The sequence below is a fragment of the Zonotrichia leucophrys genome, chromosome 2 (genome assembly GCF_028769735.1).
Source record: "Zonotrichia leucophrys gambelii isolate GWCS_2022_RI chromosome 2, RI_Zleu_2.0, whole genome shotgun sequence".
NCBI lineage: Eukaryota > Metazoa > Chordata > Aves > Passeriformes > Passerellidae > Zonotrichia > Zonotrichia leucophrys.
The window spans coordinates 107906136-108050314 of record NC_088171.1 but is presented as its reverse complement, the minus strand read 5'-3'; the positions used below and the strand labels follow the sequence as shown (position 1 = coordinate 108050314).

Genomic DNA, 144179 nt, shown 5'->3' with positions numbered 1-144179 from the left:
CTGCATGTATGAGCTATTCATAGGGAAGTTTGCTGATGTTCCCAATGATACCCTGAGGAGTTTTTTATTCCATACAAAAATTTTCATTATTAAATAATTGAAAAGATTGAAACAATAAAAACTCATAATGGTGTATCCTTTCATCCTCAGATGAAACTTTAAAAGAAAAAAAGAAAGAGAGATCTGAAAGAGTATTTTTGGATACTTTTTAACTCTCCATATTTTAACAGGACTGCTTAGGCTATGTGAAAGTCAGTGCTAACAAAAACTGTACCATTGCCAGTACACCAAGCTAGGCCATCTTCAGCTAACTCCACCAGCTGCTGGTGCCATGTAAACATATTGTCAGCTGTTTTCTCAATTTCCCCAAAGTCCCTTTTGCCTTGAAACCTTCCTCTTCTCAGGATCGTCTATGTTTAAACAAAAATATGTTTTCTGACTCCTAACAATGGCATCTCAAATAAAATAACTTCCTGTTATTCTGATAGCAGCTACCACCCTTATTTCCATAGCTTTCATCATTCACCTTTAATCCTCTTTCTTTCTTGCTCGTCATTATTTGTCTTTGCCTTTATTCTTTCTGATCACTATTGTTATCCAATTTCCTTTCTTCTTTCATCTTTCCCTAGCTCCCACTGCATTTATGTCCTGTCATTCTATGATTTTGTTTTTACTCCCCACGTAGCTTTCTATTAAATATAGGACTTTGTAACTGACTTTACCTTCATCTTCCTACCTTTTCCCCCTTTTTTAAGTCATGCTCTGAGGATTAGACAAAGACCAGCAGTGCAGGCTGTTGCAGACTTTTCTCACACAAAATCCACAGGGCACAACTGCTCTGTCTCTTTTCCTGATGAATGGAAGAACAGCCTTTGGCTTCGTTTGTTATTCATATTAGGCTGCTATCCCTGGGGGATAACAAATCTCTCTTACACTGGAACAGGCTCCCCAGGGAAGTGGCCACAGCACCAAGCCTGCCAGGGTTCAAGATTTTGGGTAACGCTCTCAGGCACTCTCAGTGTGATTCTTGAGGTGTCCTGTGCAGGGCCAGGAGCTGGACTTTGGTGATCCTTGTGGATCCCTTCCAACTGAGATTACTCTATGATTCTATGATTATCTGCAGTGTGCAGTGCCTGGGATGTGGGAGCTCTGATTGTAAATGGAGTAGATGCCATTGTAGTGATAATATCCAGAATTGGGTTCTGGCCTCACTTCAGGGTTTGGCTCACTTGAGTGATGTGAGAAGAGCTTGGAGGAGGCATCTGTCCTACATGGGCTTATCAAGCATTTATTTATTCTTTAGTTAGACTATTAAAAATAAGGGGGGATGAGGTAAGAAAATATCCATAACTCCTAAAAATCTTTGCTGTGCATTTGAATAGCAGCAAAGTAATGATCAGAAGTGAAAACTTCCACCACCAGTCTAATAAAAACAGAACCAAGGAAACCCAAAATCTCTTAAGAGATTACTCCATTCCAAGAATCATTTAGATCTCTAATATGAGGTCCATCACATGACCTCATGATATGTAAGAAAGAAGAGGTCAGAGGTGAATAAGGTTTTTTTTCAGTTTCTTCCACAAAATTTCCGTATCTGGGAAGTATTTGTCTTACTTCGTTGAATTTGGTATTTTAGACCACTTGGCAGGATATGACACACAGCTATTTCTGAGGGGAAGGATTGCTCCCATGCCAGCAATTACACAAAACAGAATAAATCTTCTTCTGAATAAATTAGGGAATTCCCCTTTCTCCTTTTTCTTTCCCTAAGGGAAATGGCCTTCCAAATTCAGAGGTACACTCTGAAACAGATCCGAAATGAATATTTAATACACTTTATTTGGGATTCAAGAATGGAAAATGGGTCATCAGCTTTTACTGCAATTCTAAAAATTTCCGTGATACCAAGTTACTTAGCTGAAGTTCTGGGATACAGCTGCATTTCTCTTAGTTGTCAAACATGGCCATACTGAATGATGTCGTATGCAGTTCCAAGAAAAAGAGATCGTGTCCTTCTCTTGAGAGAAACTTGTCCTGACAGAGGTGTCAGGGACAATCTAGTTCACTCAATTCGGGATTCAGCTCTTTGTCCCTGAAGCCATTTGCTCAGTGGAGACAGACAACTCCAAGATGTTTCTCCAGAAAATTGAGCTCACAGACTGAGATTGGCAACAGACCTGTCCTAAAATACTCACATTTGGCATGAAATCCCACTCGCCTGTACATTAATCATTCCTTGGGCTTAAATAGCTAATGTCAGCAAGGCTCAGACCTAGAAGGTATTGCCCAAACAAAGGGGCTGTGCACCCACTGACTAAGTTCAGGGCATTGCACCCACTAAGTTTGCTATCCAAACACACAGGACCACAGGCTGCCCAGAACTTGCAATCCTCAGTCTCTCTTCTCTGCCATTTTTGTTCTTGTTCTTGCTGCATCTCTCTCTCCTCTGTGCCACTGTCTCAAAAAAGGAGTGTTTGATTACAGACAGGTTGGGTTTCAGGGGCTCAGGCTGCAGAATTGTTCACAGAAGAAATTCCCTCTTTGTGCTAGTAAGCACCGACTCTGTAACCCTCACTGATGTATTTTCAGGAGCTGTAGAAGAACAGAATGACTATGGATCCGCACATATGGTTGTTTGGGTGTAGAAATCCACCACTCAAATACAGGAACTTATGTACCTCCTGGCTGAGCAGGCAAGCCCTGGAAACTTATGGTTTGATTCTGACCCAATAGCTGTCCTAAAACATTTGTAAGAGTTTTAGGGTGCCAACTTCAAGCACATGAATTAATCAACTGAGTTAGCCAGGTGGTCTCCCTCTGCAGCTAATGAAAATGAGAAGGTACCCCCTTGAGAAACCATCCCAGACCTAAAAGCACTGTCTGCAATAGCCCTGTTGGGGAGAGCTGAGTTTAGATTGCGCTCATGGAGATCAGCTCTGTGGGCTGGTGTTGAAGTAGCACAGTGATTAACCAATCCCTGCAGGGGGGAGAGGCAGCCAGCGCAACACACCCAAGGGCTAAGAACAAGCACACCATGGCCCCCAGAGTCTGTGGGTCAGAGCTGTGAGTTCTTGTTCAGGAAGAGGGCAGGCTGCAGGTATGGTGAGGATGGGGAGGATGGGAAATTAAAGAGATGCTCACCTGTTTTTGACCTGGAGAGCACAGTTCACTTTACAGTGCTCATTAGGAGGAACAACAATTTCCTCCTTCAGCTTGGTAAATCTGCTTTCACTCAGACTGCACACTCGATAAAGTTATTTGTCCTGTAATGAGTACCAATTTAAACTTCTTGTGCAAAATTTTGTACTGTAAAGTCGTCCTACTGCATGGGGTGTAAGCATGGAAAGCATCTCTTTGCATTTGTGTTTGTGCAACACCAAGTGCCAGTGTTTTCAGGCTGGAACTAGGGTTCTTGGCCCTGCAATAATGAAAACAAAATTGACATTATTTGTTTTGTGGTACTGCCTCTAGGCCTCAATCAAAAATGACACAAGACAACAGATGGAGGCAAGTACACGGGGGAAACACAAGACAAAACATTTATTCATTTAGTAAGCATCGGCCACAGTGCACCAGCTGCTTAAGTATTAAATATTTTGTAGGCATCATTGTAAAGATATAAAAATCATAATAATTGCTGTTATAACCCAGCCTATATGAGAGACAGAAAGGGCTTTTCTAGACTATTGTATCATGGGAATGGAAAATGTGGCCATTAAAAGCAAACATTTCTGTGAGTGTAAGCATTCAGTCATTCTTCAGCGGTAAACATTACATTATCCTAGATTGTGTTGAAGCTGATAGTCGTGTTCTCATTTAAAAGCTGATAAATGTCATATTAGAATTTTCTGACAAGTTTCTCTGCAGTACACAACTGGTTATACTGTCAATGTTGACTAATTTTACATCTGTTCAGATATTTAAACTATTTTGAAAAGAAAACTTACCCCTTCCAAAAACACCCCAAAGTGTATTAAAGCGTCACTGGTATATGAAACACATAAGAAGGAAAAGTGGATAACAAATTTCATTGCAGACATTAGAACAATATTTTAGGGATGAACTTATGAAAATGTAGAGCATGTGATTTTAGATTTTATTATTTCAATCAATATTTTATCGACTGTTTTTGAAGCCTGGCTCAAACAGAAAAATATTAGGTCCCAGACTTATTGCTCATCAACCCCTTGAATGGCCTGGCTGTTTTGCTGAGTCCATGGAACCACAGGTACATTTCCAATGAATTTTCTTTTTTCACTTGGAAAAACCAAAAGTGCCATTTTTCAGGGCAGTGTTCCAAGATTGATTAAATTCTGTACAGGGTTATTTTCTCAGACATTTAATTTTATTTCTGCTGCAATCACAGGAGAAGAGTTAGAGGTGTCTGATTTCCACATTTATTTTCATCTCATGCTGTGGGTGGCCCATCAGGTATGACTATCGTGTACTATTCCCATTTCCAAAAGTTAAGCTGAAAGATGCTTCCCTAATGTGGAAAGACAAGGATATTTAGTTAAGGCCCAATTCATTTATGTCTAAAGCAAATATATTTTCCCAGGTGATTTTGCTGCCCACTTACATTGTTTGAAGCTTAAAAGCTCCATTTACTTGCTCTCAGATTTTATAACTAACAGTTTCCATCTAAGGTGGTTTTTGTAGTCTTCTTTTTCTTTTTTTAAGGGACAGAAAACATTAATGGAAATTATTCCCCCTAACTTTTCATGGACAACCTAAGGCAATTTTACAGGAAGAACATGTAGCAAGTGAAAACATATGGAGTGAGGAGTTTATGTATATAGTACATGGTATGCTTCACCAACATACATAACATTTATTCATTGTTCCATCTATTTCTTAATTTTTTTCTTTTTTTTTCTTTTTTCCTTAAGAAGGGGAAGAATGACAGCAATACTGAATTCATTGAATTGGTTCCATGTGTGTCAAATAGTCTGGAACATATTTCCAACTAATATAACAAACCACCAACTCCAGAGAAGGCACATCACATAAGGTAGCAGACTTTTAATCTTTGCAAACACTAGGGAAACATGACATGAAATTTAGAACTGCTTATAGTTACTTTCTCTCATCAGTAAACAGTAACAATCTTTCAAATACTAATTGTGTGTTTTGACAGCTGACAAAATCTGTAAAGTACAATTCACAGGTATATGGATCATGTGAGATTCATATGTACTTTTTCTATATAAAAATCAAACTGTAAAATTTGCTACTCCCTCCTTAATATTTTCCTTAGTTATGTTTTTCCTCTGAAAGTGATTCTCTTTTTAGGACAAATGGAAGTAGCAAGAAACTTGGCTTGTTCCCAAGTGACAGAATGTTTGCATATTGAGTATGCAAGTATAAGGCATTTACATCTACTTGAAAGTGAACATACATTACAGTAATTTTAATATTTTTTTCCAAATAGATATTTTTTAAACTTCTTATCTTTCATTGAATTTAATATGTACTTTGGAAAGGCTGAATGTTGGAATATCTCTAACCACCCCTCTTACAGCTTGTCCCATCTCTTATTCTGGCTGACATCTAGACTAAATTACCCAACAGAGGGGCAATTTCCATCTTTGAATAAGTTCTCATCTAAGTGCTGAATTTAGGCTTTGGAAAGACATTTATGTAGACAATGGCATTCCCCAGTAGTGCAAAATAAAAGTTGCATACATTTGCCTCTAATTAAATGCTGGGATTTTGGGGGATGGAGTTAATTACCTAAATTTCAGTCTCATGTTTACATTGTCAGTACCTGTCATTTGGAATTGCAGCCTTGTTACACACACCAAGCAGTCCAAAAACTTACCCCCATGGACTAAGAAAAATTTTTTAATTTTGGCCATCTTCTGGGTTCTTAACAATCTAAGAGTTTGTCGCTCTTAAGAGGCCTCTTGACATGGTCAGAGTCAGCTCCTAAGACTCTTCCTGCCCATGGTAAACGCTTCTACCATGAGGAAGCCAAAGTCTCCTTCAGCAGGATATGATATGCAGTTTAGGTTGCCACAAGGGGTCAGTAGAAATCAGTGAGAAATATTCCCTCCTTCTCCACCCCAGAAACTATGAAACGCTCACAGGCACTATGTCATTCCCTGTTAATTTCAGGAATCCAGTGAGGGAAAACCAGACATGATTGTTTTTTCCTTTATAACCAGACAGCCTTTCCCACTAAAATATATCAGTGGTTTTCTAACATTATATAGAAGTTTGCTTTTGATCAAAGCTAGCTGGGGTTCAAAAGCTGGGCTTCAATAATTTTTCCAGGACAATTTTTCTCTGTATTTGTTCATTACATTTGTTAAAATGAGTGCTTCAAACATAACACAGATTCGTGATCAGGGAGCAAACTTTGTGTTTCTTCCAAACTAGGTTTTGAAGAATTATTCTTTCTTTCTAAGTTAATAAGATTGAATTTAAAATAAATTTTAAATTTAATTAAATCATATGTTCTAAGCAAGCAGTTGAGACCAGTTGCATACATTTTCTCTCCAGATGTTTATGTAACTCTTTTCTGTTTTATTCATGACTACCCCATGAAAAGTATTCATCAGACTTGCACTCTTCTCTCTGTATCACATTCCTTTCATTCCAAGGGATGCTGGGGAAAAGTGGGGGGAAAAAAGCTCACCAATTTGAAGTTTGATTCTCTGTCACTTCTGTGACAAAGCTGTACGCCTAGGGAGCATTACAGTCATAAATGACAGCAAATTAAAGACCTGCCTACACCACAGTGGGAACCTGCATCTCATAAACTTTACCAAATACCATCAGACTGTTTTCCTTCAGGGAAGTAGCAGGTCAAGCTGATGTCAGTTAATCTTATACTGCAGTGGTACACTAGGCAGTGTTCATGGAGCCCTTGAAATTCCTCTCACCTTTTCTTGCTGTAGCCATTCATCCTGAACAATCCAGACATAATGCAGGAAAATAGATTTGGAAATATTCTGATTTTAATTTATTGCAGACATGTACAAAAAGGCTCAAAATACTGTTAAAAAATAAGTCCAGTGGTTGAAGCTGTCAGGGAATTATGGGATTGTAGAGTCATTTGCTGGAAGTATTATTGTACTTCAGTTCATTTATATGATACAGACAGAAAAAGTAATAGAAAATTAAACTAGATGGGGAATTTTGCCTCCAACAAATCAGAGTTTGGCCAGTCCTGTTGATGCTTCAGGAAAAAAATTTCCATTGGTATCACTGTGCTTTGTGCAGAGCTGGTGGATAATGAATGTTCAGTGTGTTGTGTAGAAAGTGTACACAGAGTGAAAAAGGCTGATTTTTTATGCATATTGCAAAACCAAAGCAACATTACTCTTTTAACCCAGGCAGTGGCATTCCCTAAGCCTCTTGTGGCTAATACGTGCAGCAAGCAGAGGCTCTGAAACACCATTTTTCTTTTGCACCACTTGCAATTCATTATGACTGTAAAATGCATGCTCATCAAAAACAATTTAAAAAACCTAATTGGAAGACATAAAAAGCAGTAGATTTAGAGTTGCATTCTGTTTCGTGCATTGAGTGTTGTGGGAAATCCTGCTGAAAATGTAGCAAAAACTGGTCCCAATCTATGTTGGAGGGCAAAAAGTGCAAGTTCTGCCACTTGCACTGTGAGAGGCTCATCAGTCCATGGCAGATGGAAGTGGGATTCTGCCATTGGGATGCTGGTTGCACACACTGTGTTCAACAGAAACCTGTAAGAAATTGCTTCCTTCCCTGCTCCCAAGAGAACCTGGTGAGTCACCTCTATGGATGGTAGTGAAGAAAAGTGAAAATAAAATCAGGAGGTCCAGAGCTATTGGTGGGGAAGAAGTGCTGTGTCTGCTCCTTGTCGTCAAGAGGGGTGTACAGACAAAGGAAGTTATGTCTTGGATTCAGAAATAATAAAAAGTTTTATATATATATATATTTTTATATATATATATTTTTTTTTTTAGCATGATAAACTCATTTCCTCCACTGTGCAGAATGTCATTCTTACTTGTGAAGATCTGTTCAAAGTCATAGGGTTCAAAAAACTTTTTGAGGAACAGTTGTGTCTCGAGGCCCAGAATGAGACTGGACCCTTGATGTGCTGCCTGATGTAAGTAAATATTGCAAGTGATAGCTCATCCACTGCAGACTAAGTAACCATGGTGGAGGTAAATTACAACCATCACCATGCAGACTTGGAAAGCCAAGATACAGGTAATGCCTACATGACTTGCCTCAAGTCACATCAGAGCTTGAAACTGAACTTCAGCATCCTGAATCTCCTTTCTGCCTCTTAAACATCCTGCCTTTATCTACTGACTCCTGCAGTCATGATCCCGAGTGACACATGTGGCCTGACAGATGCACCTGACTGAGGACAGACTTTGTGCCGGTGTCCTCGGGAGGGAATGTGCAAGGGACCTGTGGATTGGAGCTCCAGTGTGCCAGGTGCTCAGAAAAGAGCTCCGGTTGAAAGCTTCAGAGGAGCTGTGAGGTGAGGGAAAAAAGGGAAAAGTTTATACTCAGTAGGGGGGAAAAAGGAAACTCGCTTGATAAATACAAACTCAAGACATATTTAGAAGCTGGGTATGCAAACTGAACTTTCCCTGGGGCTAATTGCTGTAATGGCATGTTAAATAAATCCTTTCTAAACTTGGCTCTACCACATGAACTGTTGAAGCTGTTTAAATAATGAAGTGATTATGGACAAATTATCAAAAGTATTAAGCAGAAAAAAGATTTAATTTAACTGGAATTGAAATACATGGTGGCTTTTGTCCATCTAGTTATTGTGACCATCACAAATCAGTTTGGTTTTTTGTTTGTTTTTTTTTTCTATTAAACTTGGGGCTTCCTCTCCTTTTACTGTCCTGGTTAACCACAAATACAACACATGCTTTTCTTCTTTGCTGTTTTGTACTGTTCCATGGCAGACACAGGAATGTTCTTTCTCCTTTATTGAGCAGTTGGTAACTCATGGGCCTTTACTTTTCCATTGTGCGCACTCAAGACAAGGCAAAGCTGCTGGGAAATGGAAGATATTTATTAAATGGTACCATGGCCAAGCTTCTTGAAGAAGGGTACTTCAGCTGATGAGTTAGAGAAGCCTGTGCCCCAATTAAATCTGAATAATGGTGGTCCATTGTGAGGAAAATAGAAAAAAAACAGAGGAGTAAAGGATATTCCTGCAATCTAAAATTCTTAAATCTGGAAAGTTTCTCTCTTTCTGGGTATATGGAAATAACTAGATTTCTAGATACAAATTTATATGTATAAATTTATAAATAAGCATTAACTCATAATTTTAGATATCATATATATGCAATACATAAATTTATATTATTTTATCTATCACATATGCATGCATATTTATGTATTTTATAGAAATATAGAAATAACTAGATTATCAGTCACAGATTTCCTGTCATGTTTATTGTAGTGGACAAATGACTCTAAAAACCAGTGCAGAGGCTCAAATGGCTGATTGCTCCTGAGGACTAACAGACTGCTAATGGAATTCTAAATTCTTTTTAAAGGTTTCCCTAGTCAAAGAAATTATAGGAATGACCACCCTAGCTAGAGAGCCCTAAGTGTCACTTGTTAAATCACCTAGTAAAAGGAGGTGCTTTGTACTGGTCCACCCCTATTTCTTACCTGTTTTGTCACTTATGTTGCTATAGAACAGTGGAATCACCATTTAAAACATGCACAGGAGGGGTCCTTGCAAGTGATAAGAAGGAGAATCGGTTCCGCTATTCACCCTTATGATCAGACATGGTGTAATCACAGAATATCTCAAGTTGGAAGGGACCCATAAGGATCAAATCCCTACTCCTCACAGGACTACCTCACACTAAACCATGAGACTGTGTCCTGCAGACAGCCTTGGTGCTACTTCACACAGAAGAAATCTTGCAGATTCATGTCTTTTAGTGTTCAGAGATGCCTTTTATTTAAGTAAATATAAGGTAAAATTAGGAATGTATACATACACAATGTGAAAATGTAAGTTATATGTTTGGTGGCTTTTTTATCTGGGAACATACACAAAATTTAATTTCATTTTTTTGATAAAATATTTTTTCAAGAGTTTTCAGAAGACAGGCGAAATAAAAGTATATGATTCCTCTAAGCCTTAGAATAATGTGTTTACATATCAAGGAACCTCTTTCACAGAAATCAATATCTTTTCATTTCATCTGGGGAAAAATAATATTAGACACTTGTTGGTTCTTGGCATTCCTAACACTCATTTGCAAAGGGAAACAAAAAATTTTACAGCAGCTTCCAAGAAAGCATATTATTAGATCTTAATACTTAACAGCATTTCCTCACAAACATTGATTTACTGTTGTTATTGTTGTGACTGCATCCAGGTGGTTATATAGTTTGAAAGAAATATGCAATTAAATTGATATCACTAAATTGTACTTGGTACATTTGCGCCTGGCTAGGTCTCAGAGTGTAAAGCAAATCATTTGATTTTTCTTCAGAAATGGGAAACTCAATTCCCTCTTATGAACTTCTTGGCAGTTAACAACCATCAGGAATGATAGAGAGGGAGACTGCTTCTAACTAATTGGCTTCTGGGAGCTACCGTGGGGCCAGCAGAGTGGTAGACATCCTCATTTAGATTCCCAGGCACATTCCAGAAAACTATCATTATCCCAGGCATGGTTTGGGCTGGGTTGGGGGCAAGAAGGCAGTTTGAGGCAGAGGAGCTGGGGCAAGGCATTGTACAACTCTGAATGTGCCCCTCAAAGTGCTTCCCACTTCCCACTTCCACCAGGAGCCTGGGAACTCTGAACCAGAGGGCCAGGGCCCTTGACAAAATGAGCTATAGAAACAACTTTCTGTTCCTTCTCCCCAGAGGCAGCTGCAGTCAGTGGATAATTGGTTGAACATGTACTTTCACCAGGAATTCTTTCCACGCAGAAACTGTATATAAAGTATTGATGAAAGCTTTCCTTCACAAACCAGTTTTTTCTGTCTGAAAAATGACTTCCTCTAAACATGCCCAGCCAACTCCATTGTGTATGTGATAAGATGTGAATGCATATGCATTTTTGTTTTATTATTATTAGACTTTTCTCTCTGTTGACCTTTATTCTGTGTCTGTTCTAATATCAGACTTGCAAAGACCATGTGATGTGAATATTTAAGTACCCTACCTAGAATGCATTAAAAGAGCCCGAATTTCAGAAATCTGGGGCTATGGTTTCCCAACATGAGCCTCATTTAGAAGTTTTGCAGTCCATTTGAGCTTTCAGGCAACGAGTCACTCCATCCATTTTTACACAGGTTGCAGCAAGGACATGAATTTTAATTTTCTCTAAACATCCCCGTGGATTTTAATTGCAGAGTAATAGGATGTGATACTCTTTCTTCTGAAAGATTTGTTCTTGCACATCAACTCTGATCACAGTCATCAGAAGTCCTGTCCAAGAAACAATCATTTAAGCCAGGCCTTAGCTCAGTGGTATCTGGATGAAAACCTGCTCAGGTGCACGGTTATGGCACCTTGTCTTTCATCCACTGCTGCAGGGTATCTCTGCCCACCAAAGGGCAGTGGGAGAGGATCAGCTTTGGCAGAAGAAAGCTCATTGAAAATTCATGTATTTGTTCTTCCTGGGACCGTGACGCTGCCGATAGAACACACTCTGCAGTGCCGAGGGCAGGGAGGGGTTACATGGCACAGCTGCCCTGGTGCTACCCTGAGCCATCCACCCTGGCTGCAGCTGCACTTTTCCACCTGGGCCATGCACAAAAATGACCTCCTAGGGCAGGGGCAGGTGGCACGGGGTGAGGTGTCACTGGGCAGAAGGGTCAGTCCCTCCTGCCCATGGGTCTGGGCACACAGGGCCCACGTGTGCAGCGAGCCGGAGAGCATCACGCTTCCCGGCTGGGCTGCAGCTCACAGAGTTAACTTTACTCAAGAGAAAACTATACCAGATTCTGGCCTTTGAAGATTTCGGTAAGCTCCTTTTCCAGGGAAAAAGGGTTGCCAAGTGGGGTTTTTCATGAGTTGACTGCTTTTCAAAGATCTTTGTGAAGGGGCTTGGTTAAGGGCATTGCTGGGGGAAACCAATTATAATTTTTAAATATGTTAGACTTAAACAAACATTTAATTAAAATAAGACCAGCTTTTTCAGCCATTGCCTGTCTTCTCCTGTTTGTAGAGTTGGGGATTTCTGGGGAATTCCTGATACTACACATTTTTTGAGAGTGTCAGCAAACTTCTCAAACTAACCTTCAATACTTCCCTCCTTTTCTCTTCCCTCCCTCCCAACCCTTTTCCTTAGAAACTTCAACCTACTTTTTAGTCTCTCATTTTTCTGTTTTCTCCTATTTCTTGCAATATCAAATTTTCTTCTAACCTTTTCCTCCTTGACCATTTCTCCCTGGTCCCTTTTCTGTGCATTTTCTCCTCCAGTCCAACCGAACCTCACCACAACCCAAATTATCTCCATAATAGCCCCTTCCTAATGATGGAGGGAAATACCCTGGAACATCAGCTTTCAGCTGCTGGGAGCCATGAGGGGATATGTGACATGATTTTTCATTTCCACCTCAACCCATATAATACTTCTTCAAAAGTCTGCCTACATGTGGTGGCACCAAGAGCTGTAGCTGGGCTAGCAAGGGGAAGAATGAAAAAAGAAGATGATTTCATCGCTTGAGCAGCTCTAAACCACTGTATTTATTTATGGCATTATCAGCATTGTTACCACAACAGAGAATGCTGCATTAGATGCTGAATGTGAGTCTTTGCACTTATTAAAACCTATAAATATTTTTCATAAAAGCAAAGAGAAAATATTTGCCACACGAGGATTTTCTTTCCAAATCATTCAACTGATATTAGTTTGACCCAGGTTGAAAGTTCCCTCGCCTGCCACAATGATTTAATTCCAAATTGTCCTGCTCTTTTTTTTTGCCTTTTTTTTCCCCCACTCTTCTTCAGTGACTTCCAGTGCTTGTATTCCTGCTTGGTAGGACACGATTAAGGAGCACCATACTGCATTGAAATAGACTCTAAACAATATTTTCATCCCTGTTTTGCTGAGAGACAAACATGGTTTTGTGCAGCAGCTTTACACTGGCTGTTACTGGACTGTCCTGGTTTTGTCTAAAATAGAGTTAACTTTCTTCCTAGTGATGTGTTTTGGATTCGGTATAGAATAACATTGACCAAACACTGATGGTTTAGTTGTTGCTGAGCAGTGATTGCCCTAAGTCAAGGACTTTTCAGTTCTCCAAACTCTGCCAGTGAGCAGGTGTGCAAGAAGATGGGAGGAGCATGGGCAGAACAGGTGACCTGAACTGGCCAAGGGGATATTTCACACTACAGGATATTTTTCTCAGTACCTAAATGGGAATAGGAGTGGCAGAGGGGCTGATTGCTGCTGGGGAAAGGCTGGGCATTGGTCAGTGTGTGGGGAGCAACTGTAATGTGTGTCACTTGTTTCTCTCTCCTCACCACAATTGCTGGTTTTGTTCTATTTTACTTTATTTCAATTATTAAACTGTTCTTATCTAAGCCTGTGGGTTTTACCTTTTTCTGAATCTCCTCACCTCACCAGGGTAGGAGTGAATGAGTGGCTGCATGATGTTTCGCAGTCAAGGGAATTAAACCACAACAAAGACAGACATGAACACAATGAACCATTCTAATTTTTTACATGGCTTCAAAAACACACAAAAATACAGTTTAGCAAACATGAGAAGCAAATACATATGATTACCAACTGCAAACAAATAATCAAAGCATAGCTTTAGCCTTTCCCACAATTTAGAGTTATGGCGCTATTTGCAAAATAAAAATTAATATCTTAAACAGCCCAATGAAAAGCTCCAATTCTATTGAAAAGAATGAGACTGAATTCTCATACACAACTGCCATGCACATTTCTACTCAAATTTGCCTTTCTTTGCTCCACGCTAAGCATAAAACATGATTTTTCCCCCTATTCTGAAGTATGCAAAGCATACCAAAAAATTCTGTGTACTTTTCCTGTTGACCTTAACTTTTAGACTTTCCTAACTTTTAAATGTTTGCTCTAATAAATGTAGATTATCATCAATCTCAGCATTCTTATCCTTGTACTGTAATTAAGGTTTTGGAGACATTTTGTATTACATCTGTGAGTATTCTGCGAACTATCACTTTTTAACTTGTCAATTCATTCTTAAAAGCAGAAGTTCTTTTTAAATTTTCATAATGTACAAAAGTTACTCCAGGGAGATTCACAGACTGAGGATTCAGTGGCAGTCTAAATTAATCTGGATCAGGTGAGAAAGTGTCACACCATGAATGCCAGCCTGCTTACAAATTCTGTTTCAGCTGTGAGCAGACTGCTCAGACTAGAGGCATTTCAAAAGCGAAGAAAACATTTAGGTCCTACTAAAGATAAACAATTTCTAGGCATCAAGAAAAAATGTAAAATCACATTCAAAGTGACAGGTTCCTCTGCCAGTTAAAATTCTTGAATAGAGCTGGCAAGATAAGCCTGGGTGGAGATCACATACAATGTTGTTTGTGAAATGGATTTGATAATGGTGCTCTGAATTTTGGAAAGCTTATAGATCCTAGATCGGAGATTTGGCTTCAGGCATTGTTTTCTTCATTTTCACACAAACAGAAAAAATCTGTAAAAAACCCAACTGGATGATAATTTTTTAGGAGACCTATATTTAGCTTTAATAAAAAGCAAAATATTATACTTACCATTAATCTTGTCCACACCACAAGAAAACATTAACAGTTTCTACATAACTCCTGTCCCTCCGATAAGTATTAAATTGTACAATCTGTTAAAATGCAAAATGTAGCATGATTTAAAAACTCATATAGAAAAAGGCATGAAGCATAAGTCCTGTTTTCCAGTTTCAAAGGTAAATTGATCTGTAATCAATGTGGGAATTTTTAGTCCCATTCAGTCTTTCAATCACTTCAATTTTCTCTGCTTTTCAGACACCATTAAAATACAGATTCATTGTTCTATAAATGGAATGAAATTATTCATTATACTTAATTATATACATATGCATTACCTTGAATTGCACACATTGGTTATTACATAGTTCAGACAAATCACTAAATACTTAGTATATTGTATTACTTTTTTTCACCTATCGAAAATAATCTAATGCATGACATTTACCAAACTACAGAAATTTGATACACTAAGCATGTCTGAAAGAGTCTGCCCTGTCTGATCAAATCATCAAACTAATGATGCAGCCATGTAAAATGTCTCCTTCTAGTTAAAATTTTCATCATATCTTAATAGGCATTTTATATGTCATGTCCATCATTTAGAGGAGATAATTTCCATACAGGTTATGAAAAAAAAAAAAAACCCTAACCATTTCTCTTGTACTTAGTTATACAGGTCTTCATCTCCTATCTACTTCTTGCTACTAAGAATTCATGCATGTGAATAAAGAATAGCATCCTTACACTATTTTTAAGACTCTAAACATTTTCCCCAATGTAAGGAATTAATAGCCATGGGATTTGATATATCTTGAAATATTAATAAAGACACAGAGCTTTATCTGAGAAATTAGACCTTGCCATATGTATGCCATATGTTTTTCAGATTTTTATATCTTTTCATTTTGTTATAAAAGTTTAGAGAATATTATACCCATCTCTGAGGACGTGTTTTATTTAGCTCTTAAGTGTCTGCATTCATATTTTACTTACAACACTTTCCAAAAATACTGCCTTCAGCAACCTGAGAGCCAAAGCAGAGGGGTGGCTTCAAAAATGGGAACTATGGGAGTTTTCTACCAAAAAACTGCATTTCAGCTCTCATCAGTCAGGGGATACCCCTCTACCCCACCCCACCCCCAATACTTTTGATGTGTCTTGCAAAGTTGTAAGTGACTGTTTGTGAAACCAGGCTTTTAGATGGTGAACTCGCTGTTGTGAACCACAGAACTGCCCTTATCTATTAAAAGGTCAAGCGGATTGTCAAACCACTAAATTTCTGCTAAATTCTGACTGCTGGCAGAAAGGCACCTCAGTCAACGCTCACGTGACTCTAAGATTTTGTCCTTAAAGAAAAGGTGATGTTGGCTAAGTTTTGTCTTAGGCATATGCAGTAGTGGCAGATGTTCTTGGCAATTTTTAAATGAGCACCAGATGGTAGCTTAGAAGCTTGACCTTAAACATTTTCTCTCCTTCAACCATAATTTTTAAATGAAGAGATGTGTAGAGCTTGTTAAGTTTTCTCCAGGATTCAGACTGAAGATAAAATGATGAGGCTCATCAAGAAGATGGATGATGATATTATCTTGTCTTGAATTCATCGCAAGTGAAGTTTGACAGAATCATCTGTTCACCATTATCTATAAAAAGATTTTAAGGGAAAAGAAATAGCCTGGTAATTTTGTTCTTTTTACACCTCTTAGAAACAAAATAAAGTATATTTTCTGTTTGAATCTTTTATTCATTGTTTGATAAATTTTTATCTATTTATGCAGATTATTTTCTGCTAGGCTGCTCAGGGTAAACCTTAACATGATGTGTTTATCCTAACAGAGAACAAACAGCTCTGCTCTGAGATTTAAAGAACTCATGTAAAACTTCCTTTCTACTTCAAAAGACGATGTACATATTTTTAGATCATTTACTACTCTTATCACAGTAATCACCAGATAGTTTGTCAGAGATTGTAAGAAAATTCATCTCCACAGGAAGCTTTATCATTTAGAAAATAACATCTTAAATCATCAAACTCTCCTGCCTGCTGGACTTATTTTCTACATGCAAGGTTAAAGGAGGATAACTCATTGTTCATTTCCTCATTAGAAAAGAAAACAGCATGTCATTGCACTAAAACTTCTGTATGCTACTTCTAGAATGGGTACATGTAGTGAAGTGGGTGATTCCTGAATGCACAATGCATGTGTGCTGTAAAATCATAATCTGATTTAATTTTCTCCATTAATTTCTTTTTGCTCTAATGCATCCACAATTCTACCATTTACACTGAAAATTGTACTCCAGAGTCACATTTCTTTCAGCAGAGAGCAGGCTCAACTCCATCTCAGGAGGGCAGCAGGCGCAGGGCAGGAATTGAATCCTTTTGGGGCACAGGCACAAGATCAGAGCTGTGGGGACACAACTTGGCTGGGCTCTGCATATCCCACTTCCCTCCCATGGTTATGATAGTGGTGCAAGCAGACAGGGCCATATCCATGTCTAATCCCAAAGTGAGCTTGAAAACACAGTGGAAATGCATTAATAGTGCATCTAGTAGTTTATATATAAATATAAAAACATCAGATATGGTCTGAACTTGCAGACTATGGCTAACTTTGTCCCCTTGTAGGACAGTGTGACCCACTTAGTGGATGAGAGGAACACTGCAGATGTTGGCTAGCTACAACTTTTGTGAAGCCTTGACACTATCCTCCACAGTATTGTTCTGGAAAAACTTGTTGTTCATGGCTTGGATGAGGAATGCTTCAGTGAGTAAAAAAGGCCCCTGGACGGCCAGGCCAGAGTGATGAACAGTTAAATCCATTTGGTGACCAGTCACAAGAAGTGATCCCCAGGGCTCAGTATTGGAGCAGGTGCTGTTTCACAACCATCAGTGAGTTCACAGAAAGCACCAGCTTGGGTGGGAGTGCTGGTGCGCTGGAGGGCAGGAAGGCTCTACAGAGGGATCTGAACAGCGTGGATTGATGGGCTGATGCCAATTGTATGAGGCTGAAAGGGCAAAATGTTGGGTCCTGCACTTGGGTCACAACTACCCCATGCAGAGCTGCAAGCTGGGGGAAGAACGGCTGGAAAATTGTCTGAAGTAAAAATCCTGGGGGGTGCTGATCGACACCTATCTGAACATGAGCCAGTGTTGTTTTGGCCAAGAAATGCACTGGCTTGTATCAGAAATAATGTGTCCAGGACCAGGGCAGTGATTTTTTTCCCCTGTAATCAGCACTGGTGAGACCACATGTTGAATTTTGTTCAATCCTCCTTACAAGACGTTGAGAGGCTGGAGGATATCCAGAGGAGGGTAAGGGAACTGGTGAAGGCTCTGGAGCCCCAGCCTTACAAGGCATGGCTGAGGGAGCTGGGTTGTATAGCCTGGAGAAAAAGAGGATGGGAAAGATCTTACTGCTCTCTACACTACCAGAAAGAAGGTTGTAGTTATGTCGGGGTAGGCTCTTCTCCCAGGTAACAAGAAGTAGGACAAGAGGAAATGGCCTCCAGTCACATCAGGAAAGTTTTAGATTGAATATTAGGAAAATTTTTTCAATGGAAGATATACCAAGGACTGAAACAGATTGTTAAGGAACTCTGAAGGTATTTAGAAGTCTTATAAATAAGGTGCTTAGTATAGGGTTTAATGGTGGACTTGGCAGTGGTGAGTTAACTGTTTGACTTGATGATTTTAAAGGTTTTTTTCCAACTGAAATTATTCCATTATCCTATATCCTACTGTTTCAACCATTTTTGGCACCACAATTTCAGGATCCAAATTAACGAACTTTAGAAGAAAGAAAGTGAAGGCTAAATAAAGCTGGCAAGTAGAATCTGAACCTTCAATTGTAAAACACTTCTAGGCCTTTCTGAATGAACAAATCTCTAGAAATATTGACTTGGAAATATTTAAAGGCTGCCATTGATCATATATTTGATCTATAGATAATTCAAGATCTAATAACACATCCTATTAAAGCTGATTAATGTAATCAGTAGCTTTCAACCTGACTGAATATTGAATATTCCTTTATATAGCAATAACTCAAAAGAGTAGGGAGTCATTGCCCAAGGTAAGTGCAAATAAAACCATGAAGCCAAAAAGAATTAAACCTAGTTACAAAACAGTCAGGCTGTAATATCGATTTATGCAAATGCCCATTCCTGTATGTGCATTAGCCAGGCAGGGGTACATTTCACTGAGAGAGGGACCCTGGGAGCAGGGAGAGAAGTCTGGGACAATCCCAGGGGGCTGAAATAGGCACCTTGGTGCCCATCATCGATGCCTCATGACTCCAGGGAGTAAAGGTGGCCCCATAACATCCAAGCAGCACCTGGATGTACCCTGCAGGTAGAAGATTTTCTGGTCTTTGATGAAATATATGAAAAGTACAGTTAATTTAATCACCATCCACTATAGATATACTCATCATTGGGTTCACACAAACAAAATTAACTCTTCTTTTCTGCCTTTTCTCCCCAGAGTTGTCATGAAGTACAGGCTAAGGCCAGCTGACTGCTACAGTACAAGTGAGTATGACACAAGTTTGGCCTGTGCAGAAGGGAGAGAAAGCACTTTGTTTCTTTTTCAAGTTGCTGGAGAAAGGAAGTTTTTATATCAATAGTCATGACGAATTCATCTTGTGTAATTTGAAACCAACCTGGCCCAAAATTGTCCAGAAGACTGTTAAAATCAATGTAACTATGGAGTGAATAATTAGAATTCAATCAACAGGGAAAGGTGATGATTCTTAAGATAGAGAAATCAATATATAGTACGGCAGAAATCATAAATTGTAATGGCTACACTCAGAAGGCAACCTGATCTGTACTTTAAAGATTACAAAATAAATACAACTTTTGCTCCCTCTGTGGGTATCTACCCAGTACACACAAAGCTCTCTCTAGCTGTACTTAATCTTTTTTTCTTTAATACAGAAATTTGGCCCATGATAAGCAATTTTAATGTTCTGGTCAGCTTTGGGGAAATGTTAATTTAAAACAAAAAAGCAAATAGACACAAAGACAGCTTTCTTCATGCAAATGAAAAATTCACTCATGCAGATAACTGTAAGAATTATATTAGCGATTAAGATAAATATCAAGATTTAGTCTGAAGGTGTCATATCAGAAAAGTTGTTCTGTTGGTATTTCAGGGATTTAGGGCCCTGCCTAGAGATTCTAACAGATCTATATCTAATGGGCCTGGAGGTGTGGAGATGGTTAACTAAATGGTTACTAAATGGTAACTAAAATGGTCACCATCTCATGGTAGCAACTTGGGTGTTCTAAGTTATTAGAATTTAAGTACAAAGTGTGCAATATCTGAAACTGTTAAAATACCCTTAGATATTTCAGGAAGAAAGTATTGAGAAGCAGTTGTTGGCATCAAAGCTTCACAGTAAAGCTTTGACACAAGCTTCTATGGTATATTTTTGGGGTTTACATCTGTACAACCCAAATCCCACTTACAATAAAAGCACAGGAAACGCATGTGAAATTATAAGCTAATATATTGTACTATCTCTCTTAAACTGTCTCATTAAAGATGAGCAATAGTAAATTTGGGAGACTTTCTGAGCAAGGCCCACCAACTCCAGTTGCTAAAATTAAGTTCTGGAGTGCAGCAGAAAAGCAAGCAAATAAGTTACTGGAATAAAATAGGCACAAAAGAGATGACAGAACAGAGTGACATGTAGTATGTTGACCTAAAAAATTGTTAAGTAATAGATTTTATTTCTGTGATCTGTAGGAGATCCTCAGTTCATCTGCACATGGTTTTGCTCATTAAAGAAAAAATCCATTTCTCAATCCTGCAAGCTAAGCTTAGCAGCTCCTCCATCTGCTGAGCTACTGTAGCACGCTCAGTTGCTGGGTGTTATTTGTATCCAGGGTACAGTGTAAGGTTGCAATTGCAAGCAGTGACCTCCTTCTTAGCTCTCTGTATGGGAATTTGTACCAGGAATCTCGAGAGGCAACATTTTGTAGGTGGGCCCTGCCATAATTCCTTTTTTTCCCTTGGGACAGGGAAAAAAAAGATCAGTGGATTGCAAGTGGGTGCTCAATTTCTGTCCTGGGCTGGTCAAGCGATGCTTTGCTTTAGTCCAGGGTGCAAAATCTTGCTTCTCTGCAACTCATCAGACTCCAAATCAGGCCAGCTGCATGACTATAGGCTGCTCTGAGCAATCATGGGAAGTTATTGCAAATCCCAGGATACCCTGGTGTGGCATTAAGAGTAACCATTTTAGTAATCTAATATAAATCTCAGTTTTGTGCATGTCTCCAGCTCTGTCCTGCAGAGAAGCATTTAAACTCTTTATGAGTCTCTGCAATTTAATATTATACTATATAGGATCCGCTTGCAAAAAAGAAAGTACATTGGCAACAAGTTTCTTTTTTATCACTGCTAAATATCGCACTGACAAGACAGATAATCTTCCCTGATTACTTCCTTCATGTTTTATTGGAACGTGCTCCCGCATTCATTCAGATATTTAATTTCACTATTGATGGCTGCTTCCTAAAACATAAACAATTCTATCTTCGTTTGAAAAAAGGTTTATATGATATCCAATAATTGCCTAAAGTGGCAGCAACCACTAGCTCAATGCATTCTCCAAGGTTACTGGACTCAAGAGCATTTTCAACTACTAATTGTTTTTCTTCATGCTTCTTCGTTTTTCCTTTAGTCTGATAATTAATTTCATCATTCCTTCCTCAGGTTTTCATGTTCACACACTAATTTTCTTCCTCAAGCTCCTGAAATCTTTTTGTATACCTTAACCTTTAGATAGAGACACTGTCCTCCTGAGCATGCACCCCATTTCTTATGTGGGGCTCTGCTAAATGAGGTAATTCTAGGGCTATCCTGTCAGACTCAGAAGGGATCCTGCAGATTTACACAGGGATGATTAAACGTGGAGTTAATTATTCATGGTTAAAACACTTTTTCCCTTGCAATTCCATTAAGCACTTAGCATTTGATAGTCAGGTGTAATGGTAAACTCTAAACTTTTTACACTGGCTTCCTGGCTGGCTGCTATCTCATGGGAGAGAGCCTGAGGATCTCTTCCTTCACTGCTTGAGAAAGGGTTTGACAACAGCTAAAGGGAAAGTCTGAATAGTCACAGCATCAGCTGGGCTTACACTCCCTCTGAGAAACAGATAAAGATCTAGGTACTCCCAAAGAGAATGCAGCAAGGAATTGCAGTGGCTGCCTGTCTCTGTGGAAATAGAGACTTGGTCTCTATGAATGAGGAGGAGGGTGCTGGGCTGGGTGATGGCAGTGAGACACAGCCACCTCTGGCCTCAGGACTCTTCTCCCAAAGGTTTTGGCAGCATTAACCTGACAGCTACTCATGCTCATGCAGGAGAGCACAGACATGTCAGAACAAAATGCCTTACCTATAACCATTAGAAGCTCTTAGTTGGCAACAGGTTCTCATTCTCCCAGCATAATAAACTGCTACTTTTGCCATGACATGTGTTCCCCATAGCTTTTGCAATAGCTGTGTGTAAACATTTAAAAATACTTGTGCTGATTTACAAGATCACTGTACGCAGTAAAAAATCAGAAATGTGAAATTCGTTGATATGTTCTGATCACGGCTTGATAAAACCTCAAATGCAAAAGTGTGTATTTTTGGAATACAAGATATTTCATTATCACATTTAGAGGGAAAACGTTTGTTATAAAGCATCAGTCTTTGTGTTGCTGGTGACTAGAGGAAAGCCATTTGGTCTGAATGTTGAACCTACCCATACACTGTATTCTACCATACATGAGACAGATGGAGAATACACTTTATCTGTTCACTTCAGGATACTAAATTGTGTGTATTTGATACAGAAGCTTTTGCTGTCAAATTATCCCATCTTGTGGTGGTGGTGGTGGTGGTGACAAAGGTAATGGTGGCAGTTCTGGCTTTCTAACACTAAGTTAGGGGAAGAAAAGACAGTGAAGCAGAAAGTGTGAACATAACAATGCAGAAATGAAAAAGGATGTTCAGGGGCAAGTGTAATACCTGAAAGGTGTTGTAATTCAGCTATTGAAAATGACCAGGTTTCGTGCTCTCATCATCTTCTTAAAGGATTGAATTCAGTCTTCTTTGATGGCTTAGAAGCCTCTTTTTCTATACAATGTAATCTTTACAGGCAGCTGCTACAGAATGCACCATAATGAAGGCAGATGCTGAATACAAGAAACACTTATGCTACAAGGTGAATTTCCTACATTTTATTTGAAGTTGATCTATCAACTGCAAACCATGATCTGATGTAGATAAATGAGACGCCCTGTTTTGCCAGTAGGATGGCAGAATGGAAATTGTAACTTCAGACTGCAGATCCAGAATAGTATTACAGCACTATGCATACACTTACTGGGGATGAGGAGACCTGAGCAAACTCTGTTAACTCATTTATTCTGACTGTCTATAGAGGATAAATTACCCCTGTATTAAAAACATACTCTAAAAGCATGTATGCAGATACTTGGAAAGAAAATATTAGCTGAAGAAAAAAACTATCTCGTTTGCCAAATATAATTTATTTCCTCTACTAAAACCTCTCTTCTCCACTCCATCCCAATGTAGCAGTTGGTGATAGTAAGGTTGGTAATTCAGTGGGAGCCTGAATTTTTCCATCTTCTTAGTTCCTTTTTATGGTTTGGGGGCTGTCCACTGTATAAAACTGGTTATTTCACAGCTGGCTACCAGCTGCTGGCAAGTTAGTCCACCTGGAAGAAGGGATGTGGCAGTAATTTTGTTTAGGTTCTGGACCAGGAGAAGAGGAATCACAGGTGAAAAATATGGCTGCAGACACAACAGAAGTTTCATGTTGTGGAGCTCTGAACTTCTAGGTTAATAAATCCAAACTTTAGTGAGAGAATGTATTTGCTTCTGTGCCATGTATGGACCTCTGACAGCAGGGAGTCTGTGGGATTTGCTAATAATGGCTTCCCTGTAAGCTACCTAACATATGGAGTTTTTTTAACTGCAGATGATCCTGAAAATCCTGACTACTTCAATCTATTTGCTTTTGAAAATATAACTTGGCAGTCAGTGTTGTTACACTGACACAAGCAGCAACTGTGCACCTCACACCAATTTGAGATTAAAGAAAACAAACAAAAATTCCTGCTATTTTAATTCACTTCTGGAAGTTTCAATTGTTTTTATAAGCTAAGCTCTTTGTAGATGACTTGCAAATCTTGACAAAGGAACACACAGATGCAGAAAGACTTGGATATAAATGCATCATGTATGCATATAGACTTAAACATGTGTTGACTTTAATATATACAATCAAAAAATAGTTTGATGACAACCAACTAATGTTTGGTCAAGGATGCTCCCATGTGTGTACAGGGCCCACCTTTCTTGCTCCTGTCAAATATTAAAATAAAAAGACTTCCAGCTCTACTGACCAAAACTTCACAGTTTATAAACAATAAAATAAATACTGGTATCTGTGCTTTAGTTCTACAAGTACTGTCAAATATTTGTCATGATGACTATAAAGTTTTCCTAAGCAACATATTTTGTACTTAAGCATTTAGCTTTAAAGGACTAATTACAAAGCAGAGCATTTATTTGTAAAGCAAACAAGAGAATAACAGGCCGCTTTGTTTATTCTTTAGCTGTTTTCCTATAGTAATTAGATAATCCCAAAAATTACAAAACAGAAACATTAATGCTTTTCCATTTCCAAAATCAGATTAAATTCCCAAGCACACATTTAAAAAAAATACTTATGACAAGTATAAACAACCCCTCCATTTGTGCAGCCCAGATCAGGTGTGTGCTGGGAAAGGCACCTGACAATATGTCCCTCAGGGTCACAAGTCCTGCCAGCAAACCTGCTCCAGTGTGGGCTTCTCTCCATGTCTCCACAGGTGCTGCCAGGAGGCCGCTCCAGCACAGGCTTCCCATGGGGTCACAGTCTCCTCCAGGCATCCACCTGCTCTGGTGTGGGGTTCTGCACAGGCCGCAGGTGGCTTTCTGCTCCACCACGGATCTCCATGGGAGCAGGGACACAGCTGCCTCACCATGATCTGCACCACGGGCTGCAGGGGAATCTCAGCTCTGGTGCCTGGAACAGCTCCCCCCTCTTCTGCACTGATCTGGAAGTCGGAAGAGTTGTTCCCCTCACATATTCTCCCTTCTCTGTTTTCCAGCTACAACCTACTCCTATGAAGTAACTTTTTTCCCCTTCTTAACTCTGTTACCCCAGAAGTGCTGTCACTTCACTGATGGTCTCAGCCTTGGGCAGTGGTGGGTCTGTCCTGGAGTCAGCTGACACCAGCCCTGTCACACATGGGGGAAGTTTCTAGCAGCTTCTCAGAGAAGCCATCCCTGTAGCCTGCCTCCCCCTGCCCCCAGATATTGTCATGCAAGCCCCTCACATTCCCCTCTTCAGATGTGGAGTAGCAGTCTCTAGCAATGAAAGCACTGCATGAATGTATTTGTGGAAGTTGATGATCTGTCCCAAGTTACTTGTTAAGTGTTCTTACATTTCATTCCGAAGATGGAAGGGTAGGAAATTATGATACCATCTGGAAAAGATGACTTTAGTAAAGCTTAAAGAAAGTCCTGGAGAATGGGTTATTTAAAGCATCTTTGAGAAAGTCACCTTTGTTCAACAGGTTACAATGAGACAGAGACCGAAAGAAGGTGGCTTGCACTGGATTAATGAGTGAGATAAATTCCTTGCAGAATTCAAACATAGGATGAAGGATGATTGCTTCCTATTAAAGGAACAATATGCTGTGAGCTGTGGTTTCCTTAGTAGGAATTTACCATGTAACACTCTCACAAAAAAGGCAGTGAACTATGCTGTGTCCTTTGAGAAAAGAGCAAGAAGAAAAGCACATGAAATAAACTATATTGGTTATGAGCAAAAGTTTCCCAAAAATAAAGAAAAACCTTCCTGTGAAACCTAATTACTGAGAGAAAGTAAGCCAAATCCTGGAGAGCATGGTTTATATACAGTTGAGCTGAGCCGAGCCAAGGGAAATTAGCAGGAATCCTGTGAGATGTGTTAGGATTTTATGATCCTGAGGCTCCATCATGGCATTCACTTGCTTTTTTTTTTTTACAGCATTTTGCAGCAGTGGGGCCTGAGGGCAGGAGAAATGGCTGTGGGTATGCGACAGAAGGGAAATGCCGCTGGCTAGAGAATTTTCTGCCATTACCCACGTTTCCAGAATTGCTCCAAGCCTAGTTCCCAGGCTGAGCTGACACAGCTTTTCCAGATCTCTTTCTCTTTGAACAGTCCAACATTAGAGGCATGTTAGCTTTCCCAGGCTACTCTTCCATTTAGTGTGTGAAGTTGTACACTTTAGTGTTTGGAAAGCTTGATCATGCTGTAATGAAGATGCAGAGTTTTATTGCCCATGCATACTGCTGACTCCCAAATCCATCTCATATCCCAATCTTAATGAAGAGTTTCAAATTCATGAGGATATTCCCAGAATGAAGAGCACAATTCTAAACAATGACATGGCTAGGAGAAGGGTTAAGAGAACGAGATGTGCAGCTTTATCTACCCTGCTTGATCTTATGTTTAACAGCACCACTTGATGGTCAACTCCATCAAATACTGCCAGCAGATTTACCTACATTAGCACAGTTAGACTAAAATTTTGTATCTAAAAGAAGATGACCCACCAGAGCAATCACTGTTGTCTCAGTGAAATATCTTCATCTAAAAACCCAGCTGTGAGAATATTTTTTTATATAAAATAGGCAATAATAGGTTAAGCACCCTGGTTGTGCCCTCTGAAAAATTGTCTTTTGTTTTCTATGTACCTCAGCTTCTAGCTAAAGGGAGGTGTGTGATAAGCAGTGAAATTTCTTGCAAATCTTAGGCTGGTCAGCATGTGTCCTATATCCAGTATAGAATACTTGACCTCATTTTCCTTAGACTGACGCTGTAATAATACCTTGTGGAGGTGTAAAAGCATGGGACACTACTTGGCCATATGTGAACAATTACACAACAACCAAACACTTGGAACAAATGTTCACATGAGATTTTGGACAATGTTTTAATCTCTAGTTCTTTCACTGTCTCTTAAATACTATGTTTGTCAGTCTGCCTAGTATTTATTCTACTTTTCACCTTCATTTGTCCCAGAATTTCTCAGGAATTTTTTTTTTTCCTGGCACATATGAATACCATAATGTCATAATTTGCTCAGTGTTTGATCCAAGCTATCAGAATGGGTTCAGGATATGTCCATTGGTCTTAATAAGCAATGCAAACATTCAACACAATGCTGATACTGATGAAGAAAAAAAACATTCTGTTTTATTTCATTCAGTTCTCCTTTATCTTCAGGACAGCTGCCATCTCACTGTATTTCTGCTTTTTATTCCAGGTATTTTAGGGTGCAAGAGGAACCAGAGCATTGGAATTACATATTTACTGGTATGGGGTCTTATTTCAACAGACTGTGAATTACTTTGGAGGTACCCCCAGTTTCATTAATCAGCTTGTTTCTCTGTCGATTTATATAGACAACTTGTCAACAGATGTTGAATTAGTGCAGAACTCTGTACTGTCAAGCATGGTGTTGGGAATAAGGGAATTTTGTTTGTCTCACATTCAGGGGATGTCTAGAGACCAAAGGGCAACATATAGAATTTACTTCTCTGACATTTTTTAGTCATGTGAAAGATAGTAAATTGGTCTAAAAGAGGTTTTTGTAAGGTTTTTTTTCAGTCTTCGTAATATCTAAGAGCAGTCAGTTGTAGCTGAGAAATCCAGACGCCACAGTGAGGATGGAGATGATCAGCAGTATCCCTTAGTGAAAATTGGAAGACAAGAACATCACCTTCAAGATTTTTATGGATGCTTTTAAAGCATTTAAATGACACAGTTAAGGGTTTTTCTCAACTCATTTTGTGTGGCCACTTTGATACCAAAAACTGAAAGACCAAAGAAACTGTCTCCCAGCTTAGCACTCTGGTACAATAGGCTATTCTCTTCCAGGAGGCACCATAATCAAGTATTATTTGGTGGAACAAAGATGAATGTTTCCTCTTCTCTAGAATAAGACAAACTAGAAATTACAATATTACACAGCTTTGACAAACATATTGCGGAAGGTCTGAAAGAACAGGCTTCTTTTTTTTTTTTTTCAGAGGAACTTCCTCTACAAACCACATTTCAACAGAAACCCTTCTGACCCTAATTAAGGACCTCATTAATCCATTTGTGCCCTGTGATTCTGTGGAGGACATTCAAACCTCATTTTTTAGTGAGATGAGACCATTTTGGGGAAGTGTGACCTCCTGATTTTTAGATGGGCTATCCAGGAAGACAGCACAGGACAACTCACACAGGATGGGATCACGGGAAACCCGCAGTCCCACCTGCAGCACATGAGTGGGTCTGCCATGGGGTCAAGCCAGGATGCTCAGGGGTCTGTTCAGTCTTGTCTTGAAAAGGCTCTATGCATGGAGCCTGTAAAACTGGATATACCTCCTCTAAGACATAAACGCATCATATAACAGCGTGAATACTTACATAAACCTGTTCACCCAGAGCTAGGGCAGAGGGAGTAAGAGAAGGGGAGCTAGTCTCCACCTTTCCATTCACACCTGTTAATGGAATTCCTCACCAGTCACTCAAACACAGAATTAATTCACTTTTTTTTTTTTAGAAATAAATTTTTCAGGATATCCTAAGGCATTTTGTAGCCCTGCAGCACTTGACAGACTAGTATCTGCTATTTGAAGAACATTTTGGAATTGGAGTAAGATAATGTACCGACCTTTAGAAAAAAAAAAAAAAATTGCTGCTACTGTTTACTTTTGGCTGTCTTCTGAGAACAGGAGCCCATTAGGATAAAAAAGCTTCACAGTCAACTCATTGAAGTGTTTAAGTCAAGTTTTTGGAGACTGCTTAAAAACAAAACTTTGTAACAGCTGAAGAACCACAGATATTTTGAATTGCCTAATATTTTTGAATGAGCACACAGCTTGGTTAGAAAGGCTTTGATAATTACCCCAGCATACCAGTTACTGAGCAAGTGAATTTTATACCAAGTTGCTAGTAGTTTTTTTAAAGAACAAAGCAAATGCCCTATAGCAATGCTTGGTAGAGGCAAATTTTAGCCTCCTAACTGAGGAAAGGGGAATATTTTAGGTGGTGTATTTCTAGCTAATTAGCTGAAAATGAAAAAAGCTCAAGGAAATAAAATGAAACTACTTGCTGAATAGTTTGTACCCTGGAGCAAAAGACACCTTCATAATGATAAAACGTTTTTAATCACCAAAGGCTTGTTTAATGGGCTCTATATTTATATATAACACGCTGAAACTATGCCAGTGTGGCCTGTCCTAGAAGTCAGTGCAGCAAATGATAACAGCACTTGGAATGAATTTGGCTAATCTAAAAATGTCTCTGAAGGTCTATCCCTTCCCCTTTGGAAAAAGATCAAGCCAAACAGGCCCTACTACATGAGCCAGGGCCTTTATATTAAATTTTTCTTCAAACATAAGAATCTCAAATTCTGACTCCTTGAAATGTGTGTATCTGTGTAGATGGCTGTGCTAGCTTTGCACATTTTTTTTTGAAAAAAAATTTTTCAATTTTTGAAAAATGAAAAGTGGAAACCTAGGCTGGGTGGAAATTTCAGCAAGTGAGGGAGGTTTCTTAACACATTACAGCAATGATATATATGGTTTCTGCCCCATGGTTTGAGCACCCACAAATTTAGGGGCCATACACAGTGCACAGTCCATGGAGAAGCAGCTCTGAGTGTGGGTTATTGCGACCTACCTACCTACCCTCCACACCATACTCTCCTCAATGGCTGTTCCGGAAAATCTACACAGGAAGTGAGTAAAGAGCATAAGTTGGTCTTATTGCAGAGTAAAGGAGGTTTTATTTCAGCAAATTGACATCTAATTTTTGGCAGGTTGCAGTCTTGATTCACAACCTGTTACCTTTCTTCTCTAAGTGCACTGACCGCTCCTGTTCCTGTGAGAAGGCATCACCACCTGGCTGCTGCCTCACTGCTTTCAGAGGATGCTGCTGCTTCTTTAACTCTTGAGCTACTTGTCTACCAGAATTCATGGGAAACATGCAGAAACCTGCCAAGAACAGAGTTTCTGATGTAGGCGCTGGCTCCACACCAGCCCTGCTGCCACAGACAGACTGCCGCCACCCTTTTGTAATTTGCTTCTTTTTTGCTACATGTCAGCCTTCAGAAGGTGCTGATTACAATTATGTAGTTGATGAGCTTCCTAATCCAGTGTCTAATTTCACCTGCATGTTGAATTTTTAATCTTTAATCCGGTAAAGATTTTTATATCAATAGCTGGACTATACCCTCTGCACCAGGACAATCTGTGTGGAACACGTATTATCAAAACTAAGTGCACTAGTCTGGAGTTCTTTGTGGTTTGGGGGTTTTCTTGTTTTGTTGGTTTTTTTTGACTAAGTTGTAAAACAAGACTTGGCTTTATCCCAAAGCAATTAATTTATTCCATTAACTGAAGAAAAATAAAAATAAAGACATCAGATCTATTCAGTGTTATATATAAGTTTATTTAGTTGATGGATACAGCCTGAGTAGATCAATCTGAAGAAATATGTTTGCTGCATGTACATACTGAGTGAAATTAAGTCTACAACACCCAGAAGGTTAATCTGTATGTCCTTACTAGAAGCTCCAGTGACCTTCATTACAACCTTCTGAGTGTATTACATCAGGAAACTAAAATTCAGTTGGCATGCTGTTTTTCTCTAAAATCTCACTGGCCATCAGGGACTAATATATCCATAATATAAATATGAGGTTGCATTTTTTGTTGTTAAGGCATGTGGTTAACATGGGATCACATCCCTGCCAGGTTATCTAAAAGGGGAAATATGCTCAACTCTCCTGAAATAGCAAAAAAATGCCATATTTTACTTCACACTCTCCTTCTTCCCCTTTTACTTCTACTAGGCAGCCAGACAAGCTATGGGTGTGAGGGATGGTCACTACTCACTAGAACTTTAAAATGGATCATTGACTGGGTTTAAGGTAAAAATCTTCTCTCCCTAGGCTTTCTCTGAGCTGCTAGCTCCTATACTGAACTGTGACTAGGGAGACCCTTAAGTGAGATAAACCAGAGAAAATGTATAGCACCACGGTGAGGTAATATGTATTCACACAGCCCAAAATAAGCAGAGGCAGGACAGTTTAGCACCTGGATTGAAAATCCAAGGGAACGCTCCTGCACACAGGTCTTGGCTGCCTACGGCTGTTACAGATCCTGGAGCACTTTTCAACGAACATCTAAGCTTTGGACAGGGTAATTACGCTCTCTGCCGAGTTAAGCCCCCTTGGAAATCTGTGCAGCGCCCAGCTCTCCACCCTCTGCTCTGAAACACTGGATTTCGGCTGGTGGGGCTGCTCAGCTTCCTGCCGAAGGCTGGTTGGGAAGAGATCCCTGCGTGTGTCTCAACAGTGCATGAGATGATTTGAAATCTGTTGGCGTAAAAGATGTTGCAAAAACATGAATAGTTACATTACTGTTACTCCAGGAGAGGCCTGGATGCCGTAAGTGAGCAATGGGGCCGTGAATCAGGAAGCATTTTAGAAGTATCTGTCCGCTGGGGCAGTTCTAGGAACACAGTCCTGCAGCGAAATGCCCAAAGGAGACAGATACAGAAGTTGTTTGAACGCGGCTTTGGAAAGTCAGAACTCCTCCGTGCTTGCCTCACCTTAGCAAGGGCTAAGAGCTATTTCTTCAAGGACTACCCTGAAGAAAAGTAAGCAAAGCGATATTCCCGTTAAAGAGAGATAATGCCATTTATCTACATGGTTGGTCTATTGTCACAATAAGCAGATAAGGTTTGCAAGGCACACGTGAAGCTCCAATAAGCACTAATTAAACATTTTTCTCTGTCATCCTATTTCCCATAGACGGTAATAAAGTTTCTACACTACCTGTTTTAGTAGCTAATTAAAGCTATGAGTTGCCTCTACCTGGCAGCTTGGACATATTTATTCGCTAGCACGGGGAGAGCTACCGCTGGATCTGCAGCAGCAAACAAAACCTTTGAGCAAAGCGCTTCCTCTGCGGGCGGCGGGGCGGGAGCGCGATGCCGCGGGCGGACACGGGGGTGGCCGGGGGGACTCACCTGCCCCGCGGGGACCCGCCTGCTGCGCCCGGGGGTGTCCCTGCCCGGCGGGGCCCCTCCCCAGCCCGCCCGGCCCCAAAGTTTGGCCGGCAAAGTTTGTGTGTGTGGGCGCCGCGGCGGCGGCAGCGCCTCCCGGGAGCGGCGGGAGCGGCGGGCAGGTGAGGAGAGGAGAGGTGAGGTGAGGGGCGGCCGCCAGGCACCCACCCGGGACGGGCGGGAGGGAAGGGGGGCGAGTCTGCGGCCGGGTCTCTCCCGCGGCCCCGGCAGCGCCCAGCCCCAGCACCACCCAGCCCCGGGCTCCGGGACGCGGAGCGGCGGGGCCGGAGGCGGCGGCGGGGCCGAACCGGTGCCTTCAGCGCGGAGCGGCCCTGCGGAATGAGGGGCAGCCCCGGCGTGTCCCTGGCGAGAGGTTCAGCACCGGGAGCGGCCCCCAGGCGCTGCGGGGTCCCCAGAAGTTGAGGGGATGGCAGAGCCCCCGCCGCGGCTCCGCGCACCGAGCAACTTTTCTGCTGACTCCCGACAGCCACACACACCCCCCTCCTTCGTCACACAGCGGGAATCGGGAATTCGTGGCACGTCTCCAAAATAAAAAAATGGACTGGTGTTTTGCCTGTGCGTTTTCTAGCAGTAGAGTGAATGACTGGGGGTAGGCTGCGAGTCTTGTTGGCATGCTGATAGACCCTCGGTTCACTGCAGTCCGTGTAAACAAGACCATGTCATTTCAACAGTTCAAAAAAGGGAAGATCTGGCTTTGACACAGTGCTTTTGCTGATGTTCCTTGCCCTGACAGTGGGAAGAAATCCCACCAATAATCCTGTTAGAAGACTGAGAGCCATCAAGTTGCTGTCTTGAGCAGTGTTTTTGTTTAACTTCCCAAAATCCAGGTGACTTCCATGGGACTGCTCGCTGACTTCCAGGAGTGCTACAGACAGGTAAGAGCTAAGCATGCCGAACTTGCCTTTTTCTGCTGAGGTCCTCAGTCCTGACTGGCAAATGTTACTGAGAATAATAATGATTTTTCCTTTTTGAAGCAAGATGTCCAGCAGCTGTAGGATGAAACCCTTGAAACGGAATATCCTGGTGAACTGGTGAAGTTCCAGACCTGATGCTTTCCATGTCTTCTCTGCTGTCTGTAAGTAACCAAAACTTTCCATGATGCTGATGTGTCAACCTGCATACACATGGCTAGGTCAGCTTGGCATTTATCTGTTCTTAACACAAGCATAACTTTTCTTTGTCTGAAGCTGCAGCTTTAAATTAATCTGCAGGTGTCTGAGGCAAGTTGCTATGTGCACTAAACTTATATGGTCTGAAGTTTAGCAGGATTTATGGTGGAGCAGCAGGACCAGGTAAATGGTGTGCGTGCTCTCAGAAGCAGACTCTAACTTATGCCCCTTGTTTCATTAAAATGGATTTTTTTTCCTTTGGAAATATATCAAAAGGATAATGAGGAACTAGTGATGTTAATAGATTAAAATGGCAAAATCAAATGCAAACCATATTTTCTTTGCCATGTTATTAATTTTGTATAGTATGTTGTGTGCTATGAAGTACATTTAAAACAAAATGTAATTGCTATAACAACATTGTGGTCCGCTATATAACAAGGGAGAGTGAGGTTGAAAAATGTTAAATATGTACAAGTTGACTGGGTGGGAAGTTACTTTGGTGATGTTGATGTTTGGAATTTCCTGACTGCTATTAAAAAATACAGCTTAAAATTTTGAAATTTTAAAGGGGCTTTATTGTTTCATAATTGGCAGCGGGTGATTAAGAATGCTCACTTTGATGAAAACAGGTCTCTCCTTTGAAGAGAAATCCCTATATGTTTCATAAAAAAATATTTCATTATTTGTGTCTTATGGAGCTCTTACAGAATTCTCTTAACTTGATTTGCAGTGTTGGTAGGTAGTAATCTTCTGTTATTGCCAGTAATAAAAGTTGTGCAGGCCAGATGGTGTCTTCAATTATACTTTTACACGGACTTCTTATAAGTAGCTCTTCAGATGAAGAAGTTGCTGAGATGTCAGCAGGACTGATGTAACAGTGGGCCCATATGCTGTCTCTATACCCCTATTAAATTCCTATGGACAGGAAAATCTCCCTTATGGGAATTTTGGTTTGGTTTGGGCTTTGTTGTCTGCTTTTGTTTTGTTTATCTGGGGGGTGTTTGGTGAGAGGTTGGTTGGCTCAGTGTTCAGTTAAGTTCCGAGCTTAACTTGCTTGGAGATAGGAAATGGCAAGTACTGTATGTTTATTTCTAGCAACCTGTGTAATAAACCAGAACAAAAAGTAGTACTGCCCGATATGAGGAACTGTGCAAGCATTGTTCGGAGCTGGAACTCTGCCGTGTGCCAGTCGTTGTGAAGCCAGAAAGTTGAGATGTGGGCAGTGGAAAGGTGATCCTGGAGGATCATCTGCGTGTGAAGTAGGACATGAGCTAACAGATGAGAAGTGAGGGAGGAGGGGGAGCGTTGAAGTGAGAAGATATCCTTGCTTCCTTCTACTGAGTGAGCTGATAGTCTGGGCCAGTGTCCAGCAGAACATTCCTCACTGCAAGATTTTCTTGCCATGATAATTCCAGTGGAGGTATCTGAAAATGTAGTGCTTCTTGAGGTAAGGATGGAGGCAAGAAAATGAAAAACACCGAAAAAAACCCAAAACTGTGCAGTTGCAGTAGCTTTCTGTGTTCTTTTTCTCATTTTGTTTTCATTAATTCAGTTGTGTCTAAGGAGATACTGAGTGGGTGGGAATTTGTAGTATCCCACAGTAATATGAATGTTTTGACCATTATAAAGATTGTCTGGGTTTTTTCATCTGAATTTTGCTGGTTAGCCCTGCATTTTGATATTCTTTATTTCCAAGTGAAGGAAAAAAAGCTGAAATTAAAAGGAAAGGTTTCTAAATAGGCAGCAACCTAATGTTTTGCATTGATTTTGGAACTAGATGATGGTGAGGGTTACGGTGGCAAGGAAATCTAAAGTCAGCCAAACCTACTGACCAGATGCCATTGGTTTTTTGGTCTAGAATAGGAAGGAGCCAGGAATGGTACCTGAATGCTGAGGTGCCTCTCCTCAGCTGCAGGTATATTTGATTGAAAGGAAGAAAAATTGGATGATGTGCTGAAAGGAGGAATCATGCCAAAAGCAGGAGGTACACTCTTCCCCATTTTTGGGTGACTGTGTTATTTCAATTGTCCTTGTTGGCTCTGTACAGGAATGTACCTATTTGATCCCAAAACACAATGGGGAAAATGCAAGGCTTTTATACCAGTAGAATGAGGATTCTTGAAATTCTTAATATTTGACAAATGTTAAACAATTTGGAGTCAGAAGTGAATGATTATAGACCTGTAAAATTTCTACATTTTTGCTGTGTTTGTCATTTAAGGCACATAGTGTTATTGTCTTCCAGATTTACTGCTTCTTCATGATGGATAAGGATGTGTAGTAGTGTCTCTCCAGTATTCAAAAGAACTTGAAATTTTGGGGTGCATAGGTTGAGCTCAAACAGTGGGGACATTGGGGTCCATAAATCCCAAAGAAATGGGGGTAAATGTTGGGCAAAAGCAAAAATCTAGTTCAGCATAGGTGGAAGGCACAGAGCAATTTCTCAGGCCACATTAGTTCCCTCATAGCAAAAACCATCCAGCGAGGATGGTCAAGGTAAAACCCAGGGAAGCCATGTCGCACAGAACTAGAAGCAAAAAAAGGGGATTCACAGCTTAAGCAGGGATGCTGAACCTGTGTCTGGATATGGTTGATCTCTTTTGAAAATACTAGGGTGGAAAGTAACAGCTTCTTGGCTTTTCACAGCCACGAGGAAGCATTTATCTTGATTAAGGAATATTTGCAGGTATTTCCTCTAGCCCAGGTTGCCTGAGAGTGTAATCCATGACCATTGCTTTTTAATACAAAAGGAGCAAATTTGTCAGTGTTGTGCAGCCATTTTTCAAGTTCTTCTAGAAGACCCACAGATGCAGACTTTTTTAAATGTCACTGTAATTTTTTCATATGGGGGTTACAAATCACTGTGTTAAATAAATTAAACTACTCATTCAAGCTGAAAAGCCTTTAAAATCTTATAAGGTAGCAGAATAGTTGGGTTTGATGTATTTAGAGTCTAACCTGAGTTAAATCAGTAGTCTTAATTTAATGTTACTCTTGTTTAATACTTAGTCAACATGTAAATGAAGAACAGAGTTTCATATAAATTAAATTTAAATAAATTAAACTAATTGCAAGCAGTGAGTAAACTCTTGATACAAAGATAATTACAGTGACTGTGATGGTGGAGTGAATCTGCCTTAGGGTGTGTTTGGTAGTTCAAAACGAAAAAAAAGAAAAACACCTTGAACTGCTGTTCCCTTTTACAGACTTCTTTCCACTCAAAACCAAAACTAACCTAGTAGAAAACATCTGTTTTCTTATTAACAGATTAAATAGCTTAAAAAAATGAGCTTAAAAGTGCTCCTTATTTCACTGTGCATTTTCATCATCACGTTTTAGGGCTTGTAGGTGGTGCTGCATACAACCACAATGGTGTTTGGGCAAGGTCAGCTCTATACCCTATGCTGTCATGGGTCATGGATGTGTGTGATATCAGCTACTGCTAAAGGAAAAACCACTGGCACCATTCCTTGGGTAAATTCTTTGTGGGGTGTAATTTGGTTAAACTTGGTCAGAAAGTGCTCATGGTGATGGCAAGAGCTGGGCAAACAGCGAGAATGAGAGCAAGGGGCCGGAGAGAGCAGCAGTGCCAGCCTACAAGTGTCAGAAATGTTCATGGAGATGTGGTATGAGATACTTTCCTTTCAGCATCGTCCATGTGGCCTGAGAAAGCTTTGCTTGCCCACTCAAGAATGCTGTTTTTCAGAAAGAAGGGCTGAATATATGGGAGCTTTGTGTAGTCTGAGATAGAAGAAAGCAGCATTACAGAAGTGGGCTTATTTGGAAGCATGCACTTGTCATTGTGTGTGTCTGGATTGCTCACCTTTTTATTATGAGAGAAACTTGCAAATCCCAAACAGCAAGAAACGGATTCCTGCTTTCTAGTACCTATAATTTAAGTAATTTATTTCAAAGATATATTCAGACCCTCATATCTTTTTATTTGCTGCTTTTTTTCCTCCTAATCCAGATGCTGTCAATGTCTTGTTACATGAACAACACAGCTTTTGTTTGTGGGAAACAGAAGAGGTTTGTATTCGTCAGTTCTATGACTAGTGGTTCTTGAAGCATTGCTTGTGCTGGGAAGCTTCTGTCTCATCAGCAGAGTGACTTCTAAAGACATGCAAACAGTGCATTTGCTGCAGCACTGAAGTTAGGTGCAAAGCCCTAAGTAGTTTTGTAGCATAGATAAAGAGCACTGCAAGTCTGAGAGTGCTAAGAGCACTGTAAGGAAAAAAAGGTGCAAGTGATAACAGCTAATGAGGACCTGGGTGAAAGGAGGCTCCACTACCCACACCTATATAAAAAGCATTTCACAGCATTCCCCAAGCATTTTCTTGGTTTTTGCCCTATTTTCACTGCTTGCTTCCAATCCTATGCATCATCACAATAGCTGCAAACAAGTACTGTAAACAGCATATAAGAAATTCCCTCTCTGTAGAATCAAAGTAGAAAGAGCAAGGTTAAGAATAAAGCCTCTGTCACCTTTCTTTCATGTGCATGGTTTGAACCAGTTGCTTCATGACCCTTAGAAAAAAACTTCAGACAGAACACTTACATTCTATTAATGTCTAGCTATCTGTCTTCTACAGAACAATTACACATAAAATGATTAAAATTTAAACTGTGGCTTACATTTTCTGCAGGCAAGTTTGTGCTTAAGAGATGTGTATAGTTTAATAGCATGGAATTGGAAAAAGCATATGAAAAGTCCTGAACGGTTTTGTTGTTCTTGAAATCTTTTTCATCTTTCTAACATAGTTCCTTTGTTCATTCAACAGCTGTTTCTAATGGGAGTTCCTGCTAAGCTTTATGTGTACTGTATTTTTAGAAACTCAGCAATTATAGATGTAACAGTGCTGAGTTATTAAAAAATACAAACTTGTGGAACATGGAGTACTTGTATGATTTAGAATAACTAAGTGGCTGCATTTTCTTTTCTGTGTATTTAACAGATTTATGTTTCAAATATCTTTCAGTTGGCTGTATTCCTTTAAAAGCTCAAGTTTTTCCTAGAATTCTGTGTGTTAGTTCATCAGACACTTCTGTCGTATGTAATGCCAACAGTGTCCATTATGTTGAATTTTAAGGCATTTTCTTTTGCTGTGCAGACCAGTTTCAACAACAGCTCTTCAGCTTCTAATAATGCACTTTCAATTGAGCACATTCTTATTCAGGTTAAGGAGGTGTCCTCTAGTGATCCATGTTCTGATTTTATAAAATGAATTTTATGACCCCTTTGTGGCACATGCAGGGTATCAGGTAAATCACTTTCTCTGGGCCCACTGCTGTTCAATAAAGAAATCTTTCTGATAAGTTTTTACAGTTGAGCTCATTTCCATTAAACTTTGCGGCAAGAATTGAGTTCCTGACAAGTCCCTCTCCATATTGCAAAACAGAGCTGAATAAAAAGATGAACCATTAATTAATTTTTTGCTCTTTTACTGATACCATCTTATGCTGACATTTCCTAATCCTGCAAAACTCAAAACTTGGGTTCATATTTGAGGGTGGATATCGTTGTATGACTCCTCGTTGCACAGGCTGAACCGATGCTGGGGCTTTGTGAGCTGAGTGGTTGTGTTTGGGGTCACCAATCCTTAAGGACACATGATGGATTGCGCAGTCCAGAAGCAGAGATGCTGGGTTGCCCATCACAGGGGGCTGGCAGCCTCCTGGAGTGTGACCCAGCCACCTGGAAGGCTCCAGCTGCTTGCTGCAGCTCCCCAGCTGTGGTGGTTGGTGGGCAGAGTGGGGCATTGGTGTGACACTCAGTGACCTCGTTTGGGTCATCACCTCCCTCTGTTGTGACAGCAGGTGATGTTTGCTCTGCTGGAGGTGAAAGGGTCTTTTCAGCCACTTTGAGAAATGCATCTGCTTGGAACTCATCTGGGGGTAGAAAGAACATTGAGACTGTGAGCAGAAATATCAGCATTGAAAGCAATAGCTTGTAAGGGTTCCAGCTTGTTTATAGTACGCTGTTAACACAGTCTCTGGTGAAGAATAAAAGTGTAACACGAGAACAACCTACCTCTCTTGTTATTCCAGGTTGGTGTCTCTGGGGAAAATGTCTCTGCAAGAAGATGCAGGCGTGCTGAAGACTTCAGAAAAGTGAGCAATGAGTCCTTCTGAACGCTGAAGAGAAGCCCCCTTGTAGGGTCATGAACCTAAGACAAGTCTTCGTGTCTGTACTGCTGTTTGGAGTAGCTGGTCTACTCCTCTTCATGTACCTGCAAGCTTGGATTGAAGAACACCATACAGGTACACTAGGCTTTCTCTCTTGTTGTTTTGGTTTTTTTTTAGCATAGTTGCATCTGTTATTTTAAGATGACCATAAAACCTGTTGAGGACAATTGGGGGTGTAGTCCCCATTCCGCCCCCCCTCCTTTGGAAGTAAAATGGCATTGAAAATAGACTTGTTTCAATTGCTACACTTCATTAAGGAATTTCTTCAGTCACATGAAAAGATATCCCCAGCTACCTAATTGTATTGTATCAGCTTCATTTGCAAAAGCAAGTGTTTCAAAAGCATTTTGCATGTCCAATTTAGAAACTATTCTCCATGATTATTTGTTGTGGGTTTTGTACATTACAATTTTTGTAGTAAAGTAATTTTTGGAGAAAAACTGCTGTGTTTTGTAGACAAAAGTGGTCTACTGAGCAGCAGTGCTCACGGAATCATCCTTTCCCTTTCTTTTTTGTTATTATTGTATGAGACTGGGCTTAGAAGTATTTTTATATATAGCATCAGAGTCATCTAGCAACTTCAGGTAAATCTGTGTTAGCACTGGCTCAGGATTACACTTCTGAATTATAATTCTGTTGTTTCCAGTTTGTGATGTTTTGGGTTGAACCCCAGCTTAATCTAGATTCTCTTATGGACTAAACTAAACGAGGTCATTTACCTCGACCCCTGCTGGAAGCTCAGTAACCTTCCACAAAATGTCAGTAAGGTCCTCCACGGTTTTGCTCTGTAGGTCCACTTCTTATTGAGGGCATATCTTTGATTTTACTTGTATACTTGTATTGGAGGGCGTTAGGGTTTTGTTTTCAAGGTTTGGGTTTGATGGGGTTTTTTTTGGATTGGTATATATGCTTGGGGGGGGGGGTTTGTCAGGGGTTTTTTGTTTGTTTCTAACTTGTTGACTCTTGACTTTCAGATTCTCTAGTCTCTCTCACTCAGCTTCCATTTCCTCTGTAAAACTCCTATTTTATAGTATGTTGATACCATTGTGAAGAAATATATCTGTAAAAGCACATTAGTCTCTGGCTTTATTGATTTGTACTGTTCCATGAGCTGCTAGGCTCCAGTATGTTTTAGAGAGCAGTGTTGAGGGGGAAATATAGTACATCATTTCTGCAGTTGTTTGACAATGACCTTGAGGTTTTTTTCAACTAAGTGCAATGATCACAGCATTAATTCTGGCTTGTTAATTTTTTTGGGCTGTCTCAAAGTATTCACAAACTTGTATTAATAAAACTGTTGTGAGAGGTAATACAGGCTCCCTTTGGAAAGGTTCCATTGTAATCAGTTGTTGACAGAAAGGTGTTGGCAGAAACTGAGCATGAAGCAGAGGGGGGTCTTCCTTGAAAATCTCTACTTTTGTCAGGAATGTTAAGGGTAGATATCCTTGCTTTCAGCATAGTTCATGAATGTAGATGATGACTGTAGATTACTGATTTATTTACTTGCTGACATTCTTCACATTCCTTGCATCTTTTCTTGTGCTGTAATTAACCTTTCTTTCCTTGCAGTGCTCCATGTTGCGGTTTCTCAGTGCAGTTTTTTTTACTCCTTTCTTTTGTATGTATCTCTCTACTATTAAAAAGAAACAGGAAAATAAAATAAAGGTAGAACTAGGACAGACTCTGTTCTTTTGGCCAACCAGTTGCTTTCTTTGGGGTTTTCTTTGATATATTGCTATAATCTTCTTCAGGAGAGAGGTTTCTCCTTGCACACATAAGTCATTTCCATGTGGAAACATTTCTCTAATAAAATGGAAGCTATCAGAGGATAACAGAATGGTTAGTGAGCTTAAAGTGTGACTGCAGTTTTGAGTGCCCTTCTATCTCACTGGACTGCTGTTGTGACAGCACTTCATCAAGATCCAAAAAAAAAGAATTTTGGCATTCTCTACAGTAGCAGTAGAGAATGTATATGGTCATGCACATTGGCAAAAGCATGGAAAAAACTCATTCTTTGGTGTCTGCTCTTGCTTCTTCTTCCAATTTAACATTTAGAGAGCCATTCTTTTTTATTTCAAACACCTGTATCTCTCCTAAACCTTCTGCGGCACAATTCTCTAATGCTCCTCTCCTGTATGCTGCTTTAGAGTTGATATGAAATAGAACATATTTGCATATTCACAATATACATTAGTTTAGTTATGGGCATTTTGCAATTTTTTTTCCCTCTTCCACTCTGTTTTCATATTGCCACATGTTGTTCACTGTGGCTTTTTTGGGGATGAGCTGTATCTGGAGAATCCTAAACTGACAAGTATCTTTGCAAGGATTTTATGTGTTCCTTTAATCCTCTCACTAGCTGCACAGCTGTAAGACAGCTAGTTTTAATCTGCAAGTGGCTGAGCATGTGAGGTGAAGTTCTGTTAGGAAATGGAAAGTGCGCCTCGTCTCCTCAATTGCCTTGCTCAGAGCCTGTAGAGACAAGTGTTTGTTGTAGGCAGAACTATTTTTATCTTCCACAGTGCCCTGCTCAAGACCTACAGCATTCATGTTTGCATTTGGTTGCTGAAGGGGTGGAAAGTTGGATGTGTTTGAGTTAAGGGAAGTATCTGTTTTGCACCTGTGAAATGCTGCTCCTCACCACCCCATTCTTCTGAATATCCGGAGCCTTTATAAATCACAATCTCTGGAAAAGACAGTGAATTTTACTCTTTTGTGGTTTGTAGTGTTCATGCTTATTTCTCAGGCTCTCCTAACTGTGGTGTGAATTATTCCCAGATGAAGATTTTTTAGGGGGCAACTGGAAAATGATATGGTAGTTTTCAATTCCCTTATTAACCTTTGGCTTGCTGATTTAAAGTTGGACTGTTTTCTTTCACACTTGCCATTGTTATTGCCCCTTTTTCTAGCTATTCATAATTTTTCGCTCTAGATCCAATGCCAGTTTCTATTCATAGCTTGCTTTCTCTCTTTTTGGGTCTCTTATTTGTACTTCCTGTTCACATCACTGAGATTTCAACTGTGATTTCATTCCCATGTTTGTCTTATTTTGCTCTAGACTGATCTTATCCAAGCATGTTTTTCTCTGATCTATTTTTACTAACTTCCCTCATTACTCAAATGTATCCAGCCCAGGAACACCTCTAATTTTTCATCCTGTCCGTCTACTCCATATGCACCTGCAGGCTCAGCAGCTGGATGCACTTCTCAGCACAGCCATGTCTTCTGCTCCCTCCCACTGTGCTTGGACTCTTCAGCTTATTTCTAGTCATGTTTATCATCCCTATACCTTAAAAAAGGGAAAATCTTTCATTGAAAGATGTCTAAGAAACAGCTGCTAGCTAGGTGGTGGTCCTCTCTGATGGCTTCTCAGATACATTAGCAGACTGAGAGAACAGGGGAGTTTCTTGGTTTGGCTCTGGGCGTGGAGTGTATAAGGACAGGATGATACATCTTTACTTCTGTTGGGTGGCTTCTGTTCAGCTCAGTGGAGTAATTGGGAACAGACTTGTCAGTATTCCAGTGTGAGCATAAATATGTACAGACTACATCTGGATGAAAATTTAATTGACAGCATTGATAATGTGGTATATATGGAGCACTTTATGTTCTCCATATATAAATATATTCATTGTATATAAATTCACATACATGAATGAAGCTTAAGGTGAATTCAGCTGGATCCTGCAGCTTTACTTGACAGTTCTCCACACAGTCTTGCATTAAGCAGTGCAAGCATCAAATATTGTGGCATTGATTAAGAAGCAATAACTATTTGTTACATGCTTAGAAATTTCCAGCACTGTTGATCTTATTCAGATGAAGCAAACTGCTGGGGGTCATGGCTGATGTTGAGTTCTGTACCATGAATTTCCTGAATTAGGGGGTTGTGGGGTGTAAAGGACACTTGCAATTTAATCCTGAAATATTAGAGACATGAATTGGAGTTTTAAGATAGGGGTTCTAATTTTTTACTTTAAAACTCTTCCTTTTTATGTGGATTGATGTGATTTAATGTCACTGATTACTTCAAAATAATCTGAGAATATTTTTGAGGTTAGAACTGTATGCTGGGTTAGTTGTTTGGGTTTTTGCCATGTCTTGTTTTTTCCCTTCTCTCAAAGTTTGTGTAATTAATTTTTTTTTTTTTGTGTTGTGTGCCTAGTAAATCCATGATTATGAAGGACTACTTTAGAATAGTGTAGTTTTACCACTAATTAAAAGGCTGCACCACCCTCCCATAGATTTCTGGCTCCCAAGGGTGAAAAAGTCTGCATCTCTTTCACAGCAGTTCTGTATCTCACCTTAAGGATAACAAGATTTTTCCATGTGCTTTCCCTTCCCTTTGCAGAGTATCAGTTCTGTAGCATCAGTGATTGCCCAGGCATCCTTCTGCAGTCAGTGTGCTTTCGTGCAATTTGTGCATCTACCTCCTGAAAAGCTTCACTACACAGACCTTATACCCATTCCTCAGGCCACAGGTGTTCCTTTTGTAAAGAAAAAAAAATCAGATGAAAATCACATTTTAAAAAAAGTTTGAGCCTTCATGCAGTTCTTTGCATGAGCTTTCACAATTTAATCTGCTATTGTTGTAGCCATCTGGGTTGTATCCTTTATACATATTCCCTGGCATACACAGGTGGGCTTTTTTTTCCCCACCTTGCCAGATTTTGTAATCCAAGGGGGTCTTTTGGGTCCTTTGGTAATCTGGTGAGATATTTTGAGTGCCTTTCTTCCTTATCTTGATACTCTAAGTAGCAATTGAATATATGTGTACACATGAAAATATTTACTCTTTGGTTTTTTGTGGGTTGATTTTTATTTAAACTTTGTCTAAGCAAAGAAACATTGATGTGGCTTAAAGAACCATTCATATGTGATGAATTGCAAAGGCACCTGTTTCATGGAGGTCAAAGTTTTTCTAGACAATCATCATAAAATACATTAAAGTAATATATTTGTGGAAAAGAGGTTTGTAGATAAAGGTGAAAAGAACACTGCTCAGCAATGGTTATTAATTATGAATAATTTAATTCTTCTAGTAAGATTGAAATATTTCTGCTGTCAAGGTCTTGAGCAGTTTATGGGAGTCTTCCTAAGTCTGATGGAACATCACTGGTATGGCAAAAAAATCTTCAGGTTTACAATGCCCAGTCACTAATGAGGCTGTTCTAATGAGTCTGGGTGTACTTAGGTTTTACCCTTCTGGCTGTAATATGCTGTGTTTTGTGTGTGAAATATTTCTGTTTGTTTTTTTTTTTTATTTTTTTAATCTGCCGCATTATTGGACTGAAACATTATTGGACTGAAGCACAAAAGAAGGAAGATTCAGTAGGATCATGCTGCTTGGTGAACTATTACACAGGTATTGAAATCCTAGAAATGCTACAAAATTTTATTAGGGAAATTTCTGTATTATAACATAGAATGGTTTTCCTTTCTTCACCCCCGTCTTTCAGTAGAGGGAAGCTGTAGGGAGAGAACAGTTGCCTTTGCAGGAAAAAAGCTACTAAGCAACAGGTCGAAATGGATACTTTCTTAAACCATAATTGTCTGAAAACACAAGTAAAAGTTGAAGATGTTTCCTGAGCTTCTGACTGTAGAGTCACACCCAGTCTTCTGCAGTTAAAAACCCCAGAAGCTTTAAAGAAAAAAAAAGTTAAAATTTCATATTTTTTACCACTTAAGGCTGTATTTATCTATTTCTGAGGATATTCTTCCCAAGTCTGCTGTTCAGCAGCCATTTCACTCATTTTTTCATTCAGCCATTTTCATCTTGCATTTCATTCATTTTACTTATATCATTCCTATAGCTAAATCCCATTTAATTTTATAAATGCTTCTGCTTTAGAAGAAATTCCAGCTTCCACTTTCTGGTGGAAGCAAACTAAATGAGATGAGGTTTTGGAGCTCCTCGTAGCTATATATTCAATTTCATGTTTGAGTGGTAGCTGATGACATTTCATGTATTACTGTGTGTAAGCTTTGAACAGCCCACACAACCTTGTTCATACCTAGACCACAGAGATCTAGTTCTAGAAAGGTGCAGCACATACCTTACTTATACTAAGGACACCTGAATATACTCTTTCTTTCCTGTTTTCAAACAGAACTTTAAGAAGAGGATCCTGTAGCTTTCTTGTATCTATGGGCATGTAACCAAATTCACTTCAAAATCTGAATTGTAGTTACTCCTGGAGGGCTTTTTGGCTTGATTAGTGAAACACTTATAAATTGGGGTATTCTCCTTCCTGGGAAGGCTGAGTAACAGTAATGCTGTTTTCAGAATGCTCTTTTGAATTGGTTAGAAAATATGTAACAGGTGCTCTTCATGCTATTTTCCAGTTAGTCAGACCCTCAGAGCAAAATATCTGGCTGATATTTCGAAATGTGATTTTACAGAGTCCTTAGCAGTCATTCTTTCTTTTTAAGTAGCTATGCTTTTTCTTTTTTTAACATGATATATGAGTTTTTGGTTTGTTTTCCAACTTCTTTTAAATTTTCTGACAGATGTGCTGCTGTTCAGTGAAGTGGTTAGTTTTCAGTTATTGTCCACCATTGTTACTGCATTTAATAACATTTAGTTCATGGCACTTCTTCAGTTCTAAAGTGTCTTTTCCTTAAAAGCTTGTCATTCAGGCAGTACAGCCCTGCAGTCTTGTCTCTTCTGGCCAAGGGCTGTATGATGCAGTACCATTTAAGACACACATACAGTCTTACAGAGCAAGAAGGGTGGAGAGGTATTTTTCACCTTGTAAATCACCATTTAGATGTAACTGTAGAAAAAAATTGAGATCACAGATTCATTAAGTTTGGGAAAGACCTATAAGATCATCAAGTTTGACCTTTGACTAATATCAGCTAAACCACTGCATTTAGTGCCATGTCCAGTCTTTCCTGAACACCTCCAAGATGACTTCACCACCTCCCTGGGCAGTCAGTTCCAATTCTAAAATACCCTTTCCATGAATAAATTCTTCCTGATGTCCAGCCTGAATGCCCCTGGTGCAGCTTGTGGCCGTGTTCTCTGTCACTAGTTGCCTGGGTGAAGAAATGTGCTACACCCTCCTTTCAGGGAGTTGTAGAGAGTGATTAGGTCTCCCCCAAGCCTCCTTTTCTCCAGGATAAACAAACCCAACTCCCTCAGCTGCTCCTCATATGACTATCTAGGAACTATGATGAAAAGATGAATGTTTTTCTTTTCCTGGCTTGTTCCATTTTCCTTACATGCAGTGCACATTTTCAGAGGAGTGAGTGGTTGCTGCTGGAGTATATTTAAGGCTGCTTACCTCTGTGTCTGATGCTGAACTGCTTTGATATGTCACTTGATTGCAAACAGACCTGTTAAAACATGTGATGTGGTCCCTGCAAAATTCCAAGGAAAAGCTTTGGTTTCTTACTGGAATTAAATTAGAAATTCTAATGTTTGTTTTAAGGGTGAGTATATACATATAGGTATGCATGGGTATATATTTATTTAAAGTCTCCCCTTTCTTTTCTTTTTTTTTTTTTTTTTTTTTTTTTTTTTTTTTTGTGGGTATAGAGACTCCTGCTAGGAGAAATGTTTTAGATGGAAACCTATCTCCTAACCACAGTCAGCTGCTGGGGTACATGGAGATGAGTTTATATGGAAGAATTTTTTTAGTATTCACACTCTAGAGCCTTCGTTTCTGTCTCTTTCACTTTACTCATTTGGTCTTACTGTAAACAGGTTATTGCTATTAATTTGGGATATTTCTGGATCATCTTGCAATGTGTGAAACAAGCATTTAAAGATCAGGAAGCTGAGAGGTTTCAAATAAAGGGAGCCATTTTAGTGTACAAGGGGTTAATGTCTGACAGATGATGTGTATGATTTAGCTAGAAAAAAACATGATTTGTGTCAAGGAGGAAAAGGTTCAAGGAAGAAGAGAAGTGCCTTTAACGTCTTCTTATTTTTTTTTTAATGTGGAAGAAACTGGGTTTATTTTTGGTTCTTTTTTATTTTTAAAGGTAATCATTATTTCACATCAGCATGAATATTGGCTGGGCTTTTAAGTTTGGGTCCCTACTTCTTCAGACAAGTGTCTTACTTCTATTTTTTTTTTAATTTATATTAATAGCATATTCAAAGAAAAATAATGTTTCTACATTCTACAATATTCCCGTGCAAGACATTTCCTATCTGTCAGTTTGAAACTGGGAAGATGCATGACACATCAGCATATAGTGTTTTTCTTCTCAGCTCCTTCAACCTTGAGCCTTGTGGCTATATGTGTGGGAGGGAATGTTGCTGTCTGCAGCCACAAAGAAGGGAGGGCTAGCTGGGTGCTATCAAATGTTTAAAAAACAACAAAATCTAAAATAAACAAAGAGGCAAGCCCTTTTCAAAACTACCACATTTGCTCATTTCTGTTGAAAGTCAGGGTCAATAATCAAATCAACTTGAAGATTCTGCTTTTTGTAAAACAGTAAATATTCATTACTCAGGAAAACTGAAAAATATGCTGTATTTTAAGCACTGCCCTGTATATAGATGAAACCGTTCCCAGGCAAGTATGAGCCTCACTTGATGCAAAGTGATAGGGGATGGAATATCACACACATCCATTGGCTTTGGATTTTGTTTGGTTTAATCTTGGTTTAGTGAAGAGGTGCAGCAGCAGCATCCTATACTGGAAAGTCTGGAATGCCATACTTGGCAGCAAGTGCAACCTAGAAAATACTACTGCCCACAGGAGCTCTTTAGGAACTCTCACTCCCCCCCAGTTCCACTCAAATCACCAAAAAACGATTGTTTCCTTATCACTTCAGAGCCTCCCCATGGTAACAACATCCAAGACTATAGTTGACCTCTATTAAACCTGTGTGAAACCTGTGTGCTAGAAGTGGAATTTGTCCCTCAGAGCTTTGTTGTTTCAAATGGTTTTGTTTATATTGACCACTCAGCTTTCTATCACACAATCTTGCCAGGAATTCACAGCACATAGCTCTAACAAAATCATGCTGAGTAGGCACAGATTTTGTCTCATGGCACCATCTATAAGGAAAAATGACATGAGTTATCAAAATATTTGGGGAATGATAGACTTCTTTTTTTCTGGACAATGGTAATAATAATTTTCATGTTTACAGTTCCATAATATTCTAATTAAAAACAAGCAAATAAGACTGGTCAATGCCAGGCTTTTCTAAATGAGCAATGATTCCTTTTTGTTTGGTTGAGTTTTTTGATTGGTTTGTTGGTTGGCTGGGGTATTTTTGTTGTTGTTCAGGGATGCTGAAGCACAGAAAGTCCTGGAATGGCAGGGATGGATCAATGGTTGCAAGGACTTCATTTCCCATGGACAAAATCTCCTATGAGCCAAGCAGACAATGAAGGGGGAAGGAGGGGAGGAGCTCTTAAGAAAGTCATTGGCTTTGGAAAATTGACTTTCTTAAGTAACAGTGATAGTGAGACAAAAAAATAGTGTCTCTTAGTGAAGAGATTCATTGGCTTAGAACATAATTGATGATGGCCTAAAATCCACAAATTTTGACAGTCACATCAGGGGATGTCTTCTGCATGTCACAGACACTGAGTAACATCCAGAAAATAACTGAAGATCAGCAGCCAAAGGTTAAGAATAATCAGAGCCAATGTTAAATTTCACTGTGGGTGTATGCCAGTGTTAGACAAGGTGTTAACTCATTTTATATTTAATGTGATTGGAATGGAGCAGGTCATTTCAGTACTAATTATAGTCCAACAATAGAAGAACTTGCACAGCTTTGTATACATGTGTAAGAGCATAGATGGAGGAAGAAGCTGTTAAAGGTTTGCAATACTTTCTGTGACAGATGTGTTACAATCTAGGCCTAATACAAGCATGCACTTAGGATCAGCTCAAGGGAACTTGTGGTTGTTTAGAATTGTGGTTTTGGGCCCTGGGTGTGGGCATATTGCCTCTCAGTAAATTATATGCCAGAGAAATTGGAGGTGTTTGGTTTTGATTATGGTCAGCTAGGGAGATGTGCTGCGTGAGTTCTGCTAGCTGCAGCTGGAAACATTCTGTTGTGTTAAACAGGAAAATATCAGTGCCTGATTCTTTGCCATTCATCCACAAAATAGCTCTGCTAAGAAAAGAAAATATGTCCAACAGGAAATAATAATTATAGCAAATGTTGTTTGCCGAGACAGTTTTGATTATACTTTATATTCTTCCTTAATTTTTTTAAAAGAGCTGGCTCTTCCTGGGAAGAGTGGAAAACAGTTGTTCCAGAATTGTTACCATATCCCCATAATGTTTCTGTTTTTCAGAAGTGCATGTCATGAGAGCTTACTTTGACTTTGGCCTTACAACAATGGCAGAGGAGAAGGATCTTTAGTTAGCAAAAGCTTAATACAACTGGGTAAATAGAATTTCACTTTCTGGTCCACTCGTCTGTGCAAAATCATTTTTTATTCCTGGAAGAACACTTAGTGGCCAAATAATGCAGTGGAATCTGTTGCAATGGTGTTATTGCATTAAAAAAAAAATGCCTACAGTATATTCACACTATACTTTTTGAATGAATTCTAGCAATACAAATTAGGAAAATACATAGATGCATTAATTTCTTTTTCTTTGTTTCTGTCTCCTTTTTGCTCTCATTAAATAGCCACTAATGCACAGTATGCCTTGTCCACTACTGAGAGCTAACAGGGAGCCATCTGTTAACACAGGCCATGGTATTTGAATTGTGTGCAAAATGCAGCTGTTGCTTTAAACATTATGCATATAATTCATTAAATGTCATTGCTTTAAGATGATTCTGTACTTGCAGTCAAGAATTATGGAGCACTTTCCAGGAAGCACTTTTGTTCTTGATGTTGGGCCAATGAATCAAGACTTTTCATGAACTTCAGCTTGATTTATAAACTATTTGGAAATGCTCAAGCCAAGTAGCTCTATGGGACAGTTGTTAATAGAGGTGACAGATATTTTTTTTCCTTAGAAACTGAAATTTCTGTGGGAATATAAGATTCTCAGGTTCTCTAACCTTTTCTACCTACCAACAGTCCTCAAAGAGGTCATCAAATATGTAAAATTCTGACACTGGTGCAGAACCAAATCTGTCATGTTCTGTGATGGGAAGGAAAGAAGAAGCTAAGGCAGGCTGGCAGAGGGATGGGAATTTATTTGGATGTGTTTTTGTCTTTTTTACTCTCTTGTTGTGGGAGCTGCTGAATTATTAATGCAATAATAGAGTCCATTGGATATGAATAGACTCCTTATCACTAAAGAAGTTACTTGTAGGATCAGAATCATTAGAGTGAGAGTTAGGTGACTGGCTTCTGATTAAATTATATCCAATGAAGCAACAAACTGTAGAAAAAACTCTTTTTTTTCCAGTGAGTATTTGATGAGTTTTCTTCTTCCTCTGTGCAATTTAATGTTTAGGATTTGCTATTGCAGTCTGATGGCAGGCAGAAGACAATGAAAAACATCTCAGAAAAACCCCTGGCTTTGCTCCTGGATTTCAAATTACTTTCATAGTATGGGGGCCAGCACAAAGTATATGTGAAATACAACAAATAATGTGGACTTTGGGGATTTTTTTTAATTTGCTTTATCCTCTTACAGATGGCAAAATTAATTTCACCCCGCTTCTTTTCTGTTTCAATCTTTTCCCTTCAGTGTGCCTATTTTGAAGACGAACAGGCAGGTGAGACTGGGCTTGTGTAGGCTGAGGTAGTTGCAGTGAGGTATAAATACTTCATGATTTATTTAACCTTTAAGCAGAAATTTCTTTCTCGTGGAATTAATCTGCAAATAGCTGAGGTGTGCCACCACTTGAGTTATGATTGATCATGCAATATAACAAAACTCTATTGGCATCAGGTTTAGGACTGATGTACATGTAAATATAATGCAGATAAAGCTGCCAGATGCTGTGACTGACAGGTGGGTTCAAGGTATTCTTGGAAAGAAGACTCAGCCTTGTCTCTCCAGTTAATAAAATGTGCATATTGGGCAGCTTGTATTAATATTCTGTAAATAAAATACAGTTGAATGACAGTTGGGAAGCAGTTTAAACAAAGTCTAGTCTGTGATGACCAATGCACATACAAATTAATAAATGATTTTCTGGAAAGTTAGAAGTTAATCTTGGTATTTTTAATGATCTAATCCATGTGGACCAGTATCCACTTAAGGCAATCATATTAATTATTTGAGGGACGTCAGATGTTTATTTGCAAAACTTTGCTGTCCTTTCAGTTTTCATTTGGGGCTGAGGACCAGGTATTTTGCCTGGGTCAGAAGGGTGCCACAATGTCTAGCTCTTGAACTGGTAGAACAACATCTTTTTGGTTTTGTCTCTCCATAAGGGCCAAAGACCACATAAATGATCAAAACCATTTGTTCATTCTGTTCAATTTGTTTCTTGAAGCTGACACATTCACCAACAAATGTGCTTTGTTACTGTGTATCCCCTGAGGTAAGCCATAGAAAAACAAGAGCAACTGATAAAAAATGGCAGAGTAAAGCAAATGGTTTTTGGAACCTTGATGATAGGAAAGGAGAGCATGCCATAGATGTTTAATTCTAACTTCTGTTATGACTTCTGTTTCAAGAAATGTGCTAAAGTTACTTTTTATTATTACATATTTTTTGTACATGTTTATATTTTTCATTATTATGTTTTACTTTTCTCAGACTGCTGCTTGGCAGTTCCTATTACTAAAATATTTTTATCCTTTAAGTATGTTGTTTCTCACATATCAATCATCAGTTAAACTCTGTATTATAAAATCATTCTCTGGTGACACCATCTAAAGAAGGCTGGCATCACACAGTCAGCCATTCATTATGAGTAACCTGGCCACAAATGTGCTTTTGCCTTGAAAAAACTTCTGACATTTCAGGCTTTTCCAGAACTCTGGTTCTCACCGATATTTCTTTTCTTGCCCTCCAAATATCTGGAAGCAGCTAACATGGGTGAGTCTGTAGAAGTTTTAAGTGGGTGTATTTGTAGGAATAGTATCTCCTTGTATAGTGCAATATAAAACTATCTTCCTCATGTTAAAATAACCCTTAGCCAAAAAGATCTGTGCTTCAGAGATTAAGTAGAATTATTGAAGGTTTTTTTATGTGTGTGAGGAATACTGAAGTTTGACCAATTGAAAGCATCCAAGTCTGTTCCTCCTTTTTTTTTCCTAAATACTCTTTGTCTTTTGATGTTTTCCTATGATGTGATATTGCACTTGCACAACAGTGTTTGTGGCATAGAGGTAATGTTTCAGGTAGTTCCATTGCTACAGACAGTCACATTTTGTTTTTCAATAAATAACCATAAAACTGAGCAAATAATTATGTTTGCATTTGATGCAATGCCAAATACTGTATTATCAGAAATGTTCACTTGAAACTGTACCTATCTAGGAGTATTTTCCAGTTACTAATAAAACAAAATATTTGTTGTGGGGGAGTGAGGTCTGATCTTATGTCTAAACATCCAAAGTGACAGTAAACATTTGTATGTGGAAGCCTCATGATGGTGTGATGCTGTGAGCTGGGGAACAAGGGGTTGTGAAGAGGAGGGAAGGCAGAGCCTGAAGAGGAGCTAAAATAGTTTCGGTGGTGTGACATTCAACAAGTTGAGTCCAACAAAAAAGCCCAAACCACACAGCTCTGTTTTCTTTTCTGAATAGGAAGACAGTGTAATCAAGTGAATCAGAAATACTCTTTTAAAATGAGGAATGTTTATAGGATGTAATGACTTAGCCTTAGACTGCCATGAATACCAATGAGGGGAGGCATTCAGACTGATAGACCTGAAAGTTGTGAGTTTCCAAGAGAAATGCTGCTTGAGCCAAGCAAGTATGGTAGCAAGGTGATCACCTTCTGTCACATAGGACATATCAGGTCACTTCTACCTTCAGCCAGCTCAAGCAGAGGCTTAGGAATCCAATTTTCTGTGGTAGACAAAAAGAAGCAATAAATCAGGTCAGCTCTCTCCAGTGTCTCTGCAAACAGTGTTTGGAGTAGACTATAAACTAGAGAAGTTTATAATAGTAATTCAGAGAATTTTCTTTGCCTTTTGTGTTTTATAATTTAGAGGCCTTCTAGATTGGAGGTGTGTTAGTAGCCCTGAATTATTCTTTCTTCCATCAGTTTGTACAGTGTTTTTTCTAACTGATGCCTTTCCTCTGAGATTCCTCTGATGAGAAATCCAGCTAGAATACTGGATACTACTGGAAGCATTTTTCCCACGATGCTCTTCAATTCTATGGAAATATTTTCCAGACTGTTTTATAATTGAATCACTAAAAAAAAGTTTTCTACTTTCTGTCCCTGTGAGAATGTTATTTACTGATCATAAAATTAAAGTGTGACTAATGGACAAATGGTTCAGCAGAACATCCTGGCTACTTTTTTATGTTTTTGGCACTTTTCTGTGCTTCTCTTTATCAAAAACTAATCAAGAATTGTTGATTGTATCACTTCAGCTTTGTACCTATCAAAGTGTTGATAGTAAATTGAAGAATGTTGTTTTCCAATAATGTTTTTTGTAAGAGGGAAAGAGATATCTATTTAACTGTAATCATGAATGTTCTGGGTTGACACATGTGTAAATAAACTGTCTTTCAAGAAGAGAAATTTTGATTACAGCAGATCACAGATCTGATAGATGTTTGAGGGGAGAGAGGCTTAGATATTAAGGATTTTCTTCATAAGACGAAGTTTAGCATTCTTTAAAATGAGTAACAAGCAAACTCCTGTGCCAGTCAGGTCAGTAACATGACTTAAATTATTACTTTTTTATTAGATGTATATTTTCTCCATACGTTTGGCAAAACATGCATCTCCTAGTGCCTAAGATTGAGAGGAAGTGAAGAATAAGTGAAGATTTCTGCTTTTTTTGTATAAAGCATCAAGTGTTCCAAATGCCACATTTACTTAATGTTACTTTTACAGTGATTAGAAATGGATCTGACAGTCTGAGCTGGGCAAAACGTTTGCTGGGTAAGGATAGCAAATAGAATTGTGTGATAGCTTGGGGTTTTTCTCACTATCTGGAATGAAATTTGAGCGTATCAATCAGCTGCAACACCTTTGGGAGCAGAATAACAATTAGGCAGTGTTTGTGAAGCCATGGCCATTGCCCTGTGGATTGCTTGGAGGATCTAACCTGCTGCCATTCCGCCTCAGAAGAGCTGTCTGTCACCAGCAGGTGTAGGTATGCCAGTGCACTTCTGCAGCTCAGAGAAACTGAGCAGCTGACAGCAGCTGAGGCTGTTCTACCCATGAAACCACTGCCTAAACTTCAGCAGACAAAAATTCAATTTTCTTGTCTTAGTCGACAATTAATGGGGAAAGTGGCTGTGCTGTCAAGTGCTCACTGTTGAATGATTTTTCTCAGCTGAGACAGATGCATGAATGGGAAAAATAACTTTACTAATTTCAAGCAATTTAGCTCTAATGACTTTTTAAAAGCCCCACAAGCTAGGTGGTCCAAAGAAAGGCTCTAGGAGAAATTATGTAAACACTAAATAGATGCAATCACCTACATTTGCTTTCTTTAAAAAAATCACTTATTTTTCCTGGCAAGAGTTTATGGTTGAAAAAAAAAAAAAAAAGAAAAATGAAATAGTGTAGAGATTTTAAATAATTTTGTAAGGATATGTTTGAGGTTTTTACCCCAGAAGTATAAGGATGAAATAGCCTAAAGTTGAGTTAATTTGAAAAACCTCAGAATGATTTTCAGTGGAAAGTATAATTTTATCAAAGTAGAAACTAGAAACTAAATACAAATAAAAAATAAGGCTATTTCTTGTTTAATTCATAGAAAAAAATTAATAAAATAAAAATTATTTTGTTTAATATCTGACTTTGCCTTTGAAGGGACTTTTTGATTCAAAGAACTATATGATATATAGCTTAAGTATAGGGTCCTTTTAAGAATGGATAAAAGACAGAATGTCAGATTTTTCTTTAGAAGTGTAATTGAGGTTTTTACTAGCTGGAACAAAGGCCCCTTTAACTCATGCTGATATATTGGAGATATATATTGCTGATATATTGGAGATGCATTATAGATTACTGAGAAAGCAAATGATAATGTATCACTTAATTTATTTGACAAATGTACTTTCTTTAATAAGCTACAGTACTTCATAGACTATTAGCAAATATTTTGCAGTCTGTCCTTTAAAGAATGATTTTTCATAATCATTCCTTGCAACATCAATTGATTAAGTCTTGATTTGAGATGAAACGTCCTCAGAATTTTGTGAGCAAAGTCTGCCTGTGCAGTTTCTTAAAGCATGAGTTGGAGAGTTTGATGTAGAAATCAAGTTTTTTCCATCCTTTATTAAACCTGTGAGGCTTTAATTTTAATTCTAATAATTTATATTTTCTGATAGAAACTGTGCTGTCTTTTGTTGGAACTGTTAGATAGAGGTCACATTTCACTATAATTCAATTCTTGAAAGTTAGAAAAAGACAGCATTCTGTCAGAGATTAAATAATCTCCAAAGCAGTTCTAATCAAAGATTTTAAAGCTTTCCAAAAGCAATATAAGCCATCTCATTCTGTTATTGCTTTCTTTTATGCATCTGTTGTTTGGAGGAACCTCATGTTTGTAGCAAAATATATCCTCCTTCAAGAGTAAACTTTCTAGGAGGAAGAATTCACCAAGAAATCTATTTTTGGTCACCATCCAGTTGGGAGGTGCAATAATGCATATTTCAAGCTGCTGAATATCTCTGCCAAAAAAGTTCAGATATTTTGTTTGTTTAATAACACAAGTGTAGCTGCTGCCTGAACACATGGCAGCTGTTTTGAGGGAGATTTCTGGCCTGATGGTTTCCATCAAACAGCCTGTCCTAGTGGGCACTGTTCTGAAACAGCAAAGGCTCACTCTTGAACATAAAACATGATTTGAGAAGATACAGAGCATCATGCCTTCTCTATGCGCAATGCAAAGGGATGGGAGGAGAAAGTGACATTATGCACTTGCTTCTCAGGGGGACGGTGACAAGCATAGACAGGACTGCAGGTTTATGCACGCTTCACACTTTTTTGCCTGACAGTAGAAATGCCAGTATAAATTTGACTCCTCTCTTGCTTAACTTGCAAAATGTCAGTCAGTAGCTGCAGTGGTTTATGGAAATGAGGGTAATGTCAACTTCCTTCAGTGTTATGCTTTTCATGCTTTAAGCAAATAAGACCACTTCCATAGCTCACTTTTAGTCTGAAAAGTTTGAGGTATTTTGGATTTCAGCAATAACTCATTGTAACATGTTCCCACATGATACTGGACATGATATGGCTGTTGCCAGCAAGATCTTTTGATGAATGCTTTTAGCCCTGGATTACAGAATTACAAAGTAAGTGACTCTGGATGATCAAATAAATAGTTCTGTAGTTGGTGGTCCTCCTCTTCCTGCTCAGGTATGTGCTGTTAATCTTACAGGTCCTACAGAATTATTTTTTTTCTTTTTAGTGGACCTTTGCTGTATCATTTTAGCCTCAAACATTAGTAGATTATGGTTGTGGAGTCCTTTAACCCTGAATTTAGTTGCAGAAGATCAAGATCTTCCATGCCCTAATAAACCGTGATGGTGATACATGAATAAGGGAGAAGATTTGTGTTGGTCTAAGAGAATTTATGTAAGGCTTTGTACATTATATATGGAGATTAATCAAAGAAGATGTAAAAATATTTCCATTCACAATTTGCATCTTAAGCCTTGGGATGTGAATCATAAAATACAGGAGAAGAAAGAAGACAAGATGTGTAGGAGGGAGTTGAAAGAGAAATGTTGGGGTTCGTAGGCTGATCTTCCTGACCAGAGTGGTTTGTGGAGAGTGGTTATCTTCCTTTTTGTCCTGCAAGATAACATCAGTTGTCAGTATTTACTGTGGTGTAGTGTCAGTGGGGCTGGACTCACACACTGGTTCAGATTAAGGCTGGGGAAGAGAGCTCATAATATTTGTTGTTTGGGGTGTGGGCAGAGTGGGAGGAACAGGAACACTTGTCTGGATGAAGCTAAAAATGAGTGGTGAGCAGGCAGGTGCAGGCGCAGGTGTGTGACTGGTTTCAACAGAGCTTTTGTTCTTTCCTTTTTTTTTATGTTTATAATTACAAATCCACTTTAAATATCCATTTCTGACCATCTTCTATGGAGTCACAGTCTTTCTACAGGCCTAAGAGAAAGTCTAGAAAGAGGCTGGTTTCCACTGCCTAAAATTAGCCTTGAGGACACCCCTTAGAGGTACTACGGTGTGTGTTCTCTCTCTATAAACTTTTTTAAGAGGGTGTGTGAAGGAAATCTAGCCAAGAATAGAAAGAGGTTTCATATTGCTAGGCTATATAAAACTGCAAAGGTTTGCCAGGTTCTTCTGTAGTTCTGGGGCTTAGTTAACCCTCTAAGTATGTTGTGTAGTTCTGTCCTGGTATAACCCCAGGCAGAAACCAAACACCACGCAGCCCACTCCACCCCAGAGCAGGATGAGGGAGAGAATCAGAGAAGCAGAGGTGGGAAAACTTGAAGGTGTAGATAAAGACAGCTTAATGGGCCAGAAAAGGAAGAAAAGAATAATACTGATGAAAGAAACAGAATATGCAGAAGAAGTGATGCACAATGTGATTGCTCACCCCCTGCTGACCAATGCCCAGACAGGTCCCACACAGCGGTCCCCAGCCAGCTTTCCCCTGCTTTCCCCTTGGTTTATGTACTGAGCAGGACACCATGGAATGTCCCTTTGGCCCAGTGTCCTGGCTGGCTCTTCTATGAACTTCTGCCCCTGCAGCCCTCTTGCCGTCACAGCACGAGAAGCTGACAAGTCCTTGCTTTAGTATAAACACTCCTTAGAAACAACTGAAACCACCAGTGTTTTTCCAACATCATTCTCATACTGAATCCAAAACACAGTGCTGTACCAGTGTCCAGGAAGAAAGTTAACTCAATCCCACCAGAAACCAAGGCAAGTTCTAGTTAACATTTTAAGATCCTTTTGAAAGACCAGTTCAGGTGCTGATCAACAAAGTGCAGATACTGTTCTGTGAACATAAAAGAAAAATAATGGAAAAAAGACCTGCTGCATAAAATGCTGCAAGCAGAAGTGTTGTATGGTGTGTTGCACCCTCTTGCAGCCATAAGACATTGAGGAAGTTTCTTTCTGTTTCATGGAGGTGGATGGCTTTTCCGTTACATGTAATACGCTTACCTGGTAAACAGGAAAATCAGAGGTTCATGGCATCAAACCCTTTTGCCTCCCTTTCCTGGCGGAGAAGGAGCAATCTCTTATTCAAGGTCCTAGATATGATGGAAGATAACATGTTCTGTCAGAGTTTGCCAATGATTTCTTAAGAAAATAATAAAGAAAACTTATGCCCTAGTTCCCTGTCTTCAAAGCAGAGGTGGTGCTAGGTCCTACTTTGAAGGCTTCTTCTGGTATTAGAATCCTGTGCTGACAGAGATGCAGCACTTCAGGTTCACTGAAAGCTTGTGCCATGTCTGTTGTGCTTTGAGACCCTTCCTTACAAAGGCAAGAGAACATTCCTTACAGAAGGATGAAGTTCTCTTTATTCCACTCCTTCTTAGTAACTCTAAAGATCCTTGTAATTAAGAATTTAGTCCTTAGATAGAACTTTGCCACTCCTCAAGATTTATGCTCTTGTTTCATTGCTTACGAAATTCTTTTAATCAATTCATTTGTATTAACAAAAGGCATTGTCAAGTCAGATAAAATGGTTTCTTTTAAATGACAGTGGTCACTGCATTCAGGTTCAGAAGCTCTGGTAGCAAAGCAGACAGGTGTTGTATAAAATCAAAACTATAAGATTACTTCCTGATTTATCTTAGTTTAAGATTTATAACTTATCAGTCGGTCAGTATGAGTATTTAGTTTACTGCATTTAGAAGCCATGTCTCAAATTTTCTGGGTCTCTATGTTCTTTTATATTTGGCTTAATAAAAGAAAATTTAAAAAAAAACACCCTCAATAAATATTGATTTAAAATATTAAGTAATATTGAATATGTAATTAAAAGAATAAATTAAACATTTAACTAAAAATCTTACATCTAATAAATTCACAATTTCTAAATTTGCAATAAGTATTATGTCAATATCTGCAAGGCAGTTGTATATAACTTGAGTATTTACATATTTAAGAGCCAAATGAAGTGGGAAAACACAATTTATAGTTCACTAACCATTTAAGCTAGGAATGTATACAAAGGTTGCAGTCTTGTATTTCAGCATCCATTCCCACAAAGATGTGGTTGGAGATGTTTCAGTGTTGTTTATATTAAAGGTACTAATGCTGATCACAGTGGTCTAACCAGAAGCTGTGTTATAACCTTGGTATCTTCTTCTTTACATATCATAGATCTGTATTTTATGTTTATTTCTCAGGTTTAATGTTAATATTTAAACCTTTTGCATCTGGTATATTAAGAGTTCTCATAGAGTCTGAACCTTTCTGCATATAAGTTTTTGCCGTGTTCTATTTCTCTTCTATTTTGCCTTTCATTATCAAAAACAAAGTAGATGCATTTTTGATGGGAGTTTTTTGAGTCTCATATAAAGATTTATGGATTTGTTCATGTTTTCTATGTACTTGAGCTATAAAGTGCTCAATTGTAAGAAAGATTGTTCTAAAGACTGGAGTAAAGACAGTGGAAAAGGCAGTGAGAGAGATGATAATTTATGTTAACACATCAGTTTGACATGACTACAGATACTTCTTATTATCAAGGAAATACCATAAAAAAAAAATTGTTACATTTTCTGTGAAACATCCAACTACCACCCATAATTCTTTGAGTATTCTTTTTATCTGAGCTTGACAGATTCATTGTTTCTTTTTGTTCTCACATTTCTCTTGCAATCCCTCAGGCAGAATGCTCTTTTCTTATAATTTGAATTCCAGAAGCTATATATAATAAGGAGAAGGAAAATATTGAGAACCAATAGGCATGAATAAATAAAGGAGAGCAAGTTAGCTTAAATGCATTAACTTCCTTTGCTTTTCTTATCTGCACCCAAGAGCCTCAAACTATCTCCTTTTTGGAGGTAATGTTGTTTTGATTTATTGCTAAGATACCAAAAAAGACTTAAAAAACAAATGTTTACAATATAAGCTGCAGTAAAAAAGGAGTCCGTTTATACCAATAATCAGAGTGAGGATAAAAGTTATGCTCTTATTAGTGGTCAAAGATACAAAGCATGGCTCTTGTATGTATCCTTGAGTGCTGTCCAAAGTAATGTCACCATAAAGCCCTGGTTTGTTGCACAGGACAATTAATTCTGATAGTAAATCTAAGATAATACACACAAACACACATATACACACTATGCACACTGTTGTCTTTTACACTCTTTCTTGTCCCTTTGACGTGGATATCCGGTAGGATCTCGGGGTGCTGTGAAGAGAGTTTCTTTTTGGTTGTAGGTGAGAGATGGAAAACTTTTTGGGTTTCTTTTCCAGATCATCTTGGGTTTAGCACAAATTGTTCATGGTTTATTTTCTCTACTCTGGTGCATCCATAACTTAAAACTGCTCAGTGATTTATTTTTTACTATTTTTGTGTACAAGTCGTTATAGTTCATTATCTTGTCATGCTTACTGAAGGAAAGTGTTTATTCCTTATAAAGCATTAGATAGCTTCAGCCACATTTTTAACTTTTAATATACAAAAAAAGTAGCATTAGCGATGTATAATAGAATTGCAAGTGATGCAAGAGTTAGAGGCTGGCAGACAGAAGTATGCTTTGTTCCTTTCGGCTAATAATTGTAGGGTTTGTTCTCCCACATCCTTGCTTTATGTATGGAGCCTGCAGAACTGTAAGATATTAAAAGGTTTAACTTCTGGTAGTTTAATGGTTGGTTGGCTGACATAAAAAAAACAGAGTACACTTTGCTCATAGATGCTATAGAAATAATGAAGTGTAAAGTATTTTTGTGACTCCTTATAAAACCAAAGAGCAGAAAACTGAGATGGAGTTATCTGCAGATGCTTTGTTATATTGTACTGCCTTCTTCGTGTGTTACTGAGCTTCTCTGCAGCTTCATTGGAGCATAAATGTGAGGGTATATAGAAACAAATCAATTGCTCTTTATTCTTGCTCTTTTTGTGTCTCCAAACATAAATAATTTCTCCATTCATTACTATGGCATCTTAAAAATACATAATTTGGGTAAAACTTCTTCGTAGTGAGTCAGGCTTTCCAAGAGACTTGAGATCTAAATCATCTAAAAAATCACACCCATGTTTAAAAGAGACCTGAGAAGCAAAAGACAACAAAGTTCATGCTTGTCTATATATGGACATAAAGTTTTTTAGGTTGCTAAATTCCTAACTGGATGTTGAAACCTCAGGCTACAAGTCTTCTCCTTTCTTTCATTCATAAGATGGCAGCACAGCCCTTCCCCTCTTTGGAGAACAGTTAAGTTGTGGTATAAAAAGTGGATTTGTTAATGTTCTGTTTTTCTTATTTTATTGTTATGATTTAGCTGTTTTTCTTATTATTTAGCTGTTTTTCTTATTTTATTGTTCTTTTCCTACATGCTTGTTAGAATGTCTTCAACAGTCTATAGGGGATTAACTGTATTGGAAAGTTTGCTTCTAATACATATATACTGCTTTTAGAGTTGTATTTTTGCAGTACCTTATTTTTCAGAGTTGTTTTTTTCTAAATGTCTGTGGGTTTTGCAGTAGCAGCAGTGGAAACTCAGCTTGGAAAATTCTGTAGAACACCATAGAAGTTTGTTGAGAACACTGATTTACATATTTGATTTTCAGCAGAGTTTCAAACATTACCTGAGGGCAGGTATCAGCAACATAAATGTTGGTTCTTAAAATTTGCTTTAAAAAGTACTTTTATTCAGACTGAGTCCTACTTTTATTTTTTTTCACTTGTTTGGTATGCAGATTGGTGGATGCTATTATGGAAAATTCCTAGCAAAGTTGAAAATCTTTGTTCTTTATTCATTTTCATTGTTATTAATGAATATAGAAATAATACAGAGGAATACTGGGAAAAAATGGAAAAAATGGCTCTGAATCTGAAAATGTGGGGAGAGAAGGAAATATTCAGGAGAAAAATAGCTGCAGCTATGACTAATTAAGTTAGAAATCCATGTTACTTTAATAAACATTTTGAAGATATATATAGTCCATGATAGGACTTTCATATTTTGAAGTTAACAATAATTGAAACTAAAGTGTGTTTCAAAGCATGTCTTAAAACTTGTATATTTCTAGAGTCCTGAGATAAAAATTTTTATCCTAGGGATAAAAATCTTTTTTTCAATTATTTTACCATGTGGAAGAGTTCTTCCTTCTTGTTACAGCCCTCTACCTGTTAATAACAAATGTTTATGGGTTGGAATATAATTATCGGCTCAGACTGCAATTATTCTGCTATGAACAGTTGTACATGGCCATCAGAGCTCAAATGCTGTATCTCAAGGCCAGATCTCTTGAGCCCATGGAACGGAGGTTTTTTGGATGGGAAATACACAGGGATGCTGTCAGGTGGAACCAGAGTGGAATTCAAGTGGAAGGGGTTTTCCAGATGAGAAAACATGTTCCATGAGGGATGAAGATAACAAAGGTTAAGAAGGACAAACTGTGTTTTAGATAACTCATTTTCAATTAGAGGTAGAAGAAAAGAAACACTTCTCAAATTTGGAGCATGCCAAGATTTCTGCATGTTGCTGTAAGATGGGCATGGACTGTAGCTCTGGAAAATACACAGGCAGTATTAGGTAGAATCTTACTTCTGTTACAGGAAACTGGGATTTATTGAGGCGCTGAGTTGCATGCACAGAACTAGCAAGACAGGAGGTGTTGAGGCTCCTGTATATCCAAGGAAAGAGCAAAAGGAATAGATCTGAAATGTACTATAGGAGAAAGGAGAACGTGTTAAAGCCTACCCATAAGGAAAGGGCTTGAGTGTGAAGACTGAATGCATTGTCACAGGAAGCAGAATTATGTTTGATTGGTTAAAGGAGGAATAAAAAGAGCATCAAAGGTGGAAAGATGTCTCTATGATGCCTATGAAACAAAAGCTGTTCTTAGCACTTAGGAAAAAGGAAGATGTAATTTTTCGCTGAACAGCAAAAAGTTGAATGTCAATTGTAAGGTGAGAAGGGTGTCATGAAAATAAGGCATCCTTACTTGTGTGGAGAACCTTAATGCAGTAGGTGTTAGCACAGACCTGAGTCCTTGCAGGTAGGATGTTAAATTGTAGAAGTGATCACTAAAACTGCATGCTCAGCATAGTGTTGTAAGCAGCTGTGTGTGGGAGTTAAAAGGTCCAGTTGTTAAAATATGAGCAGTAGGAAGATTACTCATTAATCCCTTAATAATTCATCTCATTAGGCGAAACAGCAGGTGTGGTGTGTTTAGGTTCTCAAAGAACTACCTGCTCATTAGGAAATTAATTTCAGTTAGCTTTAAATTACTCTCACATACACTTGATTGAGGGATACTTTTTGGAGAAGCCCCTGGCCATAAGTTGAGCAGTTCTGGAGGGATACAGAAGTTGCCGCAATGTTCATGGGCTACAGAAGACTCCATGTGACACTGCTGACACAGCCCTTCACTGGCATGGTCCCCATGGAGGGCATTGAAGGATGACTTGTTTCCTTCTGGTGGGGAGGAAACTCTCCACTGCTTTCTCTCTGTTGTATTTGGGGATGCTGAGCTGCAGCAAAGGTACCCTCGACTGAATCTGCCCTGCATGCTTTAATTAGGGTGCTAAGATCAGGATGCTACCCTGCTAACTGATGGTTCTTGGTTTCACAGCACCTGCTCTTTGAAGTGCTCATGTCATCTCAGTCTCTGCTACCCTAGCATCTTACTGATAAACAGCTCCCACAGCTGTAAGATGGCATGGTAGCAAAAAACCCCTAAATTTAGGGAAAAAGATAAAAAATCTGCATACAAAATCCTAGGGTTTCATTCTCCAAACTAGTAAATCCTTTCCAATAAATGCTATGTTTAGCTTTTCCCACACAGGAAGCAGGGTTGTGATATTTTCTTGGGCCCCCATGGCCGAGAATGAATCTGACTCCATGTTCTTAGAAGGCTAATTTATTATTTTATGATATTATATTAAAGAATACTATACTAAAACTATACTAAAGACTAGAGAAAGGATACTTACAGAAGGCTACAAAGAATAATAATGAATCTCACGACTCTCTCTCCAGAGTCCGACACAGCCTGACTGTGATTGGTCATTAAAATAATTCACATGAAACCAATCAAACAATGAATGAAACAATCATCTGTTGGATAAACAATCTCCAAACCACATTCCAAAGCAGGAAAACACAGGAGAAGCAAATGAGATAATATTGTTTTTCTCTGAGGCCTCTCAGCTTCCCAGGAGAAGAATCCAGGGCAAAGAGGATTTTTCAGAAAATATGATGGTGACATAAGGTGCTACTGAAGTGGGGGTGGAGCAGCCTCTAACTTAACATTGTAAAACTTTGAAAAGTTTTACCCTGGATCCAGGCTGGTTGCCCTCTATATTTGCAAGAATCATTCACTGGCTTTTGAAACACCAGCTGACCTGTCCAGCATATCTGGTGGGAAAAACAGAGGTGTCAATTCAGAAAAAGAAGGCCAAGCCAAAAAATAAGGATAAGATATCAAGTAGTTTTCTAAAAGTGTGAGTAGAAACTCAGGAAAAGAGTATGAAATTAAATGTTAGGTCTGTTATCTATGCTGTAAGGATCTCCCTCTGCAGTACAGAAGCGTAGAATTTGTTCCTATTACAAGAGTTGAGGAATCAGGACATGTGGACAGGTATGTTTCACACCATAAGTGTGGCAGTAGTGGTTATGAGAAGACCAGGCACAGCACAATTTTAAAATTATTTATTTCTTTAATTTTTTTTCCTTCCAGTGAGATGTAATTGCCTTATTACATTTGTTGCCAACTTCAAAACACATTCACAGCTATCCTTTTTAACTCCTACAAGCGGGATATTTTGTTACACTTGTTCTTTATAAAGTGGTAAGCTAAAAATGAGGCTTTTTTGTAATTATAGCTTATTTCAAGAAAGGATGTTTTGGGGGTTTGTTTTGGTTTTTTTAAATTCCTCTACCCTGCTGAAATCTGAAGTAAAAGGGAAAAATAACTTGTGTAGCAATCTGGAGTTAGTACTGCTACAAAGCATTATTAAAGCAGAACTACCAAACCAAAACACCTAGTTTTGTAAAATTAGAGTGGTACCACATTTGTCATGGGTGTTTTTCTCTCCCTGAAGAAGTGCTTGGTCTTCTAAATGAAGCTGAACCTTATCCTCCTGGAATTATTTTTTTTAAATTGCCACAGTGTCAGAACAATTTATTTGTAAGATTTTGAGCAAAATAGATTTTCATTGCAGAAATAGCTGTTTGGTACAACACTTACCATAAAAAACAGTGACAGAGGTACAGGTCCTGGATCTTATTATGATAGCAACAGCACTAGCTTTGTCCTCAGCATTGCCTGTTTGGCTTCATCTCAGCCTTCTAACAGGAAAACATGACTGCATTTAGGAATCTTAGACCAGAACTGGTGTTGGAAATGTACCTGCTGGCCTTTAGGTTTGTTTTGGGCAGCATTTTATTGTCTTTTTCTATAAGGAATAAATTGAATATTGATTGAAACAAATTCTTCTTAAGCTAACCAGTACATACTTCAAACTCCAATGCCACAGATGCCACTTTGAAAAAATCTCTTCCTATGGACTTTAAAATCCCATGCTTAGTACTTCTGAAAATGCTGAATGCAAACTTTTCTATGCCTATAATGCTAGTGCAGAAATGAAAGTTAATTGGAAATAATGTCTCTAATAAAGGAAACTGAAAAATCACTTACTCTTCTACAGAGCAGAAGACATTTTTGTCGTCTTTTTTGCTGACATATCAATGCACTGCAATAATGCCTTCCAGAGGTATTTTGCATCTATTTTTCACATGAAAAATCAGGAAGAGCATTATTTGCAGTTGTTACTTGGAAAGCACCAATGTAGCAGGAGTTAGAAAAGGAATCCAGTGAATTTCACTGCTGGTCTGTGAAAGTAATTTTTTGTTTTCCTAACTCTGTAAAGGGTGAAGACTACTTTCATTATTGCACCCATGTGTGTTTCTGGTGATAACCAGAATCCAAGCCAGGAATCTGTATTGAAAACTCTGTAACACTGCTTACTGTCATTTTGTCAAAGTGCTATGTTGGCTTGCAGGTCCAACTTCAGAAAAAGGCTTACTTTCCCCAGAAACATAGAGGATTTGCCAGTCTATTATGGTATTCAGAATTTTTGCATTTCAACAGAATGGATGGATTAGGAAGTTATGGGGGCCACCATGCTGAGTAGGTGCTGCTGCTGCTTATATGTTTTTAAGGGCTCCAACCCAAATTTCCAAATGAGTGTGTGCACCAGATATTGATACTCTCAAAGTGGATGCTTTCTGTCTTCAGTAATGGAAAGGGATCCTAGAGTGAATTAAAATGAGGATCAGTATTCCAAAATACTTGGAAAGTCATTCAAGTACGTCCAGGTTTTTTTTAGACAAGCTGGAGCAGAGTGAAAGGGAAACAATTTGGACTGTTTTGCTTTAGTTGCCTAACATGATTAAAGCTGTAACATAGGCAAGGGCTTTTGCAGATTTTTAAATGAGACAGCTGGTTGTATAGAGACATTGAGAGAATCAGAGAAGGTCATCCTGCCGTCTTGGAGTAAAATTTTACATGGCCTTGTCTTTGCTAGGATTTTCCTTCATGTTTTCCAATTCCACTGAGCAACTGCTGTTCACTGGGTTAAAAGAACCATTTAAGTCACATCTCACTCTTAGGCTGCTCCGTGTCTCTGGTTACACAGAACTTTGTAACATGTAACTTAAGCCTGTGTCAAGTGCTTGGTAACTCTTCCTAGACGTGCCAGATATGAATGGATATGAAACTTTATGCAGAAGTGTGAGTCTTCACATAAGCTAGAACCAAAAACCTTATAAATAATATGCTAATTTACATGGGCATATATAGAATTTTCCTTTACTTTGTGTGTAATTCATACATTTCTGTTTATTTCATTGAATATTATATAATGCTCTCATTGCAGAATTATTTCTATTTAAGACATTGTATGTCTTCAAAGCTCTTCCAACAGCTATGAGGCCAAACAATAAACCTCAGTTTTAATTCTTATTGTGCATCAGTTATCTAAAACGTTCATGTGCATCAGTTATCTCAAAGTTTCATGTTAAAATGAAGCTCTACTATGCAAACTGTAGACTATACCAGGGTTTTTAAAATTATTTTTCTTATTAATGCGTATTCTGTTATGAGACCCTTGGTTTTATTTTATTTTTTAGGCAGCTTCTGCAAGGTAGTTTTCTTATCTCACATCTGTGTGTTCCTCATGGCACTTTATAACAAAGAGAAACATTAAGCTTAAATGAACATCTCCAGGTAGCCTAGCAACAGGATATGATTAATAATACCTTTCACCTAACTGTATGCAGATAAATGTCTGAAAGTGAAAGCAAATTCAGAATTGGCTGGCCAGAGCCTGGCAGTGCAGTGAGAGAGAAAAGGCAATACGATAATATCTTGTGATCTCTGTTGAAAAAAGGAGAGAAAGTAAAAGATATATTTAGTGGGCTATATCTGCCTTATGTAGTAAAATACAGAGCATAATGGATTTTGTTAATAATAATTGAATGGTGAACAAAGAAAAAGTATAAATGCCCTTGCTTCTCATTATTGGTTATCATCACTAATTCACCAGCCATGCTTTTTCATATGTGAGAGATCAGAAACAATCAAGAGTAATTACTGGGCCATCACAGCTAAAATGAAATGTAGTATAAATGAAATGTAGTATAATTTAATATAGAGTTAATGGCTTTATAGTACCATACCAAGATTTTTGGGCCTGAAATGGACTTTTGTATTGAGTGCTGTACTTAAAAAATATACAAAACACTGGATATGGCATTAAGCTTGTAATTACAGTTTTCTAGCAGAGAAAAGAAGGAGAAGCTGCAATGGATGTTTTGTCTTAAATGGCACTGCATTTATTAGCTTTTCCTTAAAATTTCACGTGTGTAGATATACAAAAATAAGAACTGAATTTTCTCTATGCATATTTGAATGTTATGTATTTATAAAATGTTGGAGACATTTACTTTTCAAGTACTCAAAAGGTGTTAGAGTATGACTTGGCCACACAAGCTTAATTCTTTCACATTTTGTATTCATTCGGTATAAAGAAGAGGCACAGTGGGAGTAGAGCGAATATGAGATTCATTGTATGCTCATTTTATAATAGTGGGAAATTGCTGTTTGTATAGGAATAAAATGGAGTAATGTATTTGTGTGCTGAATGTAGAAGAACTAGTTATCTTGAGACAATCCCATGGACTGGCATAATGTCATAAACATTTTCCTTTGGAGATGAAACAGCCTATTACAATGCAGAAGCACAGACTTCTGTCCTGTGCTTTAAAACCTGCCGAACCTGCCTTTTCTCAGTTTTCAAATTACCTAATTATACTGGTCATGCCCTGTCTCCTGTGTGAAATCCATCGAGATCTTTATTTCCATTCATCAGAAGGTAAGTATTTATATTTGCTGCTCAGTGACAATGTGAACCTTTCAGAGTGGCGCAGAAGTTGTAGGGGAGGGGCTGTGAAAGGTTAGCTGCTGACTGTGCTCCTTGTAGCTGTCCTGATGCATTTTCATGGGCTAACATCCATCAGCAAACATTTTGGTTTTCACTTATTTTTTCCTTTACACAGTCTAATGCTTTAGTGTCTGGTAGTATTCCAGGTTTTGTTGCCAAAACAGAGAGGGCAGATTTTTGCATTTAATAGGCAATTCCCCTGTTTGTTCACAGTTGGTAGCCTACTGTTAAAGTGTGGTGGGTGTTTTGATTTAGCAAGGATGTCTGTTTAAGTCCAGCTCCTTTCAAAAGAAAATTTGCTTTTGTTTTGCTGAACACTGCTTTTTTCTCTAACCACTGCCACCTGAACTTACTACACAAAGATCTTGGTGTAGGTGTGTTATGGCATTTTATGGTGTAGCAGGGGTTCTCTGACTCATCCTTCTGAGGCTCGTCCCTCATTACCTGCTGCAACATATCCCTCCTGCAACATATCAGGCCTCAGTATTTGGCTTTGGCTAGAGCTGAGATTATTCTCCGTTGGAAAACTGCTTCTGTAAGATTCCCCCTGCCTCCTTTCTCCTCAGTCATCACCTGGATTGGTACCACCTGCTACATCTCCTCTTAACCCTTGTGAATATATCACTTAGTGGGATGACACAAGCATGAAAACATGCCTTTAGCTTTCTTTTTTTGTTTAGATAAGCACCAAACCCATCATTTTTGATGGATTCCTCTAACATGTCTCTCTAGTATAAGCAGAAAGAGTTTCTGTTTAGGAAACAAATGCCATCCTTACTTTTGAGATCCAAGATTCCTCATTTTGAAATCACCGTAAGTTGTGCCACTGATTTACCTGAGATTTACCTGTGGGCACTCTTTAATTCTGGTTTTGCTGAATGAAATCTCTGACCTGTCTGCTTGCAACCTATCCTAACTAACTGGTTATGCAAACAGCTTTTGGTGCCTTTACTTCTTTAAAAGTGCATTCAGCAAAGAAGGTTCACAGAACTAGTTTGACTGGTATCTGGGATAATTATTTATTTTCTGAGAATTACAGCTTCTAATCAGTATAAGATATTCATGCAGCTGTTTCTCAGCTTTACTGACCTTCTAGCTTGAGTCAGCTGTGTTTGCTTTAGGTCTTTTGCCCTTAAATATATTTTTTAGGTTTTTGGTTGAAAATGACCCAGCATGAAAAGAGTGAAAATAAAATGCCCCTTTCATCCTGTGCTGCAGTTTTAGCCTATCATTTATTTATGTGATATCACATTTTTAGCTCAAATAAGAGGGACTTTCATAGGAGTTCTGTAAACTTAAATGAGTTCAGAAGTGATTGTTTTCAGGCAAATTTCATTTTCCAACCAGTCAATTTTAAAATGGAGTATAAGTAACAAAACAGCTGTGCGCTGCAATTTTGCAAATGCATAAGATTTTTTTGTATAATGCAGCTCTGAAACATAGTACATCTGAACAAGCAAAAGAGTTCTGCAATTAAAAATTACTGTTGTTTAAAAAAAGATAGCCAGATTTGAAATTTTTTATGCAAGATTCTTCTCCAGAAGCAGTGGTATTTGTAAAGCTGGGTGCAATAACAATAAATGGAAGAAAGTGTAATTAAATTCTGTGCCCCCTGAATAATTAGTAATTAAATAGTGCTCACATGTTCATTACACATTACCTAGTTGAAATCTTCAGAAGTCATGTATGACCTGGAATATCTGTCTCTTTTGTAACTCACCTGAGAAAGTGCTGTAAACCTTACTTTCATTTTGAGGCACAGTGATGTGTGTGAAGCTGCATCCTTTACCTCTTTTTCTATGAATCATTTGTATGAGTCTTTTTCTCTTACAGTACTGAAAAGAGTAAGGAGACCTATTTGGCTGAGAAGTGCTGAGGGAATTATGAGTGGGATTTCTTGCATTATCAGTGCGTGTATGTGTGTTTGGCCCTCTCTGCCCTCTACCTCAGCTGCCAAAACACATTACAGTGTGTATCTCTGACTAAGCACTGAAGTGCTCTGTACTTCCATGAGTGAAAGAGGCATCCCTGTGTTTCAATTAGCAGCTGCTGTATTGCAAAATGCCCTCAAGATCCCCAGGCTGTTGAAGGAATTGCACCAGCACTTCCTAAATTGCTTGTTACCAGTTAGCATGACTCCACAAGCCATGTGTCTTAAATAGCAGGAAACAGAATTAGAGCTGCTTCTCTCTTTAAAATCTGTTCAAGGGTCTCCTGATCTATTTGGTGCTGTAACACTCATGATGCAATCATTAATCTTACTATTTTCATTCTTATGGAGGTCAATGACATTCACAGAAGTCTGAGCAAATCCATTTTGTTCACTGAACCCTATTCTACATATCCACAGTGTTCCTGGATGGCCTCACAGAATCTTCAGTTTCACAGATGTCTGAAAGGTTAAATGTTCTTTTTTTCTTTTCCCTTGGAATAGGCAGAAGTGGCTTATTTAATAAAACAAAAGGGAAGGAAAAAAAGGAGAGTAAACACAGTGATTCAAATTGCTTCTGCATCCAATTCAGGCTGAACATTGCTGTTCCTCTTTTGTCACTGCTGTTTCATCAGCATTTGCTTTAATATTCCTGATTTCAACTGTGCCCACACTGTGTTCCCTTTTATTTGGCTGCATTTTCTTCTGGAGCAGTCTCTATCACGATTATTTTTAACATGAATTTTTTAATGTCTTATTATTAAGAATCACATCTCTTTTGACTTTTCCTGTTCACTTTTCTTTCTCCTTTTACCTCCCCTACTGTGTTCATGCTTTTCTTTTGCTGAACACTTTCAGATATTTGCTGTTGTTTCTGAAAATCCAGATTTAGGTCAGGGACTCTAACTGACCTATGACAGTATCTATCATCTTTCCACTATTGAGAGGAGAAGCTACTTTTTCATGTGAAACTGAATTGGCAGATGTTGTTACCCTTTCAGCTGCTAACTCTTTATTTATTTTATTTATTTTTCCTTGCCCTCTTGTGAAGCAGCATCATGGCATTATAGCGCAGTAATGGTGGGTTGCTTTTGTCTTGGACTATTGGAATGGGTTTGGGAATTTGAGCAAGGTTGATTTTGTGGGCGTTTTTTCTGAGGTGGCTTGTGTTTTGCTGGCTTGAGGAAAATATACCTAAGGAAAAATGTTGCAGGGACACTCGGTAAGTCTCAGTGTGTAATGGGACTTGAAAAATGAACATATAAAAAAATACATATTAAACAAAAGCATATAAAAATGCAGTTCCTAGCTATCACACCCAAAGTTTCTGTGGACAAAATTGACTTGACTATTTAAAACAGAGTTTGCCGTTCCTTTACTTTTGATTTTTTGGTGAGTAAAGAACCTCTACTTGATCTGCAGTGTACTGAGTAACATCTCAAACCATCTTTACAATTTGCTGGAGCAGAGGACAAGTCTGTGCATGTCAACTTAGTAGTTGCAAGAGAAGAGTGTAATCTCTTACAAAAGATCCTCCAGGGAATGGGAAAAAACAAAGCTCAGGAACCAAATAGCAAATAATAAAGAGAATGAAGAATACAAATGAATGCTTATCAAGCAGCATAACAAAAAAAAAGCACAAACCTTGTGCAAAGCCAGGTTTGGAACTCAGAGCCCCTCAGTGGCACCAATATCTTATATTCTTACTTCCTCCATCTGCAGGATGTAGGGCCTCAGAGCTGAAAAATGAGGCTTGTGATTTACTGTGGCTGATTGGTTTTTTCCTTCTGTGAAGCTTGTGCTTAGCTTGTGAACCTTGAGTAGACCCTGAAGTCAAGAGGGACTTTTCATGTGGTTAAAGCTAAGGGAGTGCTGAAGTGCTCTGGCTGGCTGATTTGTAGTGCTGGCTGCAGAACTGAATTTTAGCGCACACACTTTATTGTGGTCAGAAGAGGCAGATTTGGGATCAAAATTTGCTATACCTTGTGTTCTGTTTCTGTTCCTAATTCATTTGTGTTTCTACTTCTTTCCACAAACCTTATCCTTACTGTGCACATGTTTCTTTTTCCATGTCAGGGTCCATTTTTGAGAGTGTTTTGTGACTATAACTGGAAGAGCCAGTGAAATTAGAACCATAAAAAGTGGGCAAATGATAAGTGCATTGCAGGGTTGAGTAAAGAAGATTATTTTCCTCAGCTTTAATAATGGTACCATAAGCAATAAGACAAATAGGCTTAGAGAGGATAAATCTAGCCAGATTGCTTTTTTTGCCTTTCTGATAAGATTACAAAATAAGCAGATGAAAGGCAAGTGGTATAATACATGCATTTTAGTAAACCTTTTGATACCATCTTGCCAAAGCACACACAAATAACTAATACATGTTGGCTTGGATAGAAACATGATCATACAGACTGTAGATGAGTTGCAGGACTATAAATAATGAGCAGTGATGACTGGTGATGAATTGAGGCAGGGTGAATTGTACTAATGAGGCTCTGCAGAGGTCAGGACTTATGCTCAAGGTTTTATTCTTTAATATCTTTATTACAGCATCTTTTCAGCCTGCTGTTGATGAGGCAGATAAGTAAAATATTGATACCTAGTAGGATTGACCTCAGACAGAAGACAAAAAATTAATATTTATTAGAAATGCTTAGACCTTAGAAGTAGTGAAGTTAAAGAACACTTTCTTTCAAAATTATTATTTCAAGAGAAAAGACTTAATTTGCCCTAGTGCTGACAACCACAGAAAGGTGAAGTGAAACTGGGTGACTGAGGAGTAGCAGCAGTGTTCAGCTGGATTTCAGGAATCTTTAACTTAAAGGGATTTTAGTTTTCTGTTGAAGATGAGTTTCAAGCAGTGGAATGATTTCCTAAAGAAAGCTCCTCAAAGCTCTGCTGCTTGAAGTATCACATTGTGTACTGGGGGAAAGAAGCAACATAACATGCCATTTAAAGAAAGATAGTGTGAGAAATTTCTGTCTCTGTAGTCTTTTCTACAGGTCTAAACCCCAGATAGCTGCCCAACAGTGTCTTACATGTAGCAAATGGTACCTCCACCCCCAGCTCCCACCCCAAGTGGTCCTGTCCTTCCAAGGGACTTTGAGGCCACTGGATGTGACACCCAATATCAGAGCCAGGTATTTGGGGGTCATTCCCTGGTGTTTACACCTTGTTTCTTGTAGACATGGGATGAAACAGAAAATGGCAGCATGCAGTCAGTATTTCATACATGCTGCCCGCAGCATGGCAGAAGTGCTCAGATTTGATGACCAGGTAGTAGTGCAGGCTGAGTAACCAGGTTTGGAGTGTTGTTGCTCAAAGATGTTGACAACAAAAATGCAGCAGAATGTCTAAGAAGTGAGCCTGTACTAAAGGCCATCAAAGCAGCCAGAAATGGACTACGCCTGCTACAAATTCTTTTGTCAAGTTATTTTCAGTGAAATATGCTTTTCTTGTAGAAGTCAGAATTGCTGGAAAAACTTTTGGGGTTCTTTTGACAGATTGCCACCAAGTGTTGAAATAATGGTTTCAGCTTTTCTGAACTTGTTTGTATCTCCAAACTATTGTAAAGCATGACTTAAGATGAACACAAGTGGTCTACATAAAAGTCTATGTGAATCATTCAATGGTACAATAATCACTAATAGCACTTTTCACCTAAATCTATGCAATGCAAGGTCATCACTTGTATCTAAATAACTGTATGAAACTGCAGCTGATGTGTCATGAAATAACGGAAATTAAAATTTACAATAAAAATATTAATAAAGTTGTTGTATGGGATGCTGTGGAAATACACTTTTTAAAATTTCTTCTTATTTTCTGTGCCCAGAAACCAATGTGTTTTAAGTTGCCTCTGTGGATGAAAATAGTGCATTTCAACTAGTTCTGAAATTACTGTTTTACTTACATGGGCCTATAGACTATGTTCTCTATGGATTGGGAATTAAATAAGGATATCAAAGGATATAACAATAGCAATATTTTATCCTGAATTTACAAGAAGAAAAAAATGCAAACCAGTTGCTGCAGAAATCAGAACTCATAAAGGCAGCCTTTCCATTCCCTAAGCTTCTTGTGGAAGTGCTATGTTTATTATTACGAAATTCATCAAACTAATTCAGTTATCCATTTCTTGTGGCAGTTGTGATATGTATATCCGCCTGAATAACAAATGCGAATTCTGTGTGCTGGCAGTAAGCAATTAATAGCACTTCTGTACTAAAAGTTTGGGAAACATGGTTGATAACTTTTCTCTAATGATGAAATGTTGCAGGTTCTTTCTGCCACTTCTCGTAATTAAGCCTGTGTGAGATGTAATTAAGCCCCATTATATGTGTCTCGTGCTGCTGCTGCTACTTGTCTTCTTAAATCTAAATCCAAGCTAAAAGAAAAACAAAACTGTTTTCCTCCACATTTTTTAGGTTCAGTTGGAGCAGACTTAGCATAAATGATAATGAAATTAATCAGATGTGAAAATATATCTTTAGTCTTGTGTGTAGCTTGAATTTAGAAAAAGGGAAAAATACCATTATTAAATGATGTGAATTGCATACAGATTGTGCATCACTGTGATGCCACAAAGAAACTAAATTATTAGTTTGCAAGACTGGCAGGCGGTGGCAACTTGGCTGTATTTGAAGTGTATCTGGTAGTACCATGCACTTCTACAATTTTGGCTGCGAAATTATTTGTTTTGTGATAATTTACATTGGCCTCATCAGAAGCAGTTGTTCCTTGACTTTGTAATGCAAACGACTTGATGCCTAATCCAGTAAATTAGCATGAACATTTTACTTTATTTTTGATGGATATTAAACCCATTGTCATCCACTGTCATACCAATGGCAGACAGTAACTGATGCAGTCCTGTTGTACATCTTACCCTTGCATCCTTTGGAGTTAAGGAGAAAATTACTACCATTGCTACCATCACCATTACTACTATCAGCAACAAACAAATTTGTTTCTCATAATGCTGTTCAGCAAAGGTAGTCCTGTATTTATAGTTTCTGAAGAAACTGAAGTATACAATAATGCACAGACTGGTTCTTTACCTCTTTTAGGCTAGAGGGGATTGTGAATGAGGCGCCATTTGAGAGCAGCTGGAGTTGTGGAGTTGTACAATGGCTAGTGGGCAGTGTGCCTGTTTCCTTGAGCAAGCTTTGGAAAAAGTCTTCCCAGTTTGGTGTTACGTAAAAGGAACTGCCTGTGTTCATTTTGGTCTTGGCTCCAACAGCAGGAAATCATATTTCTTAAACTTTTTTATGATATTTCTACGAGAGCAAATCGAATATCTTTATATGTTAGTGGAGAGCCAAATCTAGCTTTAGTCCACAGCCTTAAGGAGTGTTAGATTCCAGATTACACCTTTCATCAGGAAGGTGCCTTATTTCCTGGAAATCTTTGAAGTATCCTTCTTTGCAGAAGACACTGCAGAGCCTGGCCAGATGGGGCATGTCTCATTCAGGACCACAAGCTGTGCTTTCCTAGGTAAATCTGAATGTCTCATGACCTGGATCTTGTGGTGGTCATCAGCCCATTTGCCTGTAGTACATCATCTTCCCTAATATTGAACCAGGTCTGGAAGTGACAAGTTTATGAGGCAAGAAGCAGGCTTTGCTAAAGCAAAGAAGAGTTTATTCAGAAAAGAGGAAACGTTATCTATAAACAAGCTATGTGAATGCTTAGTTAAGAGTAGGTCACCTGTCTTCTGCAGCAGGAGAATTAATAAATGCATAATAAATAATACATGTCCTTGTTGCAGACCACTGTTGGTATGACTTAGAACCTGGCTTTTCAGTATCCCCAGCCCACTCTGATCACTTGTTCCTGTGGTAACTCACTTCCTGATCACTTAGGCTGTAATACAAGGACTAACAAGCCCATGTGGTATGTATAACACTTCTTCTAAAACTAAAATAGTAATATTCAAATGCTCAGTGATTCCATAGCATCTGTCACGTAGTGCCCCTAGCCACACTGTCTGGTAAGTGCTTAAAAATAGTATTGGAAATGTGTTTTATCAGGAAGCCACTAGATATACAGATTTACCATGATTCATTCCAAGCTATGAGATGAGGCTATAGGATAAACAATGCAATAAAATGGGAATAATCAGGTCAGTTTAGACCACTGACAGATAGAAGCATGCAGCTCAAAAATAAACTATTCTACAGAAAGATTATTTGGGGATAATACTAAATACTGCTTTATTCATTCATATATAGTAAAATCTACTTTAGCAATGGGAACGGAGTTAAAATGACACAGACTAATATTTGAGATGATAATTGAACTTCCACTGCAGTCAGTTTAGTTGTCTCTTTGGTGCTTTTTCTTTTTGAATACTTATTTGTCCCAGAAATTAGAGAACAGAAAGAAACAGGCAAGATGCTGTATTTTTCTTCCATTCTCCTAAGTAGTTTTTACTTTCCTCATGTTGGTGTTTTTCTCTTGAATCCTGCAGCAGCAGCCATCCTCAGCTCAATAACTGCATCTCTGCCTACACCTCTCCCATCCTTTTCTTGTGTGGCTCTAGCCCACTTCCTCACATCCCTGCCTCACAAATTTCCAGTTTTCACAGAAATCTGACCCAAGGTAGCACAGCTGTGCTGTATCAGCCCTTGGCTTGGGATCACATGCAGCTGGACCCCAAGGAGGAAGGGTACAGTACTTATGGCAGAAAAACATCTTTTCAGGCCATGATTGTCCTGTTACTAAAATCCAAGTAAGCACAGAGCCCTAGAGCAAGTCAGGGATCTTTGTGACAAAACATTCTCCTTCAGAAGGAAGTGTTGATCCAGTGCAACTGCAGAACAGTGTGTGGGAAAGAAAATTTCAAATGAATTTTCTATTTAAATTCATTTCTTTGGAGAGCTCTGCTGACATTATTGTTTTGACATCTTCTGAATAAAAGAATCCTTTCTTAGTTATTCTGAATTTGTCAGAGTTTGCAGCCTAAGTAAAAGGACAACATGTTTTGAAATTATTTTGAAGATTCAGCTAGTCAAAAGAGTAAAAAGTACTCTTTGGTTGTAAAGTCATCCTAATCTTACACGCTTCTTCCTGATTTCAAGTAGAGAAGTTTTTGAAAAACCCCAAATATTTTCCAAAGGTAGGAGAAGTGTTTCATAGCTCTCAAAGTAACTGATAATTAGCAACATTCTTGATAATAATGCTATTTTTCAAAAATAAACAAAGACATTGAATCTGTATTTTTGTCTAGCAGATGACAAGGGGACTAGAGATAAAAATTTCTGCTACTTTAAAGAGAAAGGAGGAGGATAAGGCGCATATATGCAAACCAGGAGCTCAGAAAAAGAATCTTTCTTAGGATGATCCTGAAAAGACGAAAGGCCAGCCATGGCTGTGTTCATTTTCATATTATAGCTTCATCCCAGAGCATTTCTCTGCAGCATCTTGTTTTCCTTTATGGCCTTGAGTATTTTTTCTCTTTTTGCAAATTAAGTTATCCTTTCAGACTTCATTACATAAAGAAGAAGACAACTAACACAGAGAAAACTGGATTACCTGCACCTGTTTATGATACAGAGACTGAAAACTGGGAAGATAGAAATAGCCAAAAGAAAGATCAGCAGATTTTTGTCCAGTCATGCCTGGTGTTCCCACCCAAAGGGTAATAGGGGTTTGTCTATGCTGGGCTGACCCAGCAATAACTTAACACAATGTCTAAAGTTGCCATCCTTTCAGGGAAAAAGCAAACCTTTTGTGGGCCCATGAACATTATTTGATCTGTGTTAGATTATGAAGAAAGTCTATATAGAATGCATATGAGATCCTAGACAGGGCTGTGGTGTATATCGTGCCTGCCTAGAGAACTTTGTGTTTACACATGTTTGTTTCTTGAAAATATATTCTGTTTCTGGTACCTTTTCCAAATTAAAAAAAAATTACTTATTTTTCCAGATGTCTTCAAAATCAATAAAATATATTTTTAGTCACTAAAAGCTGCAAAGGCGTACACCTTCAGTGGAAAAATATATTCATTTTATTACTTTTAGGAGAGTTACCAATCCAGCTGCATTCTAGGGAAGTTTAGAGGCTGGTTGTTAAAGCCATCCTCCTGTTTTTGCAGTCTATGTACATTGAAAGCTACCTATCAAAGAATCTGCCTCTTAAGATGGAGATGTGTTTATGCTAATGCAATTTACTTGTATTTAAAATAAACCGAAAGGAATTTTTATTGTGATTTGATAAGAGTATTTCCTTGGAAAGGTGTGCCTTAAAGGTCAAGTGCAAGAGCATGTTTTGGAAGAAACTAGAATCATTTGCATTAGCATCAAGATAATTTCTTACCATAGCTTCTGTGCCCTCTGTACCCTTTTTGAACTTGGTTACCTGTAAAGCACTTATTCCTGATATTATCTCATGTTCTTTCTACTTCTGGTCCAAAAATTCTGTCCCAAGGAGTGATATCCTCAGGACTGTGTCAGAGAGCATGGGTCAGGCTGCTCAGACTGATGCAGGGGGCCATGCGTGGTGAAAGGCATTTCATGCTCTGGTTTCCTTCTCCTCTGTGTCACAAAATTCCTGAGGTTGGACTCCTGTTTAATGTTTCTGTGCTGGCTTTCTGCCAGGTAAAGGGATTAGATGTAATTGTTTTGGGTTGGTGCTGATGAAGGGAAAGGTACAAAAGGAGGGCAAAATCAACATTTGAGTGCTGGGGCAGGAGGCTTGTGATTCTCCTTCACGGCTGGTGCCCGGTTAACAAAGTTCAGGGGAGCACAGGCTGACCTGATGGGGTGGGCAGACCTTCAGAATCCACTGTCCACACATCCTTCATCTGTGTCTGCGTTTGAAAGGCTCTGTGTATGTCCCAAAGCCTCACCCACGTCAGTAGCAGTGCATCCAGGACAGATGTCACCCTGCATCCCATATCTTGTCCCTTGGAAGAAAAGAAGAAATTGTCCAAACCAGGTCTGCATTTCTCCCCATCAACATCCACTTGCAAACTCAAAACTAGGAAATCTGCTGAGCCCATTGTCCAGAAATGTCATGAAATTATTAGGAAATTATTGAAACCATCCTGGATTTTTTTATTTAATATGTCCAGTCCTTCTTATAAGAAAGAGGAAAACTTTGATTTTATTTTTATATGTGTACTCTGGGATTGTAATGTACAGGTCTCTATCTGCCTCCAATGGCTGAAGCTGCAGTTAATAAATATGCTTTAAGGTAACAGAGGTGGATTTCTTTTGTTGAAAATCTCTCTCTGGAACACCATTTTTTCTATTACATGTTCCTTTGATGATGACTTGTCCCCATGGCATCACATTGGAGAAGCAACATCCTAAAATTCTTATACTGGGTGAAGGATTTCTCCCTCAGACTAGTAAAAATGACAGCATTTTTTCCCCTTCATCAAATTGACCTCTTTCTCCTGTATCCAAATATAACTCCTCTTGCCTTTTTGAGTTAAATTATGCACAATTACAGCAAAACACTATTCTGAATTTTGTCATGCATAGTAATTTCATGATTAGTACTTAGGTTGCCTTCACACTTGGGCATTTACAAGTTGATTAAATGCCTTGGTTACCTACTTGGGTAGCGGTTGTTAAAAACTTGCAGCTTTTTGAAGGGAGATGGATTATTGTTTCTTTCTAAAAAACTCACAGTGCCGTAGAAAAGGTATGAATGCAGGAACCTTGACTGTAGCAAAGAACCTGGGGCAGGCAGCAGTTTTTCTTCTCACTTTTGCATCTTTTTTTACAGCATTTCCCTGTCTGAGACGTGGTATACTGCTCTGTGGTTGGGCTGTAGTTGTGTTGGGCAGTGCCACTGTTCAGAGGTACCTTTGATGGGACAGGATTGAAAAGGAAGAGTGGGAATGATGAAGGGAAGAGGCACTGTCAGTGCTCCCTCTTTTTCTCACTCTGTGGTGGGAGCTGTGGTGGGATGTCCAGCTCTGCCTTTAGTACCACCATGGGCAAGTCTGTGTCAGTGCTGCAGGCACAAGCATTTAAAAGGTCAGCCTGCCAGCAGTTATAAAATCTACTCCTCTGTGAAAGTGCTGGCTCAGTTATCTGTGCCTAAGAAATCCAGGTGTAAAAGCCTGCTTTGAGGAATTCTGCATTCTACTTTCCTTATCAAGGGCTGCAACTGAGGCTTGAGAATACTTCATCCCTCCTACCTACCACCCCAGCAGGGCCATCTGTTTATTTTCTTAGGATGCTAGAAAGTGTCTCTCCTTCCCACAGAAATAAATATGTAGTCATTACTGTTTAAAAGGAGAAAACACAGAAAACAAATTGTGTATGTATGTGTATATATATAAAAATACATTAAATTAAAATAACAGTCTCAGATTTGAGAGGGCTTTATTTTAGCTTGCTGCCTTGGGTTGTTTGGTGAGCGGCATGTGGGGCTGATCTGAGATCCTTTATGTGTGCTTCCACCTTCTAGCACTGCAACCGTCTGTGTGGGGTTTGGGTTGCTTTTTTAAAATTTCTCAGCCTTTCAGTAGAATTAATATCCCTTCCACTGTCTATACAGCCTGGCATCAATATTCTATACTTTATCGTGTTTATGTGAAGTTGGCTGTCGCTGGAGACAGAAGTTCTCAAAGTGTTACTACTCCCCTTGCTGGTGTGTTGTAGCCATGGCACTCAGACACTTTGCTTTCTAGTGGCAAGCTGCTTCTTCCTATTTGAATTCATGAGGATGATTTTATGAAGAGACAGAGACAAATTTAAGAGTATAGGCTTTTTTCTCCTTTCTTATGCCGTGTGACTAATAAATTAATAGAATGGTTTTCACATGTCTCTGATTTTTGCAGACAGGGACCTCAGATGTGTAGACTCGTCAGCATAGTTTTATTTGTGGTGGAAGCTATTTAAACAGCACCATGATAACTATTTTAGCTGGTTTGTTTTTCAGAACAGTTTATTCTCTTGAATGAAAAATTCTTAAAAAGGCTTACAGACATCTGAGTAAAGATTTACTGATATTGCTGCATTAAGGAGTAATAATAATAATTAATTTTCCAAAAGTTCAAAACAGGATCTGTTCAGCATGGTAAAAGCGTGTTCTTTTCTGGCCCCATGTAACTGATGAGGTCAAGTGTTACCACTTTCAGGTAAAATCAATTTTTTAATATGCAAATACAAAAGTCTGTATGGCCCTTTTGTCTCACTGTACAACTCGTTAAAACATTAATCTGCAGAAAAGAGGTTATAAATAAGGTAGACCAGGCTTTTAGGAAAAATTGGATCTTCAGAAGGAACTTGCTGGGGTTTTGCTTCCTTTTTTTAATACATTGACAAAAAAGTTACAGAAGCAACACAGATTTGTATTTCAGGAATTCACCAGCTGCAACCCACAATGATGATTTCCTCCTGCATCTGGTGTTGCACTGAAACAGCTTTCATATGAAAAGCCATTTTTTATGTTTTCTGTTTTTATATAAGGAGGTTTCTTTTCTGCCCAGTTCTAATGGGCCGTGTGGTGCCAGACCAAAGTTCTGCTGACTACAGTTATCTATCTGGTCTGCAGCAGGTAACCAAAAGCAGATCGCAAGTGAAGAATGCAAGAAAAAAACAGTAATTCATGGTCCCTTCCCCCAGGGCTCCGCCAGTTCCACTTAGGTAATGCTCTAATGATGTTACAGAATAAATTTTCAGGGAAAAAATTATCCTTCTCCCAAAGTGGAGAAAAGCTGGTGATGTTTGTTGGAATGGCCCTAAAATGTAACAAGGCTTTAAGGAAAGGTTCAGGCAGCTGATTTTCTTTTATTTTTAAATTGAGAGGGTGGGTCTTTGTCTGAGGATAGCAGAATGGAGACCTAGTGAACCATTAAAACAGAACTAGAGTAGGAAAATGCACTTTTTGCTCATCTCTGTGAACAAGAAAAAGCCAAATGCTGAGTAACAGTGGATTGGGCTCAGAGCTTCACATCACACCTCTGGTTTATGAACATTGAATCTGAGATGCAGAATCCAATTCTTAGTCATTCATTTTCATTGTAGCAAGCCAATCCATTTCATTTAAGGTGCTTTGCCTCCTTTTGTATAGGCAGTCCAGATGAGGTGTCCTAACCACGTAGGTGCTTGGCAGGGAGCTTTTATGGTTAAAACAGGGAAAAGTAGGCGGATACTGTCACCCTCATCCTATCATCTGTCACCTCAGTACTATATCCTGCAGGATACACTGCTCTTACTCTGCTTTTTGCAGCCCATCTGTTCCTTATGCTTATTTAAGAGCATTCATATTTAAGGAATGACATTTTCATTTTATCATTAAAATATAGGTTGGCACTTTTCATTGTTTTCCTGTCTGGCTTTATATGGCATACTGGAAAAAATATTGAAGAGATCTGTGTCTGCAAAGATTTCTGTTTGATTGGGCTGCATAAGTTCTATATATATATTTTTTTTAAAGCAGCCATAAAACCCCTCAAATATTTTAAAATTAACCACCCTAAGCCTTAATGTGGCTAGTTGAAGACACTGTGGGATTGTAATCCTGAAATACAGAACTAATTTTCTTGTTTTACTTTTAAATTAGAGGATTTTTTTTTGTTAACTAGAATTGAAATGTTTCAATTATGAATAATGCCAGGAAGAACCAGCACACTTGAGTGGGTTTAATGAATTGCATGTGTTTTTGCTGCTCTGTGAATGTGTATGTGGTCGTGGAGTTTCTGAGACCTGTCACTTAATATATACAGAAATGCATGTTTTATTTATGATGTATTAATTTTAACTATCCTAGCTTTTTTGTTTTATGAGCAGGGTTTCTGCAGAGCCCTAAGATCATTTTAATATGTTCAGAAGAAATTTCCACAGACACTGAACTGCAGAGCTTTATGTCTCATGAAAGTGTAAGAGTAACATGTTTCTTGTCTACATTTATTAGCCTTAAGAAGGCACTGGATGTTTCTGTCATGACTGAGAAAATACTTAAGGGTAGTTTATTCCTTCCATTGGGTAGATGGGTCATTTGCATTTACAATCCTTGATATTTTATGTTGATTTCAACCAATATTAGGCAGTGTTGAATAGGGACAAAGAGGCAGAAATGTAACTACTGTGATAAAACTTGAGGACAGGTGCTAACAATAAAATTGTACCCTTTTTTGAGAGTAATTTAAAAGGTCAAATTGCAACTCAGAGCATCTTAGCACTGGTGTTCGTTGTTTTTAAGGAAGCAACATTTCCTTAGGAGATTTGATTTTACTTCAGTGCGTTTTATGCTGTGTACGTTAGAAAAATTTGTCTCTTTTGCCACATCCTTTTTTGGTTTATGAGCTGTTTTTTATCTTCTCTAAGGAACTGCTTACTGAAAGGCTGTATTTTAAGCCTTCAATTTAATGTTCCAGAGGAAAATAGGAGTGCTTCTGACTAAATCCCCAGTTTTACAGTAACTTGAGAGCAAACTGGCAAACTGCTATTCTAGCTAACATCATTGATTATCTTACTGCAAAGACAGTGAGTACAGCAAAGAAAACTAATGTGGTAAGGTTATGACTTCATTAGAAAAACCAGAAAATACAATTCATGCTCATTAAGTGTAAAGACAAAAAAAGCATATTTTCATTGAAGTGTTTTCATTTTTAAAAAAAATGCATAGGAGAGAACAGTATTACTTATTTTATTATTATTGCGTTGCATTATTATTATTGCATTATTTATTAATTATTCATTGTTGATGTTTTAAAAAATGACCGAGAGCTGTTTTACAGACTGAAGTGTAATTGTCAGTGTGAGATTCTCCACATGAGAAAGCAAAGATATTATATTTAAAAATAGGAAAAATGCTTTTTACAGAAGAGCAGTGAATAATTTTCAAGTGGTATCCAAAAATCTGATCATGGATCAGATTGGGATGTAGGTATATATATATATATATATATATCAGATTGTGGATGTGTGTGTGTGTATATATATACATATATATATATATATATGTGCATGGGGGTGCTACATTAGTGATAGTATGTAATGTATTAATTTATATATTATAACATAGTATAGAAAATAGATATTGTGTATTTTATATATATATTATAATAGTAATAATATAGTTTTCTTTGTTAAGAAGAGATTGTAAATCTTCAGCTTTCTCCTAAAGGAGTAGCAGTACAAATAAAGACATTGGTATCTTTTCTATGATTTCTCTAATTTCACAAATTTAAAAAGATTGAGGGATTAAAAAAAAGGATTTTTTCTTTTGGAGGGTTTCTTTGCTTTCTAAGAGCTCATTTATAAGCCAGGCTTCCCTACTTACATGTTTGGAGAAGATAGTGGAGCAGGTGAAGCTCCATGCCTGCCTTTTAGACATGTTTGCTCCAGCATGTGGGTGGGCTGTTCTGCGGCAGGAATGACTGATTTGGGGTGGGTTTCAGGGGGGGGTGAGGGATTTGTAGCAAAGGGCAAGGGTGGTTGGGCTGGCCCAGAGTTAATTCTCCCTTCTACTTTGCAGCATCACTACTCAGTGGCAGGCGGCTCTCAGAAGCAACAGCAGTTCAAGGACTGTTGAGTAATTTAAACAACCTGCCATAAAGCTAACGATGTGTCTCCCTTGAGTTATAGAAATTATAGCATTGACTTTATGCAGGAAAATACTCATCATGTTTCAGTAAATAAAGTGTATTTTAGACTAACACAGTGATTGGTGGTGGATTTTATTATTATTATTGTTGTTGTTTTTGTTGTTACTGTTTTATTATTATTACTATCATTACTGATAGATTTTGCCTGTCACTTTTGCTTTATTTTCTTTAAATAAAACAAAAAAAAACCAAACAAACAAAAAACTCCACGATGTTTCAAATACTGAGACGCAAAACTGTGTAACTCATGAAAGTGACTATGAAAGTTATTTGGAGTAGGGCTTTGTCACTAGAGGGCACTTAGTCACATAAAATTAGCCATCTTTGGGTTGGGTTGGTTTTGGGTTTGGGTTTTTTTTGTAACAGCTTCTTTCTCTAAAATATCTTCTAAAATATTTGTTGATTTTGCTGGATTTTATTATTGATTTAGGAGTATGCAAGTATAGCCATAAATATCTGTAAACCCAAGAGTATCAGGGCAGTGATCTGCAGTGAAACATTTCCTCTGGGACAGGGAATAAACAGAAGCATAATATTTCCTCTGGGACAGGGAAGCTAAAGGGAAGCTTTTTGTACAGGATTTAGCACAAAAAAACAGGCTAAAATTATGCCAAAAGGTCGCTCAATTAGTATTAATTTAATTAATAAAACCTGAAGTGGAACAAATTATCATACTTAGCAGCAGGGGTGTGTAATCACAAACACAGACACAGTTCTCAAGTATCAAAATCTCTGCTGTAAATTGACAAATGAAAAATCTCCTGTTACTGAAAACAAACAAAGCCAGAGCCCTCATTTACACACACCACTCATGAAGTACTTTAGGTAGTAGAGTGCAGTTTTATAAGTGGGTTTAGCATACTTGGCACTTCACTGTAGGCCATCTAGCTTATTATGGTGGTTTACTTTCCTGGACACCGAACCTCAGCCATTTCTGATGGGGTGCTTAAGGCTCACTGGCAGCCTGGCCACTTAGGGACATACTGGCAGCTCATGGCACACCTTTAAAGCTGTCTTTGTACTGGGAAGTTGTGCCCTTTACCTTCTGGCTCCATGGCTGTGGTAGTTTGCCATGGGACCTTTTTTCTCTGATGGATAAGCAATTCCAGTGGGCTGGAGAGCTGATGCCCCAGGGGGTGTCCCAAGAGGGTGGGGTTTGCTTTATTTTTTTGCTGGCTGTTACTGCCAATCACAGAGAGAAAGAAGGTACTCAGGGACTGCATCTACCAGGCCAGCTTAGTGCTGAGGTATGCAGAATGCCCAGTATTAATTTACACATGCTTTCAGCAAGCATGGCATGCAGTCATGGCATGTCTGTCAGCTCTGTCCTCGGCTTCTGACCAAAGCCTCCCATAGAAGGCCTTGGTCCAGTGTTACTTGGGGTTTTTTAGCTGTCTGGGCAGTCTGACAGGTTAATTATCAAAATAATCAGCTGTTGTGAGTGGGTGGAACCAGGGGTGAGTATTCCAGGTGTGAATGAGTCTGTGAATGGGAAGGGATGGTAACTGCCAGACCATTGTTGATAGAGCTTGTGAGAAGCAGAAGCAGTGACAAGGACCAAATACAGGGGAAGCACATGGTTTGTTTTATTTCTAAGCCAAACTTCATCAGATTAAGCCTTTGCTGGAAATTTAAACTTGGAAATTTAAAGAGTTTTGAAAACACATGTTCAAGTAGCTGCATATATAAATTGCCTTTTGTATTTTCCTATATCCCTTGCCCTAGATGGAGGGAATGCTACTGTGGTGCATTTTGGAAGACATGCAAGTGGCATAATAGAATTGTAACAGCTTGCCAGGATTTCCTGTGTCCCTTCTGTTCAGAATTCTAGCTCATTATCAGTGGACATGTGTACCCAGGGCTGCAGCACTGCCTTTGCACTCATGGACTTGACACCAGGTCTGACTCTCTGAATGCCATTTGCATGGCTTCTGTCCCTCCACAAATGGACATGGAAATATTTTCTATTCTCGAGGTCAGAGAAAAAGTTTAAAAGTCCAGAGGTTAGTGTGCCCTCTAGCAAAACCCAAGGGAATAGATTTCCTGTTGATTTTCTATATCTAAGGAATTTCAAGCAATGCTCTTTGGGCAGAACTGAGAATTTAAAGTTCAAGTCAGAGTCAATAACTGTGGATTATCGCTTAAGCTGAATACAAGGTCAAAACCATTGAGACAGACTTTTTCTGGGTCCCCATTCATGGTGCTGGCTGTCTGCTATGGCTTATAGGAACTTTGTCCTTGATGGTGCAGTCTTGTCTGTGTAGGCACCAAGGTCTGCCCCTCTGTAGTGTGTGCCAGGTGCTCAGATGGCCTGTATAAGTGTTTCACTACATGGATCGTATTGCAGGGCAAGGATTTACAACCTGGACTTCTTTTTTCTCTGTCTGTCATGATGAACTTCACTGCAGTACACCTCCCACCACATTTCCTGGAAAGATATGGTGAACCTCTGAATTCATGATCCCACTGAATGCTAAGAGAAATTTAAAATTGCGTTTTATGAAAACAGGATAAAATTATGCATGAAGTATATATCTGCACATTTTGTAATGGCAGTCCCTATCTAGACTGTAAGGCAGAGGAGAATAACACTTCCTACTCTTGTAATCAAAAGAAACCAGTTCCAATCAGAGTGGTAATAGCAAGTATTTAAAAAATTGGAAAGGGAAGTTTTCTCTAGTTTTGCTGCCTAAGCTTTTTACGTGGAGCAGGCAGAGGGCAGTAGGTGCTAACATTCAGGATCTCTTCTCCATAGCCCAACGCTATGGAGGCAGACCACAAGGCTGCTCCTCATCCCAGATTGTAGGTAAGCTGATTTTCCATGGAAATAGACTGGGAGCACTCACACAATCTGTTAATATAACTCAGCAACTGCAGGTGTAGCAGCTTAGAATGCTAAAATTGAGCCTCTTGGTAGGACTTAAAAACCAGCCATGAGAAGAGAGCAGGCATTGACTGGGCTTCTCCATGCAGGTACACTTTGAAGCAGACAGCTGATTTTGTCTAACGCAGCCTAGACAATTCATGTCTTGCACAGATTTTGTTTTCTGTTTTTTAAATAAATGAAGTGATAAGCATTATTTGCCATGAAAATGAATCTCTAGAAAAAGAGATTAATTTCTCCTCTAGACAGAGAAAAAACATAGGAGGATGATGGTATGAACAAAGCTTAATTAAAATATAATTGTCTTTAATCAATGCAGTATAATTAGAAATAGTGCTTAAGAGTTCATTTTAATGGCTGTTGGGCTGTTTGTATTCTTTAAATTAATATCTGGCTTATGAACAAAACTCAGCTCACTTCTCAAAAAGGCTCATTTGTTTTTCTCTAGTGATTTTTGTGTAGTTCCAAGGAAGCAGAACCAGTAAACCAGAAAATTGATAGGTGGTAAAAATGTCCTGTAATGCCTTCTAAACCCTTTGTGCTTCCAGCCTGTGGCACAACAGAATGGTCTGGTGTTAGCATCTACCTTAGGATACTGCAGGTCAGTCTCTTGCTCACAGTAAACTTTCCAGGTGACATTGGAAGTCACTGAAATCATTGTGTTTGTTTCTTTTTCATTACACACAGTCTAGTGCTTTTAATATTCAGTGAGTCTGTTCCTCCTATTTCTTGGAAATTTATTTAAGTGCTGGTCAGTCTCCTGTGGTTGGAGACTCAACAGGAATGGTCAACAGTACGTGCAGGTGGTGCATGTTGTTATTGAAGGTGTCCAGACTCTGAAGTATTTTAAATCAGTGTTTTTCTTTTTTTAACTTTCTTGCATTGTTAGACATGCACACAGCAGCAACACTGCCTGAGACCAGAGCTCTGTCTTGCTCAATATCCTAGCAGCAAAGTGAAACCTTCTCACGTTTCTTTCTCAAACTCCAGCAGTTTGTGTTTCAGAAACTTCCTGTGCCAGAGGTGGTTTTTGTTTGCTTATCAGCCCCAGAAGGATTTCCTGTCTCTGAGCTTGTTCAGTTGTCCCCTGAATCCATGTAAAGTTTTAGCATCTGTAACATCCCCTGGCAAAGAGTTCCTGAGTTTCCTTTCTCAGTTGCATGGAGAGCTGCTTCCTCATGTTTGTTTTCCACCTGCCATCTGCCTGCTTCATCTGATGCCCCCAGCCTTGTGTTACAATGGACAGCAAACAGTCAGTTGTGATTCACCCTTTCCATGTCACTCATGATTTTACAGATCCCTATCATATCTCCTCTGGATCATTGCTTTGCCAGGTTTCGTAGTTGTTGCTCCTTGTAAGCCAGTTATACTTTCAGTCCACCCTCTTTACTTCTTCTTCAGCTCTGTTACAAGAGTGGAAGGATCAGAATTGCAAATAATATTTAAGATGCAAGTGTGTGAATACGCAGAAGCACAATAGTTGCCTTTTAGTTTTTCTCTGGTGTTCAATTTGCTTTCTCTGCTGGTGAGCAGGAAGATGACATTTACAAAGAAGTTTTACCACCCCAAGATCTCATTCCTGGGTAGCAGTGTGCTTGTAACTCACTTCAGAGTCCACTACTTCTGAGTCTAAATTAAGATTTCCCCTAAAAGATTTCTAGCATCATTTTGTATGAATTTCACTTCAAATGTCATTTTATTATGAACCTACTCTCTTAGAAAGTTCTTTAGCCTCCATCATTTCTGCCCCAAATAACTTATTGTCATCCACAAACATTGTGTCTTTCCTGTTTGTTCCCTTTCTCAGGTGACTTCAGAATGGGCTGATCAATATCATCATGAGGATATCCTACATCGATATCCTCAACATGAGGCAGCAGGACTCCACTGGGGATTTTCTTCCACAGTGAAACTGACTGTCCTCTCTCATATTCCTATGCCGTTTCCTTTCTTTTCAACAGTTGCTTTTCCAAAACTGTGCAAAGGTGTTCACTCTAGTTCACTGCCTGCTAAGTTTCCTTAAGAAATCTTGTGAGAGATATTCTCAAATACCTTTTGGGAAGCCAAATAGATGATGTATCTGAATATTTTAAAAATTAAAAAAAAAAAAAAGAAAGAAAGAGTGCCAAACAATGCATGCCCTAAAAGAAAATAGCTGGTTGTCAAGTGAGTTGTTATTATTGTGCATCTGAACTATTCACTCATTTGTTACAAACCTGGGTGTTCTGATGCTCAGGGATCTGAAGCAGCTGGGCAGATAAGGACTCTGAGGATACGGAACTATAGGTTTATGCTGATCTACACATGAGCTTCCCAGATGGGGACTTCTCATTGCCCAGCCAGGTGTCTTGATCTGCACAGCTGATGTGGCTGCTCTGAGCTCATATGGTTGAGGCAATATGAGAATTTTTAGCTGAGTCAGGACTGTGATGTGTCTTGACCCCACAGTGCAGTTGCACTGGTGGCCAGCACATGCAAGGAGGAAAGCACATCCCTTCAGCTGCAGCAAGGGCTGGGCATGGGGAAGCTCAAATCAATCATAAAAGCAAACCTGAAGAAACATTGCTTGTCTGTAGCTTCTATAAAGGGGTATTTTTAGCTAAGATTATTTGGATCTTGAGTGTGTGTAGGTAGCTGCATGATGGCATAAGTTTTCCAGCAAAAAAATAGTGGTCACACTGGATTTGTAGAATTGGTCTAATCTCTTCTCAGAAATTATAATTAAAGATAAAGGGATTTTTTATAATTTTTTTCTGTCTTGCTTTCTCCTGTGATTGATGAGCCTAGCTTCCATTACTACAATAATTTGTTACTATGTTTAACCTAAGCTTGGTTCTATACAGTTGCAACCAGTGGTGTTTCTGTTTTAATGTGATTCTGAGAGCTATTTATCTGTAATCCATGGGACAAAAAGTACTGAAAGTAGGAACATACTGATATGCTTGTATGAAGAGAAGAAATATGAAGCTCTGAGCCATTTGCATCTCTGTTCTTCCAGAGTCTCTGACTGTACATCTAATTAACCAGCAATTTAAAAATATTAAACATTTCTTTCACACCCCCCCCCCCCCCCGCTAGCAACATCAATACGTAAAAGTAATTTTGCTGAAGATTTGCATCTCACATGCTTGCAACATTTGGACCTAGCCTTTATATTATAAACAAACCACAGTGTACAAATTACTTTAATTATAGCAATAGGTCAGTATGTTAGTGATGCCCAAAAGTTATGTGGGGGGTGGATGTTCAATTATCACATTTTCTTTTTAGATCCCTTGGAAGGCAGGAAATTCAGTTCTCTCAAACTGCTTTTTACCCTTCACTAAATATTTAAGCAATCACAATTTGTGTAGCTTTAGTCCAAAATAACTTCTAATTTGAAGATAATTTTTCCACATTTCATTTGTGTTTCTTTTCACATTCTTTAATCAGATTTCATATAAAGTATTATGTCCATTAGAACTAAATATTAATAATAAGCTAAACAGAAATATGCCTTTTTCCCTTAGTCTGTGGACATAAGTGAAGACCTTGTCCCTGCAGTTAGCAAGAAGTCATTGCCAAGTTGGTAGTCACATACAATATTGACTGTGTTCTCCTATCAGAAGAAAAGAGAAATGTTTCATTCTGAGTGTTCACTTCATTAGAAATCAGTAATGTACATGTGAATAAAGTCACCATATTATGGGATTGCATCTCTTAGTACTTGCTGAAGCTTACTTGGTCAGTAATTCTCATGCTGATTCATGTCAGGCTTGCAGAATTAACTGGAAAAGAATGCAGTTCACTAGGGAAGAATAAACAAGGTGGTTCTTTCAGTCATAGAAAACCATGTTGAATCACTTGGTGCAAAGGACTCTCTCAGAAATTTTTCCACCTTTGTAGCTGACACATTAATCTTGCCCTCAGTCTGGGGTATCATCAGAGCTGCCAGTCTTAGTACACACCCATGGTTTGCAACCAGGACTGGGTAGGCTTGTCTCTTAAATCAGTCTGCCAGTCATGAACACAGCTGCAATTTCAGCTGTGAATTCTGCCTCTCCCTGCAGTGCCTGGCATGGCACATCCTATGGAGAGATTGTTGTTTGAAGGCTGCAGTGTAAGTAGCAGTTGTTGGCTGTGTGGTCACGTTCTTCTCATAGGTCTCTGCAGAACTGCACCTGCACGTTTATGGATGCAAATTGTACCTCAGCAGCAGCTTTTGGTATGTACCTGTGGTCCTTTGCAAGCAGCAGCAGTATGTTTTGTGGGCAGAAATTGCTGGCATGTACAAAACCTGCAGGTGTGGTTTTAAAGCCTGTTTTACTCTCTGTGCCAGTAAAGGATGCGCTGTACCTGAGAGCATCTACTTAGACCCTGCCCGAGTGATCAAACTGATGCAGTGCAGCATTCATGCTTTTGGTATTGGGGTACTTTGCATTTTCTGGGTACAGAAAACCTTACCATACACCACCTTACTGCTGTTATTTTTTCAGTCTCTGCTTAATTAAAAAGAATCATTTAACTACGTTTTCACTGACATATGTTGAGTTCAGTTCTCACAAAGATCTCTCCATCTGAACTTGCTTCATCACCCCTGCTGCTTTCCACTTCTGAGCACTGCCAGTATCCTCACTGGTGTAGCAAGGATGGCACACAAAGGGAGGCACAACAGGCGTTCCTAAAGTGAGCAAAAGGCTCCTCCCAAGCAGAGCATGGTGCTGTTTGTAAGGCTTAGAGCATCAGGGTGTTTCACCTGCGAGCAAGGAGGCAGCTGCAATTATCCATAGTGGGTGCAATATATAGCCAGTGCTACACAGCTGCCCAAAGCTAGTGGCAGGGCAGATTGCAAGCCTAAGCTACAGGTTTGGCTTTAAAGACAACAAGCATAAAAGAGTATTTTTTTGGCATACTTTTAAATGTGCTCTCATATAGTCGTGGTGAATCCTTTACAGACTGGCCTTCTGAATTGATTTTAGGTTTCTGGGGAAGTGTTGTCATGGGATCTTGGTTAAATAATTGCTGACAGTTCTCTCTAACAGGAATCTTTTTTACTTCTGTGCATAAAGTATTGTATAATTTTTCTTTTCCCTGTCAACTCCCTGAATGATACTTTGAATTTTCTGATGTTCAGAGAACAACCTTGCATGTTTTTATATATCATTGCACTTTTCTTGTTGAGGATTGCTTGTGCACCATTATCAGCTATTCTTATAAGGAGCTCCTTAAAATATACTTTTTGTGAAAAAAAAAGCAAAAAAGTAAAAAAAAAAACCAAAAAACACAAAAATAAACAAAAAACCCAGAAAAACAGTACTAAGGTTGTATGAATAAAGTCAGATAAATATGTTATTTAGGGCTACAAACTATCTTTGCCTAAGAACGTTATTTCTTTATAACAATAAGAACTGAGGGTCCATAGTCTTTTCTTGTAGTGGAGAATCTGTTGGAAGAAGAGGTTTTACCATGCTCTAGACAACAAAAATTGATTCAAGTTACATTACTAAATAAGTAGCCTTGTTTGATAATATAATCTCCCTTGGTAATATTTAAGTAATGTAGTCATAAATGACAGGCATAAAAACTCTGCATCCTCTCATAATTTGCATTCACATGTTGGAAATTGATTATTTAGATTAATTGCTATTACCAAACTATAAATCCATTTGAGAACTGAATCTGTAGCAGTGGCTGAGCTTTCTGCCCTCTTTCTCCTTCCCCAAGTTCTTTTGAGTAGCACAAACCTGAATCCTTGTGCATCTTGGATTCATATTATGTTCTCAGTCATGGATGACCTTTTACAAATGACTTCCAATAGCTGCAGCTGAAGTCAACCACAAGATTTGGTCGTAAAAGGTCATATTCCAGTTATACAAAATGTAGATAAATTTGCACTCCCTGCAGCAACTGATTGCTGTAGGTTTTTGGTTTGTATCTGACCAATTTTAACTCAAAGCCATGCATTAGAAAAGGTTATGTTCTAGCTTTTGTTTCTTTTTGCCTTTCTCCACCTAATTTTCTTTCACTATTAAATTATTTGGTTCACAGTTATTTTCCAGTTGTTTAAGTTCTGTTTTGTAAGGTTCCTATTTCTCCTTTTCCTTTTTCCTCTCTCTTCTTTACTAGTGGATTAATTACAGATTATTCCCATAAATGTGAGCTGTGTCTTTCTGTTACTCTCAGGTTCTCACTGGGGAATATTCTACTTCTAACTGGAATTATTTCAGAGAAGTTGTTTGAGGCCATTCTACTAAGAGCATGCCTTAGAGTGTCGCATTTAGACCTTAAACAAAGAAACAGGGAAGATTTAAACAACTACAGTTTGTTTATGTAGGCATAATTCAGAATGAGTAGTAAATTAAAAGAATATTTGCTCTCATCACCACTGGTCACTTCCTGGCCTTATGTTGTACAGACAATTCATCTTCTTTTTATTTCTGAAATGCAGAAACTGTAGACTAAGGCTTCCCATGGTGACTTTGCTGTGGGACTCTACTTTGTAATTAGTGCCAAGAAGCTGGATTTTTCCATCCCTGTTTGGGCTTGCTGTGTACTTAACTTGCTTACACTACTGATTCACACTAGAGAAGCTCTGTAGCTCAGCTGTTTGTGGTGCAGTTATCCTGGCAGGTGAGTCAAAATAAGTTTTTCTGGGCTTGTGTGCTGCTTCCCATTGGTACTGATACCTTCATATGCTAATCCCGGGGTGTTCTAATTAAGATTATATCAGAATAGTGTGCTCCAGAGGTGGAGATCAACTTTTCTTGGCTACCAGTGAAAAACCAACAGCTGACCATGATGACAACCAGGATGATGATGACTCCATGAGGCTTTGCCTTGAGGTGGTTAATTGGACTGCAAATTTCAACTGTACTCATATTCCTCATCTGGACAAGGCCAACTATATGTCCTTAATATGAACAGAATGCAAGCAGGATCCAAAACCAAAGCCAGACTACTGCAATATTTCAGTCCACTGTGAGCCCAGTGCAAAGGTTCAGCTGCCTAAGAGCATAGCAGGGTGTATTAGAGAGAGTTGTATGCCCACAGCTTTATTTCTGTGTGGGGTCTGAGCATGTGGATTCAAGCTCCGGTTGCTCTCCATGCTCTTTTCTATCATGACAGCTCTTACTGTGATGTTCTTAGAGTAAAAAACCCAGACAGTTTTCCTTCGCTGGAAAAAAATCAGTCAATTATCCAAGGCCATGTTGGTTGGAGCTCTGAGCAGCCTGGTCAAGTGAAAGGTGTTCCTGCCCATGGCAGCAGGGTTAGCACTAGAAGATCTTTAAGATCTTTAAGGTCGCTTCCAACCCAAACCATTGTATGATTTTATGATCCTTCACAGAATGATGTACTAAGAACCTTGATACAGGAAACTGCAACAGATGGGCAGAAACAACTTCCTTTGTGTCAAAGCCTGAAAACTTTTTTTTTTTTTTTTGGAATACAACTGCATAAGCAATTGAGCTTGACATGGGAGCACAGTCAAAAAGGTATTTTAACAGATTATGTGACCTACCCTCCAGATTATCATAACATAAAGCAGTGTAAAACTTCATACATAACTAGCAACATGAAAGGGAAGACTTGTGGTTTGTATGAGTTCAGATGAAAAAGCAATGGCCCTCGCAGTGTGGGAACTGAGAATTTTTACCATTGGATTTGGATCACGTTGTGATAGGATTTCAAAAAATGCACCTACTAAGACATAATTAACTGGTCTTTGCTTGCCTATTACAGATGAATAGGAATGTGTGATTCGCTCCATTCCGTTCCTTTAAGAGTGCAGGAATGTGAAAAAAAAGTAGTGAAGCAGTTGGATAAAAAGAAAAAAACTTTTCAAAGCAATTGCATAGTGAGCTGTAAAACAAATTTGAAACAAACTACTCTTGTTGTTAGACACAGGATGAATGCCAAATAGGCATTGAAAATATGCACCATGTTCAGCTGGAAACCATCCAAATCGTGATATCAATATTGTGTTGATGTTACAACCAAATACACTGTCTGGCATGTTTCCACTATCTCAAATCTTCCATCCTTAAAGGAAAAATAGGACAAATTTTTGCTTTCCCTTTTCCCAGTTACAGAAAGCACAGCCTTCTAGAAGAAACCTGGCAAACAAGGCTGCTTACTAATTCCATTAGTGGGCATCTTGGCAATTCTGTCTCATTTGAAAATTTTCATCACTGCTGATGAGGCAGAGAGCAGGTAAAACTTCAAATTTTTAATTAATTTATGTTGTAACATCTCGTCACCCTAAGTACAGTTACACAATGTTAGTCAATGCAGGATTTGGTCCAGGAATGGATTTGAGTTTTACCCCCACCTCCTTTTTACACTCAACAGAATTAATGAATGAGAGTCCTTGGTCTTATTAAGACTAATGTTCCTTTGTCAGTCCAATTTTTTTTTTCCTTTGGGGTTCCTTCTTGTTATGACTTCGTTAGGTGGAAACTGAATGGTCTATGTTAATCAGCACAAGACATTTGGCTACTCAAGCTTTGGTAAATGTTTAGTTTCCCAGGGTCCTTTGAACCTCCCAGGGAACAGTTCTGCATCCTTATTAGAGACTGACAATTAAAGGTCTGTTTTCATATCAAAAGTAATCACGAAAAATTAGCCAGGGAGACCTTGGAATGCTGTGAGAGTTTCAGTATTTTGAGATGGCCAACTTTCCTTCATTTGCTTCAATCAGTATCAACTTGGGTTTCTTTTTATGTTTCCTTCTGCCAGGACAACTTATGAGTTGGCATTGTGACAACTGAGAAGGATTATGCAATACCATGAAGATGTGATTAATGTATTTTAGGCTACTGTAATCATATTCAGTTGCATAATTATCGTAGAGGTGCAACAGTAAGCTAAACTAGGTTTTGAAGGCAATGGTATAAATGAGCACTTTTGGTTTATTTAATTCCTTGTTAGAAGGAGGAGGAAATGATGTGCAGGTCTGCAAGAGCTGTGTTGCAGACTCCAGAGATTCTGCTGATAAAACGTAGGAAATGTATGGTTCTGCCCTAAATATTTTAATCTTTGTGTGCCTAGTTACAGGCTTTCACAGAAGATAATCTGTTAGTGTCACACCTTGTCTGTTAAAAGCCTGAAAAACAAATCTGAGTGTTTCTTCCCCAGGCTCTGATGCCATGGGAATTTGCTGCAGAAGTTTATCAAAAATGAGTGCTTTGATTTATTTACACATCTCAGAATCTGTGCTGGTAGATCAGGACTGCAGTAATCAAGGTGGGGCGGGTCACAATTTAATAGGTTGCATATGTGTTTAAGTCTAAAAACACAAAGTAAAAGATGAAATTGGTAGTGTTTATTTCACAAACTGGAAAAATAAAACTAAATTGGTATTAGAGCATCAAATTCCCTCTTCACAAATGATTATTTAGAAGTACCATTCCCACTTGAATGTTAAGTGAATATGGCTGGTCCAGATTATGCATATGGCAGTTTCAGAGCAAGGAGGAGGGTCCCCTCTGCCCCCTGAGATCTCCACACTATTCTCAGTCTTTCTGAAAACCCTCAGATACCTGGGAACAGAGAAACAGACTCAGCATTTCTGTTCATCCCCTTCCTTTCTGCCATGCCACAAATATAAGTAGAATTATCTGAAGACTTAAGGAAGCAAATTTTTATTCCAAAGCTTTTATTTTGACATTGATTATGGTTGCTCCGAGTATATAAAAATTTGGATTTGATTTTTGAAAGGAAAAAAAAAATCTTTTGTTGCTAGATCTTATAGCAGTCATGTCACATAAATTGGCAGATCTGTATACGTAAGGGACTTTTCTCTCTAATTAAATGCAGTAGTAATGTCTTGCCTTTTGAAATGAAACCTTTGTTTTTTTCATCTGCATACTTACAGAACAAACATGCTGTCAAAATCCTTAATGTATCCAACTATTTGAACGTAAAGAACAGCATCAAGCTGGTTTTTGTTCTATTGAAGTGTACTCATATTTCCAATCTGAATCTTTTGTACCTGGTGATCTTAATTATATTTGAGCTGGAAGTAGTTTAACATTAAAGGGAATTACAGCAGATTAATCTGTAAACCTGCACAAATATGCCATTCCTTTGTATGGAGGTAGGCAGGGTATGGAGTGCATAATTACGTGTTGTTCTCTGTGTAGACTGTGTGCATGAGGCTGAGGAGTTGGTGCTGCCATTCCTCGTGACAGCAGCAGATATGGCATGTTCTCATGTCTTGCAGCTGTCAATTACATTAGAAAACATACATTATTCCTCCCAGTAAGGTAATCTTTTAATCATGGACAACCAACCAAAACAACAAAAAAAAATTAAAAACCAACTTGCCCTGGAAACAGAAATTAGTATACTAATTAGTGTATGAACATACAGAGAATTCTTTTAAACAATGTTGTTGTAATTTTTTTTTCTAAAGTGATATAGCTTGAGGTCAACCCAAGAAGGGCATTTATCTCAACCAGTCACCAGCCATTACACTTTTTGCAACCAGAGAGCAAAAAAAATGCATAAAAATTAATTGGGAGAGGTATGTTTCTCCAGTCCTGATGCAAAAAAACATCACTGGGATCCAGTTGCAGCATTTTGGCCTCAGTTAGCATGGTAGGAAAGCACAGTGTCAGCCAACAAGAATCATGGTTCATACTGGTAAATACAACTTTCTAATCACAAAGTATCAGTTGTTTGTCTATGATTAAAACCTTTGGATTTGCTTGTGATTTTTAGCTCGGGTGGCAATGTTAAGGTCATTTGGGAACAGTTTGCAAGATGACAGGTAGAAAATTGAAGTTTCAGAAAAATATAGGAGAAGAGCAAGCTGCTCACAAGCAGTCTGAGTTGCAGAAGGAATGCTCTGGGACTGCGCTGGCTTCCTACTGGGCAGATTCCATGAGTTTTCAGGTGGCAGAAAATTCCCAGTTAGTCTGATGTTGTGGCATAAGCTGCTGCCTCATTGCAGTGGCTTGGGAAAACCTGTCAAAAATTTTAAATTTAGCATGTATATGTCTACCAGAAATGAAACTTCTTGCAAGTGTCAAGTATTACCTGCATTTCATGAGACTGATGCAGTTGCTGCCTGTAGGACTGGTGTTCTGACAGCTCTGGCTTTGTCAGTGTCCCATTGCGTCATGTCCTTTGAGTAAGGAGCACCCTCTCCAGTGGTGTTTTTGGAATCCTACTGGTGAATGTTGATGGGTTGATGCTCACCACAAATGACCTTCCTCAAAAGTGAGAGTGCCAAAAGTAAAACAAAGGTTTGCAACTTGTCATTATAAGATAATTCTGGGAATTTAAGGGAAAAAAAAATAAAAGGCAAACAAGAAACTCCTGAAACAGGACTAAGAAATTTCTGCCCACTTGCAATGGCCTTGTCCTGCCCTACAATCAGCCTCTGGCAGCTGGAAACTGAACCCCCTTTCAACACTGTAGGTGTCAGGTTTTTTTACTGCTTTTTGTGATGTTTCTTCTAAAGCAATAGTAAAATACACACCAGGACTTTGCAGATTTCCCCATGTAATGGTGCCAATATATTTCCACCCTGATTTGTAGTCTGTCTGTTATTACAGACCTTGGTCCCTTCTGAGCACAAGTGCTGACTCTGCCAAATGCACATAGTTGTTCTGTGATGAGGACAAGGATCATCTAGCGAATAAATGGAGAACTCAGTATTCAATTTAGTGGTGACCTTGAATTTGATCTCTCTTCTATCCTTAACAGCCCAACAGTCAATCTCTGTCCTGTTTAACCCATGTCATCATTGCTGTTCTATCATACAGCCACTTCTGCAACTGCCTTTTCCTTGATACTGTACATTTAAATCGCCAAAAGAAAGAAGAGAGAACAAGGAAAGAATTATCATAAATTCTTCTTAACCTTTTTCTTAGTAGTGTCAGGAATGGCTGCACAGGTCTTTCCCAGTCTTTCTGTTCTTTTTTTCTATATTTGTCTGAGGTAGAAACCACAAGTTTGATTGATAATGCAATTTGCATCTTGAGGCATCACTGGAAATACAATGGCATGAAAGGCTACTCTGGCAGAGCACACTTTTCCCTCAGGGCTGACTTTAGAAACTCATTGATGTCACTTCCTTCCTCAGTCAGCAAGTGAATTTTCACTAATTCTCAAGACCAGCTGTCCATGCTGTCAACAGAAAGTTATTAAAATTCCTTTAAAGTGAATCAAAATAGCCTAAAAACAAATGTACTGGGAAACAGGAAAGCATCAGTATTCAAAGTCCACAAACCTTTGAGCAAAATAGTGTTGATCTAACCAGAGATTTCAAACACTCTGCTTTCCTAGCAACTTGTATATCATTAGAGAATGCTAAAAACACACACCCCTTTAATCTTCTATTACCAACAATCTATTTGGCTAAAATATTTGTTACAAGAATAAATCTTATTTCTCCTAAAGATGAACTCAGTGAGCAAGGGAATACATTTTAAGAAGTGTCTCCTAAATGATAGTTCTGTGGAATTTTTTAAAAGCATAGTTTTTATATTTAGCAAATAAAAACACAACCCAAGCATGCAGGAAGTAATTATCATAAGAGACAATCTTATAATATAGCCTAAAGTAATCATCTTCATCGGAATAATCTATAATGCTTTCATTGAAAAGAGGAGTAGTCTCAGGGATGGGAAGGATCATTTTCCTTTAAGTAGAGTCTTTATACTGTATTTTAACACTTTAAATATTTTCACCTAATTTTAAAAATTCTATTTGTGCCACACTTATCAATATGGAAAAGTTTTGTTGAAATGGAGTATCCTTTCCAGGGCTGGAGGTGGCAGCCACCTGAGCTGGGCAGGCTCCCCTGACAGTTAATAGTGATACTGACAGCTTGGAAGTCCTGTCCTATCATTATTATTTTTAAAAACCCTCAGGGAGCACGTAGCCTAGCTGGATAGGCAAGTGTGAAATTCCTGGCTTTCCCCAATATGTGTGGTCAGTCTCCAGTAGCAAACTGATACCAGCTGCCCTTTTGACAACTAGTGCATGGGAGCAGTAAATGGAACAAATTACTGCCCCTTTTGGTCAAAAAGCAAAGAACAGATTTGAGGTGTCCTTGCTGCTAGAGTCCCAGACAGCGTAGAAAAGCAGTATTCTGTCTAGGTTTTGATTTTATCTCCAGGAGCACACTGAAGGACACGGCAGAAGAAGGCCAGAATAAGGAAACAAGACTATAATTCAGCTTGCCACTCTGTGGATAATATCAGGATAGAATTTCTCCCTGGGCCAGTTGGTGCTGAGCCTCAGTCTTGACACAGGCATTCAACTTTATTTTAAGGTAATGGCAGAAGTTGCTTTTCTCCTCCAGTGGTCACATCGCAAGTTGGATGCTACCAGTCTCTTGGTCACGTAGTACATCTTGCAACATTAAGAGGCTTCATACTACATGTTAGAAATTTTTTTCTCCCTTTTGAATATTTAAGTATTTTGTGGGGTTCCAGGTTAGCAAGATTGGCTACCTATCTCAATCTTCTTTCTATCACATCTCTTTTATAAGATTTAACTCCTTTATATTGTTTATTTTAGGTGCATTTCCATTTCAAACTGTCAAGTAATTTCTACATGTTAAATTCTGTTTCTTAATTATAGGTTTTGATTATTTTTTTATTAATTTACTGATTGTTGCTCTGCATGTCCCCTATCATATTGATTAGAATATATGCAAACTATTTTTTTTCTTTCCCTTTCAGAGTCTGGAAAAAAACTGCAACAAGAGACAATTAATCAGGTATTTGGACTTTTTTGTTAACTGAATTTTTCAGACAGTAGAGTTGTGGCAAGTAGAAATGAGAACTTCATGAGATACACTAATATTAGCAATACAGGTGTGCTAAGGAGCACGTGTCAGACAACTTCCTGTCTCTGCAGATGTGTTGAATTCACAAGAGTTGCCATCATTTTCATCTAAGATTTACCATTTAAGCAATTTAGCTCATTTACTTCCTGTGTTGGTGCTGAGGACAAAGCCCAGAGGTAATTTGTTCATTGGTATCAAATTTTGCAGCACAACATTATGCATTTTTTCCTTTCTGTTTGTTAGTATTCCTTTTAAAAGGCAGAAAGCTACTGATATAAATACCTGAACAACACATGTAAGCAGTGTATCTTAGTGTTTCTTAGGTTATTCCTGCCATGAATTTTCATTGAGACTACACTAAACTGTGACATTGCTTGCAGAGGTGTTTTCCATCCTGTCTTTATCACAGTATCAAGAGTAATTACTTATGAAAAAACCTTTATATATTGTAATTTGTCATTTCAACATCAGGAAAAGCATATAGGAACTAAACTGAAAAAAAATTTCTAACCAGAAAGAGAGGAGGAAACCCAGAGTTTGCTTTCCTCAGTGACATGCCCTTGTGGATTGAGAGAACCCAACTCCACAGAAGCAGTGTGCTTGCTTGTCATTCTCTGGCTTCTTGTCCTCTTGCTGAATGCTGGTGTCCAGATGGCATATAAATGGGCATCTGGATTGTTTGTGAGATTTATTTTGAAGTGCCGCTTAAAAGGCAGTCATTAAAATATTTGCAGTGCAGCAATTACCCTCCCTTTAGCCATCTTCCTTCTAAGCTATATATGGAGGCATCGCAGTAATTACATCACAGTTATCTGTGAACTGATCACCAAGGTGAAGGACTAACTTGACGGGGGACTGACCACCTAAAGCAGCCTGGTTTGGGTCTTACAGCAAGTCCCCTGCCATGGCAGAGCATGGCACAGATGCCAATGTGTCACTTCCAGTGGCCTGAGCTGGCACCACTCAGCACCAAGTAAACCCTTGCATGGCTGGACACTTATGGGAAGCCTGGTCCTGTGGCACAATGCAATATTCATAGTTTTTACAACATTCTTATTATTGAGAAACTGATGGATAGGTATCTAGTCCAGAACATGGCATTGCATAACCAAAGGAAATCTTTCACTTTTTAAAATAACTGTAGAAATATTTTGGAATTTAATGGGAGTTATGTGCTTTGACTGAGAGTTTATATCCTAGAACAAGTGTAATTAGTTTTTGTAACAGAAACTGCGTTTTAAAATTAGCCTGAAATCTCTTGCAAAGCCACTTTTGGGAGTCTCTGTTGACCAGAAGGGGGGGCACTTGTATTTTTAAACCACAACTTGAGGCAACGTTGGCAGTGTGTGAACGGTTGATTGGAGACCTAATTCTGCACATTTTCTGTGTTACAAAATCTGATCGGTGCATGCCATTGCCCTTTTCTGAGGAAGAATGTATTGTGATTAAAAAAAAAAAAAACAAAAACTTGCCACGTTTTCAAAGGGTGGATAATGTGCTGTAGTTTGTGTGGCCAGTCTTGGTATTTTCCTGCATGCCACTGTCTTGCCTTCATTGAATGGCTCACCTGCTCTGTCTCTCTGCAGTTAACCTAAGAGTATCTAATTTTGGAAGAATGCTATGTTGTCTTGATACGCTGAATGTACTAAATAAAGCTTTAAAAGTTGATTTGTGGACATGCCCATTTAAATGGCTACTACTTCAGCTGGTGATGTCCCATTCCAGCTGAATATCCTTTGGATTTCCAAGAAGAGTATTTCAGAACAGAAATCAATTTAATTTTCAAGTTTTTCATTTAGGACCCAATTACATAAGCACTTTATATTTGATTTGTACTTGTATTGATTCAACAAAAATATTTAAATTAGTGTTGATCATGATGGAATATTTGTAATTGGAGGATTCTTTTTATTTTCAATACTGAAGTTAAAATTTTATATGCAGGGTAAGATCCTTTAGTCCCCTTTAAGTTCAGTTCAGCAACAGTGAGTTAAACTGGCTGCCAGTAATTTAAGTGAGGGAGAAGCTTTCTGCAGAAGATGGATGATGTTACCACTTGACAGGAGCAGGAGTGCAAAGGGGCAAATAGCAGGAAATATCTTGTTGAGAGGTGAGTGAAACAGAGAGGGGATGGAGAAATGATAAAACTGCTGTCCCAGTGATCTGCTGGGTAAACCCTGACTGTCTGTGTTCATCTGGGACCTCTCTAATCTTGAAGACCACTGTGGTTTCTGTGTGGTTCTTAGCTCTTCTAAAGCCTAAGGAAAGTTTAGTGAAACAGGACATAGACAAAACACTAAGGGAGTATCTGCTTCCAGAAACCTTTCACTACAGTTGTCATCTTCATTAGCTTTTGTTCCCTTTAATCATAAGTCATCTGCTGGTTTTCCTCAAATACCATTTTTGTCATTTATGTATATAAATATGTATATTCATTTGACAGCTATGGTCATCTACCACCACCAGCCAGCCAGATGTAGCACACACACTGCCTTTCAATACCTGTTTTTAACTACCTTTGCAACTCCAAGGGTAAGTCCTGGCACCAATGTACAGCTGTTTACTGTAGCATATTAATGACAGCCGAGGAAAATGAAAGGAAGCAAGAAAAAAATCTTCTGTTTCTATGTAACAGTATTGGCAAAACAACACATTACAGACCACCAATCAAAATGTGTCTGGGGAAATCCTTTATGTTTCATCCTTAATGCTCATATTTGCATGTGTTGTCTTCTTAATATACACTCCTACATACAGTTGTGTCCAGTGCCTCAGTCTCTGAAGGAGTGACAACAATATGTGTTATTGCATTTAGAAGTTGAAGTTGCTTGCAGAGTCAGACTTTTGGCTTAAAATCTCAGCTGTGTTTTTGCTCAGACTTGAGCCTGTCCCTTCTGCAGTGATGCTGCAGGTCAGGTAGGGAGACCCCACAATATCTGTCCCCCTGTTTTGTCACTGAGGAGTTTTTTGTCAAGGCAGACTCTCTTGAAGTGGCACATCCCTCCCTCAGTCAGTGCTCTGTCAGGGAGTATTCTTCTTTCTGTATGTGGGGCTGCAAAGCAGGAACACAGAAAGGATAATGATGAGGCAATGTACTTGCTGGAGCTGGGGTTGGACCATGGATTACCACAGCTCTGACATACTGTCAGTATGTGCACACCTTGTACCAAAGAAAAGAAGTCAAAGATAACTCAAACCTCTGTTAAATGACAATATAAGTTTGTTGCACAGATCATGATGAGGAATATGACTATGACCTGAAGGTTGCTTCAGGCACATGGTGTAATAAATCTATATTAACATGATTGAAAACTTCACAGTTCAGACCAAACTCCTTAGCTGCCCTTGTGCACTGCTGTAGTTTACTCCAGTTTTCTCCTCTATCCCCTTCATCATCTCAAATGACCCAGCTAAAAAAAACTTCAGTCCATTTATGCCAACTTCCAAGTCCTGCCACTTTGAGGTTATCTGATAGGTATGATCCTTCCTTCTGTTTTCCCAGTTTGGGATCATATTCTTCAGTGTTACATACTTCATTCTCCCAAAATTAAGAGTTTGAAAATCTATGAGAGAGCTAATGCATTTAGACCACTAAACAAACTGAACTATTGTTTCACCCTCATAGGCTTTATAGAATCACCTAAAGGTTGAGGTTGGAAGGCATCTCTGGAGATCATCTTGTCTAACTCCCTTACTCATAGAGCAGTTGCCCAGGATCACCTCTGGCTGGATTCTGAGTACCTTCAAGAATAGTAGTTCCTCTGCTCCTGGATATTCCTGGATGCCTGTGCTTGATATTCACACAGTAGAAATGTATTTTGTTGTATTTATATGGAATTCCTTGTATCTCACTCAGTGCTCACTTCCTCCTGTCCTGTCCCTGGATACCTCTGAGAGGAGTCTGGCACCATCATTTTTATTCCCCCTCCTTCTTCCCTCCCAGGTTAGATACATTGATAAGATCTCTCCAAGCCTCCTCTTCTGCAAGCTAAAGAGCACCAGCTCTTTTGGCCACTGCTTGTTTGTCACATGCTCCTAACCTTTAAATACCTTGTTGCCCCTTCACTGAACTCACTCCAGCATGTCTACATCCATGTCCATTTATACACTGGATGCATTCCAATATGGCCACATCTCCTGCACTGGGAAGCCCAGAAGTGGACACAGCACTCCCAGTGTGTCTATGTCTCACCAGGGCTGAGCAAATGTGAAGGATCATCTCTCCTGATCTGCTGGAATTGCTCTGCCTAACACAGCCCAGAAGGCTGTTGGCCTTTTTTGCTTTGAGAGCACATTGCTGGCCCGCAGGCAGCTTGTTCTCCAGTACCCTCACATCCATTCCTGCAAAGCTGCTTTCCCACTCTGCAGCCCCCAGCTTGTGCTGGTTCCTGGGGTTGTTCTTCCCCAGCTGCGGGACTTCGCATTCCATTTTGTCAGATCTCATGAAATTCCTGTTTAGCCATTTCTCAAGTCTGTTGAAGTCCTTGTGATTGGCAGCACAGCCCTCTGGTGTACCAGCCACTCCTCCCAGTTTTGTACTGCCTGCAGACTTGGAGAGGGTATGTTCTGTCTCATCACCCAGGTCAGTAATAAAGATGTGGGACACTTTTGGACCCACCTTGGGGCAGTAGTGAATGGCCTCCAGCTGCATTTTGTGCACAACTGTTTGAGCTTAATTTTTCAGTCCAACTCACTGAGCACTTACCTGTACTTCATGAAGGTGTTATGGGAATGCCAAAAGCCTTAGTAAATTTGAGATGAACAAGATCCAGTACTCCCCTCACCACTGATTCAGTCATCTCCTTGTACAGGACAATTAGATTGGTCAGGCTCAATTTCCCCTTCATAAATCCATACAACATGAGATTTAGCTGGAGGACTGTCACCAGTGGAGCACCCCAGAGGTCACAGCTGAATAAATACCATTTAACTTCTTCATTATGTACTAGGATGATGGGATGAAGTGTACCCTCAGGAAGTTGTCACAGGATGTAAAACTGTGCTGAGGAATTGCTGATACAACAGAGGGTTGTGCTGCTGTTCAGAGGGGCTTCAACAGGGTGGAGAAATGGACCAACAGTAATGTCATGAAGTCCATCAAGGTGAAATGCACCAGGGGAGGAATAGTCCCTTGCTCTGTCATGCTCCTGGGTAATGAGGCAAAGCTGATCAGCCTGTCATTTCCTTGCTATCCAACCTTAAAGATAGGAGTGATGTTTGCTTTCTTCCAGTCCTCAGGAAACCTTTCCCAGTCACCATGATCTTCCAAAGATAATAAAGAATAGGCTCATGGTGACATCCTCCAGCTCCTTCAACAGTCATGAGTGCATTCCACAAGCTCCTTGTTTCTGTTCCTTAAGGACTTGTTTCTGTCTCGTTTGTTTAAATATTCCCTAAGCTGATCCTTCTTCACCAAGGGAAACCTTCCTTGCTGCAGGCCTGAAGTGGGGCCTTACCAGTGCTGAGTACAAAGGGACAAACCCTTTCCTAGTCCTGTTTGGCCATATTTTTGGTACAAACCAAGATTCCTTGATTTTTATCAAAAATACAAATGATTTTGATACAAACCAAGCCCTTGACCACCGGGGCACACACAGTGGCTCGGATCCAGCTGCTGTTAACCAGCGCCCCCAGGTCCTTTTCCACTGGACAATTTTCTAACCACTCCTCTTTTCCCTGATCCACTAGGTGGGTCACCTGGTAATCTCCTATAGGTTCTCATTTGTTCACTTGTTTGAGGTAGACAGCTCTGAGCCCTGTCTGGTTGAATATGAGATCCTTCCTGCTCCCCCTGCACATTTTGTATCAGTAAGCAGATGTGGCATTTTTTTAAATTAATTTTTAATTTTTTATCTGATATATTATCAGATAAAATCAGTCGGAGAAAAATGTTCCATTTTTCCCTACACATAATATTTTCTTTCTTCCAAGCTGATAAACGTTGCTTCTGATATCATTCTCTGCCCCCTTTGAGTTCAGATAATGTAACAGTCCTTCACTGATTAGTTCATAATATATAGTCACTAAGATGGAGACTCTCAGAAAAAAATGCAGGAGGATGTACTTATTATTTAAATAAGTACAGAAGACACTTTTATGTGAGAACCTTCTGAGTCCCTTGTGGAGGAAACTGTTTCTCAGGCTGTACAGACAGGAACATAAGTGCAGTGTCTGAAGATAAAAATATCTTAAATTTTATGAAAAATTATTCTTTTGGGGAAAAAAACAAACAAACAAACATAACAATATGCAACAGATTGAATGCTCAACAGAAATACTGAAAGACATGGTGAGAGGTTGGAGCAATGAAGGGCAGGATGGACTGGGAAGTTGTGTGGCAATCCTAGTTATCAGATTTATGTCTCTTCTTGCTCTGTAAAATGGCAAGGTTTTTCTACCAGTGTTAATCAGAAAGTAGGAATCACAATATTCACATGGGCTAGGCAATTATTATCTTTCTGTGGTTTACAGACATGGAAAAACGAAGTGTGACAGTCAAGGGACTTGCATAAAACCAGACACTGTGGCTCTGGTGGGTGCAGCTACCCTCAAACACAGTGCTGTTCTTATGATTCCTGTGCTTCAGGGAGGGATGGTGCTGGAACTAGTTAGTGTTTGGGTGGCACACTGATCAGCCAAGGCACTGCTTGCACATTAATGCATATTGGGGGGATAGCCACACAAAAATCTGCTACAGAATAAGCCAGTGTATTTTCTTTTACCTGTGATAGACATGACAGCCCCATTCAGTGAAACAGGGTCAGCCAGTGTGAGGATGGAGTGTACAGTGAACAATGCCCTTTGTCAATTCACAGTCTGTTTTTTCCCACTGTAATTTATGAATGCAATCATTTCTCAAGTATTATTTTTTTCTGTCTAGAAATTAACACACAAATTTGTTAAAAGGGTACAAATGTAGGCAAACACATATTTCAGATATTTGCCTACCTAGAGCACATTTACATTTCTATTTCTTTTTTATTTACCAATAAAGTCATCTAATTTGAATTAAATGCTAATTTTGATTGAAGGGAAAATGCTCTGAGACCTCTAGAGATCTTAGCATCTCTTCCAAAGCAATTTGGGAGAAATTGAATTCTTCATGCCTGAATATACATTAATATTTTTCATTGAACTTAGTTTCATTTGAAACTTTTCTTATTATTTCTAAAACAGCAAGATGTCTTGTTTATGCTGGAAGATAAGTGTGTTTACCTGCAAACAAGATAGAGATGGATTCTGTTTACCAGAAACAAAAAAACCCTGTGAATCTTGCCACAGCCACTAATGTGAGGAACTCTGCTTTGTGTGCAGAAGCACAGCATTAGATTTCAGGCCTCTATTCTCAAAGCACTTGCTGGGAAATGGGAGCCAGGGTTTCAGTCCAAACATGCAGGATTAACCTCCAGGATTAATGCCCAGCAGTTTGGTCAGCTTCCTGCAAAATATGTCTACTCATGCAGACAAGGAAATGGGTACAGGGCCTCTCCTGTGCAGGCTGGGTGTTGATCAGCAAGGGCTGAGACATGGATAAAAAAATCCCTTCCTTGGATAAAAAAATGTTGGTGTCCCTTTTCTTAAGAGAGGAAAATAGATGTTGTCTGAAATATGAAATGCACTCAAAAATTCCTGCCTGGCTTGAGTTGTGAACATGCAAAAGATGCTATTTGTTTTCAAAGATGTGTTTCAAATAGACTTGAAAATAGCAAATTTGAGAATTGTATTTGTCAACAGCAGGAATTGTTTAGGTCATTTGATTTGCTTCTGTGCTTTAAGTTATGAAAAAGTAGGCACATTAGCACTACTTAATGAGTTAAATAAGAGATCAATATGTAATATACAGAGATTGCCTGAGAGTGTCATCTTCAGACTTAAGCTCCCTCTGCACATAAGGTAAACCTACTTGTTAAGAAGCACTATGCTTCATAAAATCAATATTGCATGCTTAGTTTAGTGAATTTTGAATTTCAAGTTGTTTAAAGTGTTTTGCTGTTCTGTACAAAAATGTGAATGAGTGTTGGTGAAGATTTCTGGCCTCTGACCACAGTGTTTGACTTAAGTTTTACTGATACAGAGGAGAACTGAGCTCAGAATCAAACAGTTTGAACACACCAGTTTACCTGTACCCAAAACAAGTGTTGCTAGGTAGGGCTAAATATGATCAAGTGTTAAGAGGTCCATGGCCTGAAAATTGCTTTTTATTACCAGGGCATCTTAGCTGAACATCTAGGCTGACATGCAGTCCATGCAAATTGGCTGCAGAGAGAGACAAGAGCTGTCTGGGCTGCAGTGGCTCTGTGCTTATTTTCAAGTCTGTAAGTTATAGTGCAAAGAAACAAAGAACCAGCACCATAAAACTGTTATCAGAAGGCAAGACAAGCAGCATCAGCTTTGCACTAACCTGAAACCAATTTATTATTGCTATCAACTGACCTTCCCTATAATGTATTTATTAGCAATAAGGGAGTGGAGTGCTTTTTTTATTTGCTATACTTGGTTGCAGTTGTATTGCTGAATCTTTAATCTGTCACACAAAACTCAGTTTCTGATAATAATAGCATCTTTATTGCTACTCTTTCTATTATTTATGCCTTGATCTTTCTTATTCCTCCCATTCAAAGCATGCTTTGGAGAATCCAAATGCTTTGACTGTGAAGGTGGAAACAGGTGGGAGTTAACTCCAGATTTGATCAAGAATTGGCAAGTAAATTAGAGCTTAATTTCCTTCATCCAAGTTGCTGACCATGTGAATCAGCTTATGGAAGTGGCTCGTGCAGACTGTCCTGCCTCATTAGCACGACTTTGTGCTTTCTGTAGATCAGAACAGGGCAGGGAGAGGAGGGGAGGCTGCTGCAAGGCCAGGAGTTGGGTATCTATGGGGTCTCAGCCAAAGACAAATGGATTTCTCCTGTCTCCTCATTCAGTACGCTACCATACTTGTGATGATGTTACTGTTTATCTTACCCCATTGAGCTTCTCCACTTTCCCCACTGCCTGTGGGCCTGGGTTGTTCTCCTCCAAAATCATCTCTGGGCTGGGGCTCTCCCTTCAAATTTTTCCACACCAATCACTGACACTTGGCCACACCATATAAAAAGAAAAAAAACCCCTCTCTTTCCCTCTGCCCTTTCCTTCTTTACTATCTTGGTGTGTATCCTTGCCATAACTCCAAGTCACCATGCAATGAGATGCAGGACTTTCTGCTAACAGATTCTAGGGGCAATAGTTAGATTTACAAAGCTGTGTTTTGAAAAGCAGTATTTAAAATTACTGGCATCTGTTAATTAAAATTTACCTGCAGTATTTTTTTCCTTACTATGGTCAGTTATTCTATTTTGTGTCTGGATGAGAATTCACAAGGATCTCCTTTGAACCTAATTGTAATTCAGCTACAAACTATGAGGTTTGCCTCTTAGTCTCTAAAGGAAGTTCTGAGTATCTTGTATTCTCTTTTTTCTTATTTTTTTCCCCTCAACGTGTTTAGTAATCTTAGAGATGCTTGGTACAAGTACATGTGTTTTAGGGATACATATCTCATAGGAAAATGTGGTGTCTGTGTCAGTTAGGTCTTGCCTCTGGCTTTTGAGGAATGTGGCATCAGTGATATGCCCTGAATAAATTAGATAAGCCAAAAATTCATGGCTCCTCTGGGAGGTGAGGGGTTAGTGCTGCCTATTATCTTTGGAGTAGCTGATACAAGCACAAGTGATGAATCAAGAGGTTTATCTCCACTGCACAGAAGGTGAAGCACCTCATCAGCAAATATTTTCTGTCACTTGTGGGCAGCCTGAATAGCCTCTCCATTGGGAGATCCTGTGGATCTCTGTTTAGCTCACCAACATTACACTAAACAATTGCTATGATATGGGAGAGTTCTGAGCATATTTACATGTTACCTCAGGTAGCATAGGAGTAGTAGAGGAGTCTGATCATTCTGTATTACGTTTTCCAAATAGTCTTCTAGCACAAGAGAAGTTAGGATAATCTGTCCTTTTGGCAGCTTAAGAAAATTCACACATGCAAGTACAGCTCTTCATGTTTGTACAGCTGAAGTGAGGTCGTAACAGATCCAGGATTCACTGGCTTGCTGAAAATAGGAATCATGCAAACTTTTCCTCACATTTAAACTGCACACCAAGACTGAGCTATCTGCCACAATCCTGGTCCTCTGATTAAGAGATTCTTCTAAGTGTGCCCAAAAATTATCACAGAATCACAGAATCACAGAACAGTTTGAGTTGGAAGGGACCTTTCCAAGGTCACTTAGTCCAATCCTCCTGCACTAAGCAAGGACATCTTGAACTAAATCAGTTTGCTCAGAGCCCCCTCCAACCATTATGTGAAATACTTGAGGTTTTAGGCTGAAACTACTGGTTCCAAAGTTTTCGAAGACTCACAGATACCTAGCATCCAAGTAGGAGGATGCTTGTTTTATAGTCCTCCAGTATTCAAGCTGCCTTCCACTAAAAACCTAAATTAAGAGACTCACCTCTGTGTGCTCTTTGACCATTTTAGAGTCTGAGTGTGAACTGGAAAATGAACCTTGTCTTAAATTACTCTTTGTTGATTTCTGTAGAGAGATCCTAGGTAAACAGGTAAGTTGGCATCAGAGAAAAGCACAAGAAAACAGAATATTTATTTCCTTTGCTATTCTTCATGCTGTGTTATCTGTTGGGCTTATTTAATTTTATTATTCTTGTTAGTAAAACTGAATATCCAGCACGAAGGCATTTAGGAAACACAGCACTGTTTGCACTGCAGGCCATTAAATCTTTGTAAATCAGCCCTGGAATATCAGCCTTTCCAATGCATCATTATCTTTTTGCATGGTGAGTTGCTCTAATTGCAAACTGCCTAGATGAGATCCCACCCGTGCCTTGTAAAATCACCACAAAGCATAATTGGATGAGTCTTAACCATTCTTGGCAGTAGTCAATCTCTTCTACCTCAGTGGCTTGTGAAGGTATTAAAGGAAAAGACGGCTTCAATGTGTGTAAAAGAAAGTATTGGCTACTTATTTTTACAGTGAGGAGAAATCCTTTTATGAATGGGGAGGAGCAGGGAATCTACAGCAATAAAAATGTGACCAAAAAAAATCCATGAACTCATTAATGACTCTAAAATGCCTTTTGTTTCAACAGCTTTACTGAGTTGCCTGCCAGTAGACACACATCACAGAAATACTCTATTAAATTCCATTTTTTTCCCCCAAATTTAAACTCATTTTTAAATCTGTCTTCCGTTCCAGCCTAGCTAAAGTGAGACAGTGCCTTCTACTCTTCTAAATAGCCACTTCTAGTGGCTCATGGCCACTTAACTTTCTTTCAAATGTGTTTATGCGAACAGAGGACAGTTTGCACAATTACTGTCAAAGGTTCAACACTTCCCTGGTTTTAATTCTCAGACTAAATGTATGCAGCCTGCTGCACAGGTTGTCAGCATGTCTCAAGGACAGCCTTGCATCTTTCCAAGGTAACCACAGAGTTATGTCCCATGCCAGGCAGCTGGTTCCCAACCTTAACAGCTCTTTGGAAAGCCATAAATGGGCATTCCTGTCCTGGACGCTTGGCTCAAAGAGTTGGGTAAGGGCTGTCTGCATGGGAGGATCTGGGTCCAGAGTCAGTGTCTGACACTGCCTGCATGCTGCCTGTTGTTGGTGTATGTTCAGGTGGTTTTCAGAACAACAATGCTCAGCAGCTTGTGGCATGGACTTTTAGGAATGCAGATATATGGACATTGATGTTTTTCAAAAGGGTTTATTGGTTTTGCAAATTTTTGTTTACCTGTTAGTGCTGTGGAAAAGAAAAAGATATAACATAGAGCTGTTCAGATCTTTAAAGTGTCATAAAATGCACAACAAAGCATCACTGACACCAAGAGCAAGGCAAAGAAGGCAGCTCTCTTTGTGTAAGACTGGTGTCATAAAATATTTAAATCCTTTCAGAGTGTGTGGCTTTCAGCTCTTTCATGCAGATAAGTGTCAGACTGTCAGGCAGCTTTGCTTAAGGAACATGGCACTATCTATTAAACAGTTTCTCTTAGTTTCCCAAGAAAACTGTCTAGTTAAATATTTCTCATGAAAAATAAAGCTTGATTCATCTTTTCATTCATCTCACCTTTATTATGTACTTATCTAGTTACTCAGGCAAGTGTATAGAAAGATTTTATCCCTTTCTTTCTTCCTTTTTTTAATTTTTTTTTTTTAATTAGGAAACTTCCATGGCAATGTACCAGCCATTTATGCCTTTGGAAAATATCACTATCCATTCCTATTCTTAGAGCAAGTTAAAGCCAGCATTTACTGCAAGGACACTGTCCCTCATGGCGACCATAAAAACATATTTTAGCCAACATAAGTGGGATAAGTAAAGTCTCAGAGAGAAGGGGAAGAGGTAAGCAACTAATAATATTTTATAGAATCAGATAAGTTCTTGGTCCTCAGATCTTCTTGAATCATTGCTTTGGCCATAGAGTTTTGGGGTTTTGTGTGAGGGGTTTTTTAATGGCTTAGAGAGGGAGGGATAGGCCTGTGGGGGTCTTGGTTTGGTTTTGGTTTTCTTTTGGGGATTATTTTTTTATTTTGATTTCTGTTTGAGCTTTTTTGCTAAGTGATTCTTTCTCCTTTTGCCTCATCTCACTAGGAATGAGCCCCTTCCAATTGCCTCCAACTATGCATTTGTTCCTTTACATTGGTACTGAGATTTCTCTGAATAGTTTTGTCCATCCTTCTCTGAAGTTTTTAATCCCACAACAATGTTTTAGTAATGATTCCTACAGCTGCATTCACAGTTTCTGCAACTAAAATACAATCCCCTCCTCTGGTACCATCTTGGGTTACCCTCGAGGCTTGTCCTGGATCCCAGGCAGACTCTTTGAAATGGAACCAAACCAAACCACTTACACCTTTCAGTCCGTCCTTTTCCCTCCTGTTCTAGTGGAACTAGGGCATCTTCCACTAGTTCAGGGTGACAGGATGGCTCGAGAAGGCTGAATTTTCCTCTGAAGTACAGGACTCATTTTAGTGGCATTAGTTTGCAATTCAGATGGTTAAAGTTTCTTTGCACAGAAATGAGCTGCTAAATTCGGGTGACATACCATAGGAAGTCATGAGGTACTCCCCTTTTTTTCTCTGCATTGGGGAACACCAGTACAGCCATGTATCATTGGAGACTGTCTTCTAAATTTTCAAACTCACCAGAATTCCACTGATGAACTTACAACCTTTAGTTACTTCAGCACTGACACACTTTTATTCCTACTTCTGTTGAGCCTTGTATTGTGCAGTTGGTTTCTGAGTATCCCGTATTTTTCATCTCACCTTTTTAATTCCAGGTTTCCCTTTTAAGGTAAAAACATTTAAATTATTTGTAAGTCTGTGGTTCTGCAGTTGCAAGAATGGCACTTTGCCATTCACTGTGATGCTGAAACTCCCATTGGGCTCAGTCATACCCTGATTTACTACTAGCACTGCTTTCTGTTGTTACACACTGACTTAGCTCCTGAATTATTTCCGTCCTAGGGCAGAAGGGACAAATCTCTAGACATATACATTTCATTTGTTTTAAAGAATAAAATATTAGACAGAATACATTTTAAAAAATATATATTAGAAAAGTGGACCACATGAAATCCAATGAATGAAGTGTCCTTTTGCATCTCTAAAAATACCAGCATGCCTTCCCTCTCACAGACATACAAGTCATGCACAAGTCACTTCTTTTGTTTTCACCAATACAAAAATCAGTTCAGTGGCATAAAGACCTGCTTGTCAGAGGCTTGCAGCAGTACAGAAAAGCCTGATTCCCTGGGTTTGTTTTTGTTATGGGAAAGTATTACACTGCAACATATGCTAACTTTTCTTGGAACTGCTTGTTTTTTCATAGGCTTTTTTTCAAACTGGAATTCAAATTGTGGTCCCTTCATTACAATTTCTTACATTATTCCTCTGAATTTTTAACAGCTTTATTTGAATTGGCCTATGAACTTTATCATCCCCCCAAATCCACATATGTGATCTGCTAGTCCACAAATCAACTTTCCAGTAAATGTTTAATCAGTTTATTCCAGAAAAGCCTTTTTATGTAGCTTTCCAAAAAATGTTAGGCTCATGGAAGCAGTCAGGTAGTCTGTGTTTGTCTGTCCATCTAACCATTTTTCTGTTACTTGCAACAAGATGTTTAAAAACATCCTCCCTTCAGATGTGTAATGAAAATAAGCAGCTGTAGAGGTGTCCCAATGCAGCAGGCTTGCCTACTAACAGGAGGAAAAAAATCTACAAGGCTTAGCAGACACATGAGAATCCACTCAGGAGTGAGCAAGCAGAAATACCCATATTGCAAGAAATTCTTCAGTCAACTTGCATGATACAAAGCCCTGAAGAATCTGACATCAAAACACAGATGCAAGCTTTGCTGTTTCTGCAGTTTGTGGATTGCACAATGGCTGGGGACATACAGAGAGATGTTTAGGAGGAAAGTCTCATCTTTAACATTCTTTGCAGGGTCACTAGTTAATGTTTAGTTAGTTGGTATCATTAATGTTGATGTTTAAATAAGTCAGATGGAATAGGCTCCAAAGGCATCTATTTTTCCTTATCAGCTGTGAAAGCAGCTCAGGTGCAGGCACCTGTGTCACAGACACCTGTGTGTACATTCAGTGCAGTGAATTCATTTCCATCATCTCTCTGTGTGCAGGCAGGAGTAGGACCATTTTGGAGGGATGATTTTGTCTGTCACTACATCCTGCTCAAACCAACTGATGTCAACTGTTTAGGGGCCCTGGTTTTGTCTCCTGCCACCACTGGGGGACAAGGGCTGCTCCAAGTCTCAGTGGTGGGAGTAGATCCATCACCTGTCACTGTGATTGTGCCAGTGCACTCCAGAGAATGACCATGCAACTCCACCAGTGCCAGTGCTGGCACAGGGGAAAATGTGCTCAGTAGAGAAAAGTGCCTGGCCACCCCTAGCAGGACTATCAGCCCCTCTGTGTGAGCCACTTTTGATTTCTTAAGAGGTGTGACTTGAGCTATTTATTTTTGTAGGAAGACTTACTGTGTGCTAACAGGTAATCTTCAGAAGCATGTATTTCAGGAATTAGCCCAGCTTGTTCCTAAATTAGCTGTATTGATCAAGCAGTTCAAAGGGGACTTTTTACCAGATGTGGTTTGGTTATGAGCACACCCCACCATCCTTGCTGCTGCTGCAACATGAGCAGGCAGGGCTGGGCTGTCACTGTGCTCTAAGCTCTGATCCTTTCCATGTTTGCAGGACTTCACACTCCAGCCTCTGGGGATGCCGAGGAAAGCAGCGTGGAGGAGAAGTGCTCCTGTGGGCCTCAGTAACCATGGGATGGCTGTCTCAAGCAGCAGGCCCTGGCGGGGCAGGGCTGACCCTTTCGCTGTGGTGGCTGCCCCCTCGGGGAGCTGGCTCCCTGAGCAGCAGAAGACGAGTGAGTCCCCTCTGAGCTGGTTCAGAGGGGTGTATTTACCTCCTGCTCTGCACCCATTAAACAAGACATTTGTCAAGGGTGGTGAGTGGCAGGACATAGACAGCACCCAGGAAAAGCGCAGGGCCTTCCTGCAGGACTTCTGCAGGAAATACAACAGCAGAAAGAAGCTGCAAACCCACCTGGTGCACCTCGTGTCAAGGATTTATGTAGAGGACAGGCACAAGGTTCTGTACTGTGAAGTGCCAAAAGCAGGCTGCTCCAACTGGAAAAGGGTCCTCATGGTGCTCAGTGGACTCGCTGCTTCAGCAAACAACATCTCCCATGATGATGTGCACTATGGAAAGCACCTGAGGAAACTGGACAGTTATGACCTAAAAGGGATCTACACACGCTTGAACATGTACACCAAGTTCATATTTGTACGTGATCCTATGGAAAGACTGGTATCTGCCTTCAGGGATAAGTTTGAGCATCCAAACAGCTATTACCATCCGGTGTTTGGGAAGGCAATAATTAAAAAGTATAGACAGAATGCAGATGAAGAAGCACTGAAAACAGGATCGGGACTTAAGTTCAAGGAGTTTATCCAATATTTGTTGGATTCCCACCGACCAATAGGAATGGACATTCACTGGGAGCAAGTCAGTAAGCTCTGCTATCCCTGCCTCATCAACTATGACTTTATAGGAAAGTTTGAAACCCTGGAAGAAGATGCCAATTACTTTCTGCAGCTGGTTGGTGCTCCAGCCAATCTGAAGTTCCCTAAATTCAAGGACAGACATTCCTCTGATGAGAGAACAAGTACAGAAGTAGTGAGGCAATATTTAAAGGAGTTGTCTAAGGAGGAGAGACAGCTGACCTATGACTTCTATTACTTGGATTACTTAATGTTCAATTATACATCACCACTTGTATAGCACTAGAATAGCTTCAGGCTTATACTAGATACTTATCATGTTGGGATTCAAAACAACTACTTTGATATTAGCCCTGAAAGGAAACGAAGTTACTGCTAAGTAGAGTTGTCTTGAATTAGTGGAGATTTTATAAGCTAGAGTGATATCATTTGATACTAAATTATGGAGAATTCAAAGGAAAAAAAGACCTGTAAACAGCATAAATTGCACTAAAATGCCTGAAAAAGCTGTTTTTACCATTATGGATTATTCTATGGAAGCAGTAGCTCAGACAGCTGTTGCATTAGCTTACCTAATGTTCTTTTAATGGTTTAAGAAAAAAAATTCAGAGTGGCATGATTCTTTTTTTGGTATGTTTGCTTTAGAAATGGGTTTTGAAAAAACTTTTGATTGTATTTTTACTTTCTGTCACTTATTAATAAAGAATCATTGGCTAATTTTCTAAAATGTTTACAGCGTTGTCAGTTGCAAGTCTTGGTTTTTTTTGATTACTATTAGACTGTAGCCAATTTTAGACGTTTTTTATTGAAGGCCGCTCTTGAATACAAATGCATCAAACTAAAAATAGCACAGTAGCTCAGTTGATGAGCAGAGTGGATTTGGGTAAGTCTGTGAAGGATCAGTCCACTGCCTCATTTTGATTGATGCACTGTAGTTGACAAGTATGACCCTCCTTTCAGAGGGTCCCTCCAGAGCTCCCTCCAGAGCTGCTGTAGTCAACAAAATTAAGGTTTTAACGCACAGTGGATTCATCATTACATGTGACACCGGCATACTGTGGTCCCAATATTCATGGTAGTCTTCATTTTTGGTGAAATGGACTAAGTTTCAGCCTGGCAGCTCTGGGATATTCTGAGATCTGTACAGAGAAGCAACTTCAATGCAACTACTGTGACCATTCTCAGTGTGCTGGGGTGTGGTTATCAGCCCAGCTCCCAGAAATCTCTTACAGAGAAGGTGTTGTGTGTCCATTGCATCCCAAATCTATAAACTGGTTCTGCTCCAGAGCTCCCTGGAGTCACCTGTGTTTTGCTGTCCTGCCTGCCTTGCCAGTGGTCACCAAGCCCAAGAAATAGGGTGCATGGTGCAGTTTTATGTGGTGTAATGTGTATTGGTGATTTGTCCTAGAGGAAGATGCGTCCAGAATCCCACAGTCCTGGTTTGAAAAGGAAAAGATACCTTCTACCCTTCTCTCCCCTCTCCTCCCACAAGGGCTGCCTGACCAAAACATGCAGTTGTTCCTGCAACCTGTCTTGCACAGTGGGTGGGCCAGGGTGTCCCAGGAGGAGGAGAAACCTCTGGAAAGTCATAGGATCATGGAACCATTGAAAAAGGCCTCTAGGATCATCGAGTTCAACAATTAACCTAACACTACCAAGTCCATCAGTAGACCAAATCTCTAAAACGGACAGGGAAAAATCTCTATGCCCTTCCACAATAAAGATGTCCCCTATGTCTTTCTTTCTGAAATGATTTGGTGCATCTTGCTCCAGTGCCTTGATATAGCAATTTGTAGGGTAAGGAAACAGCCTGATGGGAAAGTACTGCAAATAAAATATCCCTTTTCTCTGTTCCCAACCACTGGTCACAGCTACTGCTATTATTGTTTTCTTTTCCTTCATCTCAGGCAAAGTATGATGTACAGATTCAGTCCTTCCACAGGAGTAATTATGTGTCCCAACTGAAAGGCCAGATCATTTCCTAGGTACCCTCACTGCTTGATTCTCCCTCAGTTTTCTCCTCAGAAGAGAGGAAAAAGCCACCTCCATTCTCCATGGTGTCAGAGTGTAATCAAACAGGCTCTGCACATCTCTCCTTGTGGCAGGACAAGCCATTCCAAGGGGAAAAGGTAAAAGCACACTGGGCAGCCCAAGCCAGGGATTGTGCTGTCTGTGGCTAGCAGCACTCATAGCTTAAACCAAGGGAACATGAAACAAAGAGGAGAAGCAAAAAGCCATCCATCAGCATGAGGTGTGGGGAGATGCATTTGCTGAGCACCAGTGAGAAGTTGCAAGGGTGCCTTGGACAGGTGAACACACACATTGTGGCTTGTGTGAGCTGTGCATGGGTGGACCCACAGGTGTTAACACCCAGAAGTGTTTGGGAGAGGATATCTGGCAATTGAACCTCCCCCACGCATGCTTCTCCTCAGGTGAACAAAAATCTCCCCCTTTTAACACAGGATGGTGTTCAACTCCCACCTTCCCTGTCAGAAATCCCTCCTGGTTTTCCTGTGGGCTCCGCCCCACCCAAGACAATTAAAGAAGACCTCCTGAAAGTTTTGATTTTGTGTAACCTTCTAAGTCATGTGAAAACTGCCTTGGATTTGACCTTGGTTTGACCTCTAGATTCTCTGCTCTTGTAAGTATTGGATTCAACCTCAACTCCTGAGTGAATCTTTCTTGCCATACAGGAAGACCATTGAATATAGTAAATTTAAATAAAAAATAAATGTCCACCAACCTTTGGGTGTCTGTATATTTGCTTTGTCTTGTCTGTTGTGGATGTGTGTTAAATTACTGATAATTTACAGACAAAAAATGTCACACTAATGGTACTAGTATTTTCAAAAAAGCACATGAGGAAAAAAGTGCAACATGCTAATAAAGAATGGAGGCCAATTTATAGATGAATTTGGTATGAATACTTTAATTCAGAGAAATAAATTAATATTAGTAAATGACAAATTCTCTGAAGAACTTGAGCTTCACACTGAGTTCATTTTAGTGGCAAACTTTCTGCCTATCAGATCAGAGAATGACAGAGGTTTGGGGGGGGCAGCTTAATTGCATTGAAAAATTACACATTCTCATAAGATTTCTTCTACTAGTGGGTCTTAGATAAAGCTATTGTTTGAGTAAAGGAGGGGGCTGAAAGAAATTATCAGCAAATATTTGGTTTGTGCAAATGATAGGGAAAATGACATTGATTTGCATACATCCATGGACATGGACATCAGGTCCCCAGGCTATCATTTTGAAAATCTGATATGATTTGCATTTGTGATTTAACAGGGGAGGACAACAGTTAAGGTCTTTAAAGCATGTATGTGCACAGAAGTGTAATTGTTTTAGCTGCACTGTTGTTCCATGGCTCTAGTGAAAGTAATTTAACTTCTTTGTACGCTCAACTTCAAATTTCATTGCCCCTAACTGCACTTAAAAATTCATTTTTTGAAAATCTAACCGAGACTTTTGTAAAGAAGAGCCTCTCCACAGTCATGTTCAGCGACCTAAGGGATTCAGATGATCTCAGTAGCAGAATCTAGATTGTACTTTGCTTCATTAACCACATTTTGAAAATCACCAGCCTGCTTTGCCAGGAATTAAGTTACATGATTTAAAATTAACATAAGAGTTTAGCATAATTGAAGTGGGACTGTGATATCTGACTTATGGGATTATAAGAGATAAAGGCATAATTTGCAGCATAAAAGATAACCTCTATTTTTAAAAGTAAAATTTAAAAGGTCAAAGTGGGAGGCTGCCTTGTAACTTTGTTTATATTTTGAATGAATCCTGGGCAAAAACAAAAACTGAAGGTCATCCACCGTAACTAGCATAAAATCTCATCTCCACAACTGCACACAGATGTTTGTTTTACTCAGAAAATTATATATAATGTATGCAGAAGAGGAATGAAAATACACTCCACAACATTGAGATTATATCTACACTAGAGATCAGCTGTGGCATGCAGAGCCTCTTTGAAGGGGCTTCATTACAGTAAATGCTTTTTAGTTATGAACATTTCTTCATTTGAAGATCTCTAAGCACTTCCCTAATGCAGGTCAGTTGTCAGAGCAAGTCAAATGTGCTGTAAAGGCATTACAGGGAGCCTGTGGGAGGGATGGCGTGGCAGGAGAGTGCTCCCTTGGCTCATGTGTCTCTTCCAAACACCAGACAGTCATGCATCTCTCCTGAAATGAAAATCCGGGTTTTGGAACCTAATGTTCTACATCTGCTTTTCTTCTAAAATGAATCAGTATCAATAAAACCGAAATTTTTAATAACAACATTTTTAAAGAATAAACAAATTTTAAAGAATTAAGCTTCATAGGTGTGCATTCTCAAATTCTGATATACACATCAACAGAAGACAGCTTCTTTTTTCCCAGTAGGATTTGGCTTGCACAGCTCAGACATAGTCATTGTGCCGTCTCTTCCAAAACTGCTGCTAGACTGTTGCTTGCTGAAGTCGGAGGTGTGCAGCCACAGTGCAATCAAGCACAGCACATACTCCTGGAAATTTCCTCTGGTGGAACTCCCCCAAAAGGCCAAATTTATTGGAGCTACTCCTGCCTCAGGCTGTGCTATCTTGGTGATGTGTCATTGGAGATCACTGCTTTAATTTTAAATGGAGTTTAAATTTAACTGAAAATTGCAATGTGACACTTTGCAAAAGTCTGAGAGGAAAATATTTTTCTAGAGCTTTGTATTGTATATGTGGGTTACATATAAACATCTTTGTTGTATGTGCCTTAAGGCTAACAATACATCAGAAAAGTCTTTTCAACTGTAATGCTAATACCAGTTTATCAACTTTATAACTCCTGTGATGCCTTCAAAACTATATTAATTTGGTCTTGGAACATAAAGTCTGAAATCTGACCATAAATCATTATATTTCATTAAAAATATGGATGCACCTGTCCTGTATGAACCAATTAATGTACAGTTCACAGGGCAGGGCAAGCACATACACTACTGGGAGGTGAAACTCTCTGATTTAGCAAAAAACATCTGTTTATATCCCCAGATACCTAGGATTGCTTTTCCTTTGGAAATATGCACAAGTGGGAGAATTCAGGAAACAGTCATAATATTTAGCTTAAGGAGAATGTCTTAGATTGATTGGTTATCATAGAAATTTCATGTTTTATGGGAGAACAATTGTGCTTTTGGGAATGCAGCTATCTGAAGTGAGGTCCACATGTCTCTTCAATGTTAGATGTGGCTCTGCCTGGGACTTAGACTTAAGAGATCTGGATCTTCATCCAGGTTCTGTAATTTCATCCACTTGTTGGACAAGCATGAAATGTTATCAGTGTTGGTGTCCCCACTGGTAAAGTGGTCCTGTAAATGGAAGGAAATTATACCATGTGTCTTCTCCTAAAATCATTAAACTGTGTGGCTAAAGAGCAGTGGTTAGAAATTAGGTATTAGTAAGGAATTTGACTCTAGGAGGTTCATTTCATTTCCTTATGCTTTACTTCCAAGGGCTTGGAGGAAGCTGGGGACTTCCCAACTTTGCTCCAGCCGAGAAACACATCATTCAGCTCTGTTCTGGGCAGTTGGCAGCCTTAAGAATGCAAGCTCTGTCTCAAAACACTGTGCATCTGTCAAGCATACCCAGGCACTGCCTCAGCATAAAACCAGTGCCAGGATGTCTGACCAGGGGGAAGTGTCCCTCTGGCTCCTTTGGGAGAGCAGACAGAGTGAGAATCTTGCTGTCTCAATTTATTCAGAGCCCAAATGAAAGAGAAGCTGTTTTATTTTGGTGTAAATAAGTACTGCCATATTTCTTTTACTGCTGTAGCTGTAAATGAGGTGATGCTCAACAAGAGGGTTCTGCAGAAGCAGTGGATCCCATTCAGGGATGCAAACCCCTGCCTTGTCCTACACACCAGAGCAGCACTACCCAGTACCCAGGGCCATGTTCCCCCAGCCCTTTCTGAGGTCCTGCCACCCCTTGTGGTAGGCTCCAGTTTACCTGTCATGCTAGAACATCTCAGGATTTACCTCATACTAACACAGGCACTGTTTCTGTGACCCTGTGGAGGCTGCAAGTAACATGGGGATGCCATTGAGACAGACTATGTTGCTTTCTTCCTTTTGTCTTCAAAAAATGATGTGATTGACAACTGTGAGAGAGGGGAAAAGACTCCTTACAAAAGGAAAGGGAAAATCTCAAGGCCATGACCATCACTTTTTTTTTTTAACATGTTTAATTGTTGCTTCCTTTCCTCTGTGTCCCCACAAAGAATTTCCCTCCCTCTCAAATTATGTCAGCACAAATGGGTGAGACCAATTGCCGGGTTGCTCTGAGCTGACAAGTGTAAGCCACCTCCAGTCCAGCCCATCTATGTTATCATGGCACTGAGGCTGCACTAATGAGCCTGCCTGAGAGTGTGGTACTGTCAGCACCATCTGTGCACACGTGTCTGTCTTGACTTTGTCATGCAGAAATTCCTTCTGTCTCAGGGTTTGGGCTTTTTCCTCTCAAATTCCTTGCAGAGAACACATTTTCCACAAAAGCTCACAGTACTGCTCATCTCCCAAGATTTGTAAATTTTGAGTGGCCTGTGTAATTTGCATTCAAGAAACAGCATTCTGAGATATAAGGTGTAGGAGCAAAGCAGGTTTATCAGGGCATTTCAGCATACAGATAGGTAAATCAATACTCAGTGGATTGTAAATACATGTCAGTATGATATTAAATGCTAAAGGCTTAATTTTCTCAGGGTAGTTACTTGCATGTAAAAACTGGATGTCTGCAGAGTAGGACCTGCATACTAAATTATCTCATTTTTGACAAAAGCAGACACACACAGAGACAGATTTTCAAGTTCTAGGAATGATAAGTTACTGTTCATCTGAGAAAAAAAGCATGCTTCTCACTGTGTTCAGAAAGCTGAGTTCAACTACATAGTTCCCTCCCTACAAGCCTGCATAAACACAGTATAAATGCATGCACATGTTTTATAAATGGATGTACACACAGTATTTGTATGTCAGCCTTATAACCCCTAGACAAAGGTTGTGCAATAATGGTAGTGGGAGTTACATAGTTAAAGTCCTGCATTTGACTTTAGACACCTTGAAAGTGCATGAAAACACATGCACATAAACATTCTGTTAGCATGTTGCAGAACCACAATGTTATTCCAAACAGACCTAAACTACTTGCAGCGACTGCCAGTTTGCTTCTTGCACAGTCTTTCTTTTGTTTCTTTAGCTTGCTTGGGGCAAGATGCTGCCAGGTCTGTGGGGCTGCAGTCTGCCAGCTGAGCCTGTTTCTTGTCATGGGTACAGATGTGGGTTTTGGGAGGAGGTTTCCTGGTGGGACACCAGGAAGGTTTTGGGAAGGAGGCAGGGGTTTACAGAAGAGCCTGCTTTCAAGGAAGTTGAGGTGTTATCCCCATAGTGCACTCCAAGCCATAGACACAAGCTGTCACCTTTGCTATGACTTCTGCTATTCTCTTAAAAAAGAGAAAAAAAAAAAAAAAAGTGAAACAGAAAAGGGACAGAGGAAAAACCTCTAATGAGAAGGGGAAATGTTAATTGTGGCTGGAGGTGACAATGAACAATAATAAATTGCAGCTTTGCCATTGTATCTCTGATCAAAGCACTCTCAGGCTGCAGCAGAGCAAAAGCTCAGCTCCAAGGGAGGATGATGTTTCTCAAAATCCTCGTGATCCCTGCAGGTCCTCCTGAAGAGCAAACACAAACACTGAACCAAAGTTAGATAAAATTTTTTTCTGTCTCAGACTTGCTGCCAACAAGGCTCCTGTTTCTCCCTGTATCTTTTTGTCTGTCTCCAGCCTAGTGGCTACAGTTGGGGCCAAGACAATGCACTGCCCCGAGTACAGAAACTCCCCTAGTGGAAACACTCTTACCAAGCAGAATCTGGCCCACAATTCATTTGCTGCCTTGCTTTATTTAAAAGTGATGCTAAGATTGAAATTTTCAGCTTAAGCTGATATATGTTAGGCTACTCAACCTGCAAGTTAGCAGGCAAAACTTTAAGGTTTTTAAGAAACTTTAATGGGCTGAGCCATTGCTGCTGCCAGGCACATCTCTGGGAGTGGCAAAGGCCACCTCTGAAAAGCAGAATAGGGGATACTCCTAAGTGGATACTCCTAAGTGTTGCTGAAGAACACAGTTTTCAGGAAGCCATGCTTAACAGACTTTTAGTATCAAAATATACCCTTAAACATACTTATAAGTGGAAGCAGCAGAAGCTACTTTCCCATACCCATACCTTTCTGAGCAAGACATGGAGAAAAAGAGGGAGTATTCTTACTAGAATTTTCAATTTTACTTTCTGTGCCTCCCTTGGCCCTCAAGCACCAAAGCATTTCTTAAATTTAGCAAAGGAAAACAAGCTCTACCCACTGACACATTTGTAGCTAAAATCTGCTCTCTGTGCTGCCTTGGTTGCAGAAACAGGCACAGGCTGAATGAGAGAAGCTGAGAACTTGTTATGTAAAATCTACAGCAAGTGAGCTTTTCTCGTGCTATTATGCCTTGACCCCTTATTTTGGCACAGTAACAAAACCACTGAGACTGGACAGTTATAGGGTTTCACAGGCTTTTTTTTTTCCTTTTCCCTTTTTGGCCTCATAACAAAACCCAAGTGAATCAATGGTGTGCCCAAACTTCTGAAATCGTCTAGGACTTTCAGTATCTTCTACACAAAGAAACAGTGGGGAAAGATTTGTCTTTTATTTATTCATTACTTAATCAGGGCAGACTACTGTCTAAAAATATCTTGCTCAAGATCATGATAGAAATCTCTCACACATTTTTCCAACTGCTTGGGCTACACTATGATCTCTACTGTTTTACATTCACATTGTTTTCTCTGTGTGGCTAAAAAATCTCCATTTTTCCCCATAAATTACACTTGTCTGTAACTCAGGTGATCATTTTCCCCTCCAAGACTTGATTTTTGTTCTGCTTTGGCATCATCACTTGAGTAAAAACTAAAGGTAATTTAAAAACTAAATAAACTTAACGAAAGGAAGGGAAGGGAAGGGAAGGGAAGGGAAGGGAAGGGAAGGGAAGGGAAGGGAAGGGAAGGGAAGGGAAGGGAAGGGAAGGGAAGGGAAGGGAAGGGAAGGGAAGGGAAGCGAAGGGAAGGGAAGGGAAGGGAAGGGAAGGGAAGGGAAGGGAAGGGAAGGGAAGGGAAGGGAAGGGAAGGGAAGGGAAGGGAAGGGAAGGGAAGGGAAGGGAAGGGAAGGGAAGGGAAGGGAAGGGAAGGGAAGGGAAGGGAAGGGAAGGGAAGGGAAGGGAAGGGAAGGGAAGGGAAAAAACAGCTTTCTTGGCTGCAAACTACAGGGACTTTATATGCACTTTATACCTCTCCATGGTTTTGGATACTTGGAAGTATCTACAATTTCTCAGGTAGAGAGAGAACAACTCTTTGAGGGAATGCACATGGAATCAGGGTGATATTTTAAGAATGAGTTACAAATTTCTGACATTGCGCAGCAAAAAATACATTGTGACACTTTGTGGAAGTGCCTTCCCTTGCCTTTTGTACTAAACAGGTTTGGTTTGGAAGTCAAAACTAATTTTTGAAGAGACCATTCTGCAGATTCCACTCTGCCACACTGAGGCCAGGCTGGGTGGTTTTCCATGCCCTCCCACAGCCCAAGAAGCAGCCAGGCCGCAGTGGGAGCAGGGGGATCACGGTGCCAGCGAGGCGTGTAGCTGAAAAGAATCCCTTTCACTGCCGTGTTGGTTCTGCCGTGCTGCGGCTGACACAAATGTGCTCGTGGCAGTCAAGTGTGCAGGGGGACACTGAAAATCACATAGGAATTGGACATGTTAAGCTTTTACAAAATGGGCTACATTAAACCATAAACTCCTCAGAAATCCCCCTTTCTCTGTGTGCATTCTTAGAAAGTTGCATCTATTTTTAACAGGGTTCAGACTATTTTGACCTGGAGAGGTGTCCTAGAATCACAGAATGGTTTGGGTTGGAAAAGGGCCTTGAAGATCTTCTAGTTCCAACCCCCTGCTTTGGAGATACCACTAGCCTTGTCTCCTTCATAGACAGTACTCCAGTACAATACCTGTCTACACAAAAAATAGTTTTCTCCATAAAACACATGAAATCCACTTTAAACACCAACTTTCAGCAAGACTATTTATCTAAAACATGAATGCAAGAAAAGAGATGACTGATGAGTTTAAAGAGGTAAGTCATGAAGAACGGCATCAGACTAGTTATTTTATATTAAGTCTGCTACTAAGTAAAAAAATACTTTTATTCACAAAGGCTTCTGCAATAAATGTACTTTTTTTTTTGTTAATTTTAATTAAGGGATTGAATAGCTGCAATTGTAATTTCTGAGTTTGAAACCTTTCTCCTAGTCCAGTAAAAATGCAGCACCTGTATCACTAGCTTGATGTGCTGGGGTTTTTCCAAGATGTAAACACAAAAATCTGTCAGAAATAAAGTTATTGTTCTATAAAGGATTTTGGGAAAAACATGCTATCAGGTTTTCTTTAGAAGCTTATGGACAAAGGGACTTGTAAATATTCATCGTCAGACCTTCCTTTTTTGGTTAGTTCAATGAAAGATGCACCACTGCATGGGAAAAGGATCAACATCTTCACATCTGTGCCCTGAGGTTTTAGCTTTTAGAAGGTATTAGTGTTGAGAGGGAAGATAACCCTTGTAAAATACATAGTATTAAGACAACAGTTACTGTAGTAATCTACAAAGATAACCTGAATGATCTGAAGCAAAATTGTCTTTCTTGGAATATGCTGCATAAGCCCATTCATGGCATAGATTTCCATGGCATAGACTTCTATTCATATATAAATCCTATGAATATGAAGCTATGTATGTATTATACATATTTTCATTCTATTGTATACCAAAAAAAAAGAAAAAAAAAACTTGGACTCAGAACAAATTCCTAGCATTTGGCCACATGTCAAATATACACCACTGAGGCTCAGCCTTGCCCAAGAAAAAGAAAAAAAATTAACAACCACACAATTTAATCTTTAAATCTCATAATGTTTGACAGAGGCAGCTGAACAGAGCAGTGTGTTTCAGTGTTTCTAGAGCCTTTGCTGCTGTACTGAGTTATATTTGCTTCAAGCATTACCCCTGTTCATTAGCCACAGAACAGCAAAGGGGTTCAGACCTGGCTGAGAGACCTCTGAAAGTACTTAATGTACTGATCATGCTGGGGGATCTGAAGCGATCGCTGTGAGGCCTCTTGTGCTTTAGGGTTTTCCTCTGCAGGTAAGTCTGGAGGTAAATATAGAATCACTGCCAGTATAAAATAAATTACATCAGTAGATTGAGAAAAGGATGGCCAAACACAGCAGACTGGGCTGTGCTCTAGTGTGATGCCTGTCAGACAGAATGTCTGCAGAATTGCATGTCTCAGAGTGAAACAAGGTTTATCTACAGAATGAGGGCTATATCCCCAAAAGGTCTCAGGAGTTACTGTGGAAGAGCAAAAAAGAAGGCTTCCTCAATGCAATACTGTGGCAAGAATGACTAATTCAATTCCCAGGTGTGCTAAAAGAAATGCCTTCACTTCAGAATGTGCCTTCTGGGAGACCAATATTAAATATGCATTTTAAAAAGCATGTTGGAAAAGTGGCAAAGGCACAAACAAGACCTGAAAAAAACTAAAGTTACTGATTTTTTTTAGAGGGAGGGACTGAGAGCTCAGTCTGCTAAGCTTATCAAAAGGATGATGAAGAGTTGAATTGCTCACATTATATAAGTATCCTCATGGGGAGACAGTAGAAGTATAAGAGGCTTTTTAATCTGGCAGATAACAGCATAATAAGAAGCAGCATATGGCAGATGAATTCATACAAATTCAGTTTAGAGACAAAGACCATTTTTGGTGATGAAAATTATTAATCTTGGGAGTAAGCTACCATGGGAAGGGGTGGATTTTCTTTCCCATGAGTTTTCAAATCTAAGCAAGGATGATTTTCAAAACATGTTTAACCAAATATAAGTTACTGAACTCATGAAATGTGTCTTGAGGTAAAGTGAAATGGTCTACAATATACAAAGTTAAGCAGAGCATGTTATGTTACTAACTAGTCTTGAACTCCACAATTCTTTGGCTTCATTTCTGTAGGAACCTGAAGTGGTGGTGAGGGAAGAAGCTGAGCATTTCCAGCTAAGGAGCTTAGAAAGAGCAGAAGGACTGTAAAGGACAGCAACACAGACTGGTCAGGAAAGCATGGCTGGATGTTACAGAGTGTATAACAGTGGTGTTTACAGAGTACTGCATTTTCTGTGGCTGATAAAATCTGGGACTGCTTAACTGAATTTCAGTGTCTCACCCAGCAAAGTTAGATAAATCTCTTTGGTCCCACTGGCTAAGGCTAGACAGCCCCAGCACACAGACCAGCAGGATGATGGTTTTCCCTCCTGGCACATTCAGAGCTGACTGCATCTTGCTCTGTACTACTGCTACATGTCACTGTCCCCTCCACAAGAGACCTTACTTCTCTATTTCCAGTTGACCTGGGACTGTTCCCCTAACTTTCCTGTGCCCCCATGAGTGCCCAGGGCAGCTTCCTGCACCTTCTCTCCAGTTCATCAAATCCTGACAGGTTGTGCCACTGATGCAGCTTTTCACAACTGACATTGCAGCAATTTGTGGCAAGAAGAGAGAAAAAGATGGTTTTTTTGGTTGGTGTTTTTTTTTTTTTCTCTTGTTTGGGTTGGTTTTTTTTTCCTCCAAGCAAAGGGTCTGTCCATGCCATGTTCAAATTAAACTATTTCTAAAGGTGAAAAACCTCCAGGTGGTTCCTGTGCTACCTAGTTCTTAATTTTGCTTTTCCAACAGTAATTGAAGCCTATTGAGGTGGGGGAGAGGGCAAAGAAAAAGCACTCAATCCAAATAGTCTTGTGAGGGAAGTAATAGTGCAGGGCTAAGGAAGCTCAGCAGTCATTTAAGTGCACAGCTTCTTGTAAATCCTTTCTGAAAAGCCTGAATGAATCCCCCAAATGAATGGCCATTTTGTCCCTTTTAGTTCTCCTTCTCTAGCACAGAACTCAATGTGCAGCTTGTGGACAGACAGATTCCACAATAAATAGAGAAGGAGAGTAAAACTAAACCTACTGGAGCCTGGCCAGCAGCAATGTCAAATCTCTTGACTGATTTCCCAGGGAATTCTTGCTCTAAATGTCAGGAGAACATAGCCCTGCAGCCAAACCTGGACCAGACTGATACCAAGGCGTGACAAAATGAATGACCTAAGTAACAAGATTACACCGCAGGAAAATTAAAACTTCAGAAATGTGCAAAGATCACATTTCAGTGAGTGGTGTTTTATGTACGATCCTTTTAGTAGACAAAGCTTAACCCAAACTTATAAAACATAAATTGGTGAGGGGAAGGGGATTTATTAGTGGCAACAGAATGAAACTTTTCATCACTCAGGAAAAAAAAAAAAAGGCTGAGAGTTTCTGCAAATGGTTTCTGAAAAGGCTCACAGCCCGCTCTTAAACGCTCTTGTTGGCAGGAGCCAAAGAAGGCCAAAGGAATTTGGTCTCCTAGGAGTCTGCACCACTTTGAAAACAGCAACTAAGTCCTCCATCACCAGGGCACTTCTACAAATCCTCTTGGAGTCTGTCCTGCCAGTGACAGCAAGTGTCCCTTCTGCTGCGGTTGCCTTCAGCCACTCATGCCCAGGGAACTGGCAGGAGCCTAAACAGCTTTGGGATTTCTGATCCTCCATCAGCTGTAGTTGAAATGGCTGGTGGGCTCAAGATCTGCTGAAAAGGAACACCCAGAAGAAAGAGAGGGCAAGAGAGAGAGAGAAAGAAAGCACAGGCATGTAAACCTCCTTGCTTTTGGAAACTAAAAGCCTGAAGTGATGCTGAGAGGAGTCAAGGAAGCTGAAGAGCTTAACAACAGCAACATGAGGAAGGATAGAGTCCAGACCCACTAGGCACAGGTGGAAAAGGACTAAGACACTGAGAAAACATACAGTGCTTCTAAATTGTGTTCTTTTGTTTGGTTTTGGTGTTTCTTTAAAACTGTCTCAGTCTTGACTGACAAACCCCACAGTCTGACAGCTGCCCAGCATGGGTATCTATGAGATTTGCCATAGCAGTGAAGGGACTCTTCCCGCATTGCAATTCAGTGAGATGACAGAGTCTAGTGCTGGGAGTTTTTCTGCCCCTCTCCTTCATATTATTTTAGCTGGAATTAGCTGTTTGCACATTCCTCTCTGACTTTGGCAGTGTGCCCTCTCCTCCATAACCAACCAAACTGAAATCCCAGATCCAGCACGCTTCAACTGTCTGGGAAGTTCTTGTTCAGAATGGGGATGTCTTATGTGTTGCAGCATCTTCTCACCATGGCTCAAGTTCCTACAGAGATCTTTAATTCATGATGTCCTAGAAATTACTGTAGAAATTCAGACTTAATGTTCAGTGAAGGAGAAGCAGAAGCACAGCAAGATTCCTCTGCACATTTCCCCCACCCTGACATGGATTAAGTTTTAACACCATCTTTAAATTTTTCATAATACTGTTTTGTAAGTTATTTCCTTAACTATGCTGAGCACAGTAGCAGGAGTATTTCACTGTTGGATAGAAGTCCAAAACAAGTTAACCCAGATTTTATAAAGATGACAACATATAAGAAAAAAAAAAAAAAGAAGAAAACTATGAACAAACAAACAAACAAACAAAAAGAACGTGTGTGATCCCAACTCCCAACACTAACAAATTTATCCCTGGATAAACTGGGGCAGCTTTCCTCTGATTTTCAGTGCCATCTCAAGGGATGTCTTCCTTGCCTTCTGTGGTTTTAACAGAACATAGTCTGTTTGTTTGATCAGAGCTGGCACAGTGTACTTCGCTCTAGGTTTGTGCCCCAAGCATTGCCTTTCTCTGTTTTATGTGGCCACAACCTTTGTCTAATCCTCCAGAAGATCTTTCACAATAAGAATGGTAGCAGTGACAGAATCTATTAATGTTCTGGCTTCTCCATGGGGCAGTGATCTGCTCTACAGATCAAAAAGAGCAGATATTCATTATCTGCCAGAAAAGGAAAAGCAATTACTGGTTTTGCTAAGTGAATTTTGTTTGTGAACAAACAAACATGCCAGAGGAGCAGAGTCCACAAGGTGCCAAAGAACAAGTGAGTTTTTTTCTGAAATCACTGTAGCAGATTGTGAAGGGCTTAGATTGAAAACCCAAAGACAGCAAATGAAAGAGCAGAGGTGTGTAAAGATGACTGTACACAATCACCCCCCCACCCATCCCTCGACTAAGCTCAAGATATACACAAATGATGTGAAGTTTGAAAACCAAAAAAGCAAGCATCAAGCCTGCAGCTTCTCTTTTGCCATCAAATTGTGAGTGTCTCTTGGCATCCTTTATGACATGGCTTTAGAGGAGGAGCAGGAAAATGGAGAGAAACACCTATATTTGTACATTATGATAGCCTGTGTTTGCCATAAACTGTGATTGGTAAGTATTTAACATATGAATATGACTTTTTTATTGCTGTATTTACAAACTAGTCTAGGGCATCCTTAATTGATAGTGTTATACGTTATATAAAAGCAAGTATAAACTCACTTTTCACTGTTGTAAATTATTGTCTATAATCTCCTAGCAGAAGCTCAGGGAGGACTTCCTGTCTGTGGTTTCCTGGAGCAGCTCTTCAGATCTGGCAGTGTTTCCTCGTGGTTAGAAGGATTATCTGGTGCAATGTGCTTTGTACAGGCTGACTGGTCATGCTAAATTTTGGTTTTTCACTGTTGATGCATGGATGCACAGCTTTACCTGTAGTTTAAACTCATTTAACAGTTGAACATGTTCTTTAGAATGTATTCTATATAACTTATGCACATATTCTTCTGCATCATGCAAAGGTCTAAACCAGATTTTCTATACAGTTTGTTCCATTCTCAACCATGTCTTCTTCAAGTCACAGTTTCTGTGCATTCTCTAATGAAATAGTTGTGCCTGGGGCCGTAGGCTACTTTGTGGGGGTTCTTTATTACATGAAGGGCTGTTTTTCATTGTATTGTTTTCATGCTGCAGAGGCACTGAGTAATGACCATGTGAATTTCCTCAACAGACAGCATCACAGTCTAATTTGAGCACCATTTTCCAGTGGTCTCCATTTGGCAATTCATACTAGTCAAAACTTTATTCAATTTAGCAACTTCAACAAACAAAACACAATGTAAGATCTATATAAAGCTATTAGAAAGCAACCAAAGGAGGGCCATGAGGAGGGTGAAGGACCTAGAGGGAAAGCCAAAAGCAGAATGGCAGGGGTCACTTGGCTTGTTCAGCCAGAAGAAAAGGAGACTGAGGGGAGACCCATCACAGTCTAGAGGCAGTGAAAGGCAGGTACTGATCACTTCCCTACGGTGACCAATGATAGGACCCGAGGGAACAGCATGAAGTTGTGTCAGGACATGTTTAGGTTGCACACTACAAAAAGATTCTTCACCAAGAGGGTGGTTTGGCAGTGGAACGGGCTCACCAGGGAAGTGGTCACAGCACCAGAGCTCAAGCGGTGTTCGGCCAGTGCTCTCGGGCACATGGTGTGATTCTTGGGGCTGTCTTTTGCAGAGCCAGGAGCTGGACTCGATCCTAGTGGGTCCCTTTCCAACTCAGGATATTTTATGATTCTATGATTTTGTAACCAGTAGAGTTCTAGTAAGGTACTAACAGGCATTTTAGATGGATAAAACTCCCTGTCTGCTGAGCTACTAGGGCTGCTTTCCCTTCAATACACTGAGCGGCAGAGAAGAAACCGAGTAGCTTTTGCGTCCCCATTGCCGGGCGGCCCCGCGCCGCAGGAGCTCGGCGCTCTCGTTTCTCTCTGCCCGGCAGCCCGACCCCCCTGCCCTGCTCTCGGCGGCACATGACCGCGGCCGCTGCCCCGCCGCGCGTTCCTCGAGTGCCGCACCAGGTAGGGAGGGAGGGCAGCGCCGCACGCTCGGAGCGTCCCGCCCCCGCCCCGGCCCGCTCCCAGCCCCGGCCCCGCTCCCAACCCCGCTCCCAGCCCCGGTCCCAGCCCCCGGCCGGCCCCGCCGCTCACCCGCGCCCGCCGGGGAGGCATGAGCGACGGAGCGGCCGCTCCGCGCCGCGGGTGAGTGCGCGGCCCTGCGCGGGGAGGGAGGGCAGGCGGGGGACAGGAGGGAGACAGGCGGGCGGGAGGGGACAGCCCCCCCCAAACCAAATATGAGTTTATGGAAAGCTTCGGCGAGAGGGGTGCGTGGTTTCGGGATGGGACTGTCCGGTGCCAGGTGCGGCGCTTCGCGCTGCTGCCTTTCTGCCTCCGCGCTGCTGCCTTTCTCCTCCTGCGGTTTGCACCGAGGGATGGCAGCCAGGCAGCAGCTCCCCCTTCCCGAAGGCACTATCGGAGCCTGGCGGTCGCTCTGGAGTTTTAGCATCAGAGGTGCGAAGGGTGCAGAGAGAAGCAAACTCACAGTCTCTTTCCACATGTTAAAACTCCGTTGTCTAGTTGCGGTCCTGCAATAGAGAGATGTGTGTGGAGAAAGCCCAGGTACCGCACAGCGAGGAAGTTGCGGTCCTGGGCTCCCAAGACTCCCCACCTGCTGTGGATACCCCTGCCAATCCCTCATTTAACAGCTTTTTCGAAAATGGGGCAGAATGATTACAAGCAAGCCCTGCGACCGTGCATTGGTTTTGTAAGGGTGGCGTGTCGCCCTCGTCCCTCAAAGCCGGCCGGCAGGTGCCCGATGTCCATTCGAGCTCCAGCCGGCCGTGCGAGCCCAGGTCGGGCAGCGTGGGAGTTTGCTGCGGAGATGCCACTGTAAATAACGACGCACAGAAATCATGTGTGACAGCAGTGTCCTGTGGAGTGGCTGGCCACATTTCAGGATGTGTGCTCTGCTCCTTGAAATTATATTAGTTACAAAACGAAGAATTTTTTAAATACTGTTTGATTTTGTACCGAAAACCTTTGTTATGATTTATACTGTTATGGTTTTGAAGCCATAATCATGCCTGAAGCCCTGCTGGCAACGTGATCTGCAAAACCCACCTTGTGTCCTATCAGACACAATTTACTGCGTAATCTTGTAGCCTAGACCAGAGAATTTCCAATGTGCCCACCTGTGAAACTAATGTGTGACCATCACATTACAGCGGTTTGCTGTTGTATTTTGAATTTATCTAAGGAAAACGTGAACTACTCAAAAAAAAACCTGTTTTGCAACTTTGATGGTAAATCTCAGCTGCTGAGAGGTCCCATTTCAGTTTCAGACCTGTCACAGCCATCACTCTGACTCATCTCCAAGCCTTTAAATTTAAGTGCATGCTGAACAAATAGTGGATGTTCGAGATGGTTTTGATATCTAAGTTGCTGTTTCCCTTTGAATTTAAGTGAAAACCTGGGCTCAGGGCTCAAACACAGTATTAAGCTTTTACTAACATTTATAGAAGGTTTTGCTGTAGGGAGGAAAGGTGAAGGCTTTTAAAAGAAAAATTTGGCCCTGACAACTGAGCATTTTGCTTAGTGTTGAAATCATGGAAGAACAGACTGCTTCAAAAAAGGATTTTTATGGATTAAAAATAGATATTTATATCATTAACTGTAAATATGGCTGACAGAGTTCTATGTAGCATGATGCTCTGGAAAAACAAAAACTTACATTGATGAACCAGTTTTTGTGTTTGAAGCATTTGGCTAGCCTGCAGCATTTCTGCATTTTCAGGGCTGCAGATAATATTGACTGAATTGACTGCACGTGCTTTCAGCTGGAGAAGCAATATGAGATCTGTCTTTCCTAAGGGGTAGTCTCCTTCTAGTCAGGCCCACCAGCAGTCCAGTAGAAGGTGTGATCTTCCACGTGCACACACACACTCACTGTTAAGGTGATTTTCCAAGATGTTCCACAACTAGTGAGAAGCCAACTGCATGGTCTTAACGACAAATACAAACACCTTTTTCTGTCCACTTTCTGGGATGAAGGTGTGTAATTAATCTGCTGATCTTGCTGTTCTCTGATTACAGAAAGAGACAGTCAGGCACATTTGAACAAAGACAATAGAAGTCACCATGCTCCATAAACCTACATTCCCCCCTTAGTGCCCTTGCTGGCTGGAAATTTTTCAAAATGCTTGAATATCACACCAGGGCTTGCACCAGGGGAATCCAGGTTGCATCCCAGCTGAGCTGAGGGATGAAAGAGTAGCTGAGTGCTGCTTCCCTTGTCTGTGCACCCAGGTCCCAGGTTTCTCTTCCATGGGCTTCACTGTATGTGTCATCCCTATGTTCACCTGGAACATGCCCAGGGAACTGGGAAAATGAGCTTTTCTCAGTATGGATATAGCACCTATCTCTTACTCAGTTCACTAAGCTAAATTATTAGCGAGGAAGCATTAAGGGAATCAGAGGTAAGCCTTTAAGTTTCAGTGTTAAGAATCTGACCATAGAGTTCAAAGGTAAGAACATCAAATACCTGTGAGCTTCAGCTTTGAGGGAGGCAATGATTTTGGGTTCATTTTGTACAAAAAGTCTAGTCTAGATGGTTGGCCATTAACTGACTGTTAATATGAGATCTTACAAAAACATCTTTCCATTTATCTTGAGTTTGACCTAAAATCAGAAGATTTGGGGTATTACTTTATTCTCTTTTGAGGTTCTGGCTTCACTTCTCCAGAGGAACTTGTCTTGTTCAAGTGTCTCAGATCCCTTCATAAGCACTTAACAAGGGCCATTTTGAGGAGAGAATTTAATTGTTCTCATCTGAGAGTCTAGAGAACTGAGACAGAGCTCAAAAGGCCTATCCAAAATACAGAGTAAATTAGCATAGAAAATGAGTCAGGGAAACAATTTATTTGCTCCAGTCACAGCGTTAAATTGCTTTTCCCTTACTCACTGTAACTGTTAAGAAATTCATGGGCCATTCCTCTTGCAATGACTTGAGAAGGGCAGACATGCCTTTTATGCTCCTTTCTGATGTAACTGGTATTAAATATGCATTGTAGCTCAGTTACCGTAGACAACTGAGCATAAATTCATCCATCTTCCACTTGAAATTCTGTTCCCAAATGTAGCGGCTGAATATTCTTTCTTTTGTTTTCTACTTTTTGGATGGTTTGGATGTTTCTTGGTTTTGTTTTTAGAGAAGAATCTTTTTAGCATTCCTTAGAAACTAATTAAAATGCTTCCCTTTTGGCTTATTCTCCTAATTTATTAATACCACAAATAACTTTTCTTTGGTGACCCACTTTCATAGGTATCTGAACATCTAGCAAAATTGTAACTCACCAGGAAGGCGGTGTAGACTAATAAATAGCATCTCCAGACAGGAAGAAAAGCCAAGACACTTCTTTCTTTTCCATGCAGAGTTTTACACACCACACATGCAGAAAATATTGCTCTATTCCCCAGCTCAATTGGCGCCGTTAGCCCAAAAGAAAGCATTTTATTGATTACACAATTGATTTAAAGGTCAGAATGTAGGATTGCATCTATTCTCCTGCCTGAATTCAATTTCCACCCACTATCCACAGTGAAGAAACTGCTCTTTGCATAAATATAAATTGAAATACTGATCTGTGTGAGTGTTCAAGGAAATAAACTTTCTCTTCCAGCTCCCAGGGCAACTCCCCAACACTACACTGTCATCAAAACCACTAGACTTCAACTAAGATACTGCTTTTTATTGAATTATCTTACCTGCTTTGTGAAAATGACAGGTTTGCATAGAAAAAGAGGGTACTCACTGATTTAATGAACATGATGATCAACAGGCCACTGGAAGTGGTAGAGCTATACAGCCGCTAAATCAGAGGCCAGCTGCCATAAAAGAGTACGCTTAATTTCATGGTCATTTCAAACTACATGGACATTGCTTTTTGGGAGCTGAAACTATACAGAGTTATCACAAGGAGTGATTAATTACCCTGTGTCCTGCAGACACTCCAACACTGGGCATGATTTAAGGGCAGGCTGCTGTAGGAGGGTAGTCTGTGGTTGTCCCAGCCCAAGGATACTCAGTGTTGCCACCTTCTCTCCAAAGTCTGCTGAAGAGCAGCCCCTAACAGGAGAGCTTAAGGTTTATTTGTTGACTTCTGATGAAGATTTGCTTTCCTTTTCAGTAAGTGTGCACGTCTGTGTAAGTGTGAGAGAATTATGGTGGCATTTAAAGGAGTCTGGACTCAGCCCTTCTGGAAAGCCGTTTCGGCGGAGTTTTTGGCCATGCTCATTTTTGTCCTCCTCAGCCTCGGCTCCACAATCAACTGGGGTGGAGCAGAGAAGCCTCTGCCTGTGGACATGGTCCTTATATCCCTCTGCTTTGGACTCAGCATTGCCACCATGGTGCAGTGCTTTGGGCACATCAGCGGAGGCCACATCAACCCTGCCGTGACCGTGGCCATGGTCTGCACGAGGAAGATCAGCCTTGCCAAGTCCGTCTTCTACATCATTGCCCAGTGCCTGGGAGCCATCGTGGGTGCAGGCATCCTCTACCTTGTCACACCGCCCAGCGTGGTGGGAGGCCTGGGAGTCACTGCGGTAATCTCTCCTCCTCTGCCTCTTGAACTAGCCTAGCTCAGACCCCGAGAAAATAGAATCAGTGTCACACAGAATGAGGAGAGCACAGGTACAGATTTTTAACAGCTTGCTGGTTTATTTACCACACCCAGACAGGGCTTAAAGCTCTCCTTAGGATGGGTTTCTGCAGTGTGATAGTTATAGCTGATCTTTTTATAGAAGCTCTCTTTCCTAGAACTTCCCCAAATCTGATGACAGCAGGTAATGTTAATTTACATACAAAATTTAAATAATATATGCGTGAAATGCCATTTTTATATGGTCTGGGGAGGGGGGAAATTAATTCTATGCTATTATGATGGAGATTGAAAAAACATCAATTTAAAATGACATACTTTTGAAATAGATGGTGGCTTAGATTTCAGCTTTGTTCTAAACTAATAAGGAATGCCATCAGTTAGCCCTGTTGCAGGACTTATTAAAATGCACTTGAGCCGCACACTGCTTAATTTTTAATTGAAATTTAAATTAATTAAGTCAGGGCTAATTAATGAATTTATAATTGAATAGTAAATTACAGTGCTCCCAAGAAAAAAAAATGGTGAAAGCGAAGTGCAGCATTTGCAAATCCCTGTGTAAAAATAAACTATAGCTCTGCAGTCTAACTCTGAAGTTCCAGTTGGATGTTATTGTTAAGCCTTCTGTTCTCAGTCCAGCAATGATTTTCCATGTTTCTCAAAATAAAAAACCATTTAAAAGTTTTTACAAAAAGGGAGAAGGGTGAAGAGGGGGGAATCTCTACCTCTAAAAGTTCATTGTTGTCTTTCACTTTGTACTATTTAGAAATACCATTCATTGAAATACAATTTGTGCATGTGATAGTTTTCTGATTTACAAAATCACCTTTTCTTCATTTCTGGTGTTTCTTTGCCTTCTTCCAGGTACACAGAGATCTTTCTGCTGGGCATGGACTCCTGGTGGAATTGATAATTACATTCCAGCTGGTTTTTACTATTTTTGCTAGCTGTGATTCAAAACGAAGTGATGTCACTGGTTCAGTAGCTTTAGCAATTGGATTTTCTGTTGCAATTGGACACTTATTTGCTGTAAGTTAATGGTTTCTCTTTAAAAAAATAGATCCCTTCACCCTTTATGATTACTTCAGAAGTAAATGGAAACTTTTGTGACCTTTAGAGCAATTACAGCTATATAGCTGCCGTATTCTTTATGGACCCATGCCAAAGCCCTTTGGAGTCTCAGGAGTGTCCCTTTGGGTAGGGTGTTGCACCAGAACTTTTCTGGCTGTTCATGTGATGACTTTTTTTAACTTTATGTTAAGACTCAGGAGAGTGATGATATCTGTTGTAAAGAGGAGGACCTGTACAAAACCAGGGTGGTCCCATAGAAATCAAATCACTGCCTTCCAGACTTTAATAACAGGTAGCATTTCTCTCTGCTTTAGATCAATTACACCGGTGCCAGCATGAACCCAGCTCGATCATTTGGACCTGCTGTCATTATGGGAAGATGGGAAAACCAATGGGTAACTCTCCTTTCATACTTCCTCTACCACAGTGACAAACAGTGGTCAGGATTTTTCATACATCATTTGCTCCCAGTACATCCCATAGAGACCATCCCCAAGGAAGACAGGCACTGACCTGCCCCAAGCTTAGGCATCATCATCTCCTCATCTAGGACTGCAGTGCAGCATGCAGCATGTTTGGAATAGCATCTTACTATTTCAGGGGGCATTTTGTGGAGGTAATAGCTTGGGTAGAAAAGAAATCATAGGAGAAGTTCAAAACAAAAATGAAAAAAGCGACCCAAGGAGACTGAAAGAATTGAACTGCTGGAAAGAAAAATCCTCCAAGGCAGATTGCAAACCCCTCTGGTCCTGCTGGTGAGGAGCTATGGAAGTAATTCTGTCAGCTTCACATTTTGCCTGGTTCTGCAGCAAACTGGGGCAGATGTATAAAATGAGAACAGGGACCCTCTGTGATCTGGTTCCTGGGGGAGAACCTGCATCAGCAAATGCCTGCAGTGAGAGATGAAGAGGTTGCAGTCTGGTATTTGCAGACCAGGCCAGATGTTACCTGCTTCAGTTTGAAAGTGTCAGCTTAGTCAGGCGCAGTTGCACAGGAAATAATGTTATAAGCAGGCTGTGAATGATGCAGTAAATTTCTATAGCATCCAACTTACAAAAAAACATTTCATATTTTATAAGGGAAAGATGGATCACAGCTCAGCCTCACCTAATTATAGAAAGGGAAATCACTTCTAGAGACACACTCAGTGCAGACTGAAGAGCTGTATATTACAGTGCATATAAGGATTTTCTTGATTTTTAAAGTATGAAGCCCACATTGCTCCCACTGCAGCTAAGAATAGAAATAGCATTGTCTTCAGGCCCTAAGGCTTCAATTCTGCAAACACGATACCATGTGTAACTTTGTTCCCAAGAGTTATCCTATTGAGGCAGATTTACCCAGTTATCAGTGAATGGCTTGTTCATATGAAAAACTGCTGTAGTTTTTCACAAGATTAATTATCCATACTCTGAGGAAGCCTGTAATTTATAAGTAAAGCAATAAACAATAAACAAATGCACCGTGGACAAACTTGCAGGAGAAGCTTAGTTACTGTCCTGGCCACTTGGAAAGACAGCCTTTTCTCTTCCTCCAGAGCAGTGATATTGGCATACCATCAACAGAAGCCTGTGGACTTTGGCACCTGCTAATGTCACTGCACTGCTGCTGGTCATGATTAAGTAGATAGGTACCTACAAAGTTGGGTTATGTCCATTGTATTTGTTTATTTAAATTAGATTATCAGACTGCCTGTTGTGGTTGACTGCCTGTTGTGGTTGACTGCCTGTTGTATTGTGTAGGATTAAATGCCAAATCCGAAATATTTTGGAAACATTATTCTGAAATACCAAAGCAGAACTCTTTGTGTGTACACTAGGAAGGGCTTTTTTTCCTTGGAAGTTCATTGTTCATCTTGGTTCAAAATGCAGGAAGAAAATAACTTTTCTACATCAATGTTTCCTTTGTGTGTCTGCTTGCAAAGAGTCCATACTTGTGGTCTATAGCTGGCAGTGAGGAATGAAAAGTTTAGAAGAAGCTCCCTGTGAAGAAGATAGATCAATAAAACTTGATTTAACTTCCTGATAGATCAATAAAACTTGACAAAATTACTTCACTTCAGAGAAGTGGGCCATCTTTGTCAGCCTTCTTATCACTGTTAATTTAAAAGCTTAATGCCTGGGATTTTTCCCCACCCCTTTTTTTGCAGGTGTACTGGGTGGGACCGATAATCGGAGCCGTCCTTGCCGGTGCTCTGTACGAGTACGTCTATTGCCCGGACGTTGAGCTCAAGCGCCGCTTCAAAGACGTCTTTGGTAAGGCCACCCAGCCCTCCAAGAGCAAGTACATCGAGGTGGACGACAACAGGAGCCACGTAGAGACCGATGACCTGATCCTGAAGCCTGGCATAGTTCATGTGATTGATATCGACAGGGGTGAGGACAAGAAGGGAAGAGACCCATCCAGCGAGGTGTTGTCTTCCGTATGACTAGCAAGAAGCACTGAAAGCAGAGAGCGGCCTGCTAGCACGTCCACAGATATCCTTCCACCCATTAAAGAAACAGATCTCCTCTAGACTGAGCACCATCCACTTCTTGAAAGGTATGGTGTGGGCACATGCACGGAGTGGTGTCACCAAACCATACACCTGCTCGGTTGGAAGATTAGGACTTTGCTATAATTAGGATTCCCCATCAATTATTCCAAACTTAGACTTATTCCTAGTATTTTCCATTCCTTCTTTCTGGAGCAACCCCAAAGTCAAAAAAAAGGAGATGAAAGCATTCTCCTTTGATAAAGCAGTCAATAATGAGATAAAGATAGAGATGTGTAACATCCAGATTGACAGTTAAGACGTACCAGGAAATGCCTATAGACATGAAGACCTACTTATCAGATTGTTCTTCTGACACTTAATTGGCTGTTGTCAGCACCGATTATAACATCTTACCCATTAAGCCTTCTTTGCGAGGTTCAGAGACAGCACCAGCACTATTTAAGAGTTTTATCCACAGTCAAGCAAAGGAATATTGTTTCCACTCATGTACATCACTATTGCCTTGCAGACTACCTCTGAAAAAAATGATACTTTAACAGGCTTTTAAGAAAAAAAATTCTATCAACCCATCAAATTTCACTCATCGGATTCACTATATAAATACATTACCTTCATCCCCAAGAGTAAATGTGCTGAAATGGAATGTTGAAGTGTAGGGTAATAAGGCTGCAAAGCAGTGGATTGTACTTCATGCTCCCTCTTGTCATTGTCTATCTGGTGAAACATTCTCCTGGGGTTTGACTATTGACCATTCAATGTTAGCAGACTCTCAAGGTCATGCAAAGAATATAAAGGCTTTCCTGTTACTTAATAACTTAAATAAGAGATATCAGAAGAAAAGAAGGCATATCTGTTTTCAGTGCACTTGTTTGAATACACATTTCTGTGCTAATTTATGTAAACTAAAGGTTTAAA

At 39.6% G+C, this 144179-nt stretch overlaps 2 protein-coding genes across 10 annotated transcripts in view; both read left to right on the top strand.

Moving 5' to 3' along the window:
- Window positions 1–31906: 31906 nt before the first annotated feature.
- On the top strand, window positions 31907–118719 carry CHST9 (carbohydrate sulfotransferase 9). 9 transcript variants are annotated; one of them, XM_064703494.1, is made up of 7 exons: window positions 31907–32007; window positions 32734–32781; window positions 32885–32981; window positions 36989–37047; window positions 39067–39279; window positions 101920–101957; window positions 117293–118719. In XM_064703494.1, exons 5-7 carry the CDS (start codon window positions 39180–39182, stop codon window positions 118388–118390), a joined length of 1236 nt encoding a protein of 411 aa, XP_064559564.1. In that variant the 5' UTR covers window positions 31907–32007; window positions 32734–32781; window positions 32885–32981; window positions 36989–37047; window positions 39067–39179; the 3' UTR covers window positions 118391–118719. The 9 variants fall into 9 exon arrangements, with proteins under 9 accessions (XP_064559564.1, XP_064559562.1, XP_064559563.1 ...); XM_064703492.1 differs by lacking the exon at window positions 36989–37047 and having other exon boundaries at window positions 32881–32981; XM_064703493.1 differs by lacking the exon at window positions 31907–32007 and having other exon boundaries at window positions 32642–32781; window positions 32881–32981.
- A 16365-nt stretch (window positions 118720–135084) lies between these two features.
- The window catches only part of AQP4 (aquaporin 4), a 12157-nt gene continuing 3062 nt past the window's right edge, over window positions 135085–144179 (top strand). Inside the window, exons 1-5 of the mRNA XM_064706017.1 lie at window positions 135085–135242; window positions 139226–139640; window positions 140561–140725; window positions 141082–141162; window positions 142917–144179. The exon at window positions 142917–144179 is cut by the window's right edge and continues 3062 nt beyond it. Coding sequence (XP_064562087.1) covers window positions 135211–135242; window positions 139226–139640; window positions 140561–140725; window positions 141082–141162; window positions 142917–143195 — 972 coding nt within the window. The 5' untranslated portion in view covers window positions 135085–135210 and the 3' untranslated portion in view covers window positions 143196–144179. The remainder of the gene's footprint in view (window positions 135243–139225; window positions 139641–140560; window positions 140726–141081; window positions 141163–142916) is intronic.

Excerpts from the sequence above, each read along its gene's own strand:
- CHST9 (XM_064703494.1), top strand. The coding sequence starts at position 39,180 with ATGAACCTAAGACAAGTCTTCGTGTCTGTACTGCTGTTTGGAGTAGCT. Across the intron at positions 39,280-101,919 it reads GATTGAAGAACACCATACAG|AGTCTGGAAAAAAACTGCAA; the intron begins GTACACTAGGCT and ends TTTCCCTTTCAG. Across the intron at positions 101,958-117,292 it reads AACAAGAGACAATTAATCAG|GACTTCACACTCCAGCCTCT; the intron begins GTATTTGGACTT and ends CCATGTTTGCAG.